The 144,179-nt window shown below is 45.8% G+C and overlaps 2 protein-coding genes across 5 annotated transcripts; one reads left to right on the forward strand and one right to left on the reverse strand.

Annotated features, from left to right (window-relative positions):
• The first annotated feature begins 19,333 nt into the window (after positions 1–19,333).
• TMEM52B (transmembrane protein 52B) lies at positions 19,334–108,341 on the forward strand. Of its 4 annotated transcripts, XM_077258748.1 has the most exons (8): positions 19,334–19,580; positions 72,386–72,475; positions 73,510–73,644; positions 87,672–87,736; positions 88,877–88,920; positions 97,063–97,101; positions 97,319–97,488; positions 107,979–108,341. In XM_077258748.1, exons 4-8 carry the CDS (start codon positions 87,692–87,694, stop codon positions 108,191–108,193), a joined length of 513 nt encoding a protein of 170 aa, XP_077114863.1. In that variant the 5' UTR covers positions 19,334–19,580; positions 72,386–72,475; positions 73,510–73,644; positions 87,672–87,691; the 3' UTR covers positions 108,194–108,341. The 4 variants fall into 4 exon arrangements, with proteins under 4 accessions (XP_077114863.1, XP_077114861.1, XP_077114864.1 ...); XM_077258746.1 differs by lacking the exon at positions 73,510–73,644; XM_077258747.1 differs by lacking the exons at positions 19,334–19,580; positions 73,510–73,644 and adding an exon at positions 21,106–21,211.
• Positions 21,894–31,758, reverse strand: LOC143767577 (taste receptor type 2 member 2-like). Its single transcript, XM_077255987.1, has 3 exons — positions 30,805–31,758; positions 24,975–25,031; positions 21,894–21,938 (listed from the first exon to the last, which is right to left on the reverse strand). The coding sequence occupies exons 1-3, from the start codon at positions 31,756–31,758 to the stop codon at positions 21,894–21,896; spliced, it is 1,056 nt and encodes a 351-aa protein (XP_077112102.1).
• Positions 108,342–144,179: the final 35,838 nt, after the last annotated feature.

A 144,179-nucleotide genomic window follows, 5' to 3' on the forward strand; every position in this document is an offset into this window, starting at 1 on the left:
TGGCCTAGCGCCGTTAGCGCTGCCCATCTTCTGGCATCATGTAATGTCGGCCGGTGCGGTTCGCGATGCCCATGAATCCCAGCCCCGCAGTGTCTTAACATTGTTAAAACACTGCGGGGCTGGGATTCAGGGCCTGGCGCAGCACATATGTTCGCCTCTCACACTCGGGTCCTTACACCCGCTTCAGACTGTGCGGCGTCATCTGATCCCTTATCGCATGCCACGGCCATGAAGCCGCACAGTCCGAAGAAGGCGGAAGGAGAGGAGGGACAGGCGAACTGATGCACTGATCCTGCCCATCAATCACACCCTCGCAGTCCCAATAAATAAGACACCGAGGGGCGTTGTGTGGGTCAGGGCGGCCGCAGAGGCGCAGGCAGCCAAACCATGATGCCAGAAGACGGGCAGCGCTACCAAGGGGGTTGCAGCGTGTCATTACAAAGGAAAGTCACACCACCGGGACGGTTAAATGGTCACACAGAGGACACATTGCAGACGTGTTTTCAGTTCCACATGTGCGAGGAGAATACGTTTCTGAGCCACCTTGCACACATGCAGCATTACCGCTGTACAAGGTGGCTGGATAACGTAAAAACGCCTGGGGGAGGGGGGACAGGTTCCCTTCAATTTCAGTTCTTGTGTCTGCGTGGCTTTTGCAGGACACGTTGCCGGCTGCACAGCAGGGGAACAGCTGGCGGTGCTGGACCCCACTGACACATTGGCTGGTGTTTTTCTCTGTGCAGCTAGCACATCTGGGCAAAAACTGGCGGTGTGTTAGAGCCCAGGGACAGCAGGAGGAGGAGCAGGAGGAGGAGGAGCAGGGGGAGGGGAGTGTAGGCCGAAGCCTGCACAGGCGGCAGCTTTGGGTGTGTTGTGTCTGCGTGACTTTTGCAGGACACGTTGCCGGCTACACAGCAGGGGAACAGCTGGCGGTGCTGGACCCCACTGACACATTGGCGAGGTGTTTGGCTCTGTGCAGCCAGCACTTCCGGACAGCAACTAGCGTTGTTGGAGCCCGGGCTCTGCAGGTGGAGCAGAGTGTAGGCCGAAGCCTAATTGAACCGATTTCAAAAGTCACCTTTAACCCCCCCTCAGGGGTTACAAAGTAGAAGAGCCACAGCTTATGCAGCAGCAGTGCTGCGCAAGTCAAAGGTTGCTCTTGTAATTTTTCTCCTTGCACACGCTGAATGGAACACGTATAACATTCAGCCCTTTAGACAGTCAAACTGTGTAATGGAGGCGAGAGTTCCCTTTGTAATGAGACGCAGCACAGGTGTCAAGAATCCCACCTTGGTGCTGGGTGCAGCCTCCCGAGCGTTGTTATTTGCTGTACAGGAGTCTGCGCTGTCGTGTTATCCCCTGGCCTAGCGCCGTTAGCGCTGCCCATCTTCTGGCATCATGTAATGTCGGCCGGTGCGGTTCGCGATGCCCATGAATCCCAGCCCCGCAGTGTCTTAACATTGTTAAAACACTGCGGGGCTGGGATTCAGGGCCTGGCGCAGCACATATGTTCGCCTCTCACACTCGGGTCCTTACACCCGCTTCAGACTGTGCGGCGTCATCTGATCCCTTATCGCATGCCACGGCCATGAAGCCGCACAGTCCGAAGAAGGCGGAAGGAGAGGAGGGACAGGCGAACTGATGCACTGATCCTGCCCATCAATCACACCCTCGCAGTCCCAATAAATAAGACACCGAGGGGCGTTGTGTGGGTCAGGGCGGCCGCAGAGGCGCAGGCAGCCAAACCATGATGCCAGAAGACGGGCAGCGCTACCAAGGGGGTTGCAGCGTGTCATTACAAAGGAAAGTCACACCACCGGGACGGTTAAATGGTCACACAGAGGACACATTGCAGACGTGTTTTCAGTTCCACATGTGCGAGGAGAATACGTTTCTGAGCCACCTTGCACACATGCAGCATTACCGCTGTACAAGGTGGCTGGATAACGTAAAAACGCCTGGGGGAGGGGGGACAGGTTCCCTTCAATTTCAGTTCTTGTGTCTGCGTGGCTTTTGCAGGACACGTTGCCGGCTGCACAGCAGGGGAACAGCTGGCGGTGCTGGACCCCACTGACACATTGGCTGGTGTTTTTCTCTGTGCAGCTAGCACATCTGGGCAAAAACTGGCGGTGTGTTAGAGCCCAGGGACAGCAGGAGGAGGAGCAGGAGGAGGAGGAGCAGGGGGAGGGGAGTGTAGGCCGAAGCCTGCACAGGCGGCAGCTTTGGGTGTGTTGTGTCTGCGTGACTTTTGCAGGACACGTTGCCGGCTACACAGCAGGGGAACAGCTGGCGGTGCTGGACCCCACTGACACATTGGCGAGGTGTTTGGCTCTGTGCAGCCAGCACTTCCGGACAGCAACTAGCGTTGTTGGAGCCCGGGCTCTGCAGGTGGAGCAGAGTGTAGGCCGAAGCCTAATTGAACCGATTTCAAAAGTCACCTTTAACCCCCCCTCAGGGGTTACAAAGTAGAAGAGCCACAGCTTATGCAGCAGCAGTGCTGCGCAAGTCAAAGGTTGCTCTTGTAATTTTTCTCCTTGCACACGCTGAATGGAACACGTATAACATTCAGCCCTTTAGACAGTCAAACTGTGTAATGGAGGCGAGAGTTCCCTTTGTAATGAGACGCAGCACAGGTGTCAAGAATCCCACCTTGGTGCTGGGTGCAGCCTCCCGAGCGTTGTTATTTGCTGTACAGGAGTCTGCGCTGTCGTGTTATCCCCTGGCCTAGCGCCGTTAGCGCTGCCCATCTTCTGGCATCATGTAATGTCGGCCGGTGCGGTTCGCGATGCCCATGAATCCCAGCCCCGCAGTGTCTTAACATTGTTAAAACACTGCGGGGCTGGGATTCAGGGCCTGGCGCAGCACATATGTTCGCCTCTCACACTCGGGTCCTTACACCCGCTTCAGACTGTGCGGCGTCATCTGATCCCTTATCGCATGCCACGGCCATGAAGCCGCACAGTCCGAAGAAGGCGGAAGGAGAGGAGGGACAGGCGAACTGATGCACTGATCCTGCCCATCAATCACACCCTCGCAGTCCCAATAAATAAGACACCGAGGGGCGTTGTGTGGGTCAGGGCGGCCGCAGAGGCGCAGGCAGCCAAACCATGATGCCAGAAGACGGGCAGCGCTACCAAGGGGGTTGCAGCGTGTCATTACAAAGGAAAGTCACACCACCGGGACGGTTAAATGGTCACACAGAGGACACATTGCAGACGTGTTTTCAGTTCCACATGTGCGAGGAGAATACGTTTCTGAGCCACCTTGCACACATGCAGCATTACCGCTGTACAAGGTGGCTGGATAACGTAAAAACGCCTGGGGGAGGGGGGACAGGTTCCCTTCAATTTCAGTTCTTGTGTCTGCGTGGCTTTTGCAGGACACGTTGCCGGCTGCACAGCAGGGGAACAGCTGGCGGTGCTGGACCCCACTGACACATTGGCTGGTGTTTTTCTCTGTGCAGCTAGCACATCTGGGCAAAAACTGGCGGTGTGTTAGAGCCCAGGGACAGCAGGAGGAGGAGCAGGAGGAGGAGGAGCAGGGGGAGGGGAGTGTAGGCCGAAGCCTGCACAGGCGGCAGCTTTGGGTGTGTTGTGTCTGCGTGACTTTTGCAGGACACGTTGCCGGCTACACAGCAGGGGAACAGCTGGCGGTGCTGGACCCCACTGACACATTGGCGAGGTGTTTGGCTCTGTGCAGCCAGCACTTCCGGACAGCAACTAGCGTTGTTGGAGCCCGGGCTCTGCAGGTGGAGCAGAGTGTAGGCCGAAGCCTAATTGAACCGATTTCAAAAGTCACCTTTAACCCCCCCTCAGGGGTTACAAAGTAGAAGAGCCACAGCTTATGCAGCAGCAGTGCTGCGCAAGTCAAAGGTTGCTCTTGTAATTTTTCTCCTTGCACACGCTGAATGGAACACGTATAACATTCAGCCCTTTAGACAGTCAAACTGTGTAATGGAGGCGAGAGTTCCCTTTGTAATGAGACGCAGCACAGGTGTCAAGAATCCCACCTTGGTGCTGGGTGCAGCCTCCCGAGCGTTGTTATTTGCTGTACAGGAGTCTGCGCTGTCGTGTTATCCCCTGGCCTAGCGCCGTTAGCGCTGCCCATCTTCTGGCATCATGTAATGTCGGCCGGTGCGGTTCGCGATGCCCATGAATCCCAGCCCCGCAGTGTCTTAACATTGTTAAAACACTGCGGGGCTGGGATTCAGGGCCTGGCGCAGCACATATGTTCGCCTCTCACACTCGGGTCCTTACACCCGCTTCAGACTGTGCGGCGTCATCTGATCCCTTATCGCATGCCACGGCCATGAAGCCGCACAGTCCGAAGAAGGCGGAAGGAGAGGAGGGACAGGCGAACTGATGCACTGATCCTGCCCATCAATCACACCCTCGCAGTCCCAATAAATAAGACACCGAGGGGCGTTGTGTGGGTCAGGGCGGCCGCAGAGGCGCAGGCAGCCAAACCATGATGCCAGAAGACGGGCAGCGCTACCAAGGGGGTTGCAGCGTGTCATTACAAAGGAAAGTCACACCACCGGGACGGTTAAATGGTCACACAGAGGACACATTGCAGACGTGTTTTCAGTTCCACATGTGCGAGGAGAATACGTTTCTGAGCCACCTTGCACACATGCAGCATTACCGCTGTACAAGGTGGCTGGATAACGTAAAAACGCCTGGGGGAGGGGGGACAGGTTCCCTTCAATTTCAGTTCTTGTGTCTGCGTGGCTTTTGCAGGACACGTTGCCGGCTGCACAGCAGGGGAACAGCTGGCGGTGCTGGACCCCACTGACACATTGGCTGGTGTTTTTCTCTGTGCAGCTAGCACATCTGGGCAAAAACTGGCGGTGTGTTAGAGCCCAGGGACAGCAGGAGGAGGAGCAGGAGGAGGAGGAGCAGGGGGAGGGGAGTGTAGGCCGAAGCCTGCACAGGCGGCAGCTTTGGGTGTGTTGTGTCTGCGTGACTTTTGCAGGACACGTTGCCGGCTACACAGCAGGGGAACAGCTGGCGGTGCTGGACCCCACTGACACATTGGCGAGGTGTTTGGCTCTGTGCAGCCAGCACTTCCGGACAGCAACTAGCGTTGTTGGAGCCCGGGCTCTGCAGGTGGAGCAGAGTGTAGGCCGAAGCCTAATTGAACCGATTTCAAAAGTCACCTTTAACCCCCCCTCAGGGGTTACAAAGTAGAAGAGCCACAGCTTATGCAGCAGCAGTGCTGCGCAAGTCAAAGGTTGCTCTTGTAATTTTTCTCCTTGCACACGCTGAATGGAACACGTATAACATTCAGCCCTTTAGACAGTCAAACTGTGTAATGGAGGCGAGAGTTCCCTTTGTAATGAGACGCAGCACAGGTGTCAAGAATCCCACCTTGGTGCTGGGTGCAGCCTCCCGAGCGTTGTTATTTGCTGTACAGGAGTCTGCGCTGTCGTGTTATCCCCTGGCCTAGCGCCGTTAGCGCTGCCCATCTTCTGGCATCATGTAATGTCGGCCGGTGCGGTTCGCGATGCCCATGAATCCCAGCCCCGCAGTGTCTTAACATTGTTAAAACACTGCGGGGCTGGGATTCAGGGCCTGGCGCAGCACATATGTTCGCCTCTCACACTCGGGTCCTTACACCCGCTTCAGACTGTGCGGCGTCATCTGATCCCTTATCGCATGCCACGGCCATGAAGCCGCACAGTCCGAAGAAGGCGGAAGGAGAGGAGGGACAGGCGAACTGATGCACTGATCCTGCCCATCAATCACACCCTCGCAGTCCCAATAAATAAGACACCGAGGGGCGTTGTGTGGGTCAGGGCGGCCGCAGAGGCGCAGGCAGCCAAACCATGATGCCAGAAGACGGGCAGCGCTACCAAGGGGGTTGCAGCGTGTCATTACAAAGGAAAGTCACACCACCGGGACGGTTAAATGGTCACACAGAGGACACATTGCAGACGTGTTTTCAGTTCCACATGTGCGAGGAGAATACGTTTCTGAGCCACCTTGCACACATGCAGCATTACCGCTGTACAAGGTGGCTGGATAACGTAAAAACGCCTGGGGGAGGGGGGACAGGTTCCCTTCAATTTCAGTTCTTGTGTCTGCGTGGCTTTTGCAGGACACGTTGCCGGCTGCACAGCAGGGGAACAGCTGGCGGTGCTGGACCCCACTGACACATTGGCTGGTGTTTTTCTCTGTGCAGCTAGCACATCTGGGCAAAAACTGGCGGTGTGTTAGAGCCCAGGGACAGCAGGAGGAGGAGCAGGAGGAGGAGGAGCAGGGGGAGGGGAGTGTAGGCCGAAGCCTGCACAGGCGGCAGCTTTGGGTGTGTTGTGTCTGCGTGACTTTTGCAGGACACGTTGCCGGCTACACAGCAGGGGAACAGCTGGCGGTGCTGGACCCCACTGACACATTGGCGAGGTGTTTGGCTCTGTGCAGCCAGCACTTCCGGACAGCAACTAGCGTTGTTGGAGCCCGGGCTCTGCAGGTGGAGCAGAGTGTAGGCCGAAGCCTAATTGAACCGATTTCAAAAGTCACCTTTAACCCCCCCTCAGGGGTTACAAAGTAGAAGAGCCACAGCTTATGCAGCAGCAGTGCTGCGCAAGTCAAAGGTTGCTCTTGTAATTTTTCTCCTTGCACACGCTGAATGGAACACGTATAACATTCAGCCCTTTAGACAGTCAAACTGTGTAATGGAGGCGAGAGTTCCCTTTGTAATGAGACGCAGCACAGGTGTCAAGAATCCCACCTTGGTGCTGGGTGCAGCCTCCCGAGCGTTGTTATTTGCTGTACAGGAGTCTGCGCTGTCGTGTTATCCCCTGGCCTAGCGCCGTTAGCGCTGCCCATCTTCTGGCATCATGTAATGTCGGCCGGTGCGGTTCGCGATGCCCATGAATCCCAGCCCCGCAGTGTCTTAACATTGTTAAAACACTGCGGGGCTGGGATTCAGGGCCTGGCGCAGCACATATGTTCGCCTCTCACACTCGGGTCCTTACACCCGCTTCAGACTGTGCGGCGTCATCTGATCCCTTATCGCATGCCACGGCCATGAAGCCGCACAGTCCGAAGAAGGCGGAAGGAGAGGAGGGACAGGCGAACTGATGCACTGATCCTGCCCATCAATCACACCCTCGCAGTCCCAATAAATAAGACACCGAGGGGCGTTGTGTGGGTCAGGGCGGCCGCAGAGGCGCAGGCAGCCAAACCATGATGCCAGAAGACGGGCAGCGCTACCAAGGGGGTTGCAGCGTGTCATTACAAAGGAAAGTCACACCACCGGGACGGTTAAATGGTCACACAGAGGACACATTGCAGACGTGTTTTCAGTTCCACATGTGCGAGGAGAATACGTTTCTGAGCCACCTTGCACACATGCAGCATTACCGCTGTACAAGGTGGCTGGATAACGTAAAAACGCCTGGGGGAGGGGGGACAGGTTCCCTTCAATTTCAGTTCTTGTGTCTGCGTGGCTTTTGCAGGACACGTTGCCGGCTGCACAGCAGGGGAACAGCTGGCGGTGCTGGACCCCACTGACACATTGGCTGGTGTTTTTCTCTGTGCAGCTAGCACATCTGGGCAAAAACTGGCGGTGTGTTAGAGCCCAGGGACAGCAGGAGGAGGAGCAGGAGGAGGAGGAGCAGGGGGAGGGGAGTGTAGGCCGAAGCCTGCACAGGCGGCAGCTTTGGGTGTGTTGTGTCTGCGTGACTTTTGCAGGACACGTTGCCGGCTACACAGCAGGGGAACAGCTGGCGGTGCTGGACCCCACTGACACATTGGCGAGGTGTTTTTCTCTGTGCAGCTAGCAGTACCGGGCCCCAACTGGCGGTGTTGGAGCCCAGGGTCAGCAGGAGGAGCAGGGGGAGCGGAGTGTAGGCCGAAGCCTGCACTCGAGCAAGTTGAAAGGAAACCTTTAACCCCCCCCCCCCCAGGCGTTTGTAGCTGAAAGAGCCATTGTGTACAGCACTAATGCTGGAAAAGGTAAACTTAGCTCTTTTAATTATGGTCCTTGCACATGCGGAACCTAACAGTTATGAAATGTGTCCCCTCACAGCGTTAAACCGTCCGGTAGGTGGAACTTTCCTTTGTCGTGTGACGCAGCACAGCCATCATTTTTACCCCCTTGGCGCCGTGCGCCGCCTCCTCAGCGTTGTTTTAATCTGTCCCGGAGCCTGGGCTGTTAGGTTAGCCCTTGGCCATGCACACATTTTGCGCTGCCCGTCTTCTGACATCATTTGGTGTCAGGCTGGCTGCGCCTGTGCGGGTGCGCTGGCCGAGATCCCGCCTCGCAGTGTCGTCTAATGTAATCCCACCGCGGGCCTGTGATCCGTGCCCGTGCGCAGTGCATATCCTCTCCTCTCACTCCCCTCCCTACGGCTTTTTCAGACTGTGCGGTGTCACGGCCGTGGCATGCTATTAGGGACCAGCTGACATCGCACAGTCTGAAGAAGCCGTAGGGAGGGGAGTGAGAGGAGAGGATATGCACTGCGCACGGGCACGGATCACAGGCCCGCGGTGGGATTACATTAGACGACACTGCGAGGCGGGATCTCGACCAGCGCACCCGCACAGGCGCAGCCAGCCTGACACCAAATGAGGTCAGAAGACGGGCAGCGCAACATGTGTGCATGGCCAAGGGCTAACCTAACAGCGCAGGCTCCGGGACAGATTAAAACAACGCTGAGGAGGCGGCGCACGGCGCCAAGGGGGTAAAAATGATGGCTGTGCTGCGTCACACGACAAAGGAAAGTTCCACCTACCGGACGGTTTAACGCTGTGTGGGGACACATTTCATAAGTGTTTGGTTCAGCATGTGCAAGGAGCATCACGAAAAGAGGCACTTTTTCCCTTTGCATCATTACTGCTGCACAAGGTGGCTCCTTCAGTAACAAACGCCTGGGGGGGGGGGGGGGTCAGGTTCCCTTACATTTAACTTGTTGTGCCTGCGTGGCGGTCGCAGTACACGTTGCCGTATACACAGCAGGGGAACAGCTGGCGGTGCTGAACCCCACTAACACATTGGCGAGGTGTTTGGCTCTGTGCGTACAGCACTTCTGGACGGCAACTGGCGGTGTTGGAGCCCAGGGGCAGGTGGAGGAGGAGGAGGTTGGAGGAGGTTGGAGGAGGTAGGAGGGATTGCCACACACACAGCAGGGGAACAGCTGACGTTACTGAACCCCAATAACAGAGGAGGGACTGTTGACTGTGCGTACAGCACTTCTGGACGGCAACTGGCGGTGTTGGAGCCCAGGGGCAGGTGGAGGAGGAGGAGGTTGGAGGAGGTAGGAGGAGGTAGGAGGGATTGCCACACACACAGCAGGGGAACAGCTGACGTTACTGAACCCCAATAACAGAGGAGGGACTGTTGACTGTGCGTACAGCACTTCTGGACGGCAACTGGCGGTGTTGGAGCCCAGGGACGGGTGGAGGAGGAGGAGGTTGGAGGAGGTAGGAGGGATTGCCACACACACAGCAGGGGAACAGCTGACGTTACTGAACCCCAATAACAGAGGAGGGACTGTTGACTGTGCGTACAGCACTTCTGGACGGCAACTGGCGGTGTTGGAGCCCAGGGACGGGTGGAGGAGGAGGAGGTTGGAGGAGGTAGGAGGGATTGCCACACACACAGCAGGGGAACAGCTGACGTTACTGAACCCCAATAACAGAGGAGGGACTGTTGACTGTGCGTACAGCACTTCTGGACGGCAACTGGCGGTGTTGGAGCCCAGGGACGGTTGGAGGAGGAGGAGGTTGGAGGAGGTAGGAGGGATTGCCACACACACAGCAGGGGAACAGCTGACGTTACTGAACCCCAATAACAGAGGAGGGACTGTTGACTGTGCGTACAGCACTTCTGGACGGCAACTGGCGGTGTTGGAGCCCAGGGGCAGGTGGAGGAGGAGGAGGTTGGAGGAGGTAGGAGGAGGTAGGAGGGATTGCCACACACACAGCAGGGGAACAGCTGACGTTACTGAACCCCAATAACAGAGGAGGGACTGTTGACTGTGCGTACAGCACTTCTGGACGGCAACTGGCGGTGTTGGAGCCCAGGGACGGGTGGAGGAGGAGGAGGTTGGAGGAGGTAGGAGGGATTGCCACACACACAGCAGGGGAACAGCTGACGTTACTGAACCCCAATAACAGAGGAGGGACTGTTGACTGTGCGTACAGCACTTCTGGACGGCAACTGGCGGTGTTGGAGCCCAGGGGCAGGTGGAGGAGGAGGAGGTTGGAGGAGGTAGGAGGAGGTAGGAGGGATTGCCACACACACAGCAGGGGAACAGCTGACGTTACTGAACCCCAATAACAGAGGAGGGACTGTTGACTGTGCGTACAGCACTTCTGGACGGCAACTGGCGGTGTTGGAGCCCAGGGACGGGTGGAGGAGGAGGAGGTTGGAGGAGGTAGGAGGGATTGCCACACACACAGCAGGGGAACAGCTGACGTTACTGAACCCCAATAACAGAGGAGGGACTGTTGACTGTGCGTACAGCACTTCTGGACGGCAACTGGCGGTGTTGGAGCCCAGGGACGGTTGGAGGAGGAGGAGGTTGGAGGAGGTAGGAGGGATTGCCACACACACAGCAGGGGAACAGCTGACGTTACTGAACCCCAATAACAGAGGAGGGACTGTTGACTGTGCGTACAGCACTTCTGGACGGCAACTGGCGGTGTTGGAGCCCAGGGGCAGGTGGAGGAGGAGGAGGTTGGAGGAGGTAGGAGGAGGTAGGAGGGATTGCCACACACACAGCAGGGGAACAGCTGACGTTACTGAACCCCAATAACAGAGGAGGGACTGTTGACTGTGCGTACAGCACTTCTGGACGGCAACTGGCGGTGTTGGAGCCCAGGGACGGGTGGAGGAGGAGGAGGTTGGAGGAGGTAGGAGGGATTGCCACACACACAGCAGGGGAACAGCTGACGTTACTGAACCCCAATAACAGAGGAGGGACTGTTGACTGTGCGTACAGCACTTCTGGACGGCAACTGGCGGTGTTGGAGCCCAGGGATGGTTGGAGGAGGAGGAGGTTGGAGGAGGTAGGAGGGATTGCCACACACACAGCAGGGGAACAGCTGACGTTACTGAACCCCAATAACAGAGGAGGGACTGTTGACTGTGCGTACAGCACTTCTGGACGGCAACTGGCGGTGTTGGAGCCCAGGGGCAGGTGGAGGAGGAGGAGGTTGGAGGAGGTAGGAGGAGGTAGGAGGGATTGCCACACACACAGCAGGGGAACAGCTGACGTTACTGAACCCCAATAACAGAGGAGGGACTGTTGACTGTGCGTACAGCACTTCTGGACGGCAACTGGCGGTGTTGGAGCCCAGGGACGGGTGGAGGAGGAGGAGGTTGGAGGAGGTAGGAGGGATTGCCACACACACAGCAGGGGAACAGCTGACGTTACTGAACCCCAATAACAGAGGAGGGACTGTTGACTGTGCGTACAGCACTTCTGGACGGCAACTGGCGGTGTTGGAGCCCAGGGACAGGTGGAAAAGCAGAGGAACACAATGTAGGCCGAAGCCTGAGAAAGTCGAAAGGGAACCTTTAACCCCCCCCCAAGGCGTTTGTAGCTGAAAGAGCCAGCTTGTGCAGCACAAAAGATGCAAAAGGAAAAGGTGGCTCTTTTCATCATGCTCCTTGCAAACACAGAACTAAACACTTATAAAATGTGTCCCCTGCAACCGTAAAACCGTCCCGGAGGTGGGACTTTCCTTCGTAATGTGACGCAGCCCAGCCGTCATTCCTACCCCCCCGGCGCCGCGCACCGGCTCCTCAGCGTTGTTTTATTCCGTCAAGGAGCCTGCGCTGTTATGTTATCCCGTGGCCAGGCACACTTAGCGCTGCCCGTCTTCTGGCATCATTTGGTGTCTGGATGGCTGCGCCTGTGCGGCCGCGCTGGCAGAGAGCCCGCCTCGCAGTGTCTTCTGATTTAATCCCACTGGGGGCCTGGGATCCATGGACATGCGCACTGCATATCTGAACCTCCACCTCTCACTCATCTCCCTATGGCTTCTTCAGACTGTGCGGTGTCACGGCCGTGGCATGCTGTTAGGGACCAGCTGACACCGAACAGTCTGAAGAAGCCATAGGGAAATGAGTGAGAGGTGGAGGTTCAGATATGCACTGCGCATGTCCATGGATCCCAGGCCCCCAGTGGGATTAAATCAGAAGACACTGCGAGGCGGGCTCTCTGCCAGCGCGGCCGCACAGGCGCAGCCATCCAGACACCAAATGATGCCAGAAGACGGGCAGCGCTAAGTGTGCCTGGCCACGGGATAACATAACAGCGCAGGCTCCTGGACGGAATAAAACAACGCTGAGGAGCCGGTGCGCGGCGCCGGGGGGGTAGGAATGACGGCTGGGCTGCGTCACATTACGAAGGAAAGTCCCACCTCCGGGACGGTTTTACGGTATCAGTGGACACATTTTATAAGTGTTAAGTTCTGCGTGTGCAAGGAGCTAAACAAAAATAGCTACCTTTTCCTTGGGCAGCATTACTGCTGCACAAGGTGGCTCTTTCAGTAACAAACGCCTTGGGGGGGGGGGACAGATTCCCTTACATTTCAGTTGTTGTGTCAGCGTGGCGGTCGCATGACACATTGCCGGCTACACAGCTGGGGATCAGCTGACGTTACTGAAACCCAATAACACTGGGTCGTATGTTTTGACTGTGCAGACGGCACGTCTGAGCCTCAACTGGCGGTGTTGGAGCCCAGGAATTTAAGTTCAGGTGGTAGAAAGATGAACACAACAGGAGACCTGGATAACGTATACAGTGACCTAATTATTCAATCAGGAGGAGGAGTGGCAAATTCCGGCGAGATCCAGGCCTTGTTCATTTTCAGGAAAGTAAGCCGGTCAACGTTATCGGAGGATAGTCGCATGCGACGGTCAGTTAGTACACCACCTGCAGCACTAAAGACACGTTCCGATAATACACTGGCCGCAGGGCAAGACAGCACCTCCAATGCATACTGGCTTAGCTCTGGCCATGTATCCAGCTTTGAGACCCAAAACTTGAAAGGGGAAGAGCCGTCTGGGAGTACAGCAAGAGGGCAAGACATGTAGTCTGTCACCATCTGACGGAACCGTTGCCTCCTGCTGACTGGAGCCGTCTGTGATGGTGTAGACTTTTGTGGCGGGCACAGAAAACTGTGCCACAGTTCGGCCATACTGGTCTTGCCTTGGGCAGAGGCACTGCTTCTGCTCCCTCTTTGTGCAGAGCCTCCACCACGGCCTGGACGCACTGAGCTGCTTTGGAATGCACTAGCAGCACTTCTCTCAGTTGGAATGGAGAAGATGATGGAATTGACCAGTGTGTCTTGGTACTCCCGCATTTTTCGCTCCCGGTTCAACGGTGTGATGAGGCTTTCTACGTTGTCCCGGTAGCGAGGATCGAGGAGGGTGAACACCCAATAATCAGACATGTTGAGAATGTGGGCGATGCGGCGGTCGTTTCTCAGGCACTGCAGCATGTAATCCACCATGTGCTGCAGACTGCCAACTGCCCAAGAAACGCTGTCCCCTGCTGGAGGCGTGATCTCTGCCCGCTCGTCATCACCCCACCCTCGCTGTACACACTGAGTACTGGACAATTGTGTAACTCCCTCCTCTGGACGGATGTCTTCCTCCTCCATTGACTCCTCCTCATCCTCCTCACAAACGGTCCCCTGCCTACGCGTTTGTGAGGAACCACGTGGCGCTGACTGTCCAGAAGATGATGGAAATGGTGAATCCTCATCCTCCACCTCTTCCACAACATCATCCCTTAGCGCTTGCAGTGATTTTTCAAGCAGGCAGATAAGGGGGACAGTCATGCTGACTAGTGCATCATCTGCACTCGCCATCCGCGTGGAATAATCAAAGGGACGCAAAACCTGGCAGACGTCATTCATAGTGGCCCACTCTGTGGTTGTGAAGTCTGTACGGCGCTGACTGCGACTTTTTTGCGCCTGAAGCAGCTGGTACTCCATTACAGCTTGCTGCTGCTCACACAACCGCTCCAACATATGTAACGTGGAATTCCACCTGGTAGGTAGGTCACATATGATGCGATGTTCCGGCAGGCGGTGTCGGCGCTGCAGAGCCGCAATGCGCGCTTTTGCCGTGCTGGAACGCCGCAAGTGAGCACACTCTAGGCGGACCTTGTGCAGCAGTGCATCAAGATCCGGATAGTCCCTCAAAAAGCTCTGCACGACCAAATTGAGCACATGTGCCAGACATGGGATGTGAGTGAGGTTGCCGAGGCCCAGAGCTGCCACCAGATTTCGGCCATTATCACACACTACCATGCCTGGCTGGAGATTCGCTGGCACAAACCACACATCGCTCTCCTGCTTGATGGCATTCCAGAGCTCCTGCGCTGTGTGGCTACGATTCCCCAAGAAAATTAATTTCAAGACGGCCTGTTGACGTTTGGCCACGGCTGTGCTCATGTCGGTCGTAACAGGTACACGTTCATCACGGGTCCATGTGGAGGTGGACTGTGACGGCTCCTGCAGCGATGATTCTGAGGAACTGGTGTAAGAGGAGGAGTCAATGCGTACAGAATGGATTCCTGCAATCCTTGGAGTGGGCAGGACACGTCCTGCGCCACTCGCACGGTCTGTACCCGGCTCAACGACATTAACCCAATGGGCAGTGAGGGAAAGGTATCGCCCCTGTCCATGTTGACTGGTCCACGCATCGGTGGTGAGGTGGACCTTGCTACTGACGGCGTTCAGTAGCGCGTGTTTTATGTGTCCCTCCACATGCTTCTGCAGGGCAGGGACGGCTTGCCTGCTGAAGTAAAAGCGGCTGGGCACTTTGTACTGTGGGACTGCCAATGACATGAAGTCACGGAAGCTGTCAGTCTCCACCAGCCTGAATGACAGCATTTCCAGTGACAGAAGTTTGGCAATGCCTGCAGTCAGAGCCTGTGCTCGTGGGTGGTTTGACGAGAAAGGCTGCCTTTTCTCCCATGCCTGTACTACCGATGGCTGTAGACTGGGCTGGGAGTGTGTGGATGACTGGGAAAGTGGCGCTGCGGGTGGAATTACAGCGGGTCTCTGGACAACAGGGGCAGAGGTTCTTCCACGGCGATCCTGGGAGGACGCCGAACCAGCTGCGTGTGAGGTAGAGGAAGAGGCAACACGAGCTGAAGAGGTGGTAGCTGCCGCTGTTGGTTGGCCTACCTCTTCAGTGTGTTTTTCTAACTCCGCCGGGTGCCTGTTGCGCACATGTTTCCACATGTTGGAGGTATTGAGGTTGCTGACATTTCGACCTCTTTTGACTTTTTGATGACACACGTTGCATCTGACATAGCAAATGTCATCTGCAACTGTGTCAAAAAAGGACCAGGCACTGCAAGTCTTGGGAGCGCCCTTTTTGGCTTTTGGAAGAGACATGCTCCTAACGGGTGCCAAAGCGGAGGCTGCAGGATCCGCAGTCTTCCCCCTCCCTCTCCCTCTTTGGGCCGTACGGGGAATCTCTTCCTCAGAGCTGCTCCCACCACCTTCCTGTCCCTCACGCCAAGATGGGTCGAGGACCTCATCATCTACACTACCCTCTGCCCCCAACTGCTCCTCCTGGGTAGTCTCAGCAGCAGAGCACGCACCAGTAAGTGGCACCTGAGTGTCATCATCAGCTGATGCGGCCTGCGATGTGGTGACCGGAGCCACTGGCCCACCCGCCTCTTCAGAGGAAGACAGAAAAAGCTGTTGGGCATCACTGCACCCTGCCTCTTCTTCCATTTCTCCAATGCTGCTTGGCTGGCCCCCTGTTTCCAAGCCAAGAGATTCAGAGAACAGAAGTAGAGACGGCTCCTGTCCTGGGCTCTCTGTCTGCCTGGGCAATTTGGCAGGTGGTGAAGAGACAGATGGCTGCTCTCCAGTGCTCTGTGTCTGAGAGGATGTGGCACTAATGGAAGTTGATGCATTAGCTGCCATCCATCCGACAACAGCTTCAATTTGTTCTTCACGCAGCAGCGGTGTACGGCGCTCGGACACAAAGCTTCGCATGAACGACTGTTGCCTGGTGAAAGTGGGTGCTGATGAGTCACCGGTGCCCGCAGCAGGCACAGAATCCCCACGTCCCCTCCCTGCTCCGCGACGGCTCCCACGCCCCCGTGCCTTACTCACTGCCTTCTTCATCTTGGTTGACTGATAAAGATAAGCAGAAAAGTACTAACGGATTTGTGTGCTTATTCCTGAGCAACTCCTCCTAACAGGTATAAGAAGCACTAATTATCTAAAGTGTGGACTAGACACAAATATGAGCTAATGTGGCCTACAGAAATGTAAAGTGGTGTAACTGGTGTGTTTGGTGAACTTTATTATTTATTTATTTTTTGGGGGCTGAACTGACAACAGATAGAGCTGCAGTCACACGGAGACCGTGCAGACAGACGTAAACGGCGCTACAAGGCCCAAAAACCCTCCTCTACTTTATCCTATGTAGTGTTTTTCCACAAATTAGCTGGAGACGGGTGGAAAGACACTAATAGGATTTTTTTGAATAAATTAGCAGCAGACTACACTATTTTGAAAAAAAAGAAAATTGATTTGGCGGTATGACGCAGTGAAAAACCCTGAGCTGGAGACAACCAGGCTATAGCTGCTCACAGATTACAGGGCGAGCTGCAGTCACACGGAGACCGTGCAGACAGCCGTAAACGGCGCTGCAAGGCCCAAAAACCCTCCTCTACTTTATCCTATGTAGTGTTTTTCCACAAATTAGCTGGAGACGGGTGGAAAGACACTAATAGGATTTTTTTAAATTAATTAGCAGCAGACTACACTACTTTGAAAAAAAAGAAAATTGATTTGGCGGTATGACGCAGTGAAAAACCCTGAGCTGGAGACAACCAGGCTATAGCTGCTCACAGATTACAGGGCGAGCTGCAGTCACACGGAGACCGTGCAGACAGCCGTAAACGGCGCTGCAAGGCCCAAAAACCCTCCTCTACTTTATCCTATGTAGTGTTTTTCCACAAATTAGCTGGAGACGGGTGGAAAGACACTAATAGGATTTTTTTAAATTAATTAGCAGCAGACTACACTACTTTGAAAAAAAAGAAAATTGATTTGGCGGTATGACGCAGTGAAAAACCCTGAGCTGGAGACAACCAGGCTACAGCTGCTCACAGATTACAGGGCGAGCTGCAGTCACACGGAGACCGTGCAGACAGCCGTAAACGGCGCTGCAAGGCCCAAAAACCCTCCTCTACTTTATCCTATGTAGTGTTTTTCCACAAATTAGCTGGAGACGGGTGGAAAGACACTAATAGGATTTTTTTAAATTAATTAGCAGCAGACTACACTACTTTGAAAAAAAAGAAAATTGATTTGGCGGTATGACGCAGTGAAAAACCCTGAGCTGGAGACAACCAGGCTACAGCTGCTCACAGATTACAGGGCGAGCTGCAGTCACACGGAGACCGTGCAGACAGCCGTAAACGGCGCTGCAAGGCCCAAAAACCCTCCTCTACTTTATCCTATGTAGTGTTTTTCCACAAATTAGCTGGAGACGGGTGGAAAGACACTAATAGGATTTTTTTAAATTAATTAGCAGCAGACTACACTACTTTGAAAAAAAAGAAAATTGATTTGGCGGTATGACGCAGTGAAAAACCCTGAGCTGGAGACAACCAGGCTACAGCTGCTCACAGATTACAGGGCGAGCTGCAGTCACACGGAGACCGTGCAGACAGCCGTAAACGGCGCTGCAAGGCCCAAAAACCCTCCTCTACTTTATCCTATGTAGTGTTTTTCCACAAATTAGCTGGAGACGGGTGGAAAGACACTAATAGGATTTTTTTAAATTAATTAGCAGCAGACTACACTACTTTGAAAAAAAAGAAAATTGATTTGGCGGTATGACGCAGTGAAAAACCCTGAGCTGGAGACAACCAGGCTACAGCTGCTCACAGATTACAGGGCGAGCTGCAGTCACACGGAGACCGTGCAGACAGCCGTAAACGGCGCTGCAAGGCCCAAAAACCCTCCTCTACTTTATCCTATGTAGTGTTTTTCCACAAATTAGCTGGAGACGGGTGGAAAGACACTAATAGGATTTTTTTGAATAAATTAGCAGCAGACTACACTACTTGGGAAAAAAAAAAAAAAAAGGAACAGTATGAGGCAATGAACCACCCTCCCTGAACTGAATACAACCAACTATGGATGGCCTATGTGGCTGCACTCAGACTGGAGACTGGGCTGCACTCACACACACACACACACAGACCCTGCAGATCGCTGTGAAAACAGCGCTACAAGGCAAAAGCAAGGTGAATAGTAGGTGAACACAGCGGTTGCTAAATTAGCCTTTGGAAAGCACAAAGAAGCAAATCGCTATCTCTAAACTGTCCCTCAGTCAGCAAACAGCGTCCTGTCACTAACTGAATTCACAGCAGAGTGATCGCAAAATGGCGCCAGCGACTTTTAAACTGCATCATGACATCATTACACCAGCCAATCACAGCCTTGCCAGTAGTTTCATGCCCTCCATGCTAAACAGGATGTGCCCACACTTGGAATCAATCTCATTGGCTGAATTTCTGCTTTTTGAATCTTAGAACTTCCGATTCCGGTATCCGATACGCGGCAAGTATCGGAATCCCGGTATCGGAATTCCGATACCGCAAGTATCGGCCGATACCCGATACTTGCGGTATCGGAATGCTCAACACTAGTTAACAGTCTTTACATCAGGCTGACACAGTATCAATGTCCATTGTAGAGCCCTGCTCTTCTCAGGCCTGTGGGCACACAGGCTGTGCAATCTCCAGCACTCAGGCTCTATCTGAAGCCACGGATTCAGAAAGGCTTCTCCCTCTCAAGACACAGACCACTCTGCAGTGTCCAGCCTGGACACATGGAAATCTGTCCACACTGACAGACTCCCAAACACTCACTACCATGTGCTAAACACACCTCCTTTAGGTAGCCTGCTCAGTGCACTAAAGACAAAATACTCCGGTTTGCATCGCAGGGAGCATCTATCCCTGTGACACATACCTCCCATTAACCACGCGACCACCAGTCAAACCACAATATACATATATTTTATTTATCTTTTAGTACTTTAACTGTTTTTATTGCTAAATGAGGTTGACACATTTCGTGTATAACAATTAAGGGGCACACGAGTGATCTAGTTATTGAGAAATATCTCTTTCTTCCTCCCCTTCTTTTCATCTCAGCCTTCACCCCCAGCTAATCCTTGACCTGATATACATTTTAACAGAGAAACATGAGCACCCTACCCAGCAAACAGGTAAACACTCATCGTGAATGTTTGACTAATATACTTTATGGTTTAGCGCAGGTAAATTATATAACTTTTACTGTTTTACAACAGTTCCTATAAACAGCCTCAAGCCACCAGTCATACGGGTTTTGTTCTATCCGATTTCAGGGGACAGAAAGAGAGACACCACATCTGTGAGACCCTTATTTGAAGCTTATGCAGTAAGGGACTACACCACTACAGTGCAAGGGAAGGCTATTGATTTCCACCTGGACAAGGGGACTCTGGACTTGCCTCCAAACCGGCCGGACCCTGCCTGCCCTGTGATCTGGTGCTCTGGACTGCGGGTGCTGAAATCTTCAGTAAAGGTAAAGAGACTGGAACCTTGTGTCCTCTGCGCCTCTCACCATCCACCATCTACACACTGGGAAGCCCTGGGGATATACTTCACCTGTGGGAAGGTATACCATCTAGATGCCATAACATCACCCCAGCGAACCCCTTAAAGCAGCGTCGGTCACCCTGACGGAATACCACAGGTGGCATCACGAACATAAACTTTATCCCTTTAAAGACCTTTCCCTTTTATATGAACGTCCCAGGGCCACGGACCGGGTCGCAGTCACCGTGACATCCCCCTTAGAGCCGACTGGACCCGATACCGAGTACCCCCTTGCCCTGACGGGGCACTCCACATACTACAGTCATTACTCCAGATATATACCTCTGATTAGTGTGAAGAACCTCACAAAAACTCTGCACCCAGCAGCCAAGGTCTCCAACATCAGTATTGGAAAGTATTAGGATGTTTCATACAGGTGCTTCTCACAAAATTAGAATATCATCAAAAAGTTAATTTATTTCAGTTCTTCAATACAAAAAGTGAAGCTCATATATCATATAGAGTCATTACAAACAGAGTCATCTATTTAAAGTGTTTATTTCTGTTAATGACAATTATGGTTTACAGCCAATGAAAGCCAGAAATTCATTATCTCAAAAATGATTTTAAAATCCAAAATGTTGGCCTACTGAAATGTATGTTCAGTAAATGCACTCTATACATGATCAGGGCTCCTTTTGCATCAATTACTGCATCAATGCGGCGTGGCATGGAGGCGATCAGCCTTTGGCACTGCTGAGGTGTTATGGAAGCCCAGGTTGCTTTGATGGCAGCCTTCAGCTCGTCTGCATTGTTGGGTCTGGTGTCTCTCATCTTCCTCTTGACAATATCCCATAGATTTTCTATGGGGTTGATAATAATAATAGTAATAATAATCTTTATTTATATAGCGCCAACATATTCCGCAGCGCTTTACAGTTTAACAGTTTCAAACACAACAGTCATAAGTAACAACGTTAACAATACAATAATTAAAGCAAAATAAGACCACCCTGCTCGTGAGAGCTTACAATCTACAATGAGGTGGGGGAGATACAAAGTACAGGTGTGTATTTACAATTATGTATTTACAATGATGGTCCAGCTATCTTCAGGGGGTAGGGGATAGATGGAAGTAGTGAATGGGCTACACACACAAACATAAAATGACTGATGATTAGTGAATGTGGTAGGCCGTCAGGTGAGTTTGCTGACCAATCAAGCAAAGTGATACTGTTGTTTTTAAACCAGGTATTGGTACTTTTGGTCAGTGTGAACAGGTGCCAAGTCCTGCGGGAGAATGAAATGTCCATCTCCAAAAAGCTTGTTGGCAGGGGAAAGCATGAATTGCTCTGAAATTTCCTGGTAGATGGCTGCACTGACTTTAGTCTTGATAAAACACAGTGGAGCTACACCAGCAGATGACATGGCTCCCCAAACCATCACTGATTATGGAAACGTCACACTAGACCTCAAGCAACTTGTATTGTAGCCTCTCCACTCTTCCTCCGGACTCTGGGATCTTGATTTCCAAATGAAATTAAAAATTTATTTTCATCTGAAAACAACACCTTGGACCACTGAGCAACAGTCCAGTTCTTTTTCTCCTTGGCCCAGGTAAGATGCTTCTGGCGTTGTCTATTGGTCATGAGAGGCTTGACACAAGGAATACGACACTTGTAGCCCATGTCCTGTATACGTCTGTGTGTGGTGGCTCCAGAAGCAATGACTCCAGCAGCAGTTCACTCCTTGTGAATCTCCCCCCAATTTTTGAATGACCTTTTCTTAACAATCCTTTCAAGGCTGCGTTTATCCCGGCTACTTGTGCACCTTTTTCTATCACACTTTTTCCTTCCACACAACTTTCCATTAACATTCTTGATACGGCACTCTGTGAACAGCCGGCTTCTTTAGCAATGACCTTTTGTGGTTTACCCTCCAAGTCAGAAATCTTCCCCATGATAGTGGAGCCTACTGAAATAGACTAAAGGGCATTTTTAAATGCTTAGGAAGCTTTTGCATGTGTTTTCTGTTAATTATTCTAATTTACTGAGATAAAGACTTTTGGGCTGTCATTGGCTGTAAGCCATAATCATCAACATTAACAGAAATAAACACTTGAAATAGATCACTCTGTTTGTAATGACTCCATATAATATACGAGTTTCAGTTTTTGTATTGAAGAACTGAAATAAATGAACTTTTTAATGATATTCTAATTTTGTGAGAAGCTCCTGTATATTAGGAGAATCCATTTAAATGAATAATTATGAGGGAATGCTTATCACAACATAGCAGGTTACTCAGTATTGCAATATGTGTTATCCAGATAAGACGACTTGCGCTGTTATAAATACATTTGTCAGGTTTAATTACCATAGTAAAAAAACGTAGAATAACCATAACCATGCCAGGTCACTACAAAGCCATCAGTGATAATGCCATTTAGAAATAGTGTGGTGCAGCATTGCAACATAAGGTGAAAATCCTAGTCAAGTGATCTGTCAGTAGGTAATGTAACATTAGTGTCGTGTTTGTTAGGTAATGAATAAACAAGATTTATCAAGTAATGGTAATAAAGTATGTCAGGATGAGTATTATATTCTCTTTGTCTGCAGACAATTATAATGAATGATCTGTTTCGCCTACTGTATAAATAAGTGCCATCTTTACCCAATTATGTTGTGTTTAAAGGGTTGTCTGGGACTTTAACGTTGGTGGCCTATCCTTAGGATTAGTCATAAATGTCGGATCGCTAAAGGTGCTTCATCCGGCACCCCGCTGCTCAGCTGTTCTCGGTGTCAGTGACGGACATAACTGCTCAGTTACAGAGCTGCACAGCTCCATCATCAGAATAATGGACAAGGCCGGGTACTGCACATTGATTTGAATAGGGGACCGGCTGCTGCCACTATACTGTCCACAGAGCTGTGCTGTGTAGCTCTGTAACTGAGAGGTTCTGGACACCGCCAACACCAGGAACTTCTGATCAGTGGGTGTGCCAGGTGTCACAAAACCACTAGCTATCAGACATTGATGACCTACCCTAAGAAAAAGCCATCAATGTTAAAGTCCCGGACAACCCCTTTAACACATGTACAGTATATGGTTATAAATTACAAATGTCAATAATTCCCTACAAATACAGGGACTTGCTACTACTTTCATTTGAACTCATGTCCTTCTCCTCTCCATTTATGTGATAGTGGGTATTGTGGTGCACCTTTTCCCTTTATTTGAATATCTCTGTATTTTGATATCTTTAATGTTATATTATACTTTGTTCTTTTTAGTATATTAAATAAACGAACATTTTATGGATTTATTTGAGGTGGTGTACTTCATTTTTCTTGTGGTTACCTATATAATTGGAAGTATCTCAAGGTAAAAATTCCATTGAGTTTTTGTCATTAGTTGACAGGACCAATTTAAGAGTATGGTCTTGGGACCTGAGCTTTTGTTTCTAATTCCCTACAAATGTAGGATCCTATGTAAAAAATTATATTTTGGGTAAGGGATGGGAATGTGTTATGGTTCTCAATGGCAAGAGAACATAGCCCAGCAAACATAAGTACTAGCTCTTGGAAGGATGGAAACTAAACTGACCATGAACTAAACCTGCCGCACAACTAACAGTAGCCGGGTAGCGTTGCCTACGTTTTTATCCCAGCGCCGGCCGGAGGACTAACTAATCCTGGCAGAGGAAAATATAGTCCTGGCTCACCTCTAGAGAAATTTCCCCGATAGGCAGACAGAGGCCCCCACATATATTGGCGGTGATTTTAGATGAAATGACAAACGTAGTATGAAAATAGGTTTAGCAAAATTGAGGTCCGCTTACTAGATAGCAGGAAGACAGAAAGGGCACTTTCATGGTCAGCTGAAAACCCTATCAAAATACCATCCTGAAATTACTTTAAGACTCTAGTATTAACTCATAACATCAGAGTGGCAATTTCAGATCACAAGAGCTTTCCAGACACAGAAACGAAACTACAGCTGTGAACTGGAACAAAATGCAAAAACAAACGAGGACTAAAGTCCAACTTAGCTGGGAGTTGTCTAGTAGCAGGAACATGAACAGAAAGGCTTCTGATTACAATGTTGACCGGCATGGAAGTGACAGAGGAGCAAGGTTAAATAGCGACTCCCACATCCTGATGGAAACAGGTGAACAGAGGGGATGATGCACACCAGTTCAATTCCACCAGTGGCCACCGGGGGAGCCCAAAATCCAATTTCACAACAGTACCCCCCCCTCAAGGAGGGGGCACCGAACCCTCACCAGAACCACCAGGGCGATCAGGATGAGCCCTATGAAAGGCACGGACCAGATCGGAGGCATGAACATCAGAGGCAGTCACCCAAGAATTATCCTCCTGACCGTATCCCTTCCATTTGACCAGATACTGGAGTTTCCGTCTGGAAACACGGGAGTCCAAGATTTTTTCCACAACGTACTCCAACTCGCCCTCAACCAACACCGGAGCAGGAGGCTCAACGGAAGGCACAACCGGTACCTCATACCTGCGCAACAATGACCGATGAAAAACATTATGAATAGAAAAAGATGCAGGGAGGTCCAAACGGAAGGACACAGGGTTAAGAATCTCCAATATCTTGTACGGGCCGATGAACCGAGGCTTAAACTTAGGAGAAGAAACCCTCATAGGGACAAAACGAGAAGACAACCACACCAAGTCCCCAACACAAAGCCGAGGACCAACCCGACGCCGGCGGTTGGCAAAAAGCTGAGTCTTCTCCTGGGACAACTTCAAATTGTCCACTACCTGCCCCCAAATCTGATGCAACCTCTCCACCACAGCATCCACTCCAGGACAATCCGAAGATTCCACCTGACCAGAAGAAAATCGAGGATGAAACCCCGAATTACAGAAAAAAGGAGACACCAAGGTGGCAGAGCTGGCCCGATTATTGAGGGCAAACTCCGCTAAAGGCAAAAAAGCAACCCAATCATCCTGATCTGCAGACACAAAACACCTCAAATATGTCTCCAAGGTCTGATTCGTCCGCTCGGTCTGGCCATTTGTCTGAGGATGGAAAGCAGACGAGAAAGACAAATCTATGCCCATCCTAGCACAGAATGCTCGCCAAAATCTAGACACGAATTGGGTTCCTCTGTCAGAAACGATATTCTCCGGAATACCATGCAAACGGACCACATTTTGAAAAAACAGAGGAACCAACTCGGAAGAAGAAGGCAACTTAGGCAGGGGAACCAAATGGACCATCTTAGAGAAACGGTCACACACCACCCAGATGACAGACATCTTCTGAGAAACAGGAAGATCCGAAATAAAATCCATCGAGATGTGCGTCCAGGGCCTCTTCGGGATAGGCAAGGGCAACAACAATCCACTAGCCCGAGAACAACAAGGCTTGGCCCGAGCACAAACGTCACAAGACTGCACAAAGCCTCGCACATCTCGAGACAGGGAAGGCCACCAGAAGGACCTTGCCACCAAATCCCTGGTACCAAAGATTCCAGGATGACCTGTCAACGCAGAAGAATGAACCTCAGAAATGACTTTACTGGTCCAATCATCAGGAACAAACAGTCTACCAGGTGGGCAACGATCAGGTCTATCCGCCTGAAACTCCTGCAAGGCCCGCCGCAGGTCTGGAGAAACGGCAGACAATATCACTCCATCCTTAAGGATACCTGTAGGTTCAGAGTTACCAGGGGAGTCAGGCTCAAAACTCCTAGAAAGGGCATCCGCCTTAACATTCTTAGAACCCGGCAGGTAGGACACCACAAAATTAAACCGAGAGAAAAACAACGACCAGCGCGCCTGTCTAGGATTCAGGCGTCTGGCGGACTCAAGATAAATTAGATTTTTGTGGTCAGTCAATACCACCACCTGATGTCTAGCCCCCTCAAGCCAATGACGCCACTCCTCAAAAGCCCACTTCATGGCCAAAAGCTCCCGATTCCCAACATCATAACTCCGCTCGGCGGGCGAAAATTTACGCGAGAACAAGGCACAAGGTCTCATCACGGAACAATCGGAACTTCTCTGCGACAAAACTGCCCCAGCTCCGATTTCAGAAGCGTCGACCTCAACCTGAAAAGGAAGAGCAACATCAGGCTGACGCAACACAGGGGCGGAAGAAAAGCGGCGCTTAAGCTCCCGAAAGGCCTCCACAGCAGCAGGGGACCAATCAGCAACATCAGCACCCTTCTTAGTCAAATCAGTCAATGGTTTAACAACATCAGAAAAACCAGCAATAAATCAACGATAAAAGTTAGCAAAGCCCAAAAATTTCTGAAGACTCTTAAGAGAAGAGGGTTGCGTCCAATCACAAATAGCCTGAACCTTGACAGGATCCATCTCGATGGAAGAGGGGGAAAAAATATATCCCAAAAAGGAAATCTTTTGAACCCCAAAAACGCACTTAGAACCCTTCACACACAAGGAATTAGACCGCAAAACCTGAAAAACCCTCCTGACCTGCTGGACATGAGAGTCCCAGTCATCCGAAAAAATCAAAATATCATCCAGATACACAATCATAAATTTATCCAAATAATCACGGAAAATGTCATGCACAAAGGACTGAAAGACTGAAGGGGCATTTGAAAGACCAAAAGGCATCACCAAATACTCAAAGTGGCCCTCGGGCGTATTAACTGCGGTCTTCCACTCATCCCCCTGCTTAATTCGCACCAAATTATACGCCCCACGGAGATCTATCTTAGAGAACCACTTGGCCCCCTTTATGCGAGCAAACAAATCAGTCAGCAGTGGCAACGGATATTGATATTTAACCGTGATTTTATTCAAAAGCCGATAATCAATACACGGTCTCAAAGAGCCATCTTTCTTAGCCACAAAGAAAAAACCGGCTCCTAAGGGAGATGACGAAGGACGAATATGTCCCTTTTCCAAGGACTCCTTTATATATTCTCGCATAGCAGCATGTTCAGGCACAGACAGATTAAATAAACGACCCTTAGGGTATTTACTACCCGGAATCAAATCTATGGCACAATCGCACTCCCGGTGCGGAGGTAATGAACCAAGCTTAGGTTCTTCAAAAACGTCACGATATTCAGTCAAGAATTCAGGAATCTCAGAGGGAATAGATGATGAAATGGAAACCACAGGTACGTCCCCATGCGTCCCCTTACATCCCCAGCTTAACACAGACATAGCTTTCCAGTCAAGGACTGGGTTATGAGATTGCAGCCATGGCAATCCAAGCACCAACACATCATGTAGGTTATACAGCACAAGAAAGCGAATAATCTCCTGATGATCCGGATTAATCCGCATAGTTACTTGTGTCCAGTATTGTGGTTTATTACTAGCCAATGGGGTGGAGTCAATCCCCTTCAGGGGTATAGGAGTTTCAAGAGGCTCCAAATCATACCCACAGCGTTTGGCAAAGGACCAATCCATAAGACTCAAAGCGGCGCCAGAGTCGACATAGGCATCCGCGGTAATAGATGATAAAGAACAAATCAGGGTCACAGATAGAATAAACTTAGACTGTAAAGTGCCAATTGAAACAGACTTATCAAGCTTCTTAGTACGCTTAGAGCATGCTGATATAACATGAGTTGAATCACCGCAATAGAAGCACAACCCATTTTTTCGTCTTAAATTCTGCCGTTCACTTCTGGACAGAATTCTATCACATTGCATATTCTCTGGCGTCTTCTCAGTAGACACCGCCAAATGGTGCACAGGTTTGCGCTCCCGCAGACGCCTATCGATCTGGATAGCCATTGTCATGGACTCATTCAGACCCGCAGGCACAGGGAACCCCACCATAACATCCTTAATGGCATCAGAGAGACCCTCTCTGAAATTCGCCGCCAGGGCGCACTCATTCCACTGAGTAAGCACAGCCCATTTACGGAATTTCTGGCAGTATATTTCAGCTTCGTCTTGCCCCTGAGATAGGGACATCAAGGCCTTTTCCGCCTGAAGCTCTAACTGAGGTTCCTCATAAAGCAACCCCAAGGCCAGAAAAAACGCATCCACATTGAGCAACGCAGGATCCCCTGGAGCCAATGCAAAAGCCCAATCCTGAGGGTCGCCCCGGAGCAAGGAAATCACAATCCTGACCTGCTGAGCAGGATCTCCAGCAGAGCGAGATTTCAGGGACAAAAACAACTTGCAATTATTTTTGAAATTTTGAAAGCAAGATCTATTCCCCGAGAAAAATTCAGGCAAAGGAATTCTAGGTTCAGATATAGGAACATGAACAACAAAATCTTGTAAATTTTGAACTTTCGTGGTGAGATTATTCAAACCTGCAGCTAAACTCTGAATATCCATTTTAAACAGGTGAACACAGAGCCATTCCAGGATTAGAAGGAGAGAGAGAGAGAGAAAGGCTGCAATATAGGCAGACTTGCAAGAGATTCAATTACAAGCACACTCAGAACTGAAGGGAAGGGAAAAAAAAAAAAAAAAATCTTCAGCAGACTTCTCTTTTCTCTCCTTTCTCTGTCAATTAATTTAACCCTTTTCGGGCCGGTCAAACTGTTATGGTTCTCAATGGCAAGAGAACATAGCCCAGCAAACATAAGTACTAGCTCTTGGAAGGATGGAAACTAAACTGACCATGAACTAAACCTGCCGCACAACTAACAGTAGCCGGGTAGCGTTGCCTACGTTTTTATCCCTAGACGCCCAGCGCCGGCCGGAGGACTAACTAATCCTGGCAGAGGAAAATATAGTCCTGGCTCACCTCTAGAGAAATTTCCCCGATAGGCAGACAGAGGCCCCCACATATATTGGCGGTGATTTTAGATGAAATGACAAACGTAGTATGAAAATAGGTTTAGCAAAATTGAGGTCCGCTTACTAGATAGCAGGAAGACAGAAAGGGCACTTTCATGGTCAGCTGAAAACCCTATCAAAATACCATCCTGAAATTACTTTAAGACTCTAGTATTAACTCATAACATCAGAGTGGCAATTTCAGATCACAAGAGCTTTCCAGACACAGAAACGAAACTACAGCTGTGAACTGGAACAAAATGCAAAAACAAACGAGGACTAAAGTCCAACTTAGCTGGGAGTTGTCTAGTAGCAGGAACATGAACAGAAAGGCTTCTGATTACAATGTTGACCGGCATGGAAGTGACAGAGGAGCAAGGTTAAATAGCGACTCCCACATCCTGATGGAAACAGGTGAACAGAGGGGATGATGCACACCAGTTCAATTCCACCAGTGGCCACCGGGGGAGCCCAAAATCCAATTTCACAACAGGAATGTGAGTTTAAAATGCCTAGATTTTTTTGTTGCTTTTTTTATATATATTTTTTTTTAATAAACCCACTGTTTTACTGACATATACATATACAGTATATATGACACATATATTCTTATATAGTGTGCAATAGCTTTAAATAACATGTTAATAACTCACGATAAAGCTCAACGCTGAATTTTTATGATGCTTTAATGTAATATAATGAAAAAGAAGCTCACTACATAGTAAACATTATAGAAATTTTCAACAATTGCTAGGAAGTCGTTAAGGTTTTTCTCAAACTTATAGGCAGACATAAAATGTTACGATATGATTTAAAGGTGTTTTCCATAACAATGATATTAGCTTATCCCTTTGATAGGTCATCAATATTAGATCTGAGGGTGTCTGACACTAGCACCCTCTTTCCAATGAATAGGAGCTGATCTGTATTACCTGGAAGCAGCCACTAAATAGTGAAGAACTGCAGTGTCTTGCTCTGCATGCTGTTTGGCAAGATGATTGGTGGAATTGCCATGTGGGAGATTCCCCCCAATCTGATATTGATGACCTATCCTGTGGAAACAACAATAATATGTTAATGGCATTCCAATCAAATTCTGATCTGGGTTTGATCAGAGTCTCAGCTTAGTGTGATCCGATTCTCTCGGATGGGAATCGTAGCACAAGTGAGAAGATGGAAAACAAGATTTCTCCATCTTCTCCATTGTGTCAGTCCACGGAAATTGCACTGCATGCGGATGTCATCCGTGTGCAGTCCGCTGATTTCCACGTACCCATAGACTTGTATGGGTGACTAGCAAACAATTTCCACTGCAAATCACAGCATGCTGCAATTTTTTTTTCTCGTGCTGAATTGGCATGAGAAAAAAAATTGCTGAACAGCACTGCCCCATAGTATAACATTAGTCCGAGTGCTATTCGATAAATCATCGCACAGCACTTGTCCGATGTATACGCTCGTGTGAGCGAGCCCTAATGCAAAAAGACATACCAGTAATGCTTTGCAAGCAAAATAAATAGGACATAACAGACAAGACATACAAACTATAATTTTTGTTTGTACAAGATCTTTTATTATATGCAAAAGTTTTAACCCACAGATGTCACTTAGGAAAAGCATGAAAAAGCATGAGAATTAGGGCAGACGTAAACTCCCAAAAGGAAACACTGGAGGAAATTTACCAATTTATCTCCAGTTTTCTTGGGTAAAAAAGTAAAAAATGTCATGTTTTTGTAAGGATGTAGTATGAGAAATTTTGCTCGAAGGTAAATCTTCAGCTTTATTTACATATGATTAAAACCTCTTCACATACATCACATAATAACTTATTATCTATGGGCTAATGATGCAAGTAAAAATGTTTTAATTTTATTTTTTAAAAAGCTGAAGATTTTATACTGTTGAGCTGGATTTCTCCTACTACATTCCGATCATTATTGTCAGGACTAGGTAACTGCTGTTAGCTGGCTTTTTCTTTTTCCAACATGTTTTCGTACTAATTTTTTTTTTTACAATTTTATGCTATCTTTTCCACTTTTGAGAAATGGGTGGAAAAGTAGGTATGGTTAGGGAGATGAGGAGGTTTAAACCATATTAATTGTGACATTCGAAAAAGTCAGAAGAAAAAGTTGCAATTCTCACTTCAGTAGGGACTTGGAATATAGCGTGGAAAAACAGCTCTAGACAGAAGTGTTATATTTAAAGATCCACCACATTTATCCAATATCGTGAAGCACTTTGATGCAAATCAAAACAATACAACTTCCAGCAAATCTGACTTCAGATATTCCTCTCAAGATAAATTCCCCAATCTTCCACCCCGCCAGTGTGTGAATGTCTTTTTGTGAAATCCCACTCATTACAATGTTCAATGCAAATATTCTCTTAATCACTACTTGTCCGAATCACCTCCTTTTGGTAGCAATTTCCTTTCTGTAGAATTTGCAGAAGGGCATGCTTCAGCTTGTGGTTCCCAATAACAAGCAGAACAGAATGTACAGAAGGATAAGCTCCGATGAAAAGAGCGGCCAAACAGCTTTCTATGCCGTTATCTAAATTTCCTGATCCATATAGGTTGAATGCCATCATGTAAAAGAAGAAAAACATAAAGAAGGCAGCCATCATTCTAATTGCTCTCCAATGAGCATTTAGTGATGGCTCTCTAAACCCTGTTCTTTCTTGAGCATTCATCTTTTTCATATGTCTTAAAAGTGAGTCAACCACCAAGCCAACCGAAAGACAAAACACAAGAAATGGTGGAATGGAACCCGCCGCAGAGAGGGTTGAGTAAGTCACAAAGTTATTTGTCATTGCACCAAATGGAGTTTCATTTCTAGATTTTTCAAATTTGCTCATGTTGAAAGTGTCGTTGATGGTGGTATAAACTCCAGAGTTACTGCAGCATAAAGCGATTGATACACTTACCAATATAAGGAATGGGACCAAACGATCAAAATGTGTCTTAAATGCAGTGAAAATGTATCTCTTGATGTTGACAAGTCGCACACAGTAAAAAGTACTCAGCCATGTAGCAAGCCACAAGCTTAAGCAATTAAAAAACAGCCAAGAATATTGCAAATCACTGTATTTATCATAAATATCAGGTGTTAAATAGCCTACGAAGTATGTGACTAAAATCACCCACATAAAAGAGAATCGAGATAGACCCAGACAAGTAAGTATGGAATCACAAGAGCCCAGTTTTCTGTGGGTCAGCAGGCTGATGAGGTTTACAATCACCATAAGACCATTCATGAAGGTACCAATAATGGTCTCCAGCAGCAAGATGGCTAATGAAAGTATTTCGTATGCTGTTAATGAACTCGATGAAGTTTCATTGTTTGCCTCTGTGCTATTGTTCTGACTCGTTTTTTCAGTTCCATTATATATTGTCTTCATTTCCCCCATGTTTTATCCTGTAGGAATATTGTATTTCTTCTCTTGCTGCCTCTTGATGAACCTAGAACCTTTCTCTCCAGGCTTTCTTCTCCGGTTATCGTTGGGGCTTTTTGAGTTTACAGCAAAGGTTTTCAGAAGATTTATACTGCTCTATGTGCCTATTATATTGTATTACAGTGATGAAAATAGTCCATGCAAATAGTAAGCACATTCAACCCTGAAGTCAAGATATTATTGACTCTTTGCATACACCACAATATGTAGATATTTATGTGATTGAAAGTCAGTGTCCTCTATTTTTTTTAGCTTTATTTAATGAAGTAAAATGATTGTGTATACATTTAGTATCAACAGTAGCAGATTTTACTTACAGGGGTAACAAATAATTTCTCAACTTATAACTGGAGGATCAAAAGTACTTTATTTTAAGTTTTGTACAGATAGATTACTGGTGTACTCATCAGTTCGAGAATTCACAAATTTTATTGCAAGGCATGTAAAAGAGGAAACTGATTGGCTTCTCCAACACTGTCTTGGTTATAGATCAGAACACTGAACCAGAGCAATACATATATATCAAACTAGTAATTTTGTATAAACATGTCAATAGTGATATTGATATATATGTGCACATTAGGGAATGGAAGACCATTCGGATTAGATAGTAAAACCAACAGAGAAAAGACTGAATATAGGTCAAAGAGGAATCAAATAAAGAATGAGTGACAAAAATTTAAAATAAAGCACCTTTATTTAGGACACTTTGTGAAGTGGTGGCACAACTAACAGGAGTGCCTGCTCATACAAACAGCAAAAAACCATGAACGACATGTGCAATATAAATACTGTAAATTGTAAAATATTACATCAACTTAAAAGCTGGCAATACATAAGTGAAAATACTGTAATGTAATAATCTTGCCAGATGTAAGACAAGTAAAATAGAGGATATACAGATCTCAATAGATGGGCTAGAGTACTAAAGTATATACGGAATAATAGCACAGAGGTCAGTATATGTCAGAGTCAAAAGGAGGTACATTAGGGGTTAAATGCACATGTAGGAACGTAGATGTTGAAATAGCAGCATGTCACATATGGTGTATACTACACATGAAAACAGGGATAATGAACCCATACCATAAAATAGGAAAGTAAGATTACCTGATGGTGAGCTGTGCAGGTGCGGCACGTACCCCGACGTGCGTTTCAGACAACGTCCTTTGTCAGAGGATCTTGGTAAAGAACTTTATGCTTCATGATCTTTGACATATATTTATGTAAAAAGGTCATGTTCCTGCTTTTGATGTGGGCTCGCACGCAGAGCCCACATCTTCACCCAGTGATTTAATCAACCATAAAGTGCCTTTAACAGCCATGGGTGGAGCGATGCTCTGTTCACAGCTTTAAACTTGTTAAATTCTGCTGTCAATCACTGACAGCATGATTTATCACACTTCGTCCGGAAGAGCATCATTAATCCTGCCCATTGGCACCCCTATCACATTATGATGGGGCGCCAAGATGGGTTGTCATGACAGCCGAGGGTCTCCTGATGACCCCCATGCTTGTCATTATGAATCTCCTGTGAATGCCGACCCATTGCCGGCATCCATAGGAAATATTATTTCTATACATAGCAGTGTGAAACATTGCCATGTATAGCACAAGCAATCAGACAATGGCTGCTTCAAGCCTCCTAGGGGGACTATTGAAGTCAGTAAAAAGTGTGACAAACGTTTTTAAAAATATGAAAAAATTGAAAAGACACAAAGTTCAAATCACCTCCCTTTTGCCTATTGCAAATAGAACATTAAAAAACGTTAAAAATACACATTTAGTATCGCTGCATTCAGAAATGTCCAATCTATCAAAATATAAAAGCAATTAATCAAATCGGTAAACAGCGTAACAAGAAAAAAAAACGCAGAATTAATTATTTTTGGCTGCCGCAACATTGCAATAAAATGCAATAAGAGGCTAGCAAAACATCGTATCTACCCCAAAACTGTATTGATAAAAACGTCAGCTCAAGCCTCAAAAGATAAGCACTCACCAAGCTCCAAATCCCTAAAATTTTAAACCCTTATGGTTTCAGAAAATGCCAGCATAAGCTAATTTTTTTTCTCACAAATTTCAGATTTTTTTTCACCCTTTACATTAACCACAGAATGCTAATGAGAGAGTTGTCTTATAGACAAATATGTTAAAGGTAAAAGCTATAATATATGCCCAGACGTCACCGCTCTGCTGTCCAGAATCCTAGAGTGCTTATCAGCCATATCCTCCTTCTTCTCCTCTCGCTTCCTCAAACTCAATGTGGACAAATCTGAACTCATCATCTTTCCTCCATCCCACAAATCTTCCTTACCTGACCTATCTATCGCAATCAACGACATCATGCTTTCCCCCGTACCCGAAGTCCGCTGCCTCGGAGTAACCTTCGACTCTGCCCTGTCCTTCAAACCGCACATCCAAGCTCTTTCCACCTCCTGTCGCCTCCAGCTCAAAAATATCTCCAGAATCCGTCCTTTCCTCAACCCTCAATCTACTAAAATGCTTGTGCATGCCCTCATCATCTCCCGCCTTGACTACTGCAACATCCTTTTCTGTGGCCTCCCTGCTAACACCCTTGCACCTCTCCAGTCCATCCTTAACTCTGCTGCCCGACTAATCCATCTCTCTCCTCACTACTCCTCCGCTTCCCCCCTCTGCAAATCTCTTCACTGGCTCCCATTCCCTCAGCGTATCCAGTTCAAATTACTAATACTGACCTACAAAGCCATCCATAACCTGTCTCCTCCATATATCTCTGAACTAATCTCCCGATATCTTCCCTCACGTAATCTCCGGTCCTCCCAAGACCTCCTTCTCTCCTCCACGCTTATTCGCTCCTCATCCAATCGCCTCCAAGACTTCTCCCGAATATCCCCCATCCTCTGGAACTCTCTGCCCCAACACGTCCGACTATCAACCACAGTCGGATCCTTCAGACGGAACCTGAAAACTCATCTCTTCAGGAAAGCCTACAGCCTGCACTGACCTCGCTGCCTCCTCATCACTACCGAAGCTACCGCCTCACCAACACCGGAGCTCCTGCAACCCCCAACCTATTGTCTCCTTCGCCACCATCCTGTAGAATGTAAGCCCGCAAGGGCAGGGTCCTCGCCCCTCTGTATCAGTCTGTCATTGTAAGTTTGTCTACTGTAAGTGACATCTGTAACCTGTATGTAACCCCTTCTCATGTACAGCACCATGGAATCAATGGTGCTATATAAATAAATAATAATAATAATAATAATAATAATAATATGAAACAGTTTGATGTTCTTGTTAATACAGTTCCACATATTAATCAGACGTTTAAAGTCTTTGAGATTGCAGCCAACCTCCCGGGATGTGGCCGCAAGAGTAACACTGATGACAAGTTGAAGACACAGATGATGCAAATAGTAACTAAAGAGTCCAGAAGAACTGCCAAAGAGAATATGGGTGAACTCCAAGGTCAAAGTACATCAGTGTCAAATCATAACATCCGTCGCTGTCTTGCTCATCATGGAAGATGACCAAAGAGGAAACCATGGTAGAAAGCAAATCATAAAAAAACGACAATGGAATTTGCCAAAATCCATACTGACAAGCCACAAAGTTTCTGGGACAGATTGGGTAAAACTAGAGCTTTTTGGCAAGTCACATCAACTCTACTGTATGTTCACAGGTGAAAAATGAAACATACAAAGAAAATAACTGTGAAACATGGAGGAGACTCGATCATCATGTTTTGGAGTTGCTTTGTTGCCTCTGGCCCAGGGTGTCTTGAATCTGTGCAGGGTACAATGAAATCTCAAAACTATCAAGGCATTCGGGAGCTAAATATACTGTCCAGTGTCAGAAAGCGTAGTCTGAGTCGCAGGTTATGGGTCTTCCAATAGGATATTAAATCAAAACATCGCAAAATGACTAAGAGCAAAGCAGTGAACTATTCTGAAGTGGCCTCCTATGAACCCTGATCTAAATCCTATTGAACATCTGTGGAAGGTGCTAAAAAACGTTGTATTCACACCTGAGACAGCTGGAGCAACTTGCTCACGAGGAATGGGCCAAAATACCCATGAACAGGTGTAGAAGTATAACTGAGAGTTACAGAAATCATTTATTTTCAGTAACTGCCTCAAAAGGTTGTGAAACAAAAGATTAAGTTACGGGTACTATCATTTTTGTCCAGGCCATTTTTTATTACTTTTTTTCTTCATTGAACAAAATCAAAAGTAAAAAATCATCGCTGTCTGATTCTCATTAATTGATATTCAGTAAATTTAAATTAATCATTACCTTTATCAGTTTCAACTTATTTCAGTGACCATTGTGGGTTTTTCTTACTTTAACAGGATAGTACCAACAACGTTGCAGATTTGTGCACAGTTCACTTCTCAACAAAATTAATGCAGCAAGTGTGGACTAGTTATTAGAAATAGAATAAAATAACGAAGATTAAAAAATAAATAAATAAAAACTTCCGTGATTCCACTGCTACTTCAGATAAAAAAAGACAGATATGCAACAATACATGGCATTACAAACTTAATGTCTTTAGTGTCTCCAAAAACAAAGGGTGGGAGGTGAAGCAGTGAGATCATGATTGACAGGACATATTTAAATAAAGAACTAAATCAATTTAATAGCTCATTTAATTACTAAATAGTATAATGGTATGTTCAAATACATTCCGATATTAGATATAGAGTAATTAGTAATAAGAAGACATGTGTATTTAAAGAGGTTGCCCAGTCATTGTTATTAATGACCTATTTACAGTTTTGGTCATCATTAGCAGATTGGTAAATGTCTGATACCCAGTGACCCCTCCAAATGGCGGCGGGATGCAAATACTCTCAACGAAGCTGAAAAAGAGAATGGATCACACCTCCAAAAATCAAACATTGATCTAATGACGTTAGGCACAAATAAATATTACTGAACATGAGGCTCTTAATTTAACATTCTGATCAGACTGTATGAAGCCCACTGCCACGTCACGGCAAACTCCTTAGTGGGTCCCTATTGCCCTATCGGAGCGGCGCCGTGTGCCGACCACTGCGCGGCAATGATGCACTGGCAGGGCGGACAGCTTGGTGTCTCCCAGTGCCCATACTGCAAGACTGAGTCCCCATGACTCCAGACTGCGTCGCCCCACGAGCACAGAACCACCGCAACAATGGCCGCAACACAGCACCAACACCAACTGAAAGGAGCATTGAAACTCACCTTCCTCAAGCTCTCCAGTGAGAGCAGAAATGGGTTAGACCCCTTTCTTTGCAGTCTCCTGCTAAATAAAATCACCTGTGCCAAATGGGAAGAGTGCACATCCAAGAAAAAAATGGACAGATCAAGCAATATGCTGAACGAAGCTCCTGAGCACAGCTCCAATTAAAGTGTAGTGGCAGCTGCTGTCTATTGCTTCACAGCTCCTATTCTTTGCATACAATCTGTGCTGTTGCGGGCAATGGCCATCATACTTTGAATGGAGCTATGGAATTTTGTGCAACCCTTCAGGGATATATGTTTCCAGTCCATCATTGACCCACTGCCAAATTGTTTATGCTGGATGATTGAAGGCAGCATAGCATTCACCATTGCAGCTCCAGCCTCTTTCACAACTGTCACTTGTGCTCTGTGTGATCCAGTTATCGTCTTTAAAGAGAACAAGGAGCCAATGGTGGACTTGCAATTATGGTTTCTCTTGCAAATACTAATCAAACTGCACACTGTTGTGCTGTGAGCACAGGTTCCACATCAGACTGATCCATGGAGATCATTTTGTCGGGCTCTGGCAATGTTCCTCCTCATGTTTCTCCTCATACAAAGGTGCAGATATTGTCTTCCTGCTGGGTTCATATCCTTATATAGCACTGTTCAGCTATACTCTTGTAACGTCCTCTGTCTTTGTTTCTGCTCCATGCTCTTGAGACTGTGCTAGGAGATACATCAAAACTTCTTTCAACGGCACATATGGATGTGACATCCTCTAAGTACTGGACTACCTATGCAACCTGAATGGGATACCACCACATACCAGTAGTGTCAATGACACAAGCAATATGCAAAACTAGAGAAAGAGAAGAATTAGGCATAGAGGATAAGGAAAAGTTAATTGTCTTTGGTCACCACCTTAAAAACTATTCCATTTTTGGTGGTTGTTTTGCTGTTGCCTCTCTAGTGCACCTGATGTAACTTTCATTTCCACCAAAGCAGTGACTTTGATTTGCAATTGATTCTGCTTCCTAGTGGAACAGATTGATATCTGATTGATATTTAATTGACAAGGGGTTATACTGTCTTGCTTTTTGCGGATCCTACATCATTCACACAGCACTGCTGTGGAGACATGAGGATCAGTGGGTGCCCTGGTATGCTAGCCAAAACCACATGGACCAGGGATCGTCTCACTGAACGCCCGCTCTCCTTTCACCATGGGCATAGCGCTACTCAGACAACACAGGGTGAGGGTAAAAGAGTGTGGCAATACTTTATTGAGCCACAAAACATTCAAATAACACATAGAACAGTCCCAGCAATATAGCCAAGATGGTACACAATTAAAGTGTTTCACCTTTCCGCTGACTCACCGGAATAAGAACAGCTGTGACTTCAGAGCTTCCAGGGCTGACTACCCTACCTGTGGCACACACACAGAGGGGAAGTAAAAACAAGCTTAGAAAGATGACAGTCCATTGAGGTACAAGGACAGTTGACTGGAGGGTCACAACCTGGCTTCAGCTTCCAGGCCGGTCTACCCTGTTGTGAATTCCGCTCTTGGGCTCCCTCCGGTGGTTGTAAGTAGCACTTTTGTGAATTCTGCTCTTGGGCTCCCTTCTGTGGTTTTGAGTGGTATAGCTGCTTCTTGGATTTAGCATTAGCAGCTGCTTCCACTGATCGTCTTTCTGGCTCGGCTATTTTAGTCTGGCCTTAGCCCTCAATCAATGTCAGTTGCCAATTGTTCCTGCTTGGAGCTACTACTCTTTTGGATTTCCCTGACACTCTGTCCAGTTCAGCAAAGATAAGTCCTTGCTTGTCCTTTTGCAGTCCATTTGTTGTGGACTTTATTGTTCAGCACATTCTATGTTTTGCTCATTTGTCCAGCTTATCAGTATGGATCTATTTAGCTAAGCTGGAAGCTCTGGGCTGCAGATTTTGCCCTCCACACCTTTAGTCAGGTGTGGGGATTTTTGCATATCTCTGCGGTGGACTTTTTCTAGTTTTTATTACTGACCGCACAGTGTTCTTTCCTTACTATGTATATAGCTAGAAGTGGCCTCCTTTGCTAAATCTTGTTTCATACTACGTATGTCATTTCCTTCTCCTCTCACAGTCAATATTTGTGGGGGGCTATCCTATCCTTTGGGGATTTTCTCTGAGGCAAGATAGCTTTCCTGTTTCTACCTTTAGGGGTAGCTAGTTCTCCGGCTGTGACGAGGTGTCCAGGGAGTGACAGGAACATCCCACGGCTACTGCTAGTGTTGTGTTAAGATCAGGAACTGCGGTCAGTATAGTTACCACCTGCCCAGAGCTAGTCGCATGTCGCTCCTAAATTACCAGTCCATAACAGTGCAACTGGCCAAAAATGAGTTGAATGCATCTCAAAAGAAGGAAAAGAAAAAGAGTTCTGAGCCATTTTTTTTTTCTTTAGTCTGCTTTGTCTTTTTCCTTCCTCTTAATCTCTGGGTGGATTTGGGTGCGGACATGGATGTTCAGGGTCTGTTTTCTCGTGTGGATCAGCTTGCTGCAAGAGTTCAGAGTATCCAAGATTATGTTGTTCAGACCCCAGCCTTAGAGCCTAGAATTCCTACTCCAGATTTGTTTTACGGGGATAGATCTAAGTTTTTGAACTTTAAAAATAACTGCAAATTGTTTTTTGCTCTGAAACCCCGCTCCTCTGGTGACCCCATTCAGCAAGTTAAAATAGTTATTTCTCTGCTGCGTGGTGACCCTCAGGACTGGGCATTCTCCCTTGAGTCAGGGGATCCGGCATTGCTTAATGTAGATGCATTTTTTCAATCGCTCGGATTATTGTATGACGAACCTAACTCTGTGGATCATGCGGAAAAAACCTTGTTGGCTCTGTGCCAGGGTCAGGAAGCGGCAGAATTATACTGCCAGAAATTTAGAAAATGGTCTGTGCTCACTAAATGGAATGAAGACGCTCTGGCAGCAATTTTCAGAAAGGGTCTTTCTGAAGCCCTTAAAGATGTTATGGTGGGGTTCCCCACGCCTGTTGGTCTGAGCGAATCTATGTCTCTAGCCATTTAGATCGATCGGTGCCTGCGTGAGCGCAAAGTGGTGCACCATATGGCAGCATCCTCTGAGCGGAGTCCTGAGCCTATGCAATGTGATAGGATTCTGACTAGAGCGGAACAGAGGGGATACAGACGTCAGAATGGGCTGTGTTTTTACTGTGGTGATTCAGCTCATACTATCTCTGATTGCCCTAAGCGTATTAAGAGGGTCACTAGATCTGTTACCATTAGTACTGTACAGCCTAAGTTTCTCCTGTCTGTGACCCTGATTTGCTCATTGTCATCTTTCTCTGTCATGGCATTTGTGGATTCAGGCCCTGCCCTGAACTTAATGGACTTAGAATTTGCCAGGCGCTGTGGTTTTTCTTTGCAGCCTTTGCAGAGCCCTATTCCTTTGAGGGGTATTGATGCTACACCGTTGGCCAAGAATAAACCTCAGTATTGGACTCAGTTGACTATGTGCATGGCTCCAGCACATCAGGAAGATTGTCGTTTTCTGGTGTTGCATAATTTACATGATGTTGTTGTACTGGGTTTTCCATGGTTACAAGTACACAATCCAGTGTTGGATTGGAAATCGATGTCTGTGACTAGTTGGGGTTGTCAAGGGGTGCATAGTGACGTTCCTTTAATGTCAATTTCCTCTTCCCCCTCTTCTGATGTTCCTGAATTTTTGTCAGATTTCCAGGATGTATTCGATGAGCCCAAGTCCAGTTCCCTTCCTCCACATAGGGACTGTGATTGTGCTATTGACTTGATTCCAGGCTCTAAGTTCCCTAAGGGCCGACTTTTCAACCTGTCTGTGCCAGAACATACCGCTATGCGGAGCTATGTTAAGGAGTCCTTGGAGAAGGGGCATATTCGGCCGTCTTCATCACCATTGGGAGCGGGATTCTTTTTTGTTGCCAAGAAGGATGGCTCCTTGAGACCCTGTATTGATTATCGCCTTCTTAATAAGATCACGGTCAAATTCCAATACCCTTTACCTTTGCTCTCTGATTTGTTTGCTCGGATTAAGGGAGCTAGTTGGTTTACCAAGATTGACCTTCGAGGGGCATATAATCTTGTTCGTATTAAACAGGGTGACGAATGGAAAACTGCATTTAATACGCTCGAAGGCCATTTTGAATACCTGGTGATGCCTTTCGGGCTTTCTAATGCTCCTTCTGTATTTCAGTCCTTCATGCATGACATTTTCCGCAATTATCTTGATAAATTCTTGATTGTGTATTTGGATGATATTTTGATTTTTTCCAATGATTGGGAGTCTCATGTGAAGCAGGTCAGGATGGTATTCCAGATCCTTTGTGATAATGCTCTATTTGTGAAGGGGTCTAAGTGCCTATTTGGGGTTCAGAAGGTCTCTTTTTTGGGGTTTATTTTTTCTCCTTCGTCTATAGAAATGGATCCTGTTAAGGTCCAAGCCATTCATGACTGGATTCAACCCACATCTGTGAAGAGCCTTCAGAAATTTTTGGGCTTTGCTAATTTTTATCGCCGTTTCATTGCCAACTTCTCTAGTGTGGTTAAGCCCCTGACCGATTTGACAAAGAAAGGCACTGATGTGACAAATTGGTCCTCTGAGGCTGTTGAGGCCTTTCAGGAGCTTAAGCGCCGATTTGCTTCTGCCCCTGTCTTGCGTCAGCCGGATGTGTCTCTTCCTTTTCAGGTTGAAGTTGACGCTTCTGAGATTGGGGCAGGGGCCGTTTTGTCACAGAGGAATTCTGATGGTTCCTTGATGAAACCATGTGCCTTCTTTTCCCGAAAGTTTTCGCCTGCGGAACGCAATTATGATGTCGGCAATCGGGAGTTGTTGGCTATGAAGTGGGCATTTGAGGAGTGGCGACATTGGCTTGAGGGGGCCAAGCACCGTATTGTGGTCTTGACCGATCATAAGAATCTGATTTACCTCGAGTCGGCCAAGCGGCTGAACCCTAGACAGGCTCGATGGTCCCTGTTTTTCTCCCGTTTCGATTTTGTGGTTTCATATCTTCCGGGATCTAAGAATGTTAAGGCGGATGCCCTCTCTAGGTGTTTTTTGCCTGATTCTCCTGGAGTTCTTGAGCCGGTTGGCATTCTTAGGGAAGGGGTGATTCTTTCTGCCATCTCCCCTGATTTACGGCGGGTGCTTCAGGAATTTCAGGCTGATAAACCTGACCGCTGTCCTGTGGGGAAGCTGTTTGTTCCTGATAGATGGACAAGTAAGGTAATTTCTGAGGTCCACTGTTCGGTGTTGGCCGGTCATCCTGGGATTTTTGGTACCAGAGATTTGGTGGCTAGGTCCTTTTGGTGGCCTTCCTTGTCGCGGGATGTGCGTTCTTTTGTGCAGTCCTGTGGGACTTGTGCCCGGGCTAAGCCTTGCTGTTCCCGCGCTAGTGGGTTGCTTTTGCCTTTGCCTGTCCCTGAGAGGCCCTGGATGCATATTTCCATGGATTTTATTTCGGATCTTCCTGTGTCCCAGAGGATGTCTGTTATCTGGGTGGTTTGTGACCAGTTCTCTAAAATGGTCCATTTGGTACCTTTGCCTAAATTGCCTTCCTCCTCTGATTTGGTTCCATTGTTTTTTCAGCATGTGGTTCGTTTGCATGGCATTCCGGAAAATATTGTGTCGGACAGAGGTTCCCAGTTTGTTTCCAGGTTTTGGCGGGCCTTTTGTGCTAGGATGGGCATTAATTTGTCTTTTTCTTCGGCGTTCCATCCTCAGACAAATGGCCAAACTGAGCGAACTAATCAAACCTTGGAAACCTATTTGAGATGCTTTGTGTCTGCTGATCAGGATGATTAGGTGGCTTTCTTGCCGTTGGCCGAGTTTGCCCTTAATAATCGGGCCAGTTCGGCTACTTTGGTTTCGCCTTTTTTTTGTAATTTTGGTTTCCATCCTCGTTTTTCTTCAAGGCAGGTTGAGCCTTCTGATTGTCCTGGTGTAGATTCTGTGATGGACAGGTTACAGCAGATTTGGACTCATGTGGTAGACAATTTGACGTTGTCTCAGGAAAAGGCTCAGCGTTTTGCTAACCGCCGTCGGTGTGTTGGTCCTCGGCTTCGTGTGGGGGATTTAGTCTGGTTATCTTCTCGTCATGTTCCTATGAAGGTTTCTTCCCCTAAGTTCAAGCCTCGGTTTATTGGTCCTTATAAGATCTCTGAGATTATCAATCCAGTGTCTTTTCGTTTGGCCCTTCCAGCCTCTTTTGCCATCCACAATGTTTTCCATAGATCTTTGTTGCGGAGATATGTGGTGCCCGTTGTTCCCTCTGTTGATCCTCCTGCCCCGGTGTTGGTTGAGGGGGAGTTGGAATATGTGGTTGAGAAAATTTTGGATTCTCGTTTTTCGAGGCGGAGGCTTCAGTATCTTGTTAAGTGGAAGGGTTATGGCCAGGAGGATAATTCTTGGGTGGTTGCCTCCGATGTCCATGCTGCCGATTTGGTTTGTGCTTTTCACTTGGCTCGTCCTGATTGGCCTGGGGGCTCTGGTGAGGGTTCGGTGACCCCTCCTCAAGGGGGGGGGGGGTACTGTTGTGAATTCCGCTCTTGGGCTCCCTCCGGTGGTTGTAAGTAGCACTTTTGTGAATTCTGCTCTTGGGCTCCCTCCTGTGGTTTTGAGTGGTATAGCTGCTTCTTGGATTTAGCATTAGCAGCTGCTTCCACTGATCGTCTTTCTGGCTCAGCTATTTTAGTCTGGCCTTAGCCCTAAATCAATGCCAGTTTCCAATTGTTCCTGCTTGGAGCTACTACTCTTTTGGATTTCCCTGACACTCTGTCCAGTTCAGCAAAGATAAGTCCTTGCTTGTCCTTTTGCAGTCCATTTGTTGTGGACTTTATTGTTCAGCACATTCTATGTTTTGCTCATTTGTCCAGCTTATCAGTATGGATCTATTTAGCTAAGCTGGAAGCTCTGGGCTGCAGATTTTGCCCTCCACACCTTTAGTCAGGTGTGGGGATTTTTGCATATCTCTGCGGTGGACTTTTTCTAGTTTTTATTACTGACCGCACAGTGTTCTTTCCTTACTATGTATATAGCTAGAAGTGGCCTCCTTTGCTAAATCTTGTTTCATACTACGTATGTCATTTCCTTCTCCTCTCACAGTCAATATTTGTGGGGGGCTATCCTATCCTTTGGGGATTTTCTCTGAGGCAAGATAGCTTTCCTGTTTCTACCTTTAGGGGTAGCTAGTTCTCCGGCTGTGACGAGGTGTCCAGGGAGTGACAGGAACATCCCACGGCTACTGCTAGTGTTGTGTTAAGATCAGGAACTGCGGTCAGTATAGTTACCACCTGCCCAGAGCTAGTCGCATGTCGCTCCTAAATTACCAGTCCATAACACTACCCCACCTGTGGCACGCACACAAAGAGGAGGAAATGACAAGCTTAGAAAGGTGACAATCCACTGAGGTACAAGGCCAGTTCACCGGAGGGTCACAGCCTGGCTTCTCCAAATATATTCATGGAGCCAGGTGACCAGCAGGTCCCAATCCTGGCTTTCTCCAAACATATCCATGGTTCAGCGATGGTCAATGGAGCAGATCTGTATTCTTCCAGCTGGGACCTTGGTCCCCTAAGCTGGCATCATGTAGAATGACACATCTGTGTTCCTCATGATGGGCCGTGATGTCTTGAGTGCTGTCCCATAAAGAGTCTCTGGTCCTTTTGGATCTCTGGATGTCTTGGCTGAATTTCTGTCTCATCATACATGTATATAATCTCTTCTTATAGTTAACAAGTGTCCTTCCTTCAGTATTAACAGGTAAAATTGAAGAATTGTGACGAGATCAAATCGCATTATTTGATTATTTAATCTATTTGCATAGTTTTGCCTCCTCTATTTTAAAAGTAAACAAACTAGCTGGCCCGGACAATGTGTAATCAACATACCATCAAACATCATTGTTCCATGACCCTTTATCACTAGTCATCCAGGATAAGAGCACAATATGTTTCAACAAATTGTCAGCTTACAAGTCAATATCACAGGCTTACAAAAGTCTGTTTTCTTGACCAATCAGAAAGAAACGCATAAATTCAAAAGTCAACATATAGATAAAAGTCTATTCTTCTTGGCTTGCTGAAAATAGATGTCTAGTTCATTAAAATACAATGATTAGTGATGAGCGAACACTAAAATGTTCGGGTGCTCGTTGTTCGAGTCGAACATCTCCCGATGTTCGAGTGTTCGTTTCGAATAACGAACCCCATTGTAGTCAATGAGAGACTCGAACATTTTTCAGCGGGACCAAAGCTCTGCACAGGGAAGGTCGCCTAAAAACCTGGGAAGCTCAGAAAATGATGGAAACAACACTGGAATGGACAGGAAACAGCAGGGGCAGCATGCATAGTTGCCTCTGAGGCTGCCCAAATGCACCATTACGCCAAATTATGGCCAACAGCTTTGTGGTGACAGAGTGACCCACTTTGATGAGGTAGCAGGTGAAACACACCGAAATTGAGCCTGACACAGCATGGCAGCTATGGGCACGGCATGCGGAGGCAGCATCAGGCCGGAGAGCGGCACAGTGACGGACCCTTGAGGAGGCGGCAGCAGCATCATTCCTTACACATTGAGGCCACAGAGTGGCACAATTACATAGTTTGGAGGTAGCGAAGACCCAGCATGTGGAGGCGTCAGCAGCGTCAGCACGGAGAGTGGCACGGTGACATGACAGACTTCAGTTTGAGCTGCTTTAACACGGTGGCGAGTGGAAATCTGTAGAAATCCATGCTTTATTCATCTTGATAAGCGTCAGCCTGTCAGCGCTGTCAGTTGACAGGCGTGTACGCTTATCGGTGATGATGCCACCAGCTGCACTGAAGACCCGCTCTGACAACACGCTAGCGGCAGGGCAAGCCAGCACCTCCAAGGCGTACAGTGCCAGTTCTGGCCACGTGTCCAGCTTTGAAACCCAGTAGTTGTATGGAGCAGAGTGATCATGCAGGACGTTGGTATGGTCACCTAGGTAGTCCTTCACCATCTTTCTGTAAATCTCGCCTCTACTCTGTCTAGACTGTGGATTGGTGGCATACTCTTGCATGGGTGACATAAAACTGGCAAAGGCCTTGGAGATTGATCCTCTGCCAGCGCTTGACAAGCTGCCTGCTCCCCTCCTCTCCCTCGCTTGTTGGCCCTCAGAACCACGTCCTCTGCCGCTAGCGGTGTCAGATGGGAAGGCTATTTTCAGCTTGTGCACCAGGGCCAGTTGGTATTGATGCAGTCTCATACTCCTTTCCTCTATAGGAATTAGAGTGGAAAAGTTGTGCTTGTGTAGGGGACAGGGACCTGGTGAGCTGTGCAGACGGGTGGAACCATTGTTGCCGGGAGTCGGGGTTCCGGGGGACGGATTTGAGGGGTGCATGGGAAGCCAGGCTCATGTGACAGGAGGCAGAGTGACGCAGGGAGAGGAGAGGATAAAAAGCAAAACGCGCGAAAGCAGGGGCAGAGAAGCGCGGGAAATCTCTGAGGAGAGGAAACTGCAGCGCAGTTGCTGTGAGTGTGCAGGCCGCAGTGAGACTTGCAGGAAGCAGGGGGAAAACGTGCAACAGACACTGCGGGCAATTACTGGAGCCCCCAAAAAGAGACGCATTCGTCGTCAGCGACCCCCCAGGCAGAGGGGTAGTGCTGACCAGCTCAGGGACAGTATTACCGCGCTCCCTGAGAACACCTTGCCAGAGAGTGCTACAGACTCGCATGGTTTCGTCTCAGCTGTGACTGATACTGATTATTCTCCTAATCCTCCTCAAAAAGACTCTTCTCTGGACTGGGAGACTGTTACCTCGGATCAACGTCCGCCTGCAGGAGGGAACGCAGCACCGCAAAAGACATTCTGGACTCGACTCTACGCCTGGGCCCGTCGCCAGAAGACACCTCCTTCCTCCGCCATCAGGACTACGGCGTTGTCGGAGCCTCCCCGTCAGGACTACATCGCTGAACCAGCACTGATAAGTGACCATTGTTGACTTTATCTTAGTAGGGAGTCACTAGTGAGGCGCTGCCGCGTTCTACGGGTGTAGTTCAGGGCGGCCATATAATAATTGGGATTTACTGCGAGATTGTGTTCTTGTATATAAGTTCCCTGCGTGGAAAACGTTTGTTATCTTTTTGGTTGGAAGTTAAAAAAAGAAAGTTAAAAAACGCTATTTGCTTTCTGGCTCCTATTTGTCCCTGCATCCTTCTTTACCTGCGGTCTCTACATTTGGCGTAGTCGGCAGGATGCAGGATCCAAAGAAGGAGCCAGAAGATACGGAGGATGGGGCTGGGCCTAGAGCTTCTCTCTCATTGGGGGCCATGTTAAACAATTTGCCCAAGTTTAATGGGAGCAACATGTTGTTGTGGAGCTGGACTGAGAGGATGAGGGGGCTGTTGAGAATGCATCCTATGACCCCGGCCCTGGAAGCTGAGGTAGCCATTATGGCATTAGACGGAGAGGCCCGAGATTCAGTGATGTTGAGACCCCCCACAGAGCGGAATACTTTTACCGGGGTGTTACATGTGTTAGAGGGGACGCACGGGGATCCCACCGACGTGGGAGAGCTGCGGGCCCGGTTGTTTGGACGGCGACAAAAAGAGGGCGAGACTGTCACTCAGTACATGAATGCTCTGCAAGAGCTAAACATTGCAATCGTGCGGAAAGATGGTATGGGGATGGGACATGTCGACGTGACCCTGCGCGACCAACTGGTGACGGGACTGCGGGATGAGTTGACCAAACAGGCTCTAAGTGAACGAGTGCGGGTCGACCCGCGCCTGACTTTCTCCGACATAGGCAATGAGGCCCGCACCCGGGAGCAAGAGAGGGGGGTGCCGGTCCTGACAGGAGAGGCTCGGGTTATCCAGACCGCTGCACCAGGAGGGGGTGAGCCGTCGTGGGTTCAGGAGATGCGGCAGGAGCTCAAACAAATCCGAGACGAACTGGCCGAAGTAAAAAAAAATGCGCGAAGCCCAAGGGAGCTACCCCGGGGGCAAGGGTCTGGGAGTCCAGCTCGTGGCGCTCGTTCAGGATATTATCCGGTCTCCGGTGCTTGCTATGGTTGCGGGGAGGCAGGACATTTCGCACGGGAGTGCCCCCGGAGAGGGAGGGCCTCGTCACGGCGGGCGTTAAACTAGAGGACTCCGAGCTAAGGGGACGACGCTCGGAGTCAGAATCCCCGCGGATGGGTGGTGAAAGTCCCGAAAATTTGGTTGCCAGCTGCCCCCTGGTTTGGGCAGAGTTTGAAGGGCGGGCTGTACGTTGTCTGGTGGACACCGGATCTCAAGTCACGACTATGCCCGAGGCCTATTTTAGAAAACACTTCCCTGTGTCAGTCAGACCCCAATGGGGCCCCGTAATCCGGTTGCAGGCCGCCAATCAGCTGCCCATCCCAGTGGAAGGGGTCACCTGGATGCAAATATCTTTATGTGGGAAAGACCTGGGCCGCCGGGGGGTTGTGTTGACACGGGGGGATCCCAGGCCACAACATATCGTGACTTTGGGGATGAATGTATTGAAGGACTTTGGCAGTTTGCTGTTAGGGGAGACCACACAAGAGACACTCAATCAGTGGGGGACCAGTACACCTCAAGGCTCCGTGTTCAGACAGTTAGTGAGGGAAGTCCGTGTGCAAGAGACCTTTCAGGAGGGAGACATACTAGGGAAAGTAATCACCTCCCCGACAGCAGAAGTGACGTTTCCCCCAGGACAGACTGTTATATCCCTGCCCATCCGAGCTCGCATCCCTCTGGAAGGAGTGCAAGTGCAGGTTGAGCCCACCTTTACGTCCCCTTTGCCCACAGGACTGCTGGTGGCCCGATCTCTGGCTACTGTTAAAAATGGGGCCGTACCAGTGCGATGTGTGAATGTGGACGAACACGATGTCGTGCTACGGGTCCGAAGTGAGATGGCCAAAGTGTTACGACCGTTAGAAGTGATGCCTCCTCCAGATACTTTACAGTTAAAGGTGGATTCCCCTGATCCCTGGATGGTCAGTGTTCGGTCTACACAGGATCCTGAGCTGATAGCGTTACGAAAAGGTCAAACTATTCTGGAACATATGCGAGCAGAATTACCGGGTCTGGATTCATCACAAGTCTCGCGAGTGCAGCGGCTCCTTGGACACTATGCTGAAGTGTTTGCGCAACATGAAGATGATTTTGGCTGTACCACGGCCATCGAACATGGAATTCCGACCGGAGATACAGTGCCCATCAGGGAGCGGTACAGACAGATTCCCCCGCAGATGTACCAGGAAGTAAAGACGTTGTTAGGCCAGATGCTACAAAAGGGAGTGATCCGCGAGAGTCAGAGCCCGTGGGCTGCCCCGATCGTGCTGGTGCGGAAAAAGGACGGCACGCTCCGGTTCTGTGTGGACTATCGTAAGCTAAATGCATGCACCGTCCGAGACTCTTATCCACTTCCCCGTATCGAGGAGTCTCTCTCCGTGCTGGGTCGGGCCAAATATTTTTCCACCTTAGACCTAGCCAGCGGATACTGGCAGGTCCCGATGACAGAAGCAGATCGTCCTAAGACAGCGTTCATCCTTCCCATGGGACTATTTGAGTTCAATCGAATGCCGTTTGGGCTGGCCAACGCTCCAGGTACCTTCCAACGATTAATGGAGCGGTGTCTGGGGGATTTGAACTTCGAGGCCACTCTCATTTATCTGGATGACATCATCATCTACGCCCCAACATTCGAGGAACATCTGTGCCGACTGGAACAGGTACTAGACCGGTTGCTGAAATACGGGCTTAAGGTGAAGCCCCAGAAGTGTCACTTGTTCCGGGAACAGATCGAGTACCTGGGGCATGTGGTGTCCGCCGAAGGAGTCCGGCCATCGCAGGAGAAGATTGCTGCAATCCAGGAGTGGCCCACACCGGAGACCGCTAAAGATGTACGGGCGTTCTTGGGCCTCGCTGGGTACTACCGGCGCTTCGTGAAGAATTTTGCTCGCCGTTCTCACAATCTACAAGTCCTGCTGAAAGGAAGCTCCCCCAAGGAACGGGGAAAGAAGATACAATGGCAGGAGCCACAAGAAGCAGCGTTCCGGGACTTGAAGACAGCTCTCATGGAGCCGCCGGTGTTGGCTTATGCGGACTTTTCGCAACCGTTCATCCTACACACCGACGGCAGCTCTTAGGGATTGGGGGCTGTGTTGTCTCAGGTTCAGGATGGGCGGGAGAGAGTGATCGCCTATGCGAGTCGGTCTCTTCATGACTCTGAGTTGAACCCAGACAATTACAGTTCTTTCAAGGTGGAGCTGCTGGCCGTGGTGTGGGCTATGACGGAGCGGTTCGCTGAGTACCTGGCCGGTTCCGAGGTGCTGATACGCACGGATAACAACCCATTGGCACATCTGGAAAATGCAAAATTGGGTGCCCTAGAACAGCGCTGGGTAGCCCGGATGGCCAAGTACAGATACCGTATCCTTTACAAGCGAGGAGCGGAGAATGTTCATGCTGACGCATTATCTCGTCTGCGGAAAAATCCCCCAAGAACTAACCGAGATGAGGAGCTGGAGGGAGAAGAAATCCCCTACGCCATCGGGGGCGCTGCTCAGACGGCTGTGAGCCGGGAACAGACCGGGAACGGAACGGCTGCAGGACTGTTGGTTCAGAGTCGGGACGAATGGATACGGCTACAACAGGAAGACCAGGAACTAGCTCCATTGCGACAGTGGATAACGAATGGTCTATTGCCCGTGAGAACCCCTGGACAAATTCTCCCGTCAGATCTGAACCTTCTTCTGCGGCAGTGGGAGCGCCTAACTCTTCAGGACGGGCTCTTATGCCACTTAACCATGGCTCTGGCAGATTCTGAGCCGACCTGGCAGATGGTCTTACCAGGGCCTGTGGTGGCCGCAGTTGCTAAAGAAGCTCATGAGTCCGGGGCACACTTCGGAGTGAAGAGGACGTTTAAGTGGCTGCAAACTCGCTTCTATCATCCTCGGCTGCTTGCGGAAGTACAAACTGCCTGTAGACAATGTCGACAATGTGAGCTAACCAAGTCACCGGAGGAAAGGGCGCCTGTGCAGAGCATCACGACGTCTGCCCCTTTTGAAGTATTAATGATAGACTACATTACCATTGGAGCAGCGCATCAAGGCTACGAACACTGCCTCGTTATGGTAGATCATTTTTCAAAATTCGCGGTAGTCATCCCTACCCGTGATCAGACAGCTGAGTCGGCGGCGAGCGCTATCTGTAAGAACTTTATTCAAGTTTACGGCTGTCCGAGGCGAATACATTCGGATCAAGGCGCCTGTTTCTTGGGCAAGGTCATGGAAGAGCTGCATCGCCTCTACGGCATTGATAAGTCACGCACCACACCGTATCATCCCCAGGGAAATGGGGCTTGTGAGCGGTTTAACCGGACTTTGCTTCAAATGCTGCGTGCGCTAGAACAAGATCAGAAGGCCCGCTGGCCGGAGTACGTGTCTGACCTAGTGTGGGTCTACAACAATAGAGTTCATCAAGTCACAGGACGCACCCCGTATGAAGTGGTCTTTGGGCACCCAGGAAAAGGCATGACAGATCTGGAACTGTCTTCGGAGGAAGAAGGCCCCCGAACAGGGATGGCTTCGTGGGTGCGTGATCATCGGCATCGGCTGCAGACCTTACACCGACTGGTACACACTCGAATTCGGGAAGTGGAGCATCGGAGCACCCCTACAGCAAAACCCCCAGAGTTCCGGCCAGGTGATCGAGTACTCGTTCGAGAGCAAAGACCGCAAAACAAGTTAGACCATCGTTGGGAAAAAACACCCTATCGGGTGCTTCGCCGTATAGACCCGCATGGACCTGTATATGAAGTGCAGTCTGAGGCCCTCGGAAGTACAGGTACTCGCATTCTTCATCGCAACATGCTCCGGTTGTGTCGCTCTGTTGACTCGGACACCCCGGAATCCGCAATCAGGGAAGAGCCACCTACGACTGAGTCCCCCAACAACCATTGGTGGGATGAAGAAGATGATGAAGAAGAAGAACGGCGTCAAAATACTCCCCCTATCTCGACTACTACACTACCCCTGACCAGTCACCCTTCCGCTGACGACATTCCCCCAACACCCCCTACACAAGGACCCGAGCCATGACGTTCTGAACGTTCTACTGCCGGTAGACCCCCAACTCGCTACAGTCCTGACTTACACACTAGACAGACCCAAGTGTGGAACAATCCGTCAGGTGGGCGACCTGTCAGTGCGAAGGCCTCGCCCAGGGACTGGCGAGCATACAGGGTGGGGGAATGTAGGGGACAGGGACCTGGTGAGCTGTGCAGACGGGTGGAACCATTGTTGCCGGGAGTCGGGGTTCCGGGGGACGGATTTGAGGGGTGCATGGGAAGCCAGGCTCATGTGACAGGAGGCAGAATGACGCAGGGAGAGGAGAGGATAAAAAGCAAAACGCGCGAAAGCAGGGGCAGAGAAGCGCGGGAAATCTCTGAGGAGAGGAAACTGCAGCGCAGTTGCTGTGAGTGTGCAGGCCGCAGTGAGACTTGCAGGAAGCAGGGGGAAAACGTGCAACAGACACTGCGGGCAATTACTGGAGCCCCCAAAAAGAGACGCATTCGTCGTCAGCGACCCCCCAGGCAGAGGGGTAGTGCTGACCAGCTCAGGGACAGTATTACCGCGCTCCCTGAGAACACCTTGCCAGAGAGTGCTACAGACTCGCATGGTTTCGTCTCAGCTGTGACTGATACTGATTATTCTCCTAATCCTCCTCAAAAAGACTCTTCTCTGGACTGGGAGACTGTTACCTCGGATCAACGTCCGCCTGCAGGAGGGAACGCAGCACCGCAAAAGACATTCTGGACTCGACTCTACGCCTGGGCCCGTCGCCAGAAGACACCTCCTTCCTCCGCCATCAGGACTACGGCGTTGTCGGAGCCTCCCCGTCAGGACTACATCGCTGAACCAGCACTGATAAGTGACCATTGTTGACTTTATCTTAGTAGGGAGTCACTAGTGAGGCGCTGCCGCGTTCTACGGGTGTAGTTCAGGGCGGCCATATAATAATTGGGATTTACTGCGAGATTGTGTTCTTGTATATAAGTTCCCTGCGTGGAAAACGTTTGTTATCTTTTTGGTTGGAAGTTAAAAAAAGAAAGTTAAAAAACGCTATTTGCTTTCTGGCTCCTATTTGTCCCTGCATCCTTCTTTACCTGCGGTCTCTACACTTGTACCGGGGGTCCAAGAGGGTGAACACCCAGTAATCGCTGGTGGAAAATATTTTTCTCACGCGAGGGTCACGGGAAAGGCAGCCTAACATGAAGTCAGCCATGTGCGCCAGAGTCCCAACACGTAAGAATTCCCCCTCCGCAACAGGCCGACTCTCCATTTCCTCCTCCTCCTCCTCCTCCAACTCCTCCTCCTCAGCCCAAACACGCTGAACTGAGAAGAGGGAATGGGTACCGTCTTCAGTCTCGCCCACAGTCTCCTCCTCTTCATCCTCATCTTCCTCCTCCCCCTCCTCAGTTACACTCTGAGAAACAGACTGGCTGGTGTTCTGGCTCTCAGTCAACTCTTCTTCCCCCATCTCCTGTGACAATCGATGCGCCTCAGACTTCATGCTGAGCAATGATTTTTTCAGCAGACAAAGCAGCGGGATGGTGACGCTGATTATGGCGTCATCCCCGCTGACCATCAGTGTTGACTCGTCAAAGTGGCTTAACACCTTACATATATCAGACATCCACGTCCACTCCTCATTGTAGATTTGAGGAAGCTGACTAACTTGACTACCGGTTCTGGTGGAAGTGGTCATCTGACAGTCTACAATGGCTCTGCGCTGCTGGTAAACCCTGTTTAACATGTGTAGGGTGGAATTCCATCTCGTTGGCACGTCGCACAACAGTCGGTGAGCTGGCAGTTGTAAGCGCCGTTGCACTGCCCTCAGGGTGGCAGCATCAGTGGTGGATTTGCGGAAATGGGCACAGATGCGTCTCACCTTGGTGAGCAAATCTGACAGATTGGGGTAGGTCTTGAGGAACCGCTGAACCACCAGATTGAACACGTGGGCAAGGCATGGAACGTGTGTGAGTCTGCCCAGTTGCAGAGCCGCCACCAGATTACGCCCGTTGTCACACACGACCATGCCTGCTTTCAGGTTCAGCGGCGCCAGCCAAAGATCCGTCTGAGCCGTCATGCCCTGTAACAGCTCCTGGGCAGTGTGCCTCTTGTCACCTAAGCTCAGCAGTTTTAGCACCGCCTGCTGGCGCTTGCCCACTGCGGTCCTGCTGCGACTGCAGCTGCCGACTGAAGGTGGCGTGTCCGCGGATGGAAATTTACAAGTGGTGTTTGTGGAGGAGGAGGAGGAGGAGGAGGAGGGGGGAGAAGTATAGTAATCCTGGGAAACAGTCACCGAGGTAGGCCCCGCAATCCTGGGTGTGGGCAACACATGAGCTGACCCCGGTTCAGACTCTGTCCCAGCCTCAACCAAATTAATCCAATGTGCCGTCAGGGAGATATAGTGTCCCTGCCCCCCAGCACTGGTCCACGTGTCCGTGGTTAAGTGGACCTTTTCTGTAACCGCGTTGGTCAGGGCACGGTTGATGTTCTGAGACACGTGCTGGTGTAGTGCTGGGACCGCACATCGAGAAAAATAGTGGCGGCTTGGGACGGAGTAGCGAGGGGCAGCCACCGCCATCAGGTTGCGGAATGCCTCCGTCTCCACCAGCCTGTAGGGCAGCATCTCCAAACTCAGGAGTTTGGAGACGTGGACATTTAAGGCCTGTGCATGTGGGTGGGTGGAGGCATATTTGCGCTTGCGCTCAAATGTTTCATGCAAAGACAGCTGAACACTGCGCTGGGACACATTGGTGGATTGTGGGGGGGATGGTGAAGGTGCAGGGGTGGTTGCATGGCGGGAGTCGCTGGTGCCGGGCTCCTGGGCTGGGGAGTTACTGGCAGAGCCAGCATGTGACACAGGGGAAGGAGCAGCGGTGTGACCAGAAGGAGGTGAACGGCCTTGATTCCAATGAGTTGGGTGTTTAGCACTCATATGCCTGCGCATGCTGGTAGTGCTTAGGTTGCTAGTGGTGGCTCCCCTACTGAGCTTGGTGTGGCACAGGTTGCACAACACAGTCCGTCGGTCCTCCTCACTTTCTTTAAAGAAGCTCCAGACTTTAGAACACCGAGGCCTCGACCAAACTGGTTCACTTGTTGAACCTCTGTCTGATGAAATTACTCTGGCCCTGCCTCTCCCTCTGGTCGCACGTCTACCTCTTGCAACGTTTTCTGATGTTACACTTGCCTCCCCCTCCGAAGCACTCTCTTGACTAGGCCTAACAACCCAGCTGGGGTCAGTCACCTCATCATCCACCGGCTCCTCCTCCTCCCATTCATCAGCCTGCTCCCCCCTGGGAATTACTGCACTGACAAGCACCTCACTGTCTGACACCCGTGTCTCATCCTCAGACACCTCTCCACAGACTATTTGTAAATCCCCACTTTCATCACCCACAGACTGGGAAAGCTCTCTATTTTGGGCATCGGGACAGACCCACTGGTCAGGTTGCTGCTCAGCAGTGCTTTGTGAATCTAGGAAGGGTTGGGAAAACAGTTCCTGGGAGTATGCAGGATTTGAATCACTAATTTCCAAGGAGGGGCCAGGCTGGGCGGGAGGAGGTTGAGCTGAAAGATCCTGAGGTCCACTCCCTTGGCTAGCGTTGGTGGACTGCGTGGAAGACTGGGCGGTGGATAAACTACTGGATGCATTATCCGCTATCCAGTTGATCACCTGTTCGCACTGCTGGGGATCCAATAGGGGTGTGCCACGTGACACAGTAAATTGGGACAGGAAGCTAGAAAAGGGTACTCTGCGGCGTTCCAGTGCTCCATCAGAAGCAGGTACTGTGTCACCCTGCCCAGGACTACGGCCTCTGCCTGCAACCTCACTTTGACGCCCACGACCACGTCCTCGTCCTCGTCCCTTACCCCTGGGGTTCACCATTGTAAAGGTTATGCTAGAAAAGCTAGTTATGAAGGTGAAATACACTCTATTTGTCCAAACAGAGGATATATTGCGTGTTGCAAAAAGGACTATTCGGTAAAGAGCGTATTTTATGCAACCAAACCTTGGTTTACAGCAAACAGATGTGTATCAGTAACAGATATAAAACTGTGTTTTATATTTGTGGTATTTCTTCAGATCAAATACCCCTTCTTTATGTAACTATTAGATATGGCGTGCACAAAACTGGCCACAGGCCTAGTCACTAAATACAGAGCTTATTTTTGGACCACAAAACTTGGGTACCAGTAACAGATATAAAACTGTGTTTATATTTGTGGTATTTCTTCACATCAAATACCCTTTATTTCTTTAACTATTAGATATGGCGTGCACAAATCTGGCAACAGGCCTAGTCACTAAATACAGAGCGTATTTTTGAACCACAAAACTTGGGTACTAGTAACAGATATAAAACTGTGTTTATATTTGTGGTATTTCTTCACATCAAATACCCTTTATTTCTTTAACTATTAGATATGGCGTGCACAAATCTGGCAACAGGCCTAGTCACTAAATACAGAGCGTATTTTTGAACCACAAAACTTGGGTACCAGTAACAGATATAAAACTGTGTTTATATTTGTGGTATTTCTTCACATCAAATACCCTTTATTTCTTTAACTATTAGATATGGCGTGCACAAATCTGGCAACAGGCCTAGTCACTAAATACAGAGCGTATTTTTGAACCACAAAACTTGGGTACCAGTAACAGATATAAAACTGTGTTTATATTTGTGGTATTTCTTCACATCAAATACCCTTTATTTCTTTAACTATTAGATATGGCGTGCACAAATCTGGCAACAGGCCTAGTCACTAAATACAGAGCGTATTTTTGAACCACAAAACTTGGGTACCAGTAACAGATATAAAACTGTGTTTATATTTGTGGTATTTCTTCACATCAAATACCCTTTATTTCTTTAACTATTAGATATGGCGTGCACAAATCTGGCAACAGGCCTAGTCACTAAATACAGAGCGTATTTTTGAACCACAAAACTTGGGTACCAGTAACAGATATAAAACTGTGTTTATATTTGTGGTATTTCTTCACATCAAATACCCTTTATTTCTTTAACTATTAGATATGGCGTGCTATAAAAATGCAATTTTTATCTAATGCGGTTTTTTGGACACACAAAACCTTGGATTAGAATGTAGGGTATTCTATACTATATATATATACTATATATGTGGCAGAATTGCGTATTCTGTACACTGCGCTTATGTGTACGCTAAACAAATATTTTTGGGCCAGGTGTGGTATATCTGTATCACTCAAAAATGCATTTTTATATCTTATGCGGTTTTATTTTTAGGCCGCAAATATTTCCTTTTTTAATTTATTAATTATTGTTATTAATTAATATTATTATTATTAAATGAGGTGACAGCGTGTGCTGTACCACTCTACGGAGTCTGAAGCACTACAAGTCCCAGACAGCAGCACAAATGAGGTTACAGCGTGTGCTGGAGTCTGAGGCACTACAAGTCCCAGACAGCAGCACAAATGAGGTTACAGCGTGTGCTGGAGTCTGAGGCACTACAAGTCCCAGACAGCAGCAGAAATGAGGTTACAGACAGCGTGTGCTGGAGGCTAAATGGAGTCTGAGGAACATCCAGCAGCCGATATTCTAATAGTGCGGCGTTCGCCCAAAATGGCGGACGCCGCACTATAAAGCCCAGCCTAATGCACACACGATCCCTGCCTAATGCCTAATGCCTATAAAGATTGACTTGGAGACTGAGATTGAGACTTGGCACTGAGACAGTGAGTGCGCAGCTAAGATGGCGGCCGCTGCACTCCTGGTCCCAGCTGCCACACAGCTAGCCAGCAAATACAAGAGAGGACTAGTAGTAGTAAACGTAGATTAGCCCTGACAAGGGCTGTTGATTTCTGCACCCTGCCTGCCTGATTAATTCTGGTCTTTGTCCCTGCTCTAGTCCCTATCAATTCCCAGTCCCCCCAGCACGTCTGTCCCTATGCTCTTTCACACTGCAAATGGCTGAAAGCGCCGAACATAATGAAAGCAGTCTATTGGCTGGTCAGGTCACCTGATCTGGCCAGCCACTCACTGCTCTCGTCTTGTACATGTCCCTACGTCATGCTAGTAGCTTAGAAGGCTCACCTAACATGATTGGCTCCTTGAAAAACCGCCAAAAATGAGAAAAACAAAAACGAGATTTCACTCGAGTACCGCGAGATGTTCGGCCGAATACCGAACACCTTCGAACGCCCTAATGTCCGATCGAACACCAGGTTCGAGTGAACACGTTCGCTCATCACTAACAATGATGTGTCATCACAGCTGCTCCTGCGCAGTTGAAGCTCAGATTTGCACAGGCGCACTCTGCTCTGCCCTGCTTAGATCAGATGAAAATACTGTAATGCGAATGCACCAGCTTTACATCTGGGTCATCAGCTATCTCTGTCCTCTCCTGGCATATGCACATTACAGTATTTTGCTCTGACCCAATCAATCAAGGCAGGAAGATGGCGATTGCTGGGATAGAGGAGGTACCAAGCAAAACCAGTGACGCCCATTGAAACGGACTGCTCTGGATGAAGGAATAATAATAGGTAGCTTTTTAGGAGTTTGGGGCATATATACAGGTTGCATGAGAGGCAGTAAATGTGTTGCCTTTAGTTTACATTGGGAAAACCTGCTGACTAATGATAGGCGGACCGATGGATGTTCGAGTCTGTCAGGTTTGGCTGAACTTTGATAAAAAAAAGTTCGGTTCAGGTACCAAACGGTACCTGAACTTGAACCCGGGCCCGAATATCCGGTGTTTCCCACGTTGTCATCTGTGTGACAGAGCGATAAACACCAGCTCTGATCAATGGTAACCTTACATGTTACCGCCAGTCACAGCGCTGTGGTTTTCACACTGTCACACAGATGATAGCATGTGAGCCAGCAACTGTGCCAGGGTTACTGCTGATCAGGCATCATCTGATGAGTACTACAGACAGTAGTGAGAGAAGTTGACACTGATGAGGGAATTCACCAGCCAGCGCCTGTCCATAGTAATAAATACATCAGTGAGATAATTAGCGCAATGCGTATGTATTTTACTGTATATGTAGTTAGCTTATAAATAAATAATAAAGGAAAAAAATGGCATGGTCCCCTCTATTCTTGATAACCAATGCAGGTAAATCTCACAGCTGTGGGCTGCAGCCCATAGCTGACATCTTTACCTTGGCTGGTTATCAAAAATAGAGGGGTCCCCATGTAATTTTTTAATATGGAGCCCCCCATTTTTGATAATCAGCCAATCTAAAGCAGACAGCTGAGGGCTTGTATTCTAAGACTGGGATGGGGCCATGGATATTGGCCTTCAATAGTCTAAAAATAGCAGCCCGCACCTGCCCGAGAAAAAGCACATCCATTAAATGTGCTAATTGTGGCACTTTGCCTGGCTCTTTCCACTTGCCCTGGTGCATTGTCAAGAGGGGTAACACTGTGGAGGTTAATGTCACCTGTTCTATGTCCACCGACACCAAGGTGTCTATAAGACACCCCCATTACTAACCCCGTAATGAAAAGTAGGAGAGACACACAAAGAAAAAAGTACTTTAAAAATCTGATGTATGCGCCATTTTGAGAGCGGCTGAGAGTTGGTGTTTTTAGTCTAGGAGGGGGCCAATATCCATGGCCCATTCCCAGCCTATTAACATTAGCCCGCAGCTGCCTGTTTAACCTTTGCTGGTTATTAAATATAGAGGAATGCCATGTCATTTTTATGGGGTATCCTCACATTTTAATGTCCAGTAAAGGCTATGCCGGTTTTTTAAATTTATTTAAATTAATTTTAAGAAATGGTGTGAGGTCCACCCTATCTTTAACAACATGATAATGGAAAGCAGACTGGAGCCCCCAGCTATCTGCTTTCCCTTGGCTGGTTACCAAAAGTAGGGAGGGGGACCAAGGAGGTAGAGGTGGATGTGGTGGTGTAGATGGAATAAGGGGAGGGAGCCAACACTTTTTTTTAAGGCAAATGACGTAAAATAGCAGAGACAAAAAAAATGGAACAATGAGGCAGAGGTCCAAGTGGAGAAGGGGTGGAGGTGTTTTTTTTCTTTCAGACAAATTCCATAAAATAAGAGTCAAAAAGATAAACAAAAATATAAAAAAATAGAGCCATGAGGCAGAGGTCTAAGTTGAGGAGGGGGTGATGGTTGACTTAGTAGTGTACATGGAAGAGGGGGAGGAAACCAACATTGTTTTATTGTTTTTTATTGCTTTGTTTAAATTTGGGGACTCATCAAAATGAAACAAATGCAAAATAGTGTAATAGTGTAATAGTTGTCTAGTCAGCCAAAGTATGGACAAGTCCTGTGTGATCGACACCTGATTCATTTTTATGAATGTTAGCTTCCCCATGTTGTCTGTGTACAGTTGGATGCACCTGTCTGTGATGATACCACCTGCGGTGTTAAAGTCACGCTCTGACATGACATTTGCTACTTGGCATGCAAAGGTCAGCTTTACCTGCTCTGGTTATCAAGAATAGGGAAGACCCCACATGTTTTTTTTACATACTGCACCTGCCATACATGATATGGCTGTGATATAACCGGAAGTGCCCACACCAGAAAAGTTTATTGATTGGCTGCTCTGTAAACCTTATAACAAGCTTTTGCTCATGCTGTCGAACCCCAACAGTAGCACGGACTTCCGAAGTCCATGTTCGGGGTCGGTGCACTTGATCGTTTGGGTTCCCCCATCACTACTGGTGACAGATCCCTTTTAAGTAGATTTTTTGACCTTAGGTCATGAGTATGGTAAAATGTTACCTTTCAGTGATTAGTCCTGTTTTTTAGATGTGTTACTTAATACTGCTGTTTGTATAGGGTAATTGTCTTGTATGGAGCAGAATGTTTGTTAGTAAAAACCCACCTCGGTAACTGAATATGCTACATTTACATGCTCAGTTTCTGTTTTAAGAACATAAATAACTATAAACAATAATTTCCATACCCATTGTCACACTAACACCTTCAGAAATAGTGGATGTTATGAGGAGTTGTTTTGTATAAAATTAGATGTAGAAACACCGATAAAAAATTAGATGAAAATAAATACACTTGATACACTGAACCTCATTGATACTTCATTGGAGTGTGTAATTACATACAAACAGTTAAACCTAAGGAGCACAATTCTATTCTAAGCCATCTGTACTGCTAAAATGATTGATCACCAAGTCATATGTACAGTTGACCCTAAAATCTGAGTTTTCCTTAAAGAGATACTACAGTTATTGTTCCATATACAGCAGCCTCATTTGACCATTTAATTTATAGGCTTAAAGTGTCCAAAAATATGAGCTTATTATATACAGAATGGACATTGCTCTATCTGAATGGGCATCGCTTGGCTATCCCCAGACATCCCATTGACAATGATGCAAAAGCTCGACACCCAGCAATCAGTAAGTTACAGTGCCTTGCGAAAGTATTCTGCCCCCTGGAACTTTTCAACTTTTTCCTACATATCATGCTTCAAACATAAAGATACCAAATGTAAATTTTTGGTGAAGAATCAACAACAAGTGGAACACAACTATGAAGTTGAACGAAATTTATTGGTTATTTTAAATTTTTGTGGAAATTCAAAAACTGAAAAGTGGGGTGTGCAATATTATTTGGCCCCTTCACTTTCAGTGCAGCAAACTCACTCCAGAAGTTCATTGTGGATCTCTGAATGATTCAATGTTGTCCTAAATGCCAAATGATGATAAATATAATCCACCTGTATGTAATCAAGTCCCCGTATAAATGCACCTGCTCTTTGATAGTCTCAGTTTTCTGTTTGAAGCACAGAGAGCATCATGAAGACCAAGGAACACAACAGGCAGGCCGGATTTGGATACAAAATTATTTCCAAAACTTTAAACATCCCAAGGAGCACTGTGCAAGCAATCATATTGAAATGGAAGGCGTATCATACCACTACAAATCTACCAAGACCTGGCCATCCCTCTAAACTTTCATCTCAAACAAGGAGAAGACTGATCAGAGATGCAGCCAAGAGGCCCATGATAACTCTGGATGAACTGCAGAGATCTACAGCTGAGGTGGGACAGTCTGTCCATAGGACAACAATCAGTCGTACACTGCACAAAACTGGCCTTTTTGGAAGAGTGGCAAGAAGAAAGCCATTTCTCAAAGATGTTGTTAAAAGTTTGCAACAAGCCACCTGGGAGACACACCAAACATGTGGAAGAAGGTGCTCCGGTCAGCTGAAAACAAAATCAAACGTTTTGGCATCAATGCCAAACAATATGTTTGGCGTAAAGGCAACACAGCTCATCACCCTGAACACACCATCCCCACTGTCAAACATGGTGGTGGCAGCATCATGGTTTGGGCCTGTTTTTTTTCAGCAGAGACAGGGAAGATGGTTAAAATTAATGGGAAGACGGATGGAGCAAAATACCATTCTTGAAGAAAACCTGTTTGAGTCTGCAAAAGACCTGAGACTGGGACGGAGATTTGTCTTCCAACAAGACAATGATCACAAACATAAGCAAAATCTACAATGGAATGGTTCACAAATAAACGTATCCAGGTGTTAGAATGGCCAAGTCAAAGTCCAGACCTCAATCCAATCGAGAATCTGTGGAAAGAGCTGAAAACTGCTGTTCACAAACGATCTCCATCAAACCTCACTGAGCTCGAGCTGTTTGCTAAGGAAGAATGGGCAAGAATTTCAGTCTCTCGATGTACAAAACTGATAGAGACATAACCCAAGCGACTTGCAGCTATAATCGCAGCAAAAGGTGGCGCAACAAAGTATTAAGTTAAAGGGGCCGAATAATATTGCACGCCCCACTTTTCAGTTTTTTAATTAACACAAAAATGTAAAATAACCAATACATTTCATTCAACTTCCTAATTGTGTTCCACTTGTTGTTGATTCTTCACCAAAAAATTACATTTGGTATCTTTATGTTTGACGCATGATATGTGGGAAAAGGTTGAAAAGTTCCAGGGAGCCAAATACTTTCGCAAGGCACTGTATCTTCTATCCGATGTTTTCAAATGCTTTCAAAGTGATATACTCTCAGAAGAGTCCAAAATAAAATTTCACGTTATTTTGTATTTGTTCATTCAATATCAGTAACGCAGATAATGTGGGAAGATCATACATCCATAAGGTGTATCCAGGGTCGTATTTCCCGCTAGTCACTGGAGGTCCAATTGTTATGTTGACAAGTTTTCTTTTCTTTTTCTACCCTCTCCCCTTCACCAGACTGAATAACAAAACCAGTGTGTCTGCGATGGGGAGGGTTGCATTCTTTTATACTTGTGTCTATATGGGCATGTAGATCATAGGATGTTTAATAAAATGATACCTTAATATCTGCAATCTGATATCTTATTCTAGAGAAGTCCATGTTTTTCTTAATATGTAATCTGCACTCCTGGTGTCCATTTCTCACACTGGTAGCACCCCTTTCATTTCCAATGAGCTCTGGAGGCAGATTTTCAGGGAGATCTGTGTCCAACCCACAGATCTTAACAGCTCATTTACATATTAAGATAAATGTTAATATGTTAGGAATAAGATATGGGAACGCAGATATCAAGGTATTGTTTTACACAGATTGCATGAACATATAGACGGCTTAGGAGGATTGATCCTACTGACAGATTCCCTTCAAAGATATTTGTATAATGTAATCGGACATGTGTGGTATGATCAGGGTCAGACGCCCTTTTAAAATGCATACAGGGGCGTGCATGAGCAGACTTGACCGGCCGTGAAGACCAGGGCCGGCGTCACCACCTAGTGCACCAGAGTAAGTGTTGGGCCCCTGGACGAACAGGGTGGGGCCCACTTGCCTTCGGGGACACCTGTGCATGCTGTGGTCCCCGTGAGCTGTGGGTGGGAGCCTGGTGCCAGAGCTGGCACTGCCCTCCTCTGAAATACTCACCTCTCCTCATTCCCATCAGCTCCAGTGTCTTCAGCATTTTCTAACTCTGTGACGTCTTAGTGCAGAGGGTGCAATGACGTCTCTACAGCACCCTCTATGCTGAGCACTGTGGGGAATGGGAGAGATTAATATTTGATTTTTTTTATGTATAGAGGATTATATGGGGCCATTATACTGTATGGAGCAATGTATAAGGCCCATTATTCTGTATGGAGCAATACATGGGGCCCAAATATTCTGTATTGATCAATATATGGGGCTCATTATATTGTATGCAGCAATATACAGTATGAAGCCCATTATACTGTATGGAACATTATATGGGGTCATTATACTGTATAAAGCATTATATGGGGCCCATTATACTATATGGAGCAATATATGGTGCCCACAATACTGTATGGAGGACTATGTGTTGTGAATTTGCGTTTTGCTCCCTCTAGTGGTCATTAGTGATTTGACACTGGAGCTTCTGTCTTCTCCTATATGCTCACCTGGGCCGTTAGTTCAGGGGCGTTGCTATATAAGCTCTCTGGACCTTCAGTTCTATGCCTGGCATCGTTGAATTCAGAGCTAATCTGTTGTGCTCTTGTCCTTTGATCCTGGTTCCTGTATTTCAAAGCTAAGTCTGCTTCTTTGCTTTTTGCTTTGGTTTTGTTTTGTATTTTTGTCCAGCTTGTTCCAATCTGTATCCTGACCTTTGCTGGAAGCTCTAGGGGGCTGGTGTTCTCCCCCCGGACCGTTAGACGGTTCGGGGGTTCTTGAATCTCCAGCGTGGATTTTTATAGGGTTTTTGTTGACCAGATAAGTTATCTTGCTTTATTCTGCTATTAGTAAGCTGGCTTCTCTTTGCTGAACCTGGTTCATTTCTGTGTTTGTCATTTCCTCTTACCTCACCGTTATTATTTGTGGGGGGCTTGTATCTTGCTTTGGGGTCCCTTTCTCTGGAGGCAAGAGAGGTCTTGTTTTCTTCTCCTAGGGGTAGTTAGATTCTCCGGCTGGCGCGAGTCATCTAGCGATCACCGTAGGCATGATCCCCGGCTACTTCTAGTGTTGGCGTTAGGAGTAGCTATTTGGTCAACCCAGTTACCACAGCCCTATGAGCTGGATTTTTGTATCTCGCAGACTTACACGTTCCTCTGAGACCCTGTCCACTGGGGTCATAACAGTATGCCAGGCCAGTATTGAATGTTTGATGCATTGCAGAAGTGGGATTATAAGAAAGAAAATTTTGAGTTTTTTTTTTTCTCTCTCATTTTTTTTTTTTTTCTTTTCCCCTTTACCTCAGAGTGGCTTAAGCTTGCTGCAGACATGAATGTCCAGACCTTGATTACAAGTGTGGACCAGCTTGCTGCTCGTGTGCAGGGTATACAAGATTATGTTATCAGAAATCCTAGGTCTGAACCCAAGATACCGATTCCTGAACCGTTTTCAGGAGACCGATTTAAGTTTAGGAATTTCAGGGATAATTGTAAATTGTTTTTGTCCCTGAGACCCTGTTCGTCTGGAGACTCTGCTCAACAAGTAAAAATTGTTATTTCATTCTTACGGGGTGACCCTCAAGATTGGGCTTTTTCGTTGGCGCCAGGAGATCCGGCATTGGCTGATATTGATGCGTTTTTTCTGGCGCTCGGTTTACTTTATGAGGAACCCAATCTTGAGATTCAGGCTGAAAAAGCCTTGCTGGCTATGTCTCAGGGCCAGGACGAGGCTGAAGTGTATTGCCAAAAATTTCGGAAATGGTCCGTGCTGACACATTGGAACGAGTGTGCACTGGCTGCTAATTTTAGAAATGGCCTTTCTGAAGCCATTAAGAATGTTATGGTGGGTTTTCCTATTCCCACAGGTCTGAATGATACCATGGCCCTGGCTATTCAAATTGACCGGCGGTTGCGGGAGCGCAAAACCGCAAATTCCCTCATGGTGTTGTCTGAACGGACACCTGATTTGATGCAATGTGATAGAAAAACCGCAAATTCCCTCATGGTGTTGTCTGAACGGACACCTGATTTGATGCAATGTGATAGAATCCTGACTAGAAATGAGAGGAAAATTCATAGACGCCAGAATGGCTTGTGCTACTACTGTGGTGATTCTACACATGTTATCTCAGCATGCTCTAAACGTATATCTAAGGTTGTTAGTCCTGTCACCGTTGGTAATTTGCATCCTAAGTTTATTCTGTCTGTAACTTTGATTTGCTCACTGTCATCTTATCCTGTCATGGCGTTTGTAGATTCAGGTGCTGCCCTGAGTCTTATGGATCTCTCATTTGCTAAGCGCTGTGGTATTATTCTTGAACCATTAGAAAATCCTATACCTCTTAGGGGTATTGATGCTACGCCATTAGCAGAAAATAAACCGCAGTATTGGACACAGGTTACCATGTGCATGACTCCTGAACACCGCGAGGTGATACGTTTTCTTGTTTTGCATAAAATGCATGATGTGGTTGTTTTGGGGCTGCCATGGTTACAGACCCATAATCCAGTCCTGGACTGGAAGGCTATGTCAGTGTCAAGTTGGGGCTGTCGTGGTATTCATGAGGATTCCCTGCCTGTGTCTATTGCTTCTTCTACGCCTTCGGAAGTTCCGGAGTATTTGTCTGATTATCAGGATGTCTTTAGCGAGTCCAGGTCCAGTGCATTGCCTCCTCATAGGGAATGTGACTGTGCAATAGATTTGATTCCAGGCAGTAAGTTTCCTAAGGGAAGACTGTTTAATCTGTCGATACCTGAACATACCGCTATGCGTTCATATATCAAGGAGTCTCTGGAGAAAGGACACATCCGTCCGTCTTCTTCCCCTCTTGGTGCGGGATTCTTTTTTGTGGCTAAAAAGGACGGATCTTTGAGGCCTTGTATTGACTATCGGCTTTTAAATAAGATCACTGTCAAATTTCAGTATCCTTTGCCGCTGTTGTCTGACTTGTTTGCCCGGATTAAAGGTGCCAAGTGGTTCACCAAGATAGACCTTCGTGGTGCGTACAACCTTGTGCGCATTAAGCAAGGTGATGAATGGAAAACCGCATTCAATACGCCCGAAGGTCATTTTGAGTACTTGGTGATGCCTTTTGGGCTCTCTAATGCCCCTTCAGTTTTTCAGTCCTTTATGCATGACATTTTTCGGAACTATCTGGATAAATTTTTGATCATTTATCTGGATGATATTCTGGTTTTTTCTGATAATTGGGACTCGCATGTGGAGCAGGTCAGGATGGTCTTTAAAATTTTGCGTGAAAATTCTTTGTTTGTCAAGGGCTCAAAGTGTCTTTTTGGTGTACAGAAGGTTCCCTTTTTGGGGTTCATTTTTTCCCCTTCTGCTGTGGAGATGGACCCAGTCAAGGTCCGAGCTATTCTTGATTGGACTCAGCCCTCGTCAGTTAAGAGTCTTCAGAAGTTCTTAGGTTTCGCTAACTTCTACCGTCGTTTTATCGCTAATTTTTCTAGCATTGTGAAACCTTTGACGGATATGACCAAGAAGGGCTCCGATGTGGCTAATTGGGCTCCTGCTGCCGTGGAGGCTTTCCAGGAGTTGAAACGCCGGTTTACTTCGGCGCCTGTTTTGTGCCAGCCTGATGTCTCGCTTCCCTTTCAGGTTGAGGTGGATGCTTCAGAGATTGGAGCAGGGGCCGTTTTGTCGCAGAGAGGCCCTGGTTGCTCTGTTATGAGACCTTGCGCCTTTTTCTCTAGGAAGTTTTCGCCTGCTGAGTGAAATTATGATGTGGGCAATCGGGAGTTGTTGGCCATGAAATGGGCATTTGAGGAGTGGCGTCATTGGCTCGAGGGTGCTAAGCATCGTGTGGTGGTCTTGACTGATCACAAAAATCTGATGTATCTCGAGTCTGCTAAACGCCTGAATCCTAGACAGGCCCGCTGGTCATTGTTTTTCTCCCGTTTTGACTTCGTTGTCTCGTATTTACCAGGTTCAAAGAATGTGAAGGCCGATGCTCTTTCCAGGAGCTTTGTGCCTGATGCTCCTGGAGTCGCTGAACCTGTTGGTATTCTTAAGGATGGAGTTATCTTGTCAGCTATTTCTCCAGATCTCCGACGTGTGTTGCAGAGATTTCAGGCTGATAGGCCTGATTCTTGTCCACCTGACCGACTGTTTGTGCCTGATAAGTGGACCAGCAGAGTCATTTCCGAGGTTCATTCCTCGGTGTTTGCAGGTCACCCAGGAATTTTTGGCACCAGAGATCTGGTGGCCAGATCCTTTTGGTGGCCTTCCTTGTCAAGGGATGTGCGGTCATTTGTACAGTCCTGTGGGACTTGTGCTCGAGCTAAGCCTTGCTGTTCTCGTGCCAGCGGGTTGCTCTTGCCCTTGCCTGTCCCTAAGAGACCTTGGACACATATCTCCATGGATTTCATTTCTGATCTTCCGGTGTCTCAAGGCATGTCTGTTATCTGGGTGATATGTGATCGCTTCTCCAAGATGGTCCATTTGGTTCCTTTGCCTAAGCTGCCTTCCTCTTCCGATCTGGTTCCTGTGTTTTTCCAGAACGTGGTTCGTTTGCACGGCATCCCTGAGAATATTGTGTCAGACAGAGGATCCCAGTTCGTTTCCAGATTCTGGCGATCCTTTTGTAGTAGGATGGGCATTGATTTGTCGTTTTCGTCTGCTTTCCATCCTCAGACTAATGGACAGACGGAGCGAACTAATCAGACTTTGGAGGCTTATTTGAGGTGTTTTGTCTCTGCTGATCAGGACGATTGGGTGACCTTCTTGCCGTTGGCTGAGTTTGCCCTTAATAATCGGGCTAGTTCCGCCACTTTGGTTTCGCCGTTTTTCTGCAACTCTGGTTTCCACCCTCGTTTTTCTTCGGGTCATGTGGAACCTTCTGACTGTCCTGGGGTGGATTCTGTGGTGGATAGGTTGCAGCGGATCTGGAATCTTGTGGTGGACAACTTGAAGTTGTCACAGGAGAGGGCTCAGCGCTTTGCCAACCGCCGCCGCGGTGTGGGTCCCCGACTACGTGTTGGGGATTTGGTGTGGCTTTCTTCCCGCTTTGTTCCAATTAAGGTTTCCTCTCCCAAATTTAAACCTCGTTTTATTGGTCCTTACAAGATATTGGAAATCCTTAATCCTGTATCCTTTCGTCTGGATCTTCCTGTGTCGTTTGCTATCCACAACGTGTTTCATAGGTCCTTGTTGCGGCGGTACGTTGTGCCTGTAGTTCCTTCTGCTGAGCCTCCTGCTCCGGTGTTGGTTGAGGGCGAGTTGGAGTACGTGGTGGAGAAGATCTTGGATTCTCGTCTCTCCAGGCGGAGGCTTCAGTACCTGGTCAAGTGGAAGGGCTATGGTCAGGAAGATAATTCCTGGGTGGTCGCCTCTGATGTTCATGCGGCCGATTTAGTTCGTGCCTTTCACGCCGCTCATCCTGATCGCCCTGGTGGTCGTGGTGAGGGTTCGGTGACCCCTCACTAAGGGGGGGGTACTGTTGTGAATTTGCGTTTTGCTCCCTCTAGTGGTCATTAGTGATTTGACACTGGAGCTTCTGTCTTCTCCTATATGCTCACCTGGGCCGTTAGTTCAGGGGCGTTGCTATATAAGCTCTCTGGACCTTCAGTTCTATGCCTGGCATCGTTGAATTCAGAGCTAATCTGTTGTGCTCTTGTCCTTTGATCCTGGTTCCTGTATTTCAAAGCTAAGTCTGCTTCTTTGCTTTTTGTTTTGGTTTTGTTTTGTATTTTTGTCCAGCTTGTTCCAATCTGTATCCTGACCTTTGCTGGAAGCTCTAGGGGGCTGGTGTTCTCCCCCCGGACCGTTAGACGGTTCGGGGGTTCTTGAATCTCCAGCGTGGATTTTTATAGGGTTTTTGTTGACCAGATAAGTTATCTTGCTTTATTCTGCTATTAGTAAGCTGGCCTCTCTTTGCTGAACCTGGTTCATTTCTGTGTTTGTCATTTCCTCTTACCTCACCGTTATTATTTGTGGGGGGCTTGTATCTTGCTTTGGGGTCCCTTTCTCTGGAGGCAAGAGAGGTCTTGTTTTCTTCTCCTAGGGGTAGTTAGATTCTCCGGCTGGCGCGAGTCATCTAGCGATCACCGTAGGCATGATCCCCGGCTACTTCTAGTGTTGGCGTTAGGAGTAGCTATTTGGTCAACCCAGTTACCACAGCCCTATGAGCTGGATTTTTGTATCTCGCAGACTTACACGTTCCTCTGAGACCCTGTCCACTGGGGTCATAACACTATGTGGTGCCCACAATACTGTATGGAGGACTATGTGGTGCCCACAATACTGTATGGAGGACTTTGTGCTGTCCATAATTCTGCATGTATGACTATATGGCCCCCATAATTCTGTATGGAGGACTATACTGTCCGGCCTAAAATGATAAGTCTGCAGTCACTCTGTGTGCAATGTTCTGCAAGGATTCGCCGGTTTCTGAGCTATTGCAGAATTTACAACAGATATCACTCATATAATGTAAGACGTAAGAGAAATATTTGTAAGTGAAACCTATATTTCTTATCTGTGCATCAAGTATTGTGGTTTGTATTAAAGGGGCCCACTGAGACTCTTTCACAGGGGCACACGAAAACCTGGAGCTGGCCCTGACGATGACGCACATCAAGATGAACGCCGGCTGCAGCTGTCACAGGTCACTCTGCTCTATGACAGGCTGTGCGTTGATGTCACGTAGTAGTGACTTTAAATAGCTGCCAGCCTATCAGAGGCAGCACGCTGATGCCTGCAACCTTTGATAGCAGTAATATTGAAAGGCCACCGGCATATGTGACATCAGGGTGCGGTCCCTCTCAGAGCAGAGCACCTTGTCATATCTGCAGTTGGCGGCCATTTTGATGACCACTCCAAATATGAAGCCTCAGGAGGACGCCAGGGAGCACAGGAAGGTGAGAAGAATCTTTTTCCCCTCTGTGATTGGGCAGGGTAGTGAACATAGGGGCTGACTTAGGGGCCCAGGATGAGGACATTATTATAGTGGACATAGGGGCCCAGGTTGGGAGCAACATAGGGGTGCAGGATGGGGCGACATAGGGGCTCAGTAAGAGGAAATTATTAAAGTGGACATATGGGCCCAGGATTGGGGCAACATAGGGGCATAGTATGGTGATATTAAATAAAGTGGCCCAGAATGGGGACATTATTATAAAAAGGGGCCCATGATGGAGGACATTATTAAATAAAGGGGCCCAGGATGGGGGCATTATTAAATAAAGGGGCCCGGGATGAGAACATTATTATTGGAAGGGGCCCAGGATTGGGGCATTATTAAATAAAGGGGCCCAGGATGGGGACCTTATTAAAATGGACATGGGGGTCCAGGATGGGGGCAACATAAAGGAGCTCAGTAAGGGGACATTAAATAAAAGGGTCTCAGGATCTGGGACCTTATTAAATAAAGGGATGACATAATTAATGTATGGGGACTATGGTTTGTAGTTTATGGTTTTTATTGGTTTATGGTGGCAAGTGGGGACTGCTGGGGCCAATCAAGGGACATTATTACTGCTGTAATTTAATTCATTTTTGAGAATACTGTCTTCAACGTGGGAGCAAAAAAGGAGTCCTGTTACTGTGCAGGGCAGCACTATGTCCCTTTTTTTCATATGATGTAGTGTAGAAGTTGGGTAAAAAGTGGGGAATGTGCTCTGGAAGTGAACAGCTATAGATAACTGTGTCTTATTCTTTCCCATCATTAGCGGTGCATGCCGGCCCACCCCGGGATGGGGGAGGAGCATCATGCTGGGCTATGCGCTGATATATTAAGGGTCCTTACTCCCATACATAAATATTCCCTGCCCTTTTACCTAACCATGCCTCCTGACGAAGCCAAGGTGTTAAAACGCGCATCAAGGCTCGTGCATGTCCCACCTGCACTCCCGCACTTTAGATACTACATGTGTCTAGGTAATGCTACTTTATATTATATCTACACCTAGTCAATAATTTTCTTTTCTTACCGTATGACATTTGTGCCGGTATTCTGATATTTAGCCCGTAGCAGCCATATGCACATACAGCACCTTACCTACCGTATATGCTCTGTCCAAGGGGAACATCAGTCTATTATACCTGAACTCATTGCCCAGACTGCTAATATGCTAATAACACTTATTGGCTAATTACCCTCATTTTGCACCTGTGTATACTGGCATAGCTCCATACACACGTGCGGTTGTTGCTAAGAGACTCGTGCTTTCTCTTTCCCATGTGATATAACTTTTTCCATATCTTCTCACATCGGTCTTTTTTAGCTGTTGCTAATTCCTCACCTTATTACCTGTTTTTTTTTGTCTGTATAATTATGCTTAATAAAATTGAATACTTTTTATGCTCAAACCCCTTTTTGATGGATCTTGTGTTATGCGTCATCTTTTAGAACCTATTGGTTATTAAGTCAAGATTAGTTATCTTTGGTTTTGATAACTGTGTCTTATTTTCTGCAGAGATGAGTCCTGGCTGGAAGAAGTGATGGCGGTCTGCACTGAATGAAAAAATAAAGAGAAGAAGAATTACTTAAACTACAGACGTCTCTGGTGAGTCAGTGAGTTACCTGTACACTGACATTATACACTGTACACTATATATAAAGCTCCTGTGTATGTCATTGGTGATCCTTGAATTACCTGTACACTATACACTATAATAGAGCCAGATTACCTCCTTTGTCTGTCTGAATTACTACATCTTTCCAGTTTTTTTTATTTCATTTCATGCTTTCCATTCATTATTTGTAAGATTAGGGGGACTTGAGCTGTATAGCAAGGATTCAACATCTTTGACTATTCTATCATGGAAAACATCAACCACATTGCCTGGTGTAACTGGTGGCATAAATGATGATGTAACGCCACCTCTGAATAGCAAAGACATTTTACCACTATCATAAAGTACAATATGTCACGAGAAAACAATCTCAGAATCAGTGGGATCCTTTGAAGCGTTCCAGAGTAATGACCTCATTAAGTGAAACAGTGGTCAGAATTTTAAAAATTGGCCTGATCAGGAAGGTAAAAGCAGCCTTCGGGGCGAAGGGGTTAATACTTTGTATACAGCTGCATAAAGTTTTAGATGGGCACCTTACTGTTTATCTCACAAGTACTAAACTACTCAAACATTACATGACTTTTTAAAAAAACTAAATTTTGTGTAGGGCAGGTTAACACTTTGTTTTCCTGGGACCTCTGGATATTTCATTCTTTCATTCTCCTTCCTCCTTTTTTTTCTAATCTCCAGCAGTTCCACATAGCTACACTTAATGTGTCCCCGGTTAATATTAACATTTATAATTATAACAGATTGGACATTTTCATTCAACAACAACTAATTTAAGGTCACCAGGGCTGTTGACTACATGAAGAGCCGTGTACAACGCGCAATAAATCCTAAAGTAAAGGAAATCAATTACAATATTTAGATTAGTTTTAACTAAGTGCTATGTTTCAATCTACTGAACGTGATGATAACCCAACATAAGGACCTTCAGTGAAATAACAAAATAGTTCATTAATGGGTCAAGTCTTTATCTGAACTGCACAATCTAAGCCTTCCCACATGCCCATTATTACAGGGCAATGGCTTACATGGGGCCTCACATAAGTGGAAGAGGATGCACATCATACATACACCTTCCACACCGAAGCAATGATTATTTCTGCTGTGAACAGTACCTGAAAGAAGGATTAAGGTACGCAAATATTTACAGGTAAGAGGAAATCCTCAATTATAATATTTCTATTCATACACATTTAATATGTGATGCAGAATTCTCCATGTTTTCTATTGGTTCTTGTTGAACACTTCTTAAATAAAACTAAATAAGTTCTGTACCCAAATAATATTTAAAGATTTGACATAATTTTACCTCAACTTAAAAAAAATACAGATTGAAACACATTACAAAATAAAGTTACAGTAGTGAAATCGAAAAAAGCCTGGACAAAATTCAAAATCGTGTCCAAAACCTCCATCCATTAGAGAGAATGGAAAATAGCTTCAAAGAGTTTCACTCTTATTTAAGATTGCATAATGCATAATGATATAAATGGGAAAATTATAGAAATTATTAATATCTATCTTTACCTTTGGTGTGGGGATATGAACACTTGCTGCCATAGATTACATCTAATTGTTAGAGGTCCCAGCAATGAATTACCCTAAGTCCAGTATATTTTTTGGAAGATCTTTCAATACTGATGAGCGAACCTGTGGATATTTGGGTTCGCCAGTTTCTGCATGACTTCGAGACTCGAACTTTTGCTTTTTGGAAGTGTGAGCGAGCTGAGTGTGACCTGAGCGTAAGTGTGAACGGCGGTAAGTGTGTGACTTGTGATTCAGTGACTTTGGAATCAGGGAGTTTCCAAGGGAGGAATTGCTTCTGTTTTTTTTTTTTTTTTTTTTTGGTTTAATTAATACTTTGTATTTATTTTTAATTAACGTTTCTGTGTGGTGCAATCCCCATTAGGAAATGTGCTCCACAATTGTTAATGCCATCCAGTGTACATCTTGCCACATGTATGCAGTCCTTGACCAGCCGGTCGAGGGTGCATACTGCTGTGCGAGATGTGAGCACGTTGTGCATTTGGAAGCCCAGATACTGGATCTAAATGTGCAGCTGGCAACACTGAGATCCATAGACAATATGGAGAGGAGTCTTCTGCTCACAGAGCAGACGCTCAATGGGATAGATGAGGAGGGGGATGGTAGGATGGAGCTGCAGGACAGTGTGGCAGTTAGCTGGGTGACAGATAGAAAGCGGGGTAGAGGGAAGAGTGCCAGGGAGGCTAGTCCTGATCTGGCACACCCCAATAAGTTTGCTAAGTTGGCAGATGAGGGGGGTGCCAGTGCAGGGGTAGCACTGCTGCAGCCAGGCATGTCCTCTGAAAGCCGGAGGAGTGACTGCTCCAGTAAGGAGGGAAAAAGGAGAGCAGGGCAGGCCAGACAGGTGCTGGTAGTGGGGGACTCAATTATTAGGGGAACAGATAGGGCAATCTGTCACAAAGACAGGGATCGTCGGACGGTGTGCTGCCTACCTGGCGCTCGAGTCCGACACATAATATAATATAGGTGAATCTAATGAAAATGTAGAGTCTCTGTGGGTGGAGATAAGGGGAGGGGGAAAAAATAATAAATTACTGATAGGGGTTTGTTATAAATCTCCAAAACTAATGGAAGCAATGGAGAATATCCTCGTAAAGCAAATAGATGAAGCTGCGACTCAAGGAGAAGTCATTATTATGGGGGACTTCAACTACCCTGAAATAGATTGGGGAACAGAAACCTGCAGTTCCAGCAAAGGTAATCGGTTTTTGACAACTATGAGAGACAATTACCTTTCACAACTGGTTCAGGACCCAACAAGAAGGGGGGCACTGCTAGACCTAATATTAACCAACAGGCCAGACCGCATATCAAATATAAGGGTTGGGGGTCACTTGGGGAATAGTGATCACAAAATAATAAGTTTTCATGTAACCTTTAATAAGATGGGTAGTAGGGGGTGACAAGGACACTAAACTTCAGGAGGGCAAATTTCCAACGGATGAGAGAGGATCTTGGTGCAATTAACTGGGACGATATCCTGAGACACAAAAATACACAAAGAAAATGGGAGACATTTATTAGCATCCTGGATAGGACCTGTGCACAGTATATACCGTATGGGAATAAACATACTAGAAATAGGAGGAAACCAATATGGCTAAATAGAGCTGTAAGGGGCGCAATAAGGGACAAAAAGAAAGCATTTAGAGAATTAAAGGAAGTAGGTAGTGAGGAGGCATTAGATAAATACAGAAAATTAAATAAATTCTGTAAAAAGCAAATCAAGGCAGCAAAGATTGAGACAGAGAGACTCATTGCCAGAGAGAGTAAAAATAATCCCAAAATATTCTTTAACTATATAAATAGTAAGAAACTAAAAAATGACAGTGTTGGCCCTCTTAAAAATAGTCTGGGGAAATGGTGGATGAGGATGAGGAAAAAGCCAATATGCTAAATGACTTTTTTTCATCAGTATTTACAAAAGAAAATCCCATGGCAGACAATATGACTAGTGATAAAAATTCCCCATTAAATGTCACCTGCTTAACCCAGCAGGAAGTACAGCGGCGTCTAAAAATAACTAAAATTGACAAATCTCCGGGCCCGGATGGGATACACCCCCGAGTACTGCAGGAACTAAGTACAGTCATTGATAGACCATTATTTTTAATCTTTAAAGACTCCATAATAACAGGGTCTGTACCACAGGACTGGCGTATAGCAAATGTGGTGCCAATATTCAAAAAAGGGGCAAAAACTGAACTCGGTAATTATAGGCCAGTAAGTTTAACCTCTACTGTGGGTAAAATCCTGGAGGGCATTCTAAGGGATGCTATGCTGGAGTATCTGAAGAGGAATAACCTCATGACCCAGTATCAGCACGGGTTTACTAGGGACCGTTCATGTCAGACTAATTTGATCAGCTTCTATGAAGAGGTAAGTTCCGGACTGGACCAAGGGAACCCAGTGGACGTAGTATATATGGACTTTTCCAAAGCTTTTGATACGGTGCCACACAAAAGGTTGTTACATAAAATGAGAGTAATGGGGATAGGGGAAAATATGTGTAAGTGGGTTGAGAGCTGGCTCAGGGATAGGAAACAAAGGGTGGTTATTAATGGAGCACACTCGGACTGGGTCACGGTTAGCAGTGGGGTACCACAGGGGTCAGTATTGGGCCCTCTTCTTTTTAACATATTTATTAATGACCTTGTAGGGGGCATTCAGAGTAGAATTTCAATATTTGCAGATGACACTAAACTCTGCAGGGTAATCAATACAGGGGAGGACAATTTTATATTACAGGATGATTTATGTAAACTAGAAGCTTGGGCTGATAAATGGCAAATGAGCTTTAATGGGGATAAAGGTAAGGTCATGCACTTGGGTAGAAGTAATAAGATGTATAACTATGTGCTTAATTCTAAAACTCTGGGCAAAACCGTCAATGAAAAAGACCTGGGTGTATGGGTGGATGACAAACTCATATTCAGTGGCCAGTGTCAGGCAGCTGCTACAAAGGCAAATAAAATAATGGGATGTATTAAAAGAGGCATAGATGCTCATGAGGAGAACATCATTTTACCTCTATACAAGTCACTAGTTCGACCACACTTAGAATACTGTGCACAGTTCTGGTCTCCGGTGTATAAGAAAGACATAGCTGAACTGGAGCGGGTGCAGAGAAGAGCGACCAAGGTTATTAGAGGACTGGGGGGTCTGCAATACCAAGATAGGTTATTACACTTGGGGCTATTTAGTTTGGAAAAACGAAGACTAAGGGGTGATCTTATGTTAATGTATAAATATATGAGGGGACAGTACAAAGACCTTTCTGATGATCTTTTTAATCATAGACCTGAGACAGGGACAAGGGGGCATCCTCTACGTCTGGAGGAAAGAAGGTTTAAGCATAATAACAGACGCGGACTCTTTACTGTAAGAGCAGTGAGACTATGGAACTCTCTGCCGTATGATGTTGTAATGAGTGATTCATTAATTAAATTTAAGAGGGGACTGGATACCTTTCTGGAAAAGTATAATGTTACAGGGTATATATACTAGATTCCTTGATAAGGCGTTGATCCAGGGAACTAGTCTGATTGCCGTATGTGGAGTCGGGAAGGAATTTTTTTCCCCATGGTGGAGTTACTCTTTGCCACATGGGTTTTTTTTGCCTTCCCCTGGATCAACATGTTAGGGCATGTTAGGTTAGGCTATGGGTTGAACTAGATGGACTTAGGGTATGTGCACACGTTCAGGATTTCTTGCAGAAATTTCCTGAAGAAAACCGGAAATTTTCTGCAAGAAATCCGCTTTTTTTTTTTTGCGTTTTTTTTCCGTTTTTTTTGCGTTTTTTTAACATTCTGCAAGCGTAATTAGCTTGCAGAATGCTAAAGTTTTCCAAGCGATCTGTAGCATCGCTTGGAAAACTGACTGACAAGTTGGTCACACTTGTCAAACATAGCGTTTGACAAGTGTGACCAACTTGTTACTATAGATGCTGCTTTTGCAGCATCTATAGTAAAAGATAGAACGTTTAAAAATAATAAAAAAAATAAAAAAAATGCTTATACTCACCCGCAGACATCAGATCTCCTCACCGGCGTCCATTCCTATAGCTGATGTGTGCGCGCAGGGCCTTCCATGACGTCACGGTCACGTGAGCGGTCTCGACCAATCACAGGACAGTGACGTCATTCGGCAAGGTCCTTCTCCGCACACCAGCTACAGGAACCAGCCAGCGTGCAGCACAGAGGCGGGAACACTGCGCTGGACATCGAGGGTGAGTATAGGACTGTTTTTTATTTTATTTCTTATTTTTTGACCACTTATATGGTGCCCAGTGCGTGGAGGAGAGTTTCCTCTCCTCCACCCTGGGTACCAACCGCACATAATCTGCTTACTTCCCGCATGGTGTGCACAGCCCCGTGCGGGAAGTAAGCAGATCAATGGACCCCTAGGTGTGCGGAATCCCCGCAATTCCGCATTTTTAATGAACATGTTGCTTTTTTTTCCGCTATGCGATTTTTTCGCGGAAAAAATCGCAACATTTGCACAAAAAATGCGGAATACCTTGTAAATAATAGGAGGCATATGTTAGCGTTTTTTTCGCGTTTTTATCACGTTTTTATAGCGAAAAAACGCGAAAAAAACGCTAAAAATCCTGAACGTGTGCACATGGCCTTACAGTCTTCCTTCAACCTTAATAACTATGTAACTTGACCCCAGACACCAAATCCTCTAGAAGTCAATGGAGACCGGAACTTCAGTTCTGCAAAATGGTTTTAAAGTGGACAGAGTAAGGGTTAGGGGGCTGCAAAAGGAAGAAAAATTGGAGTAAGAGCAGGGCAATAGTCCTTCAAAAAATGTGGATAGGAGAATGACTTAAAGGGGTTCACCATAGCAATCATGTTAAAATAGGAAGTAAATAAATAACATTAACGTTTTAACCATGCCCTCACAGAGACTGAGGCTTGCTACCACCAGCCCAGTTAAGAATTTCACCCGCAGAGCATGAGACACAGTACCCCTACAGAAGCAGCTTACAAATTTCACCAACAGAGCATGGGGCACATGCTCCAAAATGTCAACTTCAGTAGCTTACATTACAAATGCTGTTAATGAAAAGCTGGTAGTATGATCTTGGATCAAGCTGGCGGTCCGCCGCGAGGCATGCTACCAGCAGTCCAGTTAAAAATTTCACCCACAGGAGTATATTTTCACATTTCCCACACAAAAGCTCATAACAAATGTTACCCACAGAGCATGTTTCCACATTTCCCCAACAGAAGCTGATAATAAATTTCACCCACAGAGCATGTTTCCACATTTCCCCCACAGAAGCTGATAACCAGCTTCACCCACAGAGCATATTTTCACAATTTCCCCAGAGAAGCTGATTAAAAATTTCACACTCAGACAATATGGTACAATACCCCCACAGGCATGGTTGCTGACTACACACGGAGGCTTTTGGTACAGTACTCCCATAGATATGGGTTAACGAACATACACAGCAGCTTTTGGCAAAGTACTCTCACAGATATGAGCTAAAGAATAAACACAGCGGCTTTTGGCACAATAATCCCAAAATTGTGGGTTAAAGAATACACACAGTGGATTTTGGCACAGTACTATCACAGACATGGTTGTATAAAAATATGTTTAGATGCACATCAATCCCACTGACACAGTGATGGTGCTGTTAAATTTGGCTCCAAATGGAAATCAGGCGCTACTCCATGATGGACCTCAGATGTACGATTGCTGATCCCCAAAAGGGCAGGAAGTTGGAACGGCCCAGAGGAAAGATTTAGCTGGTTCAGACAGGCATGGCAGGAATACAGGAATGGAAAGTTCTGGTGAAGACAGCTGGTATACAGGCAGGCACTGGCAGGTGCAAGAAGGCACTGACAGGTGCAGGCTGGTACAACTGGTATACAGGCAGGCACCGGCAGATGCAGGTTGGAACAGCTGGTAAGGCAGGCACTGGTGGGTGCAGGCTGGTACAACTTATATAAAGGTTAGCATGGCAGGTGCAAGCTGGCACAGCTGGTATACAGGTGGACGCTGGCAGGTGCAGGCAGGTATGGCTAGCATGGGTGGCATACAGGTGGGCAAGGCAGGTGCAGGCAGGTATGGCAAGCACAGATAGTATACAGGTAGGCACTGGTAGGCTCAGACAGGTACAAGCAGGTACTGGAATATAAACTACAACAGGGGACCTGAGAACTAACAAGCATGTGACAAGCAGAGTATACACGTTGCTCAGGCACCTCACAACAGGTGGAGGTGCCTTAAATAATTAGTGTCTCCCAGCCATTGGATAGGGACAGTTTAGGATGGCACAAGCTGTCACTTTAAGAGGGCGGGAGCATGGGTGTCGTAAGCCCAGCGCTCAGAGATCTTTAACCATTTGCAGACCCTGCCGGGGAGATGAGAAGCATGCAGTGACGCCGGCGCTACAACACATATTATCCTGTCGCCTGCATGCTCCAGAGTAAGGTATTGTATTTGAGCATGTAGCAGGTACAGAATGACCACGTCCTCTCCCTTCATCAGCTGCAACACCATCCGCAGCTGCACTAGCACCACCACGGCCACATCCATGTCCCCTATTTGATACTTTTTATCATTTTTTTAAGTGGTTTTTCTAAACACTATTTGCAAAAAGATCGCAGAAGAGTAGATTTATTTATTTGCAACACTTCTAGAAAACACATAGTAATCCTGAAAAATTATTTATTTGGCCTAGAAATGGATATCAAAATCAAAATAGAAAATTGGGATACCTTCTGCAAAAATCATATAAAACCCAATATATTTATTAATAAATATTTAAAATGCCACCAACCTGTGGCTGCACCAAAAAAAAAACCAAAACACACAGTGAAAAAACTAATGTTGGGGGTAAGTATAAGCCCTATCAAGATATGCTGCACTGTTAGCTACCTATCAGTGGGGGTTGGCGCCCTAGGGGGAACGTTGTGGCGCCCCCACTCCTCGTAGTCTTACCCTAGGATCCTGATAGACCCTACCAGTATAAGAGGGTTCCCCTACCCACACATTGCAAATGTCTAAAGGTGCCCCTAATCGGCTATACAGAGATAAACCTAACGATAGGGAATGCTACACCCCAACAACGTGAATTAAAAAGTTTGAGTACATGTAGTGGGCTTATGATGGCAAATTGTGAGATGCTTGCCCAGAAGAAGCGATATTCACCTGGGAAACTACACACAGCGCCTATTGATATGTCACAGACTGCAGGGTATTAGGATAAATCCTGCACAGGGCACATTACCCATTCATCCTGCCACAATGAGCAATACGAGATGCTGTGACGATAGGCACATGAACACCATGCTGTACCATGAGAGTGAATGTCTTTAGATATCACGCACTGTCCCTCCAAGAGCGACTTGTTGTACCTGATATTGAATCATTTAAAGTGTCATAGTGCATACAGAAGTTGTAAAAAATATTTGCAAATATCAGCAGCACCTAGTTAAATGAAGGCGGTCTATAGCAGTAATAAAGACCATGGAAATCAATCCTCCGTTGGGCCCACTGCCCACTACAACATTCGGTGCCACAGTTACCACACTACCACTGTAAAACAACAGCTCTGAACAAGCGGACAGATTGAATATCATAAGCTGTCCCTAAAGGGCAAGTTATTAAAGATGCTGTGACATTGATTTTAAAGTGTCACAGTGCAATGTATTGCTATGGCCCGATTAGCAGCTGAATATGACTTCATGAAACAATGTCCGTGCGGCTTGTACTTATCACTCTCTAGGTGCCGCGCCATCTGCCACTTAGCATAGTTCGCCTCGACGCGTTTCGCCCCTCTGGCTCATCAGGAGGCCCGATATTCGTGTCATGTATCTCGATGCTGAAAAGATAACTGAATTCTGATGTGCGTTACCTTAATTTATTGATTCGGTCGCCGGCACACTTCCGCGTACAAGTACATCCGGTTAACAAACCCGGAAGTTGTAAAGTAATGCAGGTACCCTGTACTGAGTCATAGCGCATGCGCTCAGTGGAGCGCACGAGGTGAGCCGCACCCGTGTGTGAATACATCCGGTTAACAGCCCGGAAGTTGTAAGATGATGTAGGTATCCTGAATCAATTCCCCCGCATGCGCTCAGTGGAACGCACCAGGTGAGCCGCAATGGTATGTCGACTGCTATCTCACATAGCGGTGCATGATTTGCGCCTGCGTAAGAATCTAAACTACTCAGCGCACACTAATCCCGCGCCCTGCATTTAAACAGTAACCATGGAGATGATCAACGTAGAGCTTCAAGCATTCATACGCGTGTACCTGGCCGATAAAATGATATAATATAATATAATAAGGCCCGCGGATATCTATATATTACTGTATTACCGGCCGGCATATACAACAAAATTAAGGAATAAATGATGTATTACAGATGAAGGTCACACAAATCTATGCCTATAGCCCCCGGAACACAGGGGGTGTCAAAAAAACGGGGCATGGAAGCAATCCAGTTCATTTAGTCCTTGACCCAAATCTTATTAATCATATTAAGTCAATTCTAGTTCACTTAGGAGACCATATCATAACCTAAACGATGGAATAGTACCATATGGGGGTATCAAAAGGGAGGGTACAGGGTTATTTCTCCATAAAGGAGCTATGTATGTTAGGCAGTTAAAGTATGGGGATTCATAGAAAGCAGGAATAAGACTGTTGCTCGTTGATGCCTCTCGGGGTCACTGAGTCCAGTCTAAAAATCCACTCACACTCCCTTTGGAGCACAGTTCTATCAAAATTCCCCCCTCTGGGGTTCGGTTTAACTACTTCGATCACAGAGAAGTTTACATCGAATGGATTGACTGGATGGTGTACTCTCATGTGCCTAGCTAGAGGAGTGTCTCTATTGTGCCTTATATCGCCTATATGATCCCCCACTCTTCTGCGGAACTCTCTAACCGTTTTGCCTATGTAGTCTTTTGGACAAGGGCAAGAGGCCAAATAAACCACCCCTGTTGTTTTGCAATTTGAGAAGTCCCGCTGGAAAAACTTTTTCCCGGTTGAGGAGCTAGTGAAGGATTTATTCGGTCTCATATATTTACAAAGTTGGCATCCACCACACCTGAAAAAGCCACATGTCTTTCTCTGTAGCCAAGTGGAACTCGCCTTTGGTCGCATATAGTGGCTATGCACCAATGAGTCCCTCAGGGATCTGCCTCTCCTGAAGGTAATATCAGGATGAGTTCCCAACAGATCAGTTAGTTCTGGGTCCATCTTGAGTATGTCCCAGTGTTTATTGATAACCTCTCTGACCTTGTTATGTTGAGAGTCAAAGGTACCTATGATCCTGATTTTATTTTCCTCAATTCTTGGCTCGTTTTTATGCAGCAGTTGTTGTCTGTCTGAGTTTATAGCGTTGTTATATGCTGATTTCAATATGTGGGGGGGGGGGTAATTTTTCTCACTGAACCTGTTGAGCATGTCAATCGCCTGGCTATGGAACATTTTTGTGTCAGAGCAGTTTCTCCTCAGTCTAAGGAACTGGCCCTTAGGAATGCCTTTTTTGAGGGGGGCCGGATGGTGACTGTGCCAATTAAGTAAACCATTTGTACTTGTTGGTTTGCGATAGATACTCGTTGACAAACCCCCATCAGGGGTTTTGCTAATCATGACATCTAAAAAGGCCAGTTCCCTCGACTGAATCTCTGAAGTAAATTTTAGACTGATATTATTTACATTAAGTTCCGCAATAAACCTATTGAACTGGGCCTCAGTGCCCACCCATATGACAAAAACGTCGTCGATGAATCTGAGCCACATGGCTATGAACTCATTCCACCAGTTGGTATCTATCCCAAACACCGTTGTTTCTTCCCACCAGCCCAGGAACAAATTTGCATACGATGGGGCACATGGGCACCCCATCGCAGTGCCCCTGAGCTGGTGGTAGTGTTTCCCATTAAACTTGAACGAGTTATGGGTGAGTACAAAGTCTAGCAGACCCAGAACAAAGGAATTATGTTCCCCACAAGCTATCGATCTTTGTTTGAGGTAATGATGTATGCCCCTTAGGCCCGCCTCATGTGGTATACTGCTATATAGGGCCTCAACATCAATCGATGCCAAAAAGGAATCCTTATCCAATTGTATGCCCTCAATTTTCTGTAGTAGGTCAGTGGTGTCCCTAAGGTATGAAGGGATAGACAACACGAAAGGCCTCAAAATTTCATCCAGATACAGGCCACAATTCTGTGTGAGTGAGTCGACCCCTGACACTATGGGTCTCCCCTTCAAAGGGTGCAGGCCCTTGTGTACCTTAGGTAGTGTGTAAAATGTGGCCTGCAGAGGGAAGGTAGGAAGCATGAACCCATATTCAGATTTGGATATCAGTCCCTTTGATAGAGCTACCTCGAGAATTTCTCTAAGTTGAATTTTATACCCCTCAGAGGGATCCACATCAAGGGTTTCATACGTGCTTTTATCTTGTAGTATGTTATTGCACATACTGCAGTAGATCTTGTGGTCCATTATGACCAGATTTCCACCCTTGTCGGATGCCTTTATCACTAGTTGGTCATTCTTTCTGAGTGTATCCAGGGCTACCCTTTCTTTTTCACTGAGATTGTGATCTGTACCAGCATCCATATATCTGATCTTTTTGAGATCTCTCTCTACCAATTGAAGGAAGATGTCGATATTTTTAGTGTCACCCTGGGGTGGCATCTTGGTGCTCTTATTCCTAAGATTGGTAAACGGGCCCCTATTGGTATTCATGTGTGCTTCATTTTCACCCAGCAGACCCACTAGGGCTTCAAAGCTCTCCATCTCATCCTCTTGTAGCCCCAATTGCAGACAGTTCTCCCTACTGTTGTGCATGAAGAACTTTTTCCATTTTAATTTTCTGCCAAAGAGGTTCAGATCTTTTATCCAACTGAAACAATTGAAACCCCCCGTGGGTACAAAATTCAACCCCCTCTGCAAAACTTGATATTCATCCCTGGACAGAATATAAGACGAGAGATTAATAATCTGTCCTCTATCTAGCTGTTTTTTGGTCTGAGAAAATAACCCGTTCTCATCCCCTGTTCTAAAAAAGACGAGCAGGATGCTGAAGAGGAGGCCTGTGCTTGCGAAATGGCAACTAGATGGCTGATGCCAATTATTTATTTCCCCGACTATTAAGAAACACACACCTGTCCCCAAAAATTATTTCTTTGGCCTAGAAATGACTGATGCCAATTATTCTTTGCAACACTACTATAAAACACACAGCAGTCCTGAAACATTATTTATTTGGCCTAGAAATGGCAATGAGGCGGCTGATGTCAATTATTTATTTCCCAGACTACTAAAAAACATACAGGGGTTCCAAAAATTATTTATTTGGCCTAGAAATGGCAATGAGATGGCTGATGGCAATTACCATATATACTCGAGTATAAGCTGAGAATTTCAGCCCATTTTTTAGGCTGAAATTGCCCCTCTTGGCTTATACTCGAGTCATACCCAGGTGTCGCAGGGGCGGGGGAGCAGCAGCTGTGTAATAATACTCACCTACTCCTGGCGCGGTGTCCCTGGTTCTCCGGCGCCGGCAGCTTCTTCCTGTAGTGAGCGGTCACATGGTACCGCTCATTACAGTAATGAATATGGACCCGACTCCACTCCCTTAGGGGTGGAGCCGCATATTCATTAGTGTAATGAGTGGTACCATGTGACCGCTCAATACAGAAAGAAGCTGCCGGAGAACTAGGGACACCGCGCCTGGAGCAGGTGAGTATAACACAGTGCACGATATTCACCTGCTCCCCGTTCCACCGTCAGCCCGCTGCATCTTCCCCATCCTCTGCAGTGACGCTCAGGTCAGAGGGCGCGGTGACGCGATTAGTGTGCACACCGCCCTCTGCCTGAACAGTCAGTGCAGAGGACGGGGAAGACACAGCGACGCCCATCGGTGGAACGCAGAGTAGGTGAATATAGCAAGTGCCGGGGGCCTGAGAGGTGAGTATGTCATTTTTTTTATCGCAGCAACAGCATATGGGGCAAATGTCTGTATGGAGCATCTTATGGGCCCATGTGCAGCATTATACGGGGCAAATATCTGTATGGGGCCATGTGCAGCATTATATGGGGCAAATATCTGTATGGGGTCATGTGCAGCATTATATGGGGAAAATATCTGTATGGGGCCATGTGCAGCATTATATGGGGCAAATATCTGTATGGGGCCATGTACAGCTTTATACGGGGCAAATGTGTCTATGGAGCATCTTATGGGGCCATAATGAACTGTATGGAGCATTATATGTGGCACATTTTTATATGGAGCATCTTATGGGGCAATAATCAGCATTTGTGCAGCATTATATGGGCTTAATATCCATATGGAGCATCTTATGGGGCCATAATCAGCATTTGTGCAGCATTATATGGGGCATATTTTAATATGGAGCATCTTATGGGGCCCATCGTAAACTGTATGGAGCATTAAATGGGGCGTATTTTGTATGGAGCACCTTATGGGGCCCATCATGAACTGTATGGAGCATTATACGGGGCTCCTGATTCAATATGGATATACAAAAACACTTAACCTACTGATGTCTCAATTAATTTTACTTTTATTGGTAACTATTTTTATTTTTGAAATTTACCAGTAGCTGCTGCATTTTCCACCCTAGGCTTATACTCGAGTCATTAAGTTTTCCCAGTTTTTTGTGGCAAAATTAGGGATCTCAGCTTATACTCGGGTCGGCTTATACTCGAGTATATACGGTATTTATTCTTGTTTCCCAGACTACTAGAAAACACACACCAGTTTAGGAAAATTATTTCTTTGGCCTAGATATGGCAACAAGACTACAGATGCCAATTATTTATTTCCAAGGCTAGTAAAAACCACAGAGTACATACAGTGGCTTAAAGGCACAATACTGCCACAGGCGGAGGGTGCAGAGTTAAAACAGCAGCTTAAAGCCACAGTACTCCCACAGGCAGGTGGACAGAGTACACATAGCAGCTTAAAGGCACAGTACTCTGACAGGCAGGGAGGTGCAGAGTTCGCACAGTGACTTAAAGGTACAGTAGTTCCACAGGCAGGTGGTAGAGTACACACAGTGGCTTTTTGGCACAGTACTCCCACAGATATGGGTTGCAGAGTATACACAGCAGCTTTTTGGCACAGTACTTCCAGATATATAGGTTGTAGAGTACACACAGCAGCTTTTCTGCAGAGTGTGCAGTCAGAATCTGTCCCTCACTCCAGCTGCATCCTATCGCTACATTAATGAGAGCAGAATGGTGGTGGCAATCATGATCCAGCATTTATGCAGGCCAAGTCACGTGCTGCTCCAGCCTGTCACAGCAATGATAAGTATGGCTTCAGAAGTGCCCACAGTCTAAAAGCTTATTGATTGGCTGCGCTGCAGCTTTTCAACAAGCTTTATTAGACTGGCAATCCCAAACAGGAAACTGGACATACATTAAAAAGTCCGTGTTCGGGGTTCGGTAACCCAAACTTTACCCTTCAACTAAAAAAGCCAAAAAGGGACTGGTGCATGTACAATGAAACATTAGTCAATAATAATGTTTTGGCAAATGATTGCTGGCCTATTTCATCAATCTAATATTCAAGTGAATAAGCATACTGAAGCTCAATGTCTTTTATATGTATATTTTAGGTGCTGGGTGAAGTGGTAGCATGAGAAGACACATTTTTCTTTCTGTAGGCATAGGACTCTATCTGGTAAGAGATATAGCAAAAACATAAACTAAATTATACAATCTGAAAATATGACAAATTCATCCTAATTTTTTTACAGTATTTGATAAGATGGAATTGCTAGTTGTAACGGGGCTGATAATATTTTATAGATGTCAATTATATAATATATTGAAACAGAATGGATAATTAATTTAAATGTCTTCCAGAAGACTAGTCTACAGGTAGCAACCTGGGGATTACCTATGGAAAAGTGGTTCAAGAAAAAGTAATATTACCAGTAGAAACAAATATATGTTGGCAAATGCAGAAAAGTTCCAAAACAAAATTAGAGAATTAGAACTTCTAATTACTTCATATAGTAGGTAAAACAGGAACTCGACTAGAGAAGATCCATGAGCATAGGAAGGAGATTGTCTTTACAATATAGCAAAACTCCCCAACAGCAATTTACCCAGAAGTATGTCCGGGCAATACACTATAGTTTGGGTAGAGATCGATATTCTCATGGGGGTCTTTTATAGAGTGCAGTAGCAGCCCCTCTAGCTTATAGTATTGATATGTGCTGGAGCATGCTTCTTAGTAGGGGCTGAACTCCCAATAACCTCTTAAAGAAGGATTAGAGAATAGAAACAAGTAACTATTGAGCAGCAAATTTGAAATTCTACTATCTGTAAAATATTTGAATGTATTTTAAGAAATCACCTGAAATGAAGTATAGCAGTAAAAATGATTTCAACAATAACCATAATATGTTAAAATAGGTTGCTTCAAATTCTTGTGAATACTTTTCTGCCCAATGATGACAAAAGTATTCTCAGAGTGATACCTTTATTGGCTAACCAGAAAATAATGTTTGCAAGCTTTCAGAGCACAGAGTCTCCTTCTTCAGGCTTATTACAAATAGATTACCGTATATACTCGAGTATAAGCCGAGAGTTTCCGCCCACTTTTTTGGGCTGAAAGTGACCCTCTCGGCTTATACTCGAGTCAGTGTCGGTGTGGGGTCGGCGGGTGAGGGGGAGCGGCGGCTGTGATATACTCACCTGTTCCTGGCGCGGTCCCTGCATGTTAATGTAAACTCATACATTTTATTCTCTTTTCCTAGTAGGTTTTCTTTATAGTTATATATATATATATATATATGTATTGTTACTATTATAGGCATCTAAAGGAGACTGTGAAGTCGACTGTGAAAGCTCTAACCAGTGAGTAATATTCCCAACTTTTGTAAGGCTATTTTCAAGGGCAAAAGTGCCTCATAAAATGAAAATAATGCACTGCAATATCAAAACGACATTGCTGTGCAAATATTACATCTTATGTCACATCTTTTATTCACTTCATGGTATGGACACCCTGAAGCGGTTAAAAGAATTGTCATGATTAGTCTTCGGTCAGCTTGCTAACAGAATTATAGTGCAAAATATGCAGGTGGTAAAGCCTTACGTCTCAAGAACGATGCCGCATGGAATCTGCCTGAAAAAGCACCGCTAAAATTAACACAACGCACAGCAAAGTCAAAATGACACTGCTGTGCATGTATTTAGTCTTATGTCACTTCTTTTAACCACTTCAGGGTTTGGAAACCATTCACTCTATATACAGTATGTAAAAATATACCAGGGGACACCAGTGGTGGAGCAGCTGCAAAAATTACTAAAAAAACACTGGCGAAGACTCTTCAGGAAAACAAATGATGGCATTTTCCTGAAGCACTTTGACCTTAAAAACTTGGCAGTTCCGCCAGCACCTTAAAGACCTCATGTGCACATGCCCTTAGGCTTTGTTAATACTGAGTTTTTCAAGCAGAAACATCTTCAGGGATTTCTCCTGTTTTGGGGAGTTCTTCGTTTCCTGAAGTGGTTTTGAAGCCTTTTGATAACATTTTTTCCTTAAAGTGTTCTTTGCAGCCTTTTAATTGGACAGTGACTAGTTTGGAGAGGTTTCCTTCAGGACCTTCTTCAAAGAAGTTGATAAGTGAGAGCAGTAGTCACGACCGAGCTGCAGTGTGGTTGTGCTCTGGCACTTTACAGACATGGGATGTCACAGTCCAAGTGTTCAATAGGGCATGGGGTGCATCACGCTCACTTGTAGGTGGAGGCTTTCACTGCCTCCAGGCTTTCATCCTCAGCAGCCGCCGCACACAATGCATGGGATATCAGGTTCTTTGCAATAGTCAAACTTTTACTAAACAGTCCAAGTTCATCAGGTGAGAACAGGTGGGTTAAGGCACAACAATTCACACTTGCTTCTTCCTTTGTAAAACCCCTCTTCTATTATTCCACAAGTTTATTCTGGACTACCCCCAAGCCCGCTGAGTCCATGAACCCCAGGGATTCGTTGTTCACGCCCGCAGTGCACATGGGGCCTGTCACCTCCTCCTTAAGTAACTCCGTGTCCACCAACCTCATGGTGTCAGAAGACCAGGCCCTCTCCATGGTACCTGGCCCGAGCCTTAGACTCCAGACATTGATGGAATATCCATCAGGGATTTCCATTTTGCTGTCCACTGCCCTGAATGTTTGGCCCATGCTGTCCCTAGCAACCCATCCCACCTGAATTTGAACTCCGCTATACACTTCACTAACTGACACTGAACTCCCTCTAGCCAGGAAGTGCACCCCTGTTATGACCCCAATGGCAGAGGGTCTCAGAAATAATTACTAAGTCTGCAAACACAAAAAACCAGCTCATAGGGCAGTGGTAACTGAGCTGACCATATATCTAATCCTAGCACCACAAATAGCAGCAGCCGGGGAACGTGCCTACGTTGGTTCTAGACGTCTCGCGCCAGCCGGAGAACTAACTAACCCTAGAAGGGAAAAGAAAGACCTTTCTTGCCTCCAGAGAAAAGACCCCAAAAGTTGGATACAAGCCCCCAACAAATAATAACGGTGAGGTAAGAGGAAAAGACAAACGTAAGAATGAGCTAGGTATTTAGCAAAGAGAGGCCCACTAGCTAATAGCAGAATAAGTAAGATGACTTATATGGTCAGCAAAAACCCTATCAAAATATCCACGCTGGATATTCAAGAACCCCCGAACCGTCTAACGGCCCGGGGGGAGAACACCAGCCCCCTAGAGCTTCCAGCAAAGTCAGGAATCACATTTAGTACAAGCTGGACAAAAATAAGAGCAAAGCAAATAACCAAAAAACAAAGAAGCAGGACTTAGCTTAATTTAGCATGAACCAAGACCAGCAGACAGGAGCAAACAGAAAGGATCTGATTGCAACGATGCCAGGCACTGGACTAAGGATCCAGGAAGCTTATATAGCAACACCCCTGGACTAACGACCCAGGTGGGTGCCAAACTGAGGAAAGACAATCCCAGAGTCATATCACAAGTAACCACAAGAGGGAGCCAAAAAGTCTAATTCACAACAGTACCCCCCCCTTAAGGAGGGGTCACCGAACCCTCACCAAGACCACCAGGGCGATCAGGATGAGCAGCGTGAAAGGCACGAACTAAAACGGCCGCATGCACATCAGAAGCAACCACCCAGGAATTATCCTCCTGACCATAGCCCTTCCACTTGACCAGATACTGAAGCCTCCGTCTGGAGAGACGAGAATCCAAGATCTTCTCCACCACGTACTCCAACTCGCCCTCAACCAACACCGGAGCAGGAGGCTCAACAGAAGGAACCACAGGTACAACGTACCGCCGCAACAAAGACCTATGGAACACTTTGTGAATGGCAAACGACACCGGAAGATCCAAGCGAAAGGACACAGGATTAAGGATTTCCAATATCTTGTAAGGACCAATGAAGCGAGGCTTAAATTTAGGAGAGGAGACCTTCATAGGAACAAATCGAGAAGACAGCCATACCAAATCCCCGACACGAAGTCGGGGACCCACACCGCGGCGGCGGTTGGCAAAACGCTGAGCCTTCTCCTGTGACAACTTTAAGTTGTCCACCACATGATTCCAGATCTGCTGCAACCTATCCACCACAGAATCTACCCCAGGACAGTCAGAAGGCTCCACATGTCCCGAGGAAAAACGAGGATGGAAACCAGAGTTGCAGAAAAATGGCGAAACCAAAGTAGCGGAACTAGCCCAATTATTAAGGGCAAACTCAGCCAACGGCAAGAAGGTCACCCAATCATCCTGATCTGCCGAAACAAAACACCTCAAATAAGCCTCCAGAGTCTGATTAGTTCGCTCCGTTTGTCCATTAGTCTGAGGATGAAAGGCAGACGAAAACGACAAATCAATGCCCATCCTAGCACAAAAGGATCGCCAGAACCTGGAAACAAACTGGGATCCTCTGTCAGACACAATATTCTCAGGAATGCCGTGTAAACGAACCACATTCTGAAAGAACACAGGAACCAGATCGGAAGAGGAAGGCAGCTTAGGTAAAGGCACCAAATGGACCATTTTAGAAAAGCGATCACATACCACCCAGATGACAGACATGCCCTGAGACACCGGGAGATCTGAAATGAAATCCATGGAAATGTGTGTCCAAGGCCTCTTCGGGACAGGCAAGGGCAAGAGCAACCCGCTGGCACGAGAACAGCAAGGCTTAGCTCGAGCACAAGTCCCACAGGACTGCACAAATGACCGCACATCCCGTGACAAGGAAGGCCACCAAAAGGACCTAGCCACCAGATCTCTGGTGCCAAAAATTCCCGGATGCCCTGCCAACACCGAGGAATGAACCTCGGAAATGACTCTGCTGGTCCACTTATCAGGAACAAACAGTCTGTCAGGTGGACAAGAATCAGGTCTACCAGCCTGAAATCTCTGCAAAACACGTCGCAAATCAGGAGAAATGGCCGACAAGATAACTCCCTCTTTAAGAATACCAACTGGTTCTGCGACTCCAGGAGAGTCAGGCACAAAGCTCCTTGAAAGAGCATCAGCCTTCACATTCTTTGAACCTGGTAAATACGAGACCACAAAGTCAAAACGGGAGAAAAACAATGACCAGCGGGCCTGTCTAGGATTCAGGCGTTTAGCAGACTCGAGATACATCAAATTTTTGTGATCAGTCAAGACCACCACACGATGCTTAGCACCCTCGAGCCAATGACGCCACTCCTCAAATGCCCACTTCATGGCCAGCAACTCCCGATTGCCAACATCATAATTCCGCTCAGCAGGCGAAAACTTCCAAGAGAAGAAAGCACATGGTCTCATTACCGAGCAACCAGGGCCTCTCTGCGACAAAACAGCCCCTGCCCCAATCTCAGAAGCATCCACTTCGACCTGAAAGGGAAGTGAGACATCAGGCTGGCACAAAACAGGCGCCGAAGTAAACCGGCGCTTCAACTCTTGGAACGCCTCCACGGCTGCAGGAGCCCAGTTACCAACATCAGAACCTTTCTTGGTCATATCCGTCAAAGGTTTAACAACGCTAGAAAAATTAGCAATAAAACGACGGTAGAAGTTAGCAAAACCCAAGAACTTCTGAAGACTCTTAACTGACGTGGGTTGAGTCCAATCATGAATAGCTCGGACCTTGACTGGGTCCATCTCCACAGCAGAAGGGGAAAAAATAAACCCCAAAAAGGGAACCTTCTGTACTCCAAAGAGACACTTTGAGCCCTTAACAAACAAAGCATTCTCACGCAAAACCTGAAACACCATCCTGACCTGCTCCACATGTGAGTCCCAATCTTCAGAGAAAACCAGAATATCATCCAGATAAACAATCATAAATTTATCCAGATACTTCCGGAAAATATCATGCATAAAGGACTGAAACACTGAGGGAGCATTAGAGAGCCCAAAAGGCATCACCAAGTACTCAAAATGACCTTCGGGCGTATTAAATGCTGTCTTCCATTCATCTCCTTGCTTAATGCGCACAAGGTTGTACGCACCACGAAGATCTATCTTGGTGAACCACTTGGCACCTTTAATCCGGGCAAACAAGTCCGACAACAGAGGCAAAGGATACTGAAATTTAACAGTGATTTTATTCAGAAGCCGATAGTCAATACAAGGTCTCAAAGATCCGTCCTTCTTGGCCACAAAAACGAATCCCGCACCAAGAGGGGAAGAGGATGGACGGATATGCCCCTTCTCCAGAGACTCCTTGATATACGAACGCATTGCGGCATGCTCAGGTACAGACAGATTAAACAGTCTTCCCTTAGGAAATTTACTACCTGGAATCAAATCTATGGCGCAGTCACAGTCCCTATGAGGAGGCAGAGCACTGGACCTGGACTCGCTGAATACATCCTGATAATCAGACAAATACTCAGGAACTTCCGAAGGAGTAGAGGAAGCAATAGACACCGGCGGGGAATCAGCATGAATTCCCTGACAGCCCCAACTTGACACAGACATTGCCTTCCAATCCAAGACTGGATTGTGGGTCTGTAACCATGGCAGACCCAAAACGACCAAATCATGCATTTTATGCAGAACAAGAAAACGAATCACCTCCCGATGTTCAGGAGTCATGCACATGGTTACCTGCGTCCAAAACTGCGGTTTATTTTCCGCCAATGGCGTAGCATCAATACCTCTAAGAGGAATAGGATTTACCAACGGTTCAAGAACAAAACCACAGCGCTTGGCAAATGACAGATCCATAAGACTCAGGGCAGCACCTGAATCCACAAACGCCATAACAGGGTAAGAAGACAATGAGCAAATTAAAGTCACAGACAAAATAAATTTAGGTTGCAAATTACCAATGGCGACAGGACTAACTACCCTTGTTAGGCGTTTAGAGCATGCTGATATAACATGTGTAGAATCACCACAGTAAAAACACAACCCATTCTGACGTCTATGATTTTTCCGCTCATTTCTAGTCTGAATTCTATCACATTGCATTAAATCAGGTGTTTGTTCAGACAACACCACCAGAGGATTAGCGGTTTTGCGCTCCCGCAAACGCCGGTCAATTTGAATAGCCAGCGCCATGGAATCATTCAGACTTGTAGGAATGGGGAAACCCACCATCACATTCTTAATGGCTTCCGAAAGGCCATTTCTGAAATTTGCGGCCAGAGCACACTCATTCCACTGAGTAAGCACGGACCATTTCCGAAATTTTTGGCAATACACTTCAGCTTCATCCTGGCCCTGAGAAATAGCCAGCAAGGCTTTTTCTGCCTGAACTTCAAACGCATCAATATTTGCCAATGCCGGATCTCCTGGCACTAGCGAGAAAGCCCAATCCTGAGGGTCGCCCCGTAAAAAAGAGATAACAATTTTAACTTGCTGAGGTGAATCTCCAGATGAACGGGGTCTCAGAGATAGAAACAATTTACAATTATTCCTAAAATTCCTAAACTTAAATCGGTCTCCAGAAAACAGTTCAGGAATAGGTATTTTAGGTTCAGACATTGGACTACTGGTAACAAAATCTTGTATGCCCTGCACACGAGCAGCAAGCTGGTCTACACTTGTAATCAAGGTCTGGACATTCATGTCTGCAGCAAGCACAAGCCACTCAGAGGTAAAGGGGAGGAAGAGAGGAAAAAAAAAAAAAAAAACTCAGAATTTCCTTTCTTATTATCCCACTTCTGCAATGCATTAAACATTCAATGTTGGGCATGGCATACTGTTATGACCCCAATGGCAGAGGGTCTCAGAAATAATTACTAAGTCTGCAAACACAAAAAACCAGCTCATAGGGCAGTGGTAACTGAGCTGACCATATATCTAATCCTAGCACCACAAATAGCAGCAGCCGGGGAACGTGCCTACGTTGGTTCTAGACGTCTCGCGCCAGCCGGAGAACTAACTAACCCTAGAAGGGAAAAGAAAGACCTTTCTTGCCTCCAGAGAAAAGACCCCAAAAGTTGGATACAAGCCCCCAACAAATAATAACGGTGAGGTAAGAGGAAAAGACAAACGTAAGAATGAGCTAGGTATTTAGCAAAGAGAGGCCCACTAGCTAATAGCAGAATAAGATGACTTATATGGTCAGCAAAAACCCTATCAAAATATCCACGCTGGATATTCAAGAACCCCCGAACCGTCTAACGGCCCGGGGGGAGTACACCAGCCCCCTAGAGCTTCCAGCAAAGTCAGGAATCACATTTAGTACAAGCTGGACAAAAATAAGAGCAAAGCAAATAACCAAAAAACAAAGAAGCAGGACTTAGCTTAATTTAGCACGAACCAAGACCAGCAGACAGGAGCAAACAGAAAGGATCTGATTACAACGATGCCAGGCACTGGACTAAGGATCCAGGAAGCTTATATAGCAACACCCCTGGACTAACGACCCAGGTGGGTGCCAAACTGAGGAAAGACAATCCCAGAGTCATATCACAAGTAACCACAAGAGGGAGCCAAAAAGTCTAATTCTCAACACACCCCTAATAATCAGCACTAGTGCCCTCCCACTTAGTTAAACCTACCCTTAACCACTTCATATATTACATGCTAACCTACTATCCTTTTGGTACATTATATGATGTGCTAAGCTTACCCTTATGATATGTTCACATCATGCATTAATACTTTGTATCCTGGACATCACCATAATACATTATATCACATTACATTAGACACATGTTACTTTCAAATATAAAACCAATGACAATATTCACATAGTGCATCTGTTGTCTTCAGGGGCAGGAACAGGGTAAGACAGTCCACATCCCTACAAAGTGACATGCACTTTCTTTTTTTCCACATTGCATTTTCCAAAATCTCTTCAAGAAATTAAAAAAGGTTAAAAAAAACAACTATTCATATGAACAGCAAACTGATTTCCCATAGTAATAAACTGGAAGAATTTGACAAGAGTTTTTCAAGTGGTTCTAAGGAGGATATTAATCAGAATCCGCTCCAAAAAAAAAGTTAAAAAAAAATCAGTGTGAACACAGTTTTAAATGTCTTCCAACACAATTGTTATGGATTTTAGGCACCTTTTTTTTTTTGCTTGCTCAACAAAGGGGTTTGACCTAATAGAAAGTCAGTATGACTTGTCAGAGAATAGAGCATTGCTGAAATTGCAACAGCATGCACCGAAATGGTCTCAAAGTTTGTGACAAATTATATTATTGCTGCAAAGTAAATTAACATGTGGCAGATCCTTAGACTATAGAGTCCAAACTTGCACCAAACTTATAAATTAGAATGAATAATTTTGAAAACTTTGGGGCATTTTTAGACTGTCCTGTCTACATTTAAGATACCTTAAAGTTAGATTGTTTTACTAAACCGGTGACATTACAGATATATTTTCTATTTCTTCACAATATGGAGTCGAAATTAGCCATTTTAGATGCTAGATAGGCTTCTATGGATACCATATGACCAAATCATACTACTTTGAACATGCATGAGTTATTGAAAAAGTACAGTACCTAATGCTAAGTTCTAATTGATTTTTTTTCTCTTGCTTAAACAAATAGCTGCCACAAGACAGAATGGATGAGCCAGTGGTACATTTGGTAAGAACTACAATCTGCCATAAAATACATTAAAAGGCTGCATTTTTTTGTGTATTTCCTTGATAAAATTCTACTTTTTGTAGCAATGCAATAAGATCTAGAAAGTGATTTTCAGATTATAATGAGTCAGAAAGAGCAATATTATGCTAAATACACTATAAAAAAAATAAAAGCCTAATAGCTCTTAATTCTTTGTCATTTCTCTGTTCCATCTTAGGCTTGTGGTTACGGCAGGAGTATTGCTGCTAATGTTTGGAGTCACCTGTGCCTGTCTACGTTGCTGGTACCTGAGACAACAGCGTTGCACGGAGCGGGCAGGGGAACAGCCCTGTGAAGTCACAGTCATAGCCTTCGACCATGACAGTACCATCCAAAGTACTTTGACCTGTGAGTCACTTAAAAGGCAAATATATTGCATGGTTATCTCTTATCAAGCCATTACAGTACAGTACAGACATTTTAATAACACTAGTTACTATGCACACGGTAATTTTATTATGGCGACATGACTTCTTTGGTTTACTTGCCGTGTGTGCCTGTAAATTAGTTTTGGGCTTAGAAAGAAACAAGCTTGTGCTGGCAGCTATACTGCGACTATTGTCGAGCCCCTTAGAAATAAGGCAGGCTACAGGTTTATGCAGTTTGTTGGATGACAGAGTCCTTGTGGGACCCTCTTCAAATTCATTTTTTCCTTCTTGTCTTTCAAGAGCTATACTGTTTTAATTTTCCAGTTATCATTACCATTTTGATGCCCATACAGACTTTCTGATGGCTTTTTTATTCTATTTTTATTTTATTGTTAAGAGGCAAGTTGAACAAAAACAGAGTTGGTGCCATTTTGATTTTTTTTTTTTCATTTCAGTTTTCACCATATAGAAAAAATACAATGTTGAAATTGTAACATCAAGAAATAAACCTCATGGAATTATGAAAATTACTAAATTGATAGACATGTTAACAATACGTAAATAGTAAAAAAAATGGAAACAACATTTTCCAAACAACTTGATTTATTCAGTATCAAGTATAAACATCACATGCTGAAATACACGCACCTTGTCTGCTATCAATTAAGTTATTACTGATTGTTGAATGAATGTTTTGCCATGCTAAATGCATTTTGGCAAATCATCACGATCCACTGCTGGATCTCTGTTTGCAATTGCCGACCAATGACTTCCAAAATGTGCTCAATGGGAGACAAGCCAGGAGACACTGCAGACCATGGTAGCATGTTTTAAGCCATACAGGCTGCTCACAGTAGTAACATACCTGGCATTGTTGTGTTGAAAAACAGCTCCTGTGCCACTTTCACATTCCTTCATGAAGGCCTCTTCATGGCGTTTCTGTCACATAGTGACTAGGGACTGTGGGCACCTACCCAATCCCTTGAACTAAGGGCTCCCTAGTATATCCTGACCACTGGATTACTCCTGAAGGTGTAGACTCCGTGGTCACGTGCCTTGCTATCATCCTATATTTACCCTTAACTGTTCCTTCTCCCACTCAGGGAGGTGTGAGGCCTAATTGTATAGGATTATGCTAACCAGACAAACAAAGGAAGACAGACAGGGATAAATTAAAACTACAATAATACAAAATACACTAACCAAATAACAGAGTGGAACACAAGTGTGGTATAGGAAAGTGAAGCTAAATAGAAGAGGATAAGGATGAACATACAAACTCCTGATCAAGTCTCCAAATGCCTACTCCAAACACGAACTTCACCTCCAACTCCTAGCCAGGCAGTAAGAACTATCACTGGTAATTCCAAAGTGTCAGTGGCAAGCATATATAGCAGAAAGGAGTGGCCAACACTCAAGAGCTGAGACAATCCAGGTTGGAGAGCTCCAGGAGCCTCAACTGAACTGATTAACCCTTGCACTGCCAGCAAGGAAAAAACTTGCACTGTTTAATAAGATGCTGAAGCTGTTCTGATCAGTGCAGGAGTTCATTAAACCAGACGCCACAATCTTCTGGCCCCTCTCTGTTGTGGTATCCCCGTAACAGTAACCACCCTCCTAACTAGGACCTCTGGAACCAGGTTTATCTGGATGTGAAGTGTGAGAAGACCGGATCAACCTGATCACATGTACATCTCATGTTGGTACCCACATTCTCTCCTCGGACCTTAACTATTCCAATGTACCAAATATTGAAGCAAACATCAAGCAAAATGAGAATCAGTAATCTTTGCTTTCTGGAATTCCAGATTCCCATTAACAATGACTGGGGAAGCAATATATTTCTTGAGGTGATCTGTGGAACAAATTATGAATCTTAGTAGTTGGTAAACCAAGGCGAAATGCAACTGGATTAATTACAGCAACTATTTTATAGGGGTAGATGAACCTGGGTCCCAGTTTCCAAGAAGGAACCTTCAACTTAATGTTCTTCAAGGACAACCACACCAAATCACTAACAGTCAGGTCCAGACCCACCAAGCATTTCCGATCAGCCATACTCTTATATTTAGACCCCATCCTCCTTAAATTATTCAGAACACCTTGCCAGATATATCAGATGGAATCCCATGTTATTTCACAATTTAATTACTTCCTCCCCCCCCCCCAGAAAACAATGAGATAAAGCATCCCCCTTAATGTTCTTATTCCCCGGCCTATAAGTCACCACAAAGTTGAATCTGTTAAAAAATAATGACCATCTTTTCTGTCTAGGTGTCAGATGTTTGGCAGTTTTCAAATACAAACATTTTTTATGATCGGTAATTACCATGACCGGTTGAACTACCCCCTCCAAAAAATTATGCCACTGCTCAAAGGCCCACTTTATTGCCAAGAGTTGCCTTTTACCAATGTCCCCTATTACCAATGTCATCGTTTTTCTTGGCGGATGATGGTTTCTTGGAGAAGTATGCACACGGACGCCTTGTACTTGGGGATGAATCCTGTGACAATACAGCTTCAAGAAGGGCAGGCGTAACTACCCAGCACATGCAGGCAAGTGCCGGACAGGGATAAATAAAAACTACAGTCATAAAAAATACACTCACCAAACAACAAAGTGGAACACACAGGAGGAATAGGAAGGTGAAACCAAATAGGAGAGGATAAGTATGAACATCCAAACAAACTCCAGTCAACTATCTCCTGAACAACTCTCCAAACAACTACCCCAAACAGAAACTTAATATAATGCAGGAATTTGTGAAACCAGATGCCGTGCTCTTCTGGCCCCTCTCTGTTGCGGTATCCCCGTGACAGTTTCCTATGTAGTCTCCAGACCAAACTCCAACTATCATTGCATCCAAGACAAAGGCAGTACTCATCGATAAAATAGCCCTCTATTCTATCTTCCATTGGTGTCATGTTCTGTATCATGATAGCCTTTGACAGTCATGGAATGAAGTCAATGGAACATCTGTAGCCAGACATCTGGCTCCTAACCAAATGTCATGCAAATGCATTCTGATAGTTTGTATAGACTCTGTTTGATGCCTTAGACTTAGTTTGTGATGTCTAATATCACTTGCAGTACAGAGTGGATTACTAAGCATCATTCTCCTAATCTGAAAAGACCACATGGGCAATGCCATGAAGAGACCTACACGAATGAATGACACTGTGGAACTACTCCAAGGATTATGTTGTGAGGTTACATAATGTACAGTGCCCGGAACCCTCTAGTCTTCGTTCAAGGTACACTAATAGCTTGGCTACATTGATTTGCTTGTAACACTCAACAGAGAAACACAGTCCATAAGTCCCATAAAAAATTTTCTTTTATTAAATATAAATTTAAAACAAACAAGGGAACAGATACATCGGAACAAGTGAGGCTAGTGAAAGAACTGTACGGCAATACTACACATAGGGCTACAAGGTACTCCCCACCGTATCATATATTAATGATATAAACCCAATGGGTGGATAAGGCCAATGCACATACACTAATAACTCTGGTAGCTCAAATATGGCTAATAGAGAAAGTACAAAATAAGGTGCAAGTGTGCATGCAGTATAAGAACCACTGAATAACAGCCAATTACCATCATTAGATGTATTATAGAGGCATTTACCTGATGTTCACTGACCAGTAGGGGACCTGAGCCCACCCCGACGCGCGTTTCGGAGCCTGACAGGGCTCCTTCCTCAGGGGGTGTGGATTGATTTGCTTGTGGAAACAGGGTCCAGCCATTTTTCCTAAGTGTTCCAGGATCCTTTTTGCAACACCCTAATTCAAAGCTGCATGTTGCTCATGCTTCTGTGAGCACTGTGCATGGCCAAAAGTTTCTACCATGGCCTACAGCCTCACATCAAGCACATCTGGTATGTCTTTTGTTGTGAATTCTGCTTTTGGGTTCCCTCTGGTGGTAGTAGGTGCTAATGCAGTTGTCCCTGGGTTGCAGTCCTGGTCAGGTGTGTCTGCTGATTGCAGTTCTGACTGGGGTATTTAGGTGTGCAGGATTCATTAGTCCTTGCCAGTTGTCAATTGTTGCTGGGAGGTGTTGACCTCTGCCTTGTTCCTCCTGCCTTTCTTCCAAATCAGCAAAGATAAGTGTCTGGTTTTTTTTTCTGTGGCACACATGCTGTGTGCTTCATAATTCAGTGCTATTCTTTGTGTTTTCTTGTCCAGCTTAGATTGTGTCAGTATTTTCTCAGTCTTGTTGGATTCTCTGGGGTTGCAGATATTCATTCCACGTCTTTAGTTAGATTGTGGAATTTTTTGTATTATCTGTGGTGGATATTTTTGAAAGGGTTTTATTACTGACCGCCTAGTAATCTGTCCTATCCTTTCCTATTTAGCTAGAGTGGCCTCTTTTGCTAAATCTTGTTTTCTACCTGTGTTTGTCTTTTCTTCTCCTACTCACAGTCAATATTCGTGGGGGGCTGCCTATCCTTTGGGGGTCTGTTCTGAGGCAAGGTAGTATTCCTATTTCTATCTATAGGGGTATTTAGTCCTCCGGCTGTGTCGAGGTGTCTAGGGTTTGTTAGGCACACCCCATGGCTACTTCTAGTTGCGGTGTTAGTTCAGGATTTGTGGTCAGTACAGGTTCCACCGACTCCAGAGAAAGTTTCATGCGGCTCCAAGGTCACCGGATCATAACAGTCTTTGGTGGGCAATTCAATTGCACAGGAAGCTGACAGCAGAGAATGTTGATGATTTGGCCAAATGTATTCAGCATGTTTTCAGCATGGCAAAACATTCCACAGACAACCATTAATAACCTCATTGATAGCAGCCAAGTGTGGCAATTTCTGCACATAGAGGTCATACTCAATACTGAAAAAATGGAGATGTTTTGAAAATTTTGTTTCCATTTCTCATAAGTTGCATATCATTAACGTTTCTGCCGCTTAAATGATTTCCATAATTCCACAACTTCTCCTTCTTGGTGTTGCAATTTCAATATTGAGGAGGGTATTATGATAATTTATTAGTTTGGACAGTCACAATAGCGATACAAAATATGTTTGTTTCTTTTTAGATTGCATTTACATTTTAGGAAAGAATAGGTTGTACTCTGTACTACAATACATGATGTCAGATTGCCCATGATGGGTGGTGCATGGCAGTCAAGCACTGCCTGTGTTCACCCACCAAACTCAGCTGCCAGCTTCTGCGCCAGTTATAGAGGAGAATGCCGCATATCATGGGAGCTAGGAAAGGTAAAAATAATCATTTATTTATTTTTAACATGTGCTGAAGAAGAGTAAAAGGGGCCCAGGATGGGGGGCATTATACCAGAAAGGGTGACATTATTATTGGAAGAGGCCATGATGAGACATTATTATTGGAACGTGCCAGGACTGGTAGCATTATTACAGGAAGGGTCCAGGATGGGTGACATTAATATAGGAAGGAGCCAAGTGGGGAACATTATTACAGAAAGGGGTCAGAATGAGTGACATTATTACAGGAAGGGGCCACAATGGGGGACATTATTACAGGATGGGGGACATTATTACAGGATGGGGGACATTATTACAGAAAGGGGCCAGGACGGGGGACATTATTACAGAAGGGGTCCAGGACGGGGGGACATTATTACAGAAGGGTTCCAGGATGGGGACATTATTACAAGATGAAGCCATTACAGAGGACATTATTACATGGGGCCGAACAAGCATGTATTTATAGGATCTAGAACTCCATAAGGGTTCATACATCTGACAAGCAAGCAGGTGTGGGGCCAGGTCCAAATTCTGCACCGAGGCCCATCGGACTCTAGTTACGCCACTGTGAACAAGTATACAGACATAGGGGCCTTCAGTAGGCTCCCTTGGCTGGGATGTCAATGCTAAAGGCATACTGTAAGGTCCCAAGAGGTCCTGAGACGTCCATGTAGTGTGGCTATCCACAAATACAAACTTGTACAAATAGAAACTTGGGCAGAGTGAGCCCCAGCACTGCCACCTGACAGGTTCACCAGAGGATGGCACTGGCCTTGCTTAGTCTGGTGCTCTGTACAATGCCGTATTCCAGATATACTAGAAATCGATGCATTTACAGGAGCATAATCCTATTATTTGTGGTCCAGTGACACATGGTATGATATTTTTCCTCTAGCATTTATTTGAAGGACTTTGAAGCCTCTAATGCTATCATACCACTTCTATAGGCACTGTGTTGCAATGCTGTATAGGGGCATAAATTATTATTAGAATGAGATATAAATCAGTAGACTAATAATGCCAACTTATCACCAAGCTCCTTTGATGTACTGATGGGAGTCAGGGCCTCTGGGATTACAATCTTTTATTCCAGGGCTTCCTGTAGTCATGGAGTTGGTTGCTAGGAAGGAGATGAGACCACTGCAGCACTGAGGTCAGCAATATGGAGACCTTCAATTACGAGAGAAAATACTTGTAAAAGTAACTCTCTATTCACCTGGAATGTTTTTTCCCCAAAGCAGAGCTGCAATGGAAAGTGAGAACGTAGCGTATTAAAAATGTACGGTTCACATGGTGCCTTCTTTGTAAATTTGGTGCATCTCACTAAACACATTAGACACATTCCTCTTTACATCCGGGATACATTTACCTATATACCAAAACCATTTATTTCATGTAAAAAAACATGCATTAACCCCTATTTTTTCCTCTTCTTCTTCTAAGTCATAATTTTTTATTTTACCATTGACATAGGGCTTGATATTTGTAAGATGACCTGTATTTTTGAATGACAACTTCCATTTTACCATACAGTGTACTGGAAAATTGAAATAAAATAATCAAACTCTGGTATGGGAGGAAAAGCGGGTTGATTCAATGTTTTTCCTTTTTTTTATATTTACATTATTTTTTTAATTTTTCTGTTTACTAGAGTTAACTAGAGTTAAACCTGTGATCATGTGATCACGTTTTCCACTATATTGCATTACATAACTAAAATCACAGTCTCCTATGCGATGTTCAGAAGGTGTTAAAAACTGGTGGTTTAAAAATGATATAGACCAAATTCATAAATATGAATATTGTACAATGCATAAATAAAATAAAAGCATATTGTAGGAGACACACATGACTGTGTGATATAGAAGAGGTAAAGAGGTGGAGGATCAGAAGGGAACAATGGTTGAAGAATGATAATAATGAGAAAAAATAAGAACTACCATATTTTTCGGACTATAGGATGCACTGGACCATAAGACGCACCCCAAATTTTGAGGTGGAAAATAGCAAAAAAAAAAAGATTTTTATAAGATGGGGGTCCGTCTTATTGTCCGAATTTAAGGTATCTTACCTGAGGGCCAGCGGTGGTAGAGCGGGGTTACTGGAGGCGTGGTCCCTTCCTCAGGAAGCCGGCGGTGGCAGAAGTGGGGCAATGCTGCAGTCCTGGAGTATCCCAGCAGTGCGATGTTGCAGGTCTGGTATCGGCAATGAGGCACAGCAGAGTACGTTGCATGGAGCAGGGTCCCTTCCTCAGGAAGTAGAAATGTGGCGATGCTGCGGCCCGGTGTCCACGTTGAGCAGAGCTGAGAGCATCATTGGTTTCTCAGCGGCCACTTTCCGGAGGCCACACGTGCGCAGATTGAGATCTAGGCAGCCCCTGGCTTAAGGAAAATGGATGCCAAGATCACAATCACCGCACGCGCAGCCTCCAGTGGTCATTTTCCTGAAGCCGAGGGCTGCCGAGATCTCAAGCCCCCAGCCTCAGGGAACTGGAGCACAAGAGGTCAACAGAGATCTCAATCAGTGCACGTGCCGCTTACGGCAGCCAATGGCTTCAGGAAGATGACCGCCAGAGGCTTGCGCTTGCGCTGATTGAGATCTCTGCACTCCGTACTTCTCACAGCCGACACTGAGCTTCAGCATTGCCACAATTCTGCCGAAGCCGGTTCCCTGAGGAAGAGAAGCTGCTACACCACTGCCGCAACCCCCTCGGTAAGCATGCGTTCGGTCTATAAGACGCACCCCCATTTTCCTCCCAAATTTTTTGGGGAAAAAGTGTGCTTTATAGCAGAGGTGTCAAACTGCATTCCTCGAGGGCCGCCAACAGGTCATGTTTTCAGGATTTCCGTAGCATTCCACAAGGTGCTGGAATCATTCTGTGCAGGTGATTAAATTATCACCTGTGCAATACAAGGAAATCCTGAAAACATGACCTGTTGGCGGCCCTCGAGGAATGCAGTTTGACACCTCTGCTTTATAGTCCAAAAAATACGGTAAGTTCTATGATAAAGAATAACGATGTCCCATCTGAGTAAGGGCTTGTGCACACATCCATGTTTTCTCTCATACAAGAAAAGCAGCCCAATTATACCCTGAGTTTGACCAGAGTGTGAGCATGGTGTGCTTCGATTTTCTTGGCGGAGAATAAGATGGCAAAAAACAATTTCTTTCCAATCTGTCTGAAGAAGGTCCTTATGACCAAAATGTCACTGTTTTTGGATTGATTTTCTAAAAAATCTGATACAAATTTTCTGCAACTCAGTAGCATGCCAGATTTTTTTTTCACTAAAATCGGACAGCCCTCAGATTTCACCCGAGTGCAGACCTAGTTTTTCCACAGACTCATTGACTTGCATGGCTGAGTGCAATCCGAATATCAGATGCCAATCGTGCATGCTGCAATTTTGTCTGTCCGAGGAAAAAAATAAGGCATGTGCACAACCCCCTAGAATAACATTACTCTGAGTGCAACCCGATGTTAGTCACCGAAAATACAAAAATACAGTTGTCTACACAATCCCTAAAGGAGACAAAATATAACAAATGTACCAGAAGTCCCACCACACCCAACACTTTTTTTTTTTATTTTCCATAGTGCTCCATGAAATAGATTTGAAGCTTGTGATGTACTCAATACCTGCATGCAGTGGCTTGGACTGGCCAACAGGAGAATAGGAAAATCCTCCGGTGTGCCCCTGTGCAAGAGTGGGCCACCACCCTCTTATATGAACAGCACCTGGCACATACTTAAATCACTATGTACAGACAGAGGCAACATCTTACTCATTTAACAATCTACCCAGTTCGTCGTTATATAAAATTGTGATTGAGGATAATGTCACATTTGCATGAAGCTGAAAAGTGGGGTCCTGGAGTTGGTTACTGGTGGGACCTTGGCACCCCCAGTCCAATACTACTTGCACGTCCTTATCAATGGTTCAAAATAGTTAGCGAAATATGTCTATAATAATAATAATATTTTTTTATTTCTATAGCGCAAACATATTTCGCAAATGTTGGGTGGAAATCAGTCACAACTTTGCTCTTATATAAAGCAAAGCATACAGAACAACCAACTTGATAAACGGTTCCGCTGGGATATGCAAAGCATCGAGCCGTTATGCAATTCCATACGAACCGGGGTTTTCTCCATAATAATTATTTCTATAGCGGAAACATATTCCGCAGTGCTTTACATTTCATTGGGTACTTGTACAGACAATGAGAACATAACAGGGTACAATGCGGTCTACTTTTATTCTAAATATTGCCCAATCATGGTCATATAGGCAGTATAAATATAATTTACAGGCAGAATTGCAACCTACGGAATTCAGTTATATTACGCTGCATATTCACTTGCGGAAAATCCACTGTGATTCACAGAGCCAGTAAAGTGCATTAAACTTTAAGAAATCTAATGGACATGCTGCAATATATATTCACAACGTAAATTGAGTTAGAGATCTACAGAATGTCAATTTATGCTGCTGATATGTGTGAACTTTTACACTTCGCTATGCACATTTCACTTTTCTCGCCGTGATATCCACAGCGGTAATTACTACCGGTGGTCTGCAATAATTAGCTTCTATGGGAACGGAGCCTTAAAGAGTCTCGATCCTCATTTTGATGAAGTTTACTGGTATGGAATTTAATTTAGTAAAGATACGATCAGTAAGGTTACATAAGTAATGGATCAGTAATTCAGTTATTTTTTCATGCGTTTACACTTCTTAAGAAAGCCTGGCTTCATGTCTTCATAACCTTAAATTGAAATCTAAACTCAGTATTTTTTGGCAGGAATGTCTATTAAAATACAGAAGGAGAGAAGCTACTTCTATTGATTGTAACCTGATAAATTAAGTGTCCTTTTTTTGTAGAGGATCTGTCACCAGATATTATAATACAAACTTTATAAATTATTATATAGATCCCTTAGACCTGATTGGGCAGGTGTACTAACTTAGAAAAAAAAAATCAATTTCAGAATGGCTGTATAATCAGTATTAAAATGTTTCCTTCCTGATATTTCATCACTAGTTGTTCATTTTACGATCAGTTTTGGAAAACATTAAAAAAGGATTACACAGTCACATGACATTTCAAAGTAAGTACACTAGCCTCTTCATCAGGAATAAGATATTCAGTTTTGTAAATGTATGCAGTTTGTATTATAGGATTTGCTGACAGATTCCCTATAACCCTTGACTTGACACTCTATTCTTGTTTTCACAGCTCTCCAGTCTGTCTTTGGTCCCTCTGCTCGGAGGATATTTGCTGTTTCTCACTCCCACGTTCCTCCACCTCAATTTCCTTATACCGGACCAGAAACCCCTCCATGTTATGAGGAAGCCTTGCACATGAGTAGATTCACTGTCGCCCGGAGCACTCACAAAGTTCCCCCTCTTGCCTCGGTTCCCGAAGAAAGGAATGAAATTCCTATACCATAAAAAATTGACAATGAATAGAATCATAGCATTGCACATGCCAAGACATGCACTAGAAATGGAAAATGTATAACTTGAAGATTTATCACCTCTAAATACCTCTGTTTCTTTAGTCTTATATGCAATAAATCTTTTTTGCCTTTCTTTTCAACAGATTTGTCAATATCAACTTTTTGGCAGTTTACATAAGAGAAGAGAATATTTGTTTTATAAAATAAATAGAAAAATATGCAAGATAATAAAGAAATACTACATATTTTACAACAACGCAAATTTCCTCCCCAGAAAAGGAGTGTAATAATTATAGGGGATAACTCAGGAGACTCTTTGCATGGAACAAGACAACTACAGGACACAGTTTTATAAGTGGTAAAGTCTATATTATCACACGGTGATTCAAACAGGTGCAGAGAGAAACTCAAGTCCACAACACTTGGTGCGAATATCAAATGTAGCTCAGCAGTCTATAGGAAACTTCAGAGGAAAATGCAATCAAGCAGAAAGTCTATGAAGCACAATTATTCTTGAGGATACTTGACACGAATAAATCCTTGTCTTAGTCCAAACACAGATAGATAAGCTTTTAAATCATATCTTAGCTCAACCAGGGAGGCCTGGTTAATAGTCTCAGGTTTTTGAAGCAGCGAACAGCTTTCATGTCCAGCAAATGCAGATGGAAGTAAATACGAGCAGCAGATGAAGGAGGATAACTGGAACTGGTGAATGCAGCAGGAACTCAGAGCAGAGTAGCAGGATCACCACACAGGTTCACAGGAGCACGTATATAGCCAAAGAGTAATCAGATGTCAGGAGCTGGATGCAAGGCAGAATACTCTAGCACAGACTGAAGGCTGGGGTGGAGTTTTATAGCAGGAAGACACAGTGCACATGAGACCAAAGACGCCATCTTGGAAAAGGGCAGTAATGCACAAAAGGTAAAAAATATTCAAAGTCCTGACATTACTCCCTCCTTAGAAGCGGCCTCAGGACGATCCTGGACCTGGTTTCTCAGGGAATCTCTGATGAAAACGAGAAATCTTCTGTTGGGCATTGATGTTTTCCACAGGTTCCCAAGAGTCTTCCTCAGGGGGATATCCCTGCCGTCTTATCAGATATTGGAGCTGATTCCTGCGAATCCTGGAATCAATAATTTCCTCCACCACAAATTGTTCTTGCCCATCAACCACCACAGGCTGCGGAGGTGGCACAACACGTCCCTGGAAGGTATTAGGAGATACAGGCTTTAGTAAAGATACATGAAAAACTGGGTGTACCTTCATAGTCCTAGGAAGCTTCAGCCGGCAGGCCACAGAGCTCACAATACTGTTGATCTTGAAAGGGCCAATTAATTTCTGTCCAAGTTTTTGTGAAGGAACGTTTAACTTCAGATTCTTAGTTGCTAACCACACGGAATCTCCTACCTTGAACATGGGCGCAGGTTTACGGAATCTATCAGCCGATCTCTTACAACGTTCTTGAGCTGTGGTCAGGGATTCCTTCAGAACCTCCAGATTTTGTCTCATTGCAGTCAGCCTTTCCTCCACTGCCGGAACCGGAGAATTAAATGGAGACCTAGGTAAAATACACGGATGATAACCCAGATTGGCAAAGAAAGGTGTAAATTTAGTGGAGGCGCTCTGAGAATTATTATATGAAAATTCAGCTAACGGCAGCAACTCCAACAATCATCCTGGAGATGGCTGACATAGCATCTTAAATGTTGTTCCAGCGTCTGGTTGGTACTCTCAGCCTGACCATTTGTCTCGGGATGGTAAGCGGAAGAGAGACAGACATTAATATTGAGTGCAGAGCAAAACCCATTCCAGAATCTTGAAGTGAACTGTACTCCACGGTCAGAGATGATCTCATCCGGAACCCAATGCAACCGAAAGACATTCTGTATAACCAAGTTCACTGTATCTTTAGCTGAGGGGAGGCCAGTGCATGGAACAAAATGAGCACCTTTAGTCAGGAGATCAACTACCACCATGATTGTATTCATGCCCCCCGATGTAGGCAGCTCCACAATAAAGTCCATTGATATAGACCCCCAAGGGCGGGACGGAACAGGTAATGGTTGTAGAAGACCCGTAGGTGCCACATGAGGAGTCTTGTAACGGGCATATACCTCGCAAGAGAGAACATAGTCCTTGGTATCCTTCAGGCAAGTTGGCCACCAGAAGAATCGGCTCAGGAACTCTTGTGTCTTCTGTACCCCCCTGTGACCAGCCAACTTGGAGTCATGTACCAACTTGAGGATCTGCAGACGGACGACCTCAGGGACGTAGATACGTCGATCTCTGAACCACATGCCACCCTTAAAGACAAGATTAATATCCACAGGTGGGTTGGCCAGAAATACATCACCGTCATAGGCCTCCCTGCACTCCTTCCACAAGTCCTGATCGTGGATAACTCAGATGAAATTGGCATCAGATAGAATGGTCTTGGACGGGGCTCCAGGTACGGAATCTGCAGCATGGATTCGGGATAAAGCATCAGCCTTCCCATTACGAGAACCTGGACGGTACGAGATAACAAAGTTAAATTGATTTAAAAATAAGTTCCAACGAGCCTGACGAGAAGAAAGACATCTAGCAGATTTAAGGAACTCTAAATTGCGATGGTCAGTTAGCACTATGATCTGTTGTGCAGCTCCTTGCAGATGATGCCTCCATTCTTTGAAAGCCGCAATAATAGCCAGCAATTCCTTGTCTCCCACGTCGTAATTCTTCTCTGCTGAGGTTAGTCTATGGGAAAAGAAAGCACAAGGATGTAGCAGACCCTTCTCTCCAGTTCTTTGGGAGAGAATAGCCCCCAAAGCATTATCAGAAGTGTCCACCTCCACAATGAATGAAAGTGTTGGTTCTGGGTGTATCAACAGTGGTGCTGATGTGAAACAGATCTTAAGCCGATCAAAAGCTTCTTGAGCCTGTGATGACCACTTAAAGGGCTTTTCCTTCTTTGTCAAGGAAGTAATGGGACGGACAATATCAGAAAAATTTCGAATGAAGCGTCTGTAGAAATTTGCAAAACCAACAAAACGTTGGACCTCCTTAACGTTCTTGGGTACCGGCCAGTCAAGGATAGCCTGAATCTTACCAGATTCCATGTTCAGCCCCTGGGGAGAGATGATATAACCTAAGAACTGTATCTCAGAACGATGGAACTCGCATTTCTCCAGCTTAATATACAGATGGTTCTCTTTCAGACGTCTTAAAACAGTTTTGACATGCTCTTCATGTTCCTGTAGAGAGTCAGAAAAGATTAGTATATCGTCCAAATAGATCACCACAAACTGGTCCAACAAATCTCTGAAAATGTCATTAGCAAGGTGTTGAAAAGTTGCAGGGGCGTTACAAAGACCGAAGGGCATCACAAGGGTCCATACTGGCATCTGAATGCTGTCTTCCACTCATCCCCTGGACGAATACGCACCAAATTATAAGCCCCACGAAGATCCAGTTTAGAGAATACCTTAGCATGGCGGACTCTTTCCAGTAATTCGGGAATCAGAGGCAAAGGGTAACGGTTTCGTACGGTTACCTTATTGAGTTCCCGATAGTCAACACAGGGTCTCAGGGTCCCATCCTTCTTTTTAACAAAAAATATAGATTCCCCTGCTGGTGAGGAAGAAGGACGTATGAAATCTTTGGCCATATTTTCATCAATATACTCCTTTAAGGCTTGAAGCTCAGGTGCCGCCAAAGGGTATACGTTACCAAAAGGAATAGCTGCCCTAGGAAGCAGCTCAATGGAACAGTCATAATGCCTGTGTGGAGGAAGCTGATCTGCATTCTTCTTGTCACAGATGTCAGAGAACTCTTTATATGCTGGAGGTAAAGTAAATACCTGTACATGTGGTTCCGTAGCCGTGGACTCCGGGACAGCTTCTGTTAACGCTGAGTTGCTCCTTGTTGGAAAGGTAATCTTCTTGGTCTCCCAGTTGATAATTGGGTTCTGAGCACGCAACCAAGGAATGCCTAAAATCACAGGAAAATGAGAAGAAATTAGCAAGAAAGAAAGTTGCTCCTGATGATTAGGCTCCAACACAATTTCAAGGGGTACGGTCTCCTGATCCACAGGCCCAGAGATTAAAGGTGACCCATCCACTGTTTTCATGGTAATTGGAGAGGCTCTTTGCTGAATTTCAATACCATGTTCCTTGGCAAATGCTATATCCATGAAATTGCCACCTGCACCAGAGTCAATCATAGCTGCACTGGAAATCCACTGTCCTGAACACAGGATCTTAATAGGGAGAGAACAGTGAGAGTTCTTTTCCTTCAGCTCCTTGGGCAGTGAAGTCATAGAAAGTGAATGGAATACAGCGTTTAAAGGGAGGCTACATTCAGAGATGTCAGATTCATCATCACAGTTGTCATACTCCCCTACTGCTGCTAGCACCTTGTTAGGCCGCCTAGGACACTTAGGACAATTGATCAAGAAGTGGTCAGACTGGCTGCAGTAGAAACATAGACTTTCACGAAGGCGATGCTCCCGGCATTGATCTCGCGCCTCTGAACGGAATCAATTTGCATGGGCACCTCCTCCACCTCCCGAGAGGTTTTACCTGCAGGCTCTTTGGAAGGAAGGGAAAAGTTAGAAATACGGCTATAAGCAGCAAATTTCTCCTGCCTACGCCCAGTAAGGCAAATGTCTATGCGCACACAAAGCTGTATAAATGTCTCTAGCTCTTGGGGTGACTCAGAGCGAGCTAGTTCATCCTTTATAATACTAGACAGACCCCTTTTAAAAACAGGCAATTGTGCATAACTGTCCCAATTGGTATCTACCGCTAATCTCCTGAATTCAGTGGCATACTCTATAACAGAACGCTTAGCCTGGCGTAAAGACAACAAAGCAGATTCAGCAGTTGCACGGCAATTAGGGTCATCAAACATTAATGCCATAGCGGCCAAGAAATCATCCAAGTTATTTAACCGTGGGTCACGAGACTCAATCATCGGATTCGCCCAGGCGAGCGCTCGTGAGGTCAGTAGCATTATTACACACAATACTTTGGATCTATCAGTAGGAAAACGGTCAGCATGCACATCAAAATATAGCATACATTGATTCACAAAGCCACGAAATTTGTCGCGATCACCATTAAATCTGAAAGGGGGCAACTTATGTGGGCTAGCTGGTGGCAGTTGCCCAGAGGGTAAAGTCACTTGTGCAGCTATTTGCGTGCTTATATCCTGAAAAGCCCGTCCATACTGGGACTCTATGCCAGCAAGTTTGTTTTCCTGGGCTGCCATGCGGTTGGTTAAGTCCTGCAAAGTTTGTCCAAACACTTGTTGATTGAGTTCAAAGCTTCCAAACTTCTTTTGCAGACCTTCCACATCTTTCTGCAGTGATCTAATTATGGAAAACACCTGCTCTAGTCTGCTTTCTGCAGTCATTGTTCCAGCAGTCTCCTTTTTTTTTTAGGCTAGAGTATCCTGTAATAATTATAGGGGATAACTCAGGAGACTCTTTGCGTGGAAGAAGACAACTACAGGACACAGTTTTATAAGTGGTAAAGTCTATATTATCACACGGTGATTCAAACAGGTGCAGAGAAACTCAAGTCCACAACACTTGGTGCAAATATCAAATGCAGCTCAGCAGTCTATAGGAAACTTCAGAGGAAAATGCAATCAAGCAGAAAGTCTATGAAGCACAATTATTCTTGAGGATACTTGACACGAATAAATCCTTGTCTTAGTCCAAACACAGATAGATAAGCTTATAAGGCAGTTCAAATCATATCTTAGCTCAACCAGGGAGGCCTGGTTAATGGTCTCAGGTTTTTGCAGAGCAGCAAACAGCTTACATGTCCGGCAAATGCAGATGGAAGTAAATACAAGGAGCAGATGAAGGATAACTGGAACTGGTGTATGCAGTAGGAACTCAGAGCAGAGTAGCAGGATCACCACACAGGTTCACAGGAGCAGGTATATAGCCAGGGAGTAATCAGAGGTCAGGAGCTGGATGCAAGGCAGAATACTCTAACACAGACTGAAGGCTGGGGTGGAGTTTTATAGCAGGAAGACACAGTGCACATGAGACCAAAGACACCATCTTGGAAAAGGGCAGTAATGCACAAAAGTTAAAAAATGTTCAGAGTCCTGACAAGGAGAGGACTTGAACTTGTGTGCCACCTATTGTATGTAGCAATCCTAAAAGTCAATATCAATCCTTTAAAGAGCCTTACCACATGACTTAGAATGAGAAGCAAAATCAGACACTCCATTGGCAGACACACGTTTCAGAATATTTACCCTTCATCAGTGCAAAACAGGAGATCTAAATTAGCTGGGTGAGAGGCCTCTGACTGAGGGGGGTTCTAAATGGGATCGTTTCTATTGTTTGAGAATGCCAGGCTTGAGGAAACTTATAAGCCGTACAATGCTCCTCTCAAAATTGAAATATGCAAATAACCTCTTCAGAGAGGAAGAAGACAGGAACTGTAGTGCCACCTATTGGGGTAGCAATCCTAAAAGACAATATAAACCCTTTAACAAGTCTTGCCACATGAGTTAGGATTATAATCCAGACCAGATCCATTTCAGAGTGTCTGTTTCCCCTTAGACTCCCTGTCAGGGCCTGTCACCTAGTCAAATCAGACCTCCTGCTTTGCCATGATGAGGGGCAAACACCCAGAAAAACATGTCTGCAAATGCAGTTTCTGATTTGGCTTCTTATCCAAAGACATGTGGCAAGGCTCATTAAAGGGTCAATAATGACAGGCCTCCGTGGTGCACTGCTTGTAAACAAATTTTTAGAGATCCCACTGAAATGTCCACCTCTCCATTACTGACCGCACCATTGGGTATATTATATATTTTAAAGTGAAGTTGCCTTTTGACTTAAATGAGTTGTCCCATCTGGTACATTTATGGCATTTCAACAGGATTTGCTATAAATGTCCAAGAGATGTGTATCCCACCACTGGAAGAATGGATGACAGGATGGATCTTAGCTACATTTGCTGTGTTGTTAAATTTACACTATTATTCACTTCAAAGCCTGGACCATATCATGTTTGGACCATACATTTTGGCTATAACAAGACTTTCATCTGAAGCCCTGGAATATCAGGATTTGGATGGAACTTACAATAGTGCAATTCACTATAATAAGACATAGGGATTCAGCCCAAGGGGGCGAAACATCTGAGTGGGCCTCAAACCGGTAACCCTAGTAATTACAACTACAATGGGTTGACCTGGATGTTGATGAAAATAAATCTACACAAAGACCAACACCAATATCACCGCCATATGGTGACATAATAGTGGTAGATACCAGTCCTGCAGGACATGCAAGAGATTACAGTACAGCTATAAATGGTGACTTATAGCTGATGTTTTGGAGTCGCTCACTTTTCCTGTCTTTTCCATCCAGCCCAGAACGACATGACAACTTCTTCCAGCCAGGACTCGTCTGCGGTGATTACAACAGAGACACATTTATAGTATTATTTTATACTTATCACATTTTCTGCAACGTTACCATCTATTTCCTACCTGCAAAACCTTCTCATCCTGCTGTCACCCAATACTGAACCGCTGCTGCCGCATGTGTAACAATTATTACACAACTCCTCCACATTGTCCCCCAAACTGAATAATGGCCCCCACATTTTCACTCCCCTCCTTCCCAGAGCCATAACTTTTTATTTTTCCGTCAATATGGCCATGTGAGGGCTTGTTTTTTGCGGGACAAACTGAACGACATCATTGGTTTTAGCATGTCATGTACTAGAAACCGGGAAAAAAATTCCAAGTGCGATGAAATTGCAAAAAAAGTGCAATCCCACACTTGTTTTTTGTTCGGCTTTTTTGCTAGGTTCACTAAATGATAAAACTAACCTGCCATTTTGAAACTCCAGGTCATTACGAGTTCACAGACATCAAACATGTCTATGTTATGTTTTACATAAGTGGTAAAAAAAAATTCCAAACTTTGCTAAAAAAAAAAAAATTGCGCAAATTCCAATATCCGTAGCGTCTCCATTTTTCGTGATCTGGGGTCGAGTGAGGGCTTATTTTTTGCGTGCCGAGCTGTCGTTTTTAACGATACCATTTTAGTGCAAATACGATCATTTGATCGCCCGTTATTACATTTTGATTCAATGTCATGGCGACCAAAAAAACATAATTCTGGAGTTTCTAATTTTTTTCTCACTACGCCGTTTAGCGATCAGGCTAATCCTTTTTTTTTTTTTGTTAATAGATCGGGCGATTCTGAACGCGGCGATACCAAATATGTGTAGGTTTGATTTTTTTTTTAAATTGTTTTATTTTGAATGGGGCGAAAGGGGGGAAATTTAAACTCTAATATTTTTTTATTTTTTTCATATTTTTTAAAACATTTTTTTTAACTTTTGCCATGCTTCATTAGCCTCCATGGGAGGCTAGAAGCTGGCACAACTCAATCGGCTCTGCTACATAGGAGCGATCGTCAGATGGGGGTCGGCGATGCGCTCATTTCCGGCCCAATGGCTGGAAGCGGTAGTTAAACGCTGTCAGTGTTTGACAGCGGCATTTAACTAGTTAATAGCGGCAGGTGAATCGTGATTCAAAACAGCTGACATGTCCCGGCTTTGATGCAGGCTCACTAGTACGGCGGAGGTCGGTAAGGGGTTAAGACAAGCACCAAACTTTGTGGACCAGTCACATCTGCAAATTGCGGTCATGTCTGGCTCCATGTGCAGCTGTGTGTGTTCGTCTCTTACATTCACTACAGTTTTCCGTAAATCAGACCCGACTAGCGAATGCTGTGATTTTTTTTCCACGCAGACATGAAGTCCATGGGTACAATAGCCTATGTGCACCATCACATACGCTAAGATTGGTCTATATGGTGTTCTTGTTCGGCCTGTTGTGCACACAGACGGCACACGGACTGAAAATACTCTTATGTGATATATGATCTGTGTGATATAAGCAGCTCTTCATATTTTAGTGTTATGGGCCTTTGATTTAATGGTATATTACATATTAGCATCTCACGGTCCCCACCTGTATTCTCCCTTCCTACTGCTTCTCAGAGAGAACATATAATTCCCAAATTTGCACACATTACTTTTATGACCTATGATCTTTTGTACAGCTCAATTAATAAGCTAATTTTTATTGCCAGAGAATAGTATTCTGGTTTATTCCCCTTGGTACAGTTCTTTTATTGAAGAACGACACTTGTTTTCATATCGGCTTATTAACAGAGTCCGGGTTATCTAAAGAAATCATCTCTAATATATTCAGGAGCAAACTGAAAAATAACCAGAGAGTTGCTGACATAATTTTATTAATCACAGTTTATATTGTTATTTTGCTAAATTACAGCCAAATTAGTAACCTGTGAGGTTAGGCTGTGGGCACAAGTTGCGTTTTTCCTGCATTTTTTCAGTGCAGATTTATCACAAAACCGGAAGTTTACTAGTACCAGCAAAGTGACGCATATTTGGTGCAGATATAAATCTGCAGCATGTCAAATCTTTCAGCGTTTTTGCTGCAGATTTCAACTATACTAACGAGTGGGGAAAAATCTGCACCAAAACGCCTCTGCATTTTTTCTGCCATGAGAGATGCAGAAATTGTGCAGAAATTCCACTATGTGGACATATCCTAAATTCAGACTACTCTTTGTATACAACAAGAAAATCACCTATTGTATACACTGACATTACCAAAAACACGGAGCTTTTTGATGTGTATTTTGGAGCAGATCCTGTAAACATTCCCCTATATGTCTATTCTCGGACAGTCTCTGCTAGAAAAAAAAGTTCCAAATTTGACTACCGAGTTGATTAAAGCAAAAAAAGAAAGGAAAAGAGTGTTAAAAATGTATCAGTAAGGCTATGTGCACACTTAGACTTTTTAGGAGTTTTTTGGAGCAGAAACTCCAAGTTTTTGAGGTATTTTGAGTTTTTCTACAAGGTTTTGGAGCAGGAACTGAGAGGAAGCTGATAAGAAACTGTGCAAATGGATCGCCCCCAGCAGGGCTATGGGGTACTCGGTACCAGGCCCTTTGGTTCTCAAGTGGGATGTCACGGTGGCTGACCCGGTCCGTGGCCCTAGGGACGTCCGTTGTAAATGGGTGAAAGGTCTTTAAAGGGATAATGTTCGTGACGCCACCTGTGGTATTCGGTCAGGGTGACCGACGCTGCTTAGGGGTCCACTGGGGTGATGTGATGGCAGCTAGATGGTATACCTTCCCACAGGTAAAGTGTATCCCCAGGGCTTCCCAGAGTGTAGATGGTGGATGGTGAGAGGTGCAGAGAAGAACGAGGACACAAGGTTGCAGTCTCTTTACCTTTACTGAAGACTTCAGCATCCACAGTCCAGGGTACAGACCACAGGGTAGGTAGAGTCCGGCCGGTCTGAAGGCAAATCCAGAGTCTCCTTATCCAGGTGGAAATCAGTAGCCTTCCTCTAGCACCTGGATGTTGTAGTACCTCCCTGCTGAGCTTCTCGGTAAGGTCCTCACAACTGATGTTAGTGTTCTAGATGTTATGTCTTTCTCTCTGTCCCCCAGATGGAATGGATAGGACAAACCCGTAAAGACTGATGGCCTGAGGCTTTTTACAGGGACTCTATCATGCCCCGGCCCCCACAAGTTGCCACCGTGCCTCCTGGGTATGGGTCGGGCAGCTAACGTGGAATTAACTGTCCTGACGGTCTCTGGAGCAAGGCTTGGAGACGATTGCTCTCTCGGTGATCCGGCTACCGGGTCCTGCGCCTCAGAAGGAGGCAGCCTTTTGCAGGGCAGAACCCCCTCTGGTTTCCTCTCCTTGTGCTATGACTTCGTTTCCCACCCTCCACAATACAATTCTCTGTTCTTGTCTCTTTCTTAGGATGCTGCCGCACGTTGGGCAGGCACAGCTCCGTGGCCTTCTGTCAAGGCCTCTGACAGGATCCCACCCCTGTCAGGGACCCCCCTGTCTGCAGCTCTTTGATGTTCCTCCTTCCCCTCTGGCTGCCTGACAGGGTGCTGCCTGGGTGAAGCCCAGTCAGCTTCTGCCTAACTTCCTATCCAGACCACCAGTTTTACCTAATTGTGAGGAGTGCCCTAGTAATAGGAGCGTAGCTCCCCCTGGTGGGCTGGAGTGTGAAGTGTTTTGTGTGGTTTGGGATACCTGGTAAAGAGATCTCCTTTGTTGCCTTCAGAGGTAACATCACTCCCCTGGTGGAAGAATGACATTACTGCAACGACCAGGACTCTAGGGCGCTGCACAAATCCTCCTAAAAAATGTGGAGATTATGCCCAGTTTCTTATCCAAAATTCAGCAACTTAGGCTACTTTCACACTTCCGTCGGTACGGGGCCGTCGCAAACTGTCGGCCTGATGTACCGACGGACGTTGTGCTAAATTTAGCCCAACATGGGCAGCAGATGCAGTTTTACAATGCATCTGCTGCCCATTGTGATGAGCGGGGAGAAGGGGGCGGAGGTCCGGCCACGCATGCGCGGTCGGAAATGGCGGAACCGACAGACAAAAGAACGTGTGGCCATCCATCGCAATCCGTCGTCCATTAAAGTGTATGGCAAAAAAACGGATCCTGTGGGCACATTTGCAGGATACGTTTTTTTGCCATAACGACGGATTGCGACGGAGGCAAAAAGACGGAAGTGTGAAAGTAGCCTTAACAAGATAGAGTAAAGATGCTGGCGGTGGAGCTGTCGCAAGCAAAGCCACCGGTGAAGCCACTTCAGAAACATGACAGCTATTTTTTTTCCACTCCATTGAATAAGGCAAGTGTTTTTTTCAAGCAAAAACAATGGCAAAATGCTCCAAAACACTTCCAGGTGTCCTGTCTTTGACATTGTAAAGTACAAAGCATCTTCCAAGCAGAGAACGACAGAAGCATAGACACCTCATTTCTTTTAACCGCTTGGCACTTTTATGGATCTGAAGGGAATGGTGCACTCAGGACTTATTCAATACTCCTGATGAACCTTAGAAAAGGGGAAACACATCCTGTGGTTATGGTAGTAACCTGTAAAGTGTTTAGCAGCAATTTCTAATGAACTTAATGCATCTTACATCACATTTATAACCCATGCTGTGAGAAATGGACTTGGTCTTAAACTGGAGATATGCATTGATTACGAATGATTCTCCAATATCAAATCCCCTTGTTTCTTTGCCAGACAGTGGCTAAATGTGAGTACTATTGTTTTGTATATTTGTGCCCTGTCCCAGCATTCCTAAGGTGCACATTATTGATAGAGGTACAGTGGCATGTGTTTTTGTACCCCTGTCAAAATAACTATTATTGTGAACACTGAACAGTTAAACAAATTGAAGATGAAATGATCTCTAAAAGGCCTAAAGATAAGATTACACATTTCTGTTGTATTTTATATTCATGCTTTAAATTTAAAAAATTACAAAAAGGAAAATGGTTCAATTAAAAAGTTTTGGCACCCTGCATCGTTAGTACATAGTATCACCCACTTTTGCAAGTATCACAGCTTGTAAACGCTTTTTGTAGCCAGCTAAGTGTCTTTCAATTCTTGTTTGAGGGATTTTCATCCATTCTTCCTTGGAAAATTCTTCCAGTTCTGTGAGATTCCTGGGTCATCTTGCATGCACTGCTATGTTGAGGTCTAGCCTCAGATTTTCAATGATGTTAAGATCAGGGGACTGTAAGGGCCATTATAAAACCTTCAGCTTGAGCCTTTTGAGGTAGTCTATTGTGGATTTTGACGTGTGTTTAGGATCATTATCCATTTGTAGATGCCATCCCCATTTCAAGTTCAGTTTTTTACAGATGGTGTTATGTTCGCATCAAGAATTTGTTGAGATTTCATTGAATCTATTCTTCCCTAGATGCGTGAAATGTTCACCATGCCATTGGCTGTAACACAACCCCAATGCATGAGTGAGACACCCCCATGTTTAATAGTTGGCAAGATGTTCTTTTCCTGAAATTCTTTCCTCTTTTTTCTCCACACATACACATAGTGGCTAAAGAGTTCTATTTTAACCTCATCAGTCCACAGGACTTGTTTCCAAAATGCATCAGGCTTGTTTAGATGTTCCTTTTGCATACTTCTGACACTTAATTTTATGGTGAGGTGTTGTGAATTCTGCTTTTGGGTTCCCTCCGGTGGTAGTAGGTGGTAATGCAGTTGTCCCTGGGTTGCAGTCCTGGTCAGGTGTGTCTGCTGATTGCAGTTCTGACTGGGGTATTTAGGTGTGCAGGATTCATTAGGCCTTTTCCAGTTGTCAATTGTTGTTGGGAGGTGTAGGACCTCTGCCTGGTTCCTCCTGCCTTTCTGCCAAATCAGCAAAGATAAGTGTCTGATTTTTTTTTCCTGTGGCACACATGCTTTGTGCTTCACAATTCAGTGCTATTCTTTGTGTTTTCTTGTCCAGCTTAGATTGTGTCAGTATTTTCTCAGCCTTGTTTGATTCTCTGGAGTGGCAGATATACATTCCATGTCTTTAGTTAGATTGTGGAATTTTTGTATTATCTGTTGTGGATAGGGTTGAGCGACTTTCATTTTTTTAAGATCGAGTCGGGTTTTGGGAAACCCGATTTTGTCCAGAGTCGAGTCGAGTGCAGTCGGCCGATTGTCGCTAAAAGTCGGGGATCGACCGAAACACGAAACCCAATGCAAGTCAATGGGGAAGCATAGTTGGCAGTGAGTGGAGGCCAGGAAAACACCTACAGTGCCCATTTTAATGCCAAAAACATCCAATCTTGTTTCTGAAGCTTGTCAATCTTAATTAACTTTATAATAATAGTTGGGCATTGGAACTTGGGGGTCATTTGGCAAAAGTTGTTGGGGGTAGGGCTGGTTCAAGGTTTTAATGGGCCCAGGAAACGTGGACTACGTCACGGCGGTGGAGCAGGGAGAGGTAAGTATTTCAACGTTGCAAGTGCTGTGATCCTGAGCAAGCAGGGGGGGCCTGTGCCAGTGCATTGGCACTGGCACAGGGCCCCTCAAAGTATGGTGGTGTGTTTGCATGGCGGGGGCGCCTCCCACCAGCAGCGACACTTTTGCGTACTCTGAGGGGCCCTGTGCCAGTGACGTCGCCAACGAGTATGCCCCCCCCACCTGATGAAGGAACCTGCACTTTCATCTGCACCTTCCTCTTTGTCCCTGTGTAAGGTGGTATAACATGCGGGAAGGGGAACCTTACTTTCAGCAGGGTCAGATTCTGGCTGTGTAGAGTGCAAGGGGAATGTAGTGGTCTAGGTCAATGTACCAGCAGACTCATCTAACAGTGGCTGGGCAATGGGCAGGATGAGGAGGAAACAGATATAGGGCCAAAGAATAAATTAGGCTAAATGCAGTTCAAAATTGGTAACAGGACTAAACAGGCGGCATTGCTTTGTTCAGTGGAGTAGCAAACCCAAGAGCAGCAAACACTTTTTCAAGGGCCCAACCACACCAGTAGGCCAAATGCAGTTTAATATCTGATACTATAGGCCAAAAGCCAGAAGGTAGAAGCTCAGCTGTATTCAGTTGAGGACAAACACCAGGCAGGGGCAGACACCGTTAGTAGGCCCTAAACACCATTTTTTAAAAACACAGCACTTAATGAGAGCCAGAAGGTAGAAGCTTAGCTGTATTCAGTTGAGGACAAACACCAGGGAGCAGCAAACAGAGGTATTAGGCCCCATCCAGCAATTAAAAAAAAAAAAAAAAAAAGCTTAATAAGAACCAGAAGGTAGAAGCTCAGCTTTATTCAGTTGAGGACAACACCAGGCAGGGGCAGACACCGTTAGTAGGCCGGAACCACCAATTTGTTTAAAAACTGCAGTTAATCAGAGCCAGAAGGTAGAAGCTCAGCTTTATTCAGTTGAGGACAACACCAGGCAGGGGCAGACACCGTTAGTAGGCCGGAACCACCAATTTGTTTAAAAACAGCAGTTAATCAGAGCCAGAAGGTAGAAGCTCAGCTTTATTCAGTTGAGGACAACACCAGGCAGGGGCAGACACCGTTAGTAGGCCGGAACCACCAATTTGTTTAAAAACAGCAGTTAATCAGAGCCAGAAGGTAGAAGCTCAGCTTTATTCAGTTGAGGACAACACCAGGCAGGGGCAGACACCGTTAGTAGGCCGGAACCACCAATTTGTTTAAAAACAGCAGTTAATCAGAGCCAGAAGGTAGAAGCTCAGCTTTATTCAGTTGAGGACAACACCAGGCAGGGGCAGACACCGTTAGTAGGCCGGAACCACCAATTTGTTTAAAAACAGCAGTTAATCAGAGCCAGAAGGTAGAAGCTCAGCTTTATTCAGTTGAGGACAACACCAGGCAGGGGCAGACACCGTTAGTAGGCCGGAACCACCAATTTGTTTAAAAACAGCAGTTAATCAGAGCCAGAAGGTAGAAGCTCAGCTTTATTCAGTTGAGGACAACACCAGGCAGGGGCAGACACCGTTAGTAGGCCGGAACCACCAATTTGTTTAAAAACAGCAGTTAATCAGAGCCAGAAGGTAGAAGCTCAGCTTTATTCAGTTGAGGACAACACCAGGCAGGGGCAGACACCGTTAGTAGGCCGGAACCACCAATTTGTTTAAAAACAGCAGTTAATCAGAGCCAGAAGGTAGAAGCTCAGCTTTATTCAGTTGAGGACAACACCAGGCAGGGGCAGACACCGTTAGTAGGCCGGAACCACCAATTTGTTTAAAAACAGCAGTTAATCAAAGCCAGAAGGTAGAAGCTCAGCTTTATTCAGTTGAGGACAACACCAGGCAGGGGCAGACACCGTTAGTAGGCCGGAACAACCAATTTGTTTAAAAATAGCAGTTAATCAGAGCCAGAAGGTAGAAGCTCAGCTTTATTCAGTTGAGGACAACACCAGGCAGGGGCAGACACCGTTAGTAGGCCGGAACCACCAATTTGTTTAAAAACAGCAGTTAATCAGAGCCAGAAGGTAGAAGCTCAGCTTTATTCAGTTGAGGACAACACCAGGCAGGGGCAGACACCGTTAGTAGGCCGGAACCACCAATTTGTTTAAAAACAGCAGTTAATCAGAGCCAGAAGGTAGAAGCTCAGCTTTATTCAGTTGAGGACAACACCAGGCAGGGGCAGACACCGTTAGTAGGCCGGAACCACCAATTTGTTTAAAAACAGCAGTTAATCAGAGCCAGAAGGTAGAAGCTCAGCTTTATTCAGTTGAGGACAACACCAGGCAGGGGCAGACACCGTTAGTAGGCCGGAACCACCAATTTGTTTAAAAACAGCAGTTAATCAAAGCCAGAAGGTAGAAGCTCAGCTTTATTCAGTTGAGGACAACACCAGGCAGGGGCAGACACCGTTAGTAGGCCGGAACCACCAATTTGTTTAAAAACAGCAGTTAATCAGAGCCAGAAGGTAGAAGCTCAGCTTTATTCAGTTGAGGATAACACCAGGCAGGGGCAGACACCGTTAGTAGGCCGGAACCACCAATTTGTTTAAAAACAGCAGTTAATCAGAGCCAGAAGGTAGAAGCTCAGCTTTATTCAGTTGAGGACAACACCAGGCAGGGGCAGACACCGTTAGTAGGCCGGAACCACCAATTTGTTTAAAAACAGCAGTTAATCAGAGCCAGAAGGTAGAAGCTCAGCTTTATTCAGTTGAGGACAACACCAGGCAGGGGCAGACACCGTTAGTAGGCTGGAACCACCAATTTGTTTAAAAACAGCAGTTAATCAGAGCCAGAAGGTAGAAGCTCAGCTTTATTCAGTTGAGGACAACACCAGGCAGGGGCAGACACCGTTAGTAGGCCGGAACCACCAATTTGTTTAAAAACAGCAGTTAATCAGAGCCAGAAGGTAGAAGCTCAGCTTTATTCAGTTGAGGACAACACCAGGCAGGGGCAGACACCGTTAGTAGGCCGGAACCACCAATTTGTTTAAAAACAGCAGTTAATCAGAGCCAGAAGGTAGAAGCTCAGCTTTATTCAGTTGAGGACAACACCAGGCAGGGGCAGACACCGTTAGTAGGCCGGAACCACCAATTTGTTTAAAAACAGCAGTTAATCAGAGCCAGAAGGTAGAAGCTCAGCTTTATTCAGTTGAGGACAACACCAGGCAGGGGCAGACACCGTTAGTAGGCCGGAACCACCAATTTGTTTAAAAACAGCAGTTAATCAGAGCCAGAAGGTAGAAGCTCAGCTTTATTCAGTTGAGGACAACACCAGGCAGGGGCAGACACCGTTAGTAGGCCGGAACCACCAATTTGTTTTAAAACAGCAGTTAATCAGAGCCAGAAGGTAGAAACTCAGCTTTATTCAGTTGAGGACAACACCAGGCAGGGGCAGACACCGTTAGTAGGCCGGAACCACCAATTTGTTTAAAAACAGCAGTTAATCAGAGCCAGAAGGTAGAAGCTCAGCTTTATTAAGTTGAGGACAACACCAGGGAGGGGCAGACACCGTTAGTAGGCCCTAACCACCAATTTTTAAAAACACAGCACTTAATGATAGCCAAAAGGTTGAAGCACAGCTTTATTCAGTTGAGGACAACACCAGGCAGGTGCAGACACCGTTAGTAGGCCGGAACCACCAATTTGTTTAAAAACAGCAGTTAATCAGAGCCAGAAGGTAGAAGCTCAGCTTTATTCAGTTGAGGACAACACCAGGCAGGGGCAGACACCGTTAGTAGGCCGGAACCACCAATTTGTTTAAAAACAGCAGTTAATCAGAGCCAGAAGGTAGAAGCTCAGCTTTATTCAGTTGAGGACAACACCAGGCAGGGGCAGACACCGTTAGTAGGCCGGAACCACCAATTTGTTTAAAAACAGCAGTTAATCAGAGCCAGAAGGTAGAAGCTCAGCTTTATTCAGTTGAGGACAACACCAGGCAGGGGCAGACACCGTTAGTAGGCCGGAACCACCAATTTGTTTAAAAACAGCAGTTAATCAGAGCCAGAAGGTAGAAGCTCAGCTTTATTCAGTTGAGGACAACACCAGGCAGGGGCAGACACCGTTAGTAGGCCGGAACCACCAATTTGTTTAAAAACAGCAGTTAATCAGAGCCAGAAGGTAGAAGCTCAGCTTTATTCAGTTGAGGACAACACCAGGCAGGGGCAGACACAGTTAGTAGGCCGGAACCACCAATTTGTTTAAAAACAGCAGTTAATCAGAGCCAGAAGGTAGAAGCTCAGCTTTATTCAGTTGAGGACAACACCAGGCAGGGGCAGACACCGTTAGTAGGCCGGAACCACCAATTTGTTTAAAAACAGCAGTTAATCAGAGCCAGAAGGTAGAAGCTCAGCTTTATTCAGTTGAGGACAACACCAGGGAGGGGCAGACACCGTTAGTAGGCCCTAACCACCAATTTTTAAAAACACAGCACTTAATGATAGCCAAAAGGTTGAAGCACAGCTTTATTCAGTTGAGGACAACACCAGGCAGGGGCAGACACCGTTAGTAGGCCGGAACCCCCAATTTGTTTAAAAACAGCAGTTAATCAGAGCCAGAAGGTAGAAGCTCAGCTTTATTCAGTTGAGGACAACACCAGGCAGGGGCAGACACCATTAGTAGGCCGGAACCACCAATTTGTTTAAAAACAGCAGTTAATCAGAGCCAGAAGGTAGAAGCTCAGCTTTATTCAGTTGAGGACAACACCAGGCAGGGGCAGACACCGTTAGTAGGCCGGAACCACCAATTTGTTTAAAAACAGCAGTTAATCAAAGCCAGAAGGTAGAAGCTCAGCTTTATTCAGTTGAGGACAACACCAGGCAGGGGCAGACACCGTTAGTAGGCCGGAACAACCAATTTGTTTAAAAACAGCAGTTAATCAGAGCCAGAAGGTAGAAGCTCAGCTTTATTCAGTTGAGGACAACACCAGGCAGGGGCAGACACCGTTAGTAGGCCGGAACCACCAATTTGTTTAAAAACAGCAGTTAATCAGAGCCAGAAGGTAGAAGCTCAGCTTTATTCAGTTGAGGACAACACCAGGCAGGGGCAGACACCGTTAGTAGGCCGGAACCACCAATTTGTTTAAAAACAGCAGTTAATCAGAGCCAGAAGGTAGAAGCTCAGCTTTATTCAGTTGAGGACAACACCAGGCAGGGGCAGACACCGTTAGTAGGCCGGAACCACCAATTTGTTTAAAAACAGCAGTTAATCAGAGCCAGAAGGTAGAAGCTCAGCTTTATTCAGTTGAGGACAACACCAGGCAGGGGCAGACACTGTTAGTAGGCCGGAACCACCAATTTGTTTAAAAACAGCAGTTAATCAAAGCCAGAAGGTAGAAGCTCAGCTTTATTCAGTTGAGGACAACACCAGGCAGGGGCAGACACCGTTAGTAGGCCGGAACCACCAATTTGTTTAAAAACAGCAGTTAATCAGAGCCAGAAGGTAGAAGCTCAGCTTTATTCAGTTGAGGATAACACCAGGCAGGGGCAGACACCGTTAGTAGGCCAGAACCACCAATTTGTTTAAAAACAGCAGTTAATCAGAGCCAGAAGGTAGAAGCTCAGCTTTATTCAGTTGAGGACAACACCAGGCAGGGGCAGACACCGTTAGTAGGCCGGAACCACCAATTTGTTTAAAAACAGCAGTTAATCAGAGCCAGAAGGTAGAAGCTCAGCTTTATTCAGTTGAGGACAACACCAGGCAGGGGCAGACACCGTTAGAAGGCCGGAACCACCAATTTGTTTAAAAACAGCAGTTAATCAGAGCCAGAAGGTAGAAGCTCAGCTTTATTCAGTTGAGGACAACACCAGGCAGGGGCAGACACCGTTAGTAGGCCGGAACCACCAATTTGTTTAAAAACAGCAGTTAATCAGAGCCAGAAGGTAGAAGCTCAGCTTTATTCAGTTGAGGACAACACCAGGCAGGGGCAGACACCGTTAGTAGGCCAGAACCACCAATTTGTTTAAAAACAGCAGTTAATCAGAGCCAGAAGGTAGAAGCTCAGCTTTATTCAGTTGAGGACAACACCAGGCAGGGGCAGACACCGTTAGTAGGCCGGAACCACCAATTTGTTTAAAAACAGCAGTTAATCAGAGCCAGAAGGTAGAAGCTCAGCTTTATTCAGTTGAGGACAACACCAGGCAGGGGCAGACACCGTTAGTAGGCCGGAACCACCAATTTGTTTAAAAACAGCAGTTAATCAGAGCCAGAAGGTAGAAGCTCAGCTTTATTCAGTTGAGGACAACACCAGGCAGGGGCAGACACCGTTAGTAGGCCGGAACCACCAATTTGTTTAAAAACAGCAGTTAATCAGAGCCAGAAGGTAGAAGCTCAGCTTTATTCAGTTGAGGACAACACCAGGCAGGGGCAGACACCGTTAGTAGGCCGGAACCACCAATTTGTTTAAAAACAGCAGTTAATCAGAGCCAGAAGGTAGAAGCTCAGCTTTATTCAGTTGAGGACAACACCAGGCAGGGGCAGACACCGTTAGTAGGCCGGAACCACCAATTTGTTTAAAAACAGCAGTTAATCAGAGCCAGAAGGTAGAAGCTCAGCTTTATTAAGTTGAGGACAACACCAGGGAGGGGCAGACACCGTTAGTAGGCCCTAACCACCAATTTTTAAAAACACAGCACTTAATGATAGCCAAAAGGTTGAAGCACAGCTTTATTCAGTTGAGGACAACACCAGGCAGGGGCAGACACCGTTAGTAGGCCGGAACCACCAATTTGTTTAAAAACAGCAGTTAATCAGAGCCAGAAGGTAGAAGCTCAGCTTTATTCAGTTGAGGACAACACCAGGCAGGGGCAGACACCGTTAGTAGGCCGGAACCACCAATTTGTTTAAAAACAGCAGTTAATCAGAGCCAGAAGGTAGAAGCTCAGCTTTATTCAGTTGAGGACAACACCAGGCAGGGGCAGACACCGTTAGTAGGCCGGAACCACCAATTTGTTTAAAAACAGCAGTTAATCAGAGCCAGAAGGTAGAAGCTCAGCTTTATTCAGTTGAGGACAACACCAGGCAGGGGCAGACACCGTTAGTAGGCCGGAACCACCAATTTGTTTAAAAACAGCAGTTAATCAGAGCCAGAAGGTAGAAGCTCAGCTTTATTCAGTTGAGGACAACACCAGGGAGGGGCAGACACCGTTAGTAGGCCCTAACCACCAATTTTTAAAAACACAGCACTTAATGATAGCCAAAAGGTTGAAGCACAGCTTTATTCAGTTGAGGACAACACCAGGCAGGGGCAGACACCGTTAGTAGGCCGGAACCACCAATTTGTTTAAAAACAGCAGTTAATCAGAGCCAGAAGGTAGAAGCTCAGCTTTATTCAGTTGAGGACAACACCAGGCAGGGGCAGACACCGTTAGTAGGCCGGAACCACCAATTTGTTTAAAAACAGCAGTTAATCAGAGCCAGAAGGTAGAAGCTCAGCTTTATTCAGTTGAGGACAACACCAGGCAGGGGCAGACACCGTTAGTAGGCCGGAACCACCAATTTGTTTAAAAACAGCAGTTAATCAGAGCCAGAAGGTAGAAGCTCAGCTTTATTCAGTTGAGGACAACACCAGGCAGGGGCAGACACCGTTAGTAGGCCGGAACCACCAATTTGTTTAAAAACAGCAGTTAATCAGAGCCAGAAGGTAGAAGCTCAGCTTTATTCAGTTGAGGACAACACCAGGCAGGGGCAGACACCGTTAGTAGGCCGGAACCACCAATTTGTTTAAAAACAGCAGTTAATCAGAGCCAGAAGGTAGAAGCTCAGCTTTATTCAGTTGAGGACAACACCAGGCAGGGGCAGACACCGTTAGTAGGCCGGAACCACCAATTTGTTTAAAAACAGCAGTTAATCAAAGCCAGAAGGTAGAAGCTCAGCTTTATTCAGTTGAGGACAACACCAGGCAGGGGCAGACACCGTTAGAAGGCCGGAACCACCAATTTGTTTAAAAACAGCAGTTAATCAGAGCCAGAAGGTAGAAGCTCAGCTTTATTCAGTTGAGGACAACACCAGGCAGGGGCAGACACCGTTAGTAGGCCGGAACCACCAATTTGTTTAAAAACAGCAGTTAATCAGAGCCAGAAGGTAGAAGCTCAGCTTTATTCAGTTGAGGACAACACCAGGCAGGGGCAGACACCGTTAGTAGGCCGGAACCACCAATTTGTTTAAAAACAGCAGTTAATCAGAGCCAGAAGGTAGAAGCTCAGCTTTATTCAGTTGAGGACAACACCAGGCAGGGGCAGACACCGTTAGTAGGCCGGAACCACCAATTTGTTTAAAAACAGCAGTTAATCAGAGCCAGAAGGTAGAAGCTCAGCTTTATTAAGTTGAGGACAACACCAGGGAGGGGCAGACACCGTTAGTAGGCCCTAACCACCAATTTTTAAAAACACAGCACTTAATGATAGCCAAAAGGTTGAAGCACAGCTTTATTCAGTTGAGGACAACACCAGGCAGGGGCAGACACCGTTAGTAGGCCGGAACCACCAATTTGTTTAAAAACAGCAGTTAATCAGAGCCAGAAGGTAGAAGCTCAGCTTTATTCAGTTGAGGACAACACCAGGCAGGGGCAGACACCGTTAGTAGGCCGGAACCACCAATTTGTTTAAAAACAGCAGTTAATCAGAGCCAGAAGGTAGAAGCTCAGCTTTATTCAGTTGAGGACAACACCAGGCAGGGGCAGACGCCGTTAGTAGGCCGGAACCACCAATTTGTTTAAAAACAGCAGTTAATCAGAGCCAGAAGGTAGAAGCTCAGCTTTATTCAGTTGAGGACAACACCAGGCAGGGGCAGACACCGTTAGTAGGCCGGAACCACCAATTTGTTTAAAAACAGCAGTTAATCAGAGCCAGAAGGTAGAAGCTCAGCTTTATTCAGTTGAGGACAACACCAGGCAGGGGCAGACACCGTTAGTAGGCCGGAACCACCAATTTGTTTAAAAACAGCAGTTAATCAGAGCCAGAAGGTAGAAGCTCAGCTTTATTCAGTTGAGGACAACACCAGGCAGGGGCAGACACCGTTAGTAGGCCGGAACCACCAATTTGTTTAAAAACAGCAGTTAATCAGAGCCAGAAGGTAGAAGCTCAGCTTTATTCAGTTGAGGACAACACCAGGCAGGGGCAGACACCGTTAGTAGGCCGGAACCACCAATTTGTTTAAAAACAGCAGTTAATCAGAGCCAGAAGGTAGAAGCTCAGCTTTATTCAGTTGAGGACAACACCAGGCAGGGGCAGACACCGTTAGTAGGCCGGAACCACCAATTTGTTTAAAAACAGCAGTTAATCAGAGCCAGAAGGTAGAAGCTCAGCTTTATTCAGTTGAGGACAACACCAGGCAGGGGCAGACACCGTTAGTAGGCCGGAACCACCAATTTGTTTAAAAACAGCAGTTAATCAGAGCCAGAAGGTAGAAGCTCAGCTTTATTCAGTTGAGGACAACACCAGGCAGGGGCAGACACCGTTAGTAGGCCGGAACCACCAATTTGTTTAAAAACAGCAGTTAATCAGAGCCAGAAGGTAGAAGCTCAGCTTTATTCAGTTGAGGACAACACCAGGCAGGGGCAGACACCGTTAGTAGGCCGGAACCACCAATTTGTTTAAAAACAGCAGTTAATCAGAGCCAGAAGGTAGAAGCTCAGCTTTATTCAGTTGAGGACAACACCAAGGAGGGGCAGACACCGTTAGTAGGCCCTAACCACCAATTTTTAAAAACACAGCACTTAATGATAGCCAAAAGGTTGAAGCACAGCTTTATTCAGTTGAGGACAACACCAGGCAGGGGCAGACACCGTTAGTAGGCCGGAACCACCAATTTGTTTAAAAACAGCAGTTAATCAGAGCCAGAAGGTAGAAGCTCAGCTTTATTCAGTTGAGGACAACACCAGGCAGGGGCAGACACCGTTAGTAGGCCGGAACCACCAATTTGTTTAAAAACAGCAGTTAATCAGAGCCAGAAGGTAGAAGCTCAGCTTTATTCAGTTGAGGACAACACCAGGCAGGGGCAGACACCGTTAGTAGGCCGGAACCACCAATTTGTTTAAAAACAGCAGTTAATCAGAGCCAGAAGGTAGAAGCTCAGCTTTATTCAGTTGAGGACAACACCAGGCAGGGGCAGACACCGTTAGTAGGCCGGAACCACCAATTTGTTTAAAAACAGCAGTTAATCAGAGCCAGAAGGTAGAAGCTCAGCTTTATTCAGTTGAGGACAACACCAGGCAGGGGCAGACACCGTTAGTAGGCCGGAACCACCAATTTGTTTAAAAACAGCAGTTAATCAGAGCCAGAAGGTAGAAGCTCAGCTTTATTCAGTTGAGGACAACACCAGGCAGGGGCAGACACCGTTAGTAGGCCGGAACCACCAATTTGTTTAAAAACAGCAGTTAATCAGAGCCAGAAGGTAGAAGCTCAGCTTTATTCAGTTGAGGACAACACCAGGCAGGGGCAGACACCGTTAGTAGGCCGGAACCACCAATTTGTTTAAAAACAGCAGTTAATCAGAGCCAGAAGGTAGAAGCTCAGCTTTATTCAGTTGAGGACAACACCAGGCAGGGGCAGTGTTGTGGATTCTGTTTTTGGGCTCCCTCTGGTGGTTACAACTGGTACTGGGTGACTTTGGTGGGTTGCGGTCTCTGGTTTCCACCTGTCCATCTGAGGCTGGGTGTTTCCTATTTAACCTGGCTTTCCTGTCATTCCCTTGCCGGCTATCAATGTATTCAGATGTGCTCAGTTTGGTTCTGACTACCTGCTTCCAGATCTCTCAGGATATGCTAAGTTATGCTTTTCAGTTGTTTTGTTTTTTGTCCAGCTTGCTAAATATTACTCTATGCTAGTTGGAAGCTCTAGTGGGCTGAGGTGCTCCCCATGTGCCATGAGTTGGCACATGGGTGCTTGTAATCTCAGGATGGTTTTTGATTAGGGTTTTTTGCTGACCGCTCAGACCCCTTTTGTATCCTTCTGCTTTCTAGTTATAGCGGGCCTCGTTTTGCTAACTCTATTTTCATATCTATGTGCGTGCCTTCCTCTCATTTTCACCGTCAATACATGTGGGGGGCAACTATACCTTTGGGGTTTATTTCTCTGGAGGCAAGTTAGGTCTTTATTTTCTCTGCAGTGCTAGTTAGCTCTTAGGCTGGCGCGAGGCATCTAGAATCAACGTAGGCACGCTCCCTGGCTATTTCTAGTTGTGTTTGTCAGGAGTAGGGCAGCGGTCAGCCCAGGTTCCATCACCCTAGAGCTCGTCCGTTATTTGAGTTATTTTTTGCTTGTCCAGTGCGATACCCTAGCCATTGGGATCCATAACAGTATAGCCGGCCCACAAAGTGTTAATTGTTTGGGCTGAAGCAGGAGAAAAAGATGTGTTGAAGGGAAATTTTTTTTTTTTTTTTTCCCTCAGAGTTTTGCTGCCTAGCCTTTAATTGCTGTCTAGCTGCTTCTTACCTCCTCTTAACCCTTGAATGGCTCTGACCTTAGCTGTTTAATATGGATGTCCAGAGTTTGGCTTCCAGCCTGAATCATCTCGCTGCAAAAGTTCAAAACATACAGGATTTTGTTGTTCACACTCCTATGTCTGAACCTAGAATTCCTATTCCAGAGTTTTTTTCTGGAGATAGATCTACCTTCCTGAATTTCAGGAACAATTGCAAATTGTTTCTTTCTTTGAAATCTCGCTCCTCTGGAGACCCTGCTCAGCAGGTCAAGATTGTAATATCTTTCCTGCGGGGCGACCCTCAGAATTGGGCATTTGCATTGGCACCAGGGGATCCTGCATTGCTCAGTGTGGATGCGTTTTTTCTGGCACTGGGATTGCTCTATGAGGAACCTAACCTGGAGATTCAGGCTGAAAAGGCTTTATTAGCCCTCTCTCAGGGGCATGATGAAGCGGAAGTATACAGGTCCTTCTCAAAAAATTAGCATATAGTGTTAAATTTCATTATTTACCATAATGTAATGATTACAATTAAACTTTCATATATTATAGATTCATTATCCACCAACTGAAATTTGTCAGGTCATTTATTGTTTTAATACTGATGATTTTGGCCTACAACTCCTGATAACCCAAAAAACCTGTCTCAATAAATTAGCATATCAAGAAAAGGTTCTCTAAACGACCTATTACCCTAATCTTCTGAATCAACTAATTAACTCTAAACACATGCAAAAGATACCTGAGGCTTTTAAAAACTCCCTGCCTGGTTCATTACTCAAAACCCCCATCATGGGTAAGACTAGCGACCTGACAGATGTCAAGGCCATCATTGACACCCTCAAGCAAGAGGGTAAGACCCAGAAAGAAATTTCTCAACAAATAGGCTGTTCCCAGAGTGCTGTATCAAGGCACCTCAATGGTAAGTCTGTTGGAAGGAAAGAATGTGGCAGAAAACGCTGTACAACGAGAAGAGGTGACCGGACCCTGAGGAAGACTGTGGAGAAGGACCGATTCCAGACCTTGGGGAACCTGAGGAAGCAGTGGACTGAGTCTGGTGTGGAAACATCCAGAGCCACCGTGCACAGGCGTGTGCAGGAAATGGGCTACAGGTGCCGCATTCCCCAGGTAAAGCCACTTTTGAACCATAAACAGCGGCAGAAGCGCCTGACCTGGGCTACAGAGAAGCAGCACTGGACTGTTGCTAAGTGGTCCCAAGTACTTTTTTCTGATGAAAGCAAATTTTGCATGTCATTCGGAAATCAAGGTGCCAGAGTCTGGAGGAAGACTGGGGAGAAGGAAATGCCAAAATGCCTGAAGTCCAGTGTCAAGTACCCAGTCAGTGATGGTGTGGGGTGCCATGTCAGCTGCTGGTGTTGGTCCACTGTGTTTCATCAAGGGCAGGGTCAATGCAGCTAGCTATCAGGAGATTTTGGAGCACTTCATGCTTCCTGGCACCTGCTCACAGTGCCAAAACCACTGGTAAATGGTTTACTGACCATGGTATTACTGTGCTCAATTGGCCTGCCAACTCTCCTGACCTGAACCCCATAGAGAATCTGTGGGATATTGTGAAGAGAAAGTTGAGAGACGCAAGACCCAACACTCTGGATGAGCTTAAGGCCGCTATTGAAGCATCCTGGGCCTCCATAACATCTCAGCAGTGTCACAGGCTGATTGCCTCCATGCCACGCCGCATTGAAGCAGTCATTTCTGCCAAAGGATTCCCGACCAAGTATTGAGTGCATAACTGAACATTATTATTTGATGGTTTTTTTGTTTGTTATTAAAAAACACTTTTATTTGATTGGACGGTTGAAATATGCTAATTTATTGAGACAGGTTTTTTGGGTTATCAGGAGTTGTATGCCAAAATCATCAGTATTAAAACAATAAAAGACCTGACAAATTTCAGTTGGTGGATAATGAATCTATAATATATGAAAGTTTAATTGTAATCATTACATTATGGTAAATAATGAAATTTAACACTATATGCTAATTTTTTGAGAAGGACCTGTATTGTCAAAAATTTCGGAAATGGTCGGTACTTACTCAGTGGAATGAGTGCGCCCTGGCTGCAAACTTCAGAGATGGTCTTTCTGAGGCCATTAAGGATATTATGGTGGGGTTCCCTGCGCCTACAGGTCTGAATGAGTCTATGACTATGGCCATTCAGATTGATCGGCGTTTGCGGGAGCGCAAACCTGTGCACCAGTTGGCGGTGTCTTCTGAACAGGCACCTGAGACTATGCAATGTGATAGAATTCAGTCCAGAAGTGAACGGCAAAATTATAGGCGGAAAAATGGATTGTGTTTTTATTGTGGTGATTCAGCTCATGTTATATCAGCATGCTCTGTTGTGAATTCTGTTTGTGGGCTCCCCCGGTGGTGTTTTATGGTATTGCCACTTATTTGCCTTCTTCTATCCTTGATCACCTGTTGACACCCATTAGGGGAATTTCCTATTTAAGGCTGCTTGGCTGCTGGTCCGATGCCGGCCAACAATGTATCAGTAGCATTCTGTTGCATTCTCCTGCCTCAAGTTCCAGTTCAGCTAAGTTGAATTTTGTTCCTAGTTAATGTTATTTTTTGTCCAGCTATCTGCAATGTGACTCTCTGCAGCTGGAAGCTCTCGTGGACTGAAATTGCCACTCCAGTGGCATGAGTTGTCACTGGAGTTTTAAAGTAATTTCAGGATGGTGTTTTAGAGTAGTGTTTTGAAGTTGACCGTGAAGTAACTCTTTCCTGTACTTCTGCTATCTAGTAAGCGGACCTCACTGTGCTAAATCTGCTGTTCATCCTACGTATGTCTTTTCCTCTTGACTCACCGTCAATATTTGTGGGGGCCTGCTATCTCCTTTTGGGGTTCATCTCTGGAGGTAAGGCAGGCCTGTATATTCCTCTGATAGGGGTAGTTAGATCTCCGGCTGGCGCGTGGTGTCTAGGGCATCGTAGGAAACACTCCCCGGCTACTTCCAGTGTTGTGTCAGGTTCAGGTCACGGTCACTTTAGTTTCCATCACCCGAGAGCTAGTCCGTTTGTTATTTTTGATTTCCCTGCCATTGGGAAAATCATAACAGTTTGGCCGGCCCGTGTGTTAAAACTATGCACTAAAGCAGGAAAGGATATGAAAAGGTTTTTTTTTTTTCCTTCTGTGTTTGGAAAGTGCACCTTAGTGCTTATTTGTACTCCTTGCTTAAACTGCAGTCTTCAGCCTTTTTTTTTTTTTTTCCTCTCCTCTTAATCTTTGAATGGCTTTGGTTACACCTGTTTGAATCATGGATCCACAGAGTTTGGTTGCAGGTCTGAATAACCTGGCTTCAAAGGTCCAGAACTTACAAGATTTTGTTATACGTGCTCCAATGTCTGAACCTGAGATCCCTATGCCTGAATTTTTTACCGGAGACAGATCCCGTTTTTTGAATTTCAGAGAGAATTGTAAATTGTTTTTGTCTCTGAAATCTCACTCTGCTGGTGATCCTGCGCAACAGGTTAAAATTGTTATTTCTCTGTTGCGGGGTGACCCACAAAGTTGGGCATTTGCATTGTCGCCAGGGGATCCTGCGTTATTAAATGTAGATGCGTTTTTTCTGGCTTTGGGGTTGCTTTATGAAGAACCTAATTTAGAGATTTTGGCTGAGAAAGCCTTGATAGCTCTTTCCCAAGGGCAAGATGAAGCTGAGATATACTGCCAGAAATTTCGTAAATGGTCGGTACTTACTAAATGGAATGAGTGCGCTCTAGCAGCTAATTTCAGAGAAGGTCTCTCTGATGCCGTGAAGGATGTCATGGTGGGGTTCCCTGTGCCTACAGGTCTGAATGATGCCATGAAATTGGCTATCCAGATTGATCGGCGTTTACGGGAGCGCAAATCTGTGCACCATATGGCGGTATCTTCTGAGCAAAAATCTGTGCACCATATGGCGGTATCTTTTGAGCAAAAACCTGTGCACCATATGGCGGTATCTTCTGAGCAAAAACCTGTGCACCATATGGCGGTATCTTCTGAGCAAAAACCTGTGCATCATTTGGCGGTGACCTCTGAAAAGGCACCAGAGCATATGCAATGCGATAGTGTATTGTCTAGAGGCGAACGACAGAATTACAGGCGCAAAAATGGGTTGTGCTTCTATTGTGGAGATCCAGCTCATGTTATATCAGCATGCTCTAAACGCATAAAGAAGGTTGATAAAAAGGTTGATAAATCTTTTTCTATGGGTACCTTGCAGTCTAAATTTCTTTTGTCCGTGACATTGATTTGTACTTTATCATCTGTTACTGTGGATGCTTATGTGGATTCTGGCGCCGCTCTGAGTCTCATGGATTGGTCCTTTGCCAAGCGTTGTGGGTTTGATTTAGAGCCTCTGGAGGTTTCTATTCCCTTAAAGGGTATTGATTCTACACCTTTGGCTAGCAATAAACCACAATATTGGACACAAGTGACTATGCATCTTTCCCCAGACCATCAGGAGATTATTCGTTTCCTTGTGTTATATAATCTACATGACGTATTAGTACTTGGATTACCATGGTTACAAATTCATAATCCAGTCTTGGACTGGAGATCAATGTCTGTGCTGAGCTGGGGATGTCGGGGGATTCATGGGGATGCACCTTTGGTTCCCATTTCTCCATCTACTCCCTCTGAGATCCCAGCATTTCTGTCAGATTTTTATGATGTCTTTCAGGAGCCTAAAACTGATTCTCTCCCCCCTCACAGAGAGTGTGACTGCGCTATTGAGTTGATTCCCGGTAGTAAATTTCCTAAGGGTCGCTTGTTTAATTTGTCTGTACCTGAACATACTGCTATGCGGGAGTATATCAGAGAATCTTTAGAAAAGGGTCATATTCGCCCCTCTTTGTCTCCATTGGGGGCAGGGTTTTTCTTTGTGGGTAAAAAGGATGGTTCATTGAGACCTTGTATCGACTATCGACTTCTGAATAAGATTACTGTTAAATACCAGTACCCGTTACCTTTACTGACTGATCTTTTTGCTCGCATAAAGGGGGCGAAGTGGTTCACTAAGATCGATCTACGTGGTGCGTATAATTTGGTGCGGATTAAGCAGGGGGATGAGTGGAAGACTGCATTTAATACGCCTGAAGGCCATTTTGAGTATTTGGTAATGCCTTTCGGTCTCGCGAATGCCCCTTCCGTTTTTCAGTCCTTTATGCACGATATTTTCCGTGAATATCTGGATAAATTTATGATTGTGTATTTGGATGATATTTTGATTTTTTCGGAGGACTGGGAATCTCATGTTCAACAGGTCAGGAGAGTTTTTCAGGTTTTACGAGCTAATTCTCTATTTGTGAAGGGCTCAAAGTGTATTTTTGGGGTTCAGAGAATTTCCTTTCTGGGATATATTTTTTCCCCTTCATCTATGGAGATGGACCCTGTTAAGGTTCAGGCTATTTGTGATTGGATACAACCTACTTCTCTAAAGAGTCTTCAGAAATTCTTGGGATTTGCTAATTTCTATCGCCGATTCATAGCGGGTTTTTCTGCCATTGCTAAACCTTTGACTGATTTGACCAAGAAGGGTGCTGATGTTGCTAATTGGTCCTCTGCGGCTGTGGAGGCCTTTCGGGAGCTTAAGCGGCGCTTTTCTTCTGCTCCTGTGTTGCGCCAGCCTGATGTTTCGCTCCCGTTCCAGGTTGAAGTAGATGCTTCCGAGATCGGAGCAGGTGCAGTTTTGTCGCAGAAAGGTCCTGACTGCTCAGTGATGAGACCATGTGCGTTTTTCTCTCGAAAGTTTTCGCCCGCTGAGCGAAATTATGATGTTGGAAATCGGGAGCTCTTGGCCATGAAGTGGGCATTTGAGGAGTGGCGTCATTGGCTTGAGGGTGCTAGACACCAGGTGGTGGTCTTGACTGACCACAAAAATCTAATTTATCTTGAGTCAGCCAGGCGTCTGAATCCTAGACAGGCGCGCTGGTCGTTGTTTTTCTCTCGATTTAACTTTGTGGTCTCATATCTGCCTGGGTCTAAGAATGTGAGGGCGGATGCCCTCTCTAGGAGTTTTGAGCCTGACTCGCCTGGTGATTCCGAACCTACTGGCATCCTGAAGGATGGGGTGATATTGTCAGCTGTCTCCCCAGACCTGCGGCGCTCTTTGCAGGAGTTTCAGGTGGATAGGCCTGATCGCTGTCCGCCTGGTAGACTGTTTGTCCCTGATGACTGGACCAGTAGAGTTATTTCGGAGGTTCACTCTTCCGCGTTGGCAGGTCATCCTGGAATTTTTGGCACCAGGGATCTGGTGTCTAGGTCCTTCTGGTGGCCTTCCTTGTCTCGAGATGTACGTATTTTTGTGCAGTCTTGTGATGTTTGTGCTCGGGCTAAGCCCTGCTGTTCCCGGGCCAGCGGGTTGTTGTTGCCCTTGCCTATTCCTAAGAGGCCTTGGACGCACATCTCTATGGACTTTATTTCTGACCTTCCTGTTTCTCGTAGGATGTCCGTCATCTGGGTGGTGTGTGACCGTTTTTCCAAGATGGTTCACTTGGTACCTTTGCCCAAATTGCCCTCCTCCTCTGAGCTGGTCCCTCTATTTTTTCAGAATGTTGTGCGTTTGCATGGTATTCCTGAGAATATAGTGTCTGACAGGGGTACTCAGTTTGTGTCTAGATTTTGGCGGGCGTTCTGTGCCAGGATGGGCATCGACTTGTCTTTTTCGTCTGCATTCCATCCTCAGACTAATGGCCAGACTGAGCGTACTAATCAGACCTTGGAGACTTACTTGAGGTGTTTTGTGTCCGCTGATCAGGACGATTGGCTTGATTTTTTGCCATTGGCAGAGTTTGCCCTTAACAATCGGGCCAGTTCTGCCACTTTGGTTTCTCCATTTTTTTGTAATTCAGGGTTTCACCCTCGCTTTTCGTCCGGTCAATTGGAGTCTTCGGATTGTCCTGGAGTGGATGCTGTGGTTGATAGAATGCATCGGATTTGGGGACAGGTTGTGGACAATCTGAAGTTGTCCCAGGAGAAGACTCAACAGTTCACTAATCGTCATCGGCGTGTCGGTCCTCGTCTTTGTGTTGGGGACCTGGTTTGGTTGTCTTCTCGATTTGTTCCTATGAAGGTCTCGTCTCCTAAGTTTAAGCCTCGGTTTATCGGCCCTTATAGGATTCTGGAGGTTCTCAATCCTGTGTCCTTTCGTTTGGACCTCCCAGCATCTTTTACTATTCATAATGTTTTTCATCGGTCATTATTGCGGAGGTATGAGGTGCCGGTTGTTCCGTCTGCTGATCCTCCTGCTCCTGTGCTGGTTGAGGGTGAGTTGGAGTATGTGGTAGAAAAGATCTTGGACTCCCGTGTTTCCAGACGGAAACTTCAGTATCTGGTTAAGTGGAAAGGCTATGGTCAGGAGGATAATTCTTGGGTGACAGCATCTGATGTTCATGCTCCTGATTTGGTTCGTGCATTCCATAGTGCTCATCCAGATCGCCCTGGTGGTTCTGGTGAGGGTTCGGTGCCCCCTCCTTAAGGGGGGGGTACTGTTGTGAATTCTGTTTGTGGGCTCCCCCGGTGGTGTTTTATGGTATTGCCACTTATTTGCCTTCTTCTATCCTTGATCACCTGTTGACACCCATTAGGGGAGTTTCCTATTTAAGGCTGCTTGGCTGCTGGTCCGATGCCGGCCAACAATGTATCAGTAGCATTCTGTTGCATTCTCCTGCCTCAAGTTCCAGTTCAGCTAAGTTGAATTTTGTTCCTAGTTAATGTTATTTTTTGTCCAGCTATCTGCAATGTGACTCTCTGCAGCTGGAAGCTCTCGTGGACTGAAATTGCCACTCCAGTGGCATGAGTTGTCACTGGAGTTTTAAAGTAATTTCAGGATGGTGTTTTAGAGTAGTGTTTTGAAGTTGACCGTGAAGTAACTCTTTCCTGTACTTCTGCTATCTAGTAAGCGGACCTCACTGTGCTAAATCTGCTGTTCATCCTACGTATGTCTTTTCCTCTTGACTCACCGTCAATATTTGTGGGGGCCTGCTATCTCCTTTTGGGGTTCATCTCTGGAGGTAAGGCAGGCCTGTATATTCCTCTGATAGGGGTAGTTAGATCTCCGGCTGGCGCGTGGTGTCTAGGGCATCGTAGGAAACACTCCCCGGCTACTTCCAGTGTTGTGTCAGGTTCAGGTCACGGTCACTTTAGTTTCCATCACCCGAGAGCTAGTCCGTTTGTTATTTTTGATTTCCCTGCCATTGGGAAAATCATAACAATGCTCTAAACGCACAAAAAAGGTTGATAAATCTTTTGCCATTAGTACTCTGCAGTCTAAGTTCATTTTGTCTGTAACTCTGATTTGTTCACTGTCATCCATTTCCGTCGATGCCTATGTGGATTCGGGCGCTGCCCTGAGTCTTATGGATTGGTCATTTGCCAAACGCTGCGGTTTTAGTCTGGAGCCTCTGGAAGTTCCTATTCCTTTGAAGGGAATTGACTCCACACCACTGGCTATGAATAAACCGCAGTACTGGACACAAGTGACCATGCGCATGACTCCCGTTCATCAGGAGGTGATTCGCTTCCTTGTACTGTATAATTTACATGATGTACTAGTGCTTGGTCTGCCATGGTTACAAACTCATAATCCAGTCCTGGATTGGAAAACAATGTCTGTGTTAAGCTGGGGATGTCAGGGGGTTCATGATTATGCACCTCTGATTTCAATCGCTTCATCTACTCCTTCTGAGGTCCCTGCGTTTTTGTCTGACTATCGGGATGTTTTTGAGGAGCCTAAGCTCAATTCGCTCCCTCCTCATAGGGATTGTGACTGTGCTATAGAATTAATTTCTGGCAGTAAGTTCCCTAAGGGTCGTTTATTTAATCTGTCAGTGCCAGAGGATACTGCTATGCGGAATTATATTAAGGAGTCCTTGGAAAAGGGACATATTCGTCCATCTTTGTCCCCTCTGGGAGCAGGTTTTTTTTTCGTGGCTAAAAAAGATGGTTCCCTGAGGCCTTGTATAGATTATCGCCTTCTAAATAAGATTACAGTCAAATATCAGTATCCATTGCCATTATTGACTGATTTGTTTGCTCGCATTAAGGGGGCTAGGTGGTTCACTAAGATAGATCTTCGCGGTGCGTATAATCTTGTGCGGATAAAGCAGGGTGATGAGTGGAAAACCGCATTTAATACGCCTGAGGGCCATTTTGAGTATTTGGTCATGCCTTTTGGACTTTCTAATGCTCCTTCAGTCTTTCAGTCCTTTATGCACAATATTTTCCGTGAATATCTGGATAAGTTTATGATTGTGTATTTGGATGATATTTTGGTGTTTTCTGATGACTGGGAGTCTCATGTTCTACAGGTCAGGAAGGTGTTTCAAGTCCTGCGGGCCAATTCTCTGTTTGTGAAGGGCTCGAAATGTCTCTTCGGAGTCCAGAAGATTTCTTTTTTGGGGTACATTTTTTCTCCTTCTACTATTGAGATGGATCCCGTCAAGGTTCAGGCGATTTGTGACTGGACACAACCTACATCTGTTAAGAGTCTTCAGAGGTTCTTGGGTTTTGCTAATTTTTATCGTCGGTTCATTGCTAATTTTTCCAGTGTTGTTAAACCTTTGACTGATTTGACTAAAAAGGGTGCTGATGTTGCTAATTGGTCTCCTACGGCTGTGGAGGCCTTTCAGGAACTTAAGCGCCGGTTTTCTTCTGCTCCTGTGTTATGTCAACCAGATGTTTCACTTCCTTTTCAGGTTGAGGTTGATGCTTCCGAGATTGGAGCGAGGGCGGTTTTGTCACAGAGAAGTTCCGATGGCTCGGTGATGAAGCCATGTGCGTTCTTTTCTAGAAAATTCTCGCCCGCCGAGCGCAATTATGATGTGGGTAATCGGGAGCTTTTGGCCATGAAGTGGGCATTTGAGGAGTGGCGTCATTGGCTTGAGGGTGCTAGACATCGTGTGGTGGTCTTGACTGATCACAAAAATCTGATTTACCTTGAGTCTGCCAGGCGTCTGAATCCTAGACAGGCTCGTTGGTCGTTGTTTTTTTCTCGTTTCAATTTTGTGGTTTCATACCTGCCAGGTTCAAAGAATGTGAAGGCAGATGCTCTTTCCAGGAGTTTTGTGCCTGACTCTCCTGGAGACTCTGGGCCTACTGGTATCCTTAGGGATGGGGTAATATTGTCCGCCGTCTCCCCAGACTTGCGTCGTGCATTGCAGGAGTTTCAGGCGGATAAACCTGATCGTTGTCCACCAGAAAGACTGTTTGTTCCGGATGATTGGACCAGTAGAGTCATCTCCGAGGTCCATTCTTCTGTGTTGGCTGGTCATCCGGGAATATTTGGTACTAGAGACTTGGTGGCCAGGTCTTTTTGGTGGCCTTCCTTGTCAAGGAATGTGCGCACCTTCGTGCAGTCTTGTGAAGTGTGTGCTCGGGCTAAGCCTTGCTGTTCTCGGGCCAGTGGGTTGTTGTTATCCTTGCCTATCCCGAAGAGGCCTTGGACGCACATTTCCATGGATTTTATTTCAGATCTCTCTGTCTCACAGAAAATGTCCGTTATCTGGGTTGTGTGTGACCGCTTTTCTAAGATGGTTCATTTGGTACCCTTGCCTAAGTTGCCTTCCTCCTCTGAGTTGGTCCCTTTATTTTTTCAGAACGTGGTTCGTTTGCATGGGATTCCGGAGAATATCGTTTCTGACAGGGGATCCCAGTTTGTGTCTAGATTTTGGCGGACGTTTTGTGCTAAGATGGGCATTAATT

Source organism: Ranitomeya variabilis, chromosome 4 (genome assembly GCF_051348905.1).
Source record: "Ranitomeya variabilis isolate aRanVar5 chromosome 4, aRanVar5.hap1, whole genome shotgun sequence".
In the NCBI taxonomy this organism is placed as follows: domain Eukaryota; kingdom Metazoa; phylum Chordata; class Amphibia; order Anura; family Dendrobatidae; genus Ranitomeya; species Ranitomeya variabilis.

Coding starts and splice junctions, on each gene's coding strand:
- LOC143767577 (XM_077255987.1), bottom strand. CDS start 31,758: ATGGGGGAAATGAAGACAATATATAATGGAACTGAAAAAACGAGTCAG. Junction 25,032..30,804: donor GGAACCACAAGCTGAAGCAT/GCCCTTCTGCAA, acceptor GAGATGTGCGAG/GCTTTGTGCAGTCTTGTGAC. Junction 21,939..24,974: donor GCCTTGTTGTTCTCGGGCTA/GTGGATTGTTGT, acceptor TATTTATAACAG/CGCAAGTCGTCTTATCTGGA.
- TMEM52B (XM_077258748.1), top strand. CDS start 87,692: ATGAGAAGACACATTTTTCTTTCTGTAGGCATAGGACTCTATCTG. Junction 88,921..97,062: donor GACTGTGAAAGCTCTAACCA/GTGAGTAATATT, acceptor TTAAACAAATAG/CTGCCACAAGACAGAATGGA. Junction 97,489..107,978: donor CATCCAAAGTACTTTGACCT/GTGAGTCACTTA, acceptor TTGTTTTCACAG/CTCTCCAGTCTGTCTTTGGT.